Source organism: Monodon monoceros, unplaced genomic scaffold (genome assembly GCF_005190385.1).
Source record: "Monodon monoceros isolate NGI ecotype Baffin Bay Population unplaced genomic scaffold, NGI_Narwhal_1 Super_Scaffold_5, whole genome shotgun sequence".
In the NCBI taxonomy this organism is placed as follows: Eukaryota; Metazoa; Chordata; class Mammalia; order Artiodactyla; family Monodontidae; genus Monodon; species Monodon monoceros.
In genome coordinates, this window is record NW_021703782.1 from 65860178 (window position 1) to 66004356 (window position 144179).

At 39.8% G+C, this 144179-nt stretch overlaps 1 protein-coding gene across 5 annotated transcripts; it reads right to left on the reverse strand.

Annotated features, from left to right (window-relative positions):
• Positions 1-19618: 19618 nt before the first annotated feature.
• On the reverse strand, positions 19619-99562 carry CEMIP2 (cell migration inducing hyaluronidase 2). 5 transcript variants are annotated; one of them, XM_029202764.1, is made up of 24 exons: positions 99478-99535; positions 82213-82555; positions 77756-77896; positions 76591-77152; positions 72829-72998; positions 68849-69037; positions 66779-66948; positions 65508-65717; positions 64994-65199; positions 64784-64853; positions 61335-61463; positions 59044-59132; positions 47950-48081; positions 46181-46216; positions 45264-45419; positions 42530-42707; positions 40117-40332; positions 36066-36274; positions 32796-32978; positions 29819-30038; positions 27040-27138; positions 23636-23790; positions 21999-22102; positions 19619-21645 (listed from the first exon to the last, which is right to left on the reverse strand). In XM_029202764.1, the coding sequence occupies exons 2-24, from the start codon at positions 82541-82543 to the stop codon at positions 21449-21451; spliced, it is 4152 nt and encodes a 1383-aa protein (XP_029058597.1). In that variant the 5' UTR covers positions 82544-82555; positions 99478-99535; the 3' UTR covers positions 19619-21448. The 5 variants fall into 5 exon arrangements, with proteins under 5 accessions (XP_029058597.1, XP_029058596.1, XP_029058601.1 ...); XM_029202763.1 differs by lacking the exon at positions 99478-99535 and adding an exon at positions 98421-98914; XM_029202768.1 differs by lacking the exon at positions 82213-82555 and having other exon boundaries at positions 99478-99562.
• Between the last annotated feature and the right edge of the window lie 44617 nt (positions 99563-144179).

Here is a 144179-nt window from a genome sequence, read left to right on the forward strand (position 1 = left end):
ATCCAACTCACTACTCCTCTAACTGAATTCAAAACCTGGCCAGAAGCAAGGAAAGATAGAGGCACCCTCTGCTTTTTTCAATGTTTTGTTTTAAAATCCTGATAGAAAAGCTTTATTTAGATATGGCTAGCCTGCAAACTTTCCAAACAAAGGCTTCACAGCTTGGTTCTTTTCCAGGTTCTGTTGACTCCTGTAAATCAAGTTAACTTCAGGCGTGTTTGCGCTTTGTTCAAATCACCAGCAGCCTCCACGTCCATGCCTGTTTCCCATGCCAGCTGTCTGGACTACAGCATTCAAATATCTGCTTCCCCCCGTTACACTCTGCCCTTCCTAAGAAAAGAGAACCCAAGAATATTCAAGCATTTAGCATCTGACAACTACAGAAGCAAGGAAAAGGAAGCAGTTTATAGTGAAAAGAGAGTTTGGCGCCCATGATCACTTTCTCAAGCTCTGTTCCACAATCTTTTCTAATTGTAACCTTTTTTAATAAATGCTAGCCTGTATTTGACAAAAGAAAACACTGATGTCCCCACAGCACTGTATATCAAGTTGCTGATGTGAAACAATTAGCATTATGTCCAGACATAGGACTCCAAATTTAAAAAGAGCTATGCTCCTTGAAATTCCTTAGGTTTGGCTGCCCTGCTGGCCACAGACCCAGCCACTGGAATGTTTAATAGAGCAAATGTTGCTCTCTGCCTAAGCCATTTGTTTCTCTTCCTAGGTTCCCTATGGAAAGTTTCCTATGAAACAGATTTGAGAGACAGGATGAACAAAGAACCTCCTTTTGAACAATTGACTCCCACTCCCCCACCCCCAGTCACACCAGATGAAAGCAAAAAATGTTCTCAGATTGCACAAGTGAAATTTGGGCCTTACAGGACTTATAAAAGCTAGAAAAAGTGAGGGCCATTCTTCACTGGGTTCAAATGTCTGATCTACATGAAAGCAAATTTCTGGGATTCCCTTTCAGCTGGCATCATTCAGTATAGCTGGTTCCCAAATAAATGTACTGCTACTACATCTGCTTACAGGGATTGTCACCACTCATAAACATCTGTAGATTTACCTCACACCAGAGCTCTGAAGAGTGGGAAATCAGGCATTAATTATTTCCATAAAACAAACCTACCTTGACCCAACAGGGGACAAAAACAAAGCAAAGCAAAACGAAATGACAAGAGACAGGTGTGACTAATGGAAGGCAGAATACAGAGACAAGGAAGAGGGTTTGTTCTTGGAAATGTGTAATAGACAGTAAAGAATGCCTGACCAGCTTTTAGAACCATGCCTTCTTTTAAAGCCACTGAACAAGGAGACCATTAGGCCAAGATGGTTCTAATGCTCTGGTGACCTATAGAAGCAAACCAAATCTAAGCCTATATTTGCCTCAAGGTTACAAAATCAAAATGCTAAGGACAACCAATCACAAATGGCCAACTAGGCTTTAAGCTATAGCCAATCAGTAATTTCCTTACTTTGCTTCCACGTTTTCTCTACGAAAGCCTCTCCCAGTTCCTGTCAGTGGAGCACTTCTAACCACTTCTGGTTTGGCACTGCTTGATTTAAATAATTATTTGCTCAAATAAACTCTTAAAATTTTTAATATGCCTCAGTTTATCTTATAACAGTTCTGATGTCAGAAGAGGGGACTAAAGAAGCTCCCCCACCCCACAGTGTCTAGGGAGCAATGGGCAATGAGGCGGAGATACCTGCTGAGTCCCTTCAGCTTGCTGCTTTCTCGCTGCCTCTGGAGGTGGTGGGTAAGTCCCTTTCGGATCCTAACACCACACTTTTTGCATTATGAGCTTTCGAACTTTATTTGACCGCTTCCTTTTCTGAACTGGGTCTGACTGAGAAATCAGGCTGAGTGTGGGGTCAGACTGAAACCTAGCAGGACTCTGCAGGGCCCTCCCAAGGACAAGTCCCTCCATGTCCCCAGCTTCTTATTTGGCCTTCCCAAGAAGCAAGGGAACACAGAAACAAAGGAAAAGGAGTTGAGCAAGAAAAGTAATGATAGCTTAAACAACAGTTCAGCAATAAAACAGAGTCACACACACACAAAAAAAAAACAGAGTCACAGGACAGCTAGTTCATCCTCAAGGGATATACAGTGATAATAACCACTGGCAAGAGTTGTCTCACAAAAGGAGGTCCCAATAAGGAACACAGGGCTGCCACCGACAACTAACCAGGAGAAATCATGAGGGACCAAAAGGAGGCAGGAGACCCCAGCCCATAATATGACCTGTCAACCTTCTAGAAACCCTCACACTAGAATCCATCTTGGCTGAGAGATGCGCGTACCACCAGGAATGACCCTTGAGTCAAATCAAACAAAGGCAAGATGACTGGCCAGAGACAACCCAGAAACTAACCCCATTACCATAAAACCTGAGACTGCGAGCCATGTGGCAGAGCAGTTCTCCTGGGTTCCCTTACCCTACTGCTCTCTGCCCGGGCACCCCTTCCCGATAAAGCCTTTTGCTTTGTCAGTACGTGTGTCTCCTCGGACAATTCATTTCCAAGTGTTAGACAAGTGCCTACTCTCGGGCCATGGAAGGGGTCCCCCTTCCTGCAACTTATTTAATTGGCTTAAAGTCAAACAAATGCTATGTAAATTAAGTATGCTCTCAGAACTATAAACACTAACCCAAACGTTTTTCAAGTGCATGTGATCCAGGATAATCTTCAGTAAATAAAAGCTAGTTTCAGTTTGTTGCTTTAATTAAAACAAGCATGTCTTCAGAATTACCAGCATTAAATTTAATGCAGACATGCAACCTTTATTCTCCCTGGATTTACTAGTCAAATAAGTTATCTGTTACAAAATGTGCCAGCAAGAAAATAACTTTTAAAAAGATGAGAGTTAGCTCTTTAACATCTGGTAGAATTTTCTTGACTAATGTAAACATGATTGTTGCGAACGTGTAAATCAAATAGATGTAAGTGGAGTAAAAGTTTATAAAACTTTTCAACAGTGATGAGATTTTATAAAATATGTCTACTTAAAAATAGTTTCTAAAGTCTTTTGGTAACTTGGAAGCTTAGCGTTTCACCAAGTTAAGTGATGGAAATTCACTGACTCTCTAGGTCATTTTCAAATAAGATAAACATACTGAAACATTGATTAATCAATATAGGTTTATCTACTTCTGGCTCCCTATTACAGAAAAAAGAGTGGTTATAATTAAGTTTGAGGTTTATTTGAAAATTTTGATTACCTATTTCTGTAAAAATTTTAATTTGCATATTTCAGCAATTCTAAGGTACACTTTTTTTTCAAATTTAATACATTGAACTTGGATTTTCTTACAATCCAAGGAGTTGTATTCACAATCCCTGCCAGCGAGGCAGCGTCACAACTGAGCTGTCATTGCTGGCATATGCCCCATTGGTCACAGTTGTTCATATGAATGTCATCACCTCTGTTGAGTTATATGCAATCTGGCACTACAGTACTGAATTTAACTGCTGTCTAAACGTTTTCAAAAATCTTTCACTACGATTATGCATTTAAACAAAATGTTTGGAGAATGCAGAAAGGCACAGAAACACAGCAGAGGAATATAAATTTGACATGAGTGAAACAAACAGTCTATTGTGTATGCAGAAAGACATGGAAACTAAGCAGAAAATATTCCTTGTAGGAAGAATGACCACGCTTCCATATTTTCTTATAAAGGAATAACTGAGTGCTTTATAGGAACTAAGAAAAAAGATGTTTACAAGTAGATAATGTCGTATTTCATTACTGAAATGTGTGCAAAGGACTAGCTGTCACAAGTCAGTGAATACCAATGGAAGCAGGAGAAATTGCCACTCAGAAAAGCTGAGACATTTCAAAGCAATAATTGGCTTCTGAACCAATTCATATGGAGTTGTTCCGTTCTTTTTTAGTAGTACATAAAATAATGGTGAGTCTTGCAATTGATGGAATCCTAAAGTTGATGAACTATATCTTCATCGTGGCTGAGTATCAAGTAAACCTTGATTAAGAGTTTGAAGTAATATGTTGTACTGTACTTAGGACTCACGCACAGAATCTCTTCCTCTTCTTCAAGACCTCCAGGCCTACAAACCCTCAGAGCCATAACACACGTCCAATCTTGCAAACTATCTGAAGGGACAGTGTGCAAAGCATATCTATGCCTAGCCAGCTACATGGGGAATTGTGTGTTGCCTTTCATGCCTCAGGCCTAGCGAGCTTCTAGAAAACAGGTTCAAGTCATCAACCAGGTTTACTTACTTAATGCAAGAGATGAGTAGGAGTACATATCCACCGCATAGCATAGCCTAAAAGTCAGCCTGGAAGAGCATTAGGTGCTACAAGTGAATTCCCCAACCTCACAAATCAGATTAATCACTCTTACTCCTGTGCAGAGAGTGGCGTAACTGGAAATATTATTCTAATGCTGTTCCCTCTTGAGAAGTGGAGCACAAGTCTAATATTAATTTTCTAGGACTACATTAGAAATTACCACCAGTTTAGTGTCTTAAAACAACAGTAATCTGGCAGCGTGGGCGGAAAGAGGCAAGCAATTGGCGCAGCGCCAGAGCAAGTGGAGCGCTCAGGCCCGGAGGGCCGCGAGAAGGAGGAAGCCATGTCCAGCTCTGGCTCAGGTCTCCCGCACGCCCAGACCCAGGGCCCTTGCATCACACCAAGGCCCGCCCACCGGTGCCCAGCTCAAAGGGTCGCAGGAGGGGCAGGGGAGGGCTGCTGGGTGACCCTGGTGGACAGGGTGACGTGTTCAACGGGGAGGTGGCCATTTTCGGGCCCAACACCTACCACGAGGGCAGCTACTTCAAGGCGCGCCTCAAGTTTCCCGACTACTACCTAACTCCCGCAACCACCGCCGGACTTTCGTTTCCTGACCAAGGTGACATCTACAGCGATATCTACAAGATGGTGACATGCGCGTCTCCAGGCTCCACACACCGTGTCGGGTGAGGAGCCCCGGGCGGGCAGCTGCCCTCGAAACATCGGAACCGCACCTGAGCCTCAGGACCACCCTCCTGCGCGTCACCTCCCTCCTCAACAACCCGACACCTCCTCACCAGCCGTCATGATGTGCAGGAAGTGGAAAGAGAGCAAAGGCAAGGAGCCGGAGCACAGAGGCTGAATCATTCTGAAGCACATCCTATGACCAAGATGGACGCGGTGCGCGGCGGCACGAAAGTCTCCGTCACGCGGGCGGTGAGCGGGGCGTGAAGAGCAAGGCGCAGGCGCAGGCGCAGTCGCAAGCGCAGGCGCAGGAGGAGGCTTTGAGCTCTTACGCCCGCCCCGCTGCTGCAAGGACCGCGAGGCCGAGGCCAGGCCCAAGGCTGCTAACGGAAGGATGAAGATAATTCCACAACCAGGAGTCCTGACTCTGAGTCCTCCACCGAATAAACTTACAAGTTTTACCTAAAACAAACGAAACAACAAACAGAAATGGACTTTGAAAGTTCTAGAGTCCAGAAGTCCAAAATCAAGGTGTCAGCAGCATTGGTACCTTCTGGAGGCTCTGAAAGAGAGTCCATTCCTTACCTTTTTACTACTTTTTTCATGGTTGATAGCAATCCTTGGCATTCCTCAACTTGTAATTACATAACTCTAGTCCCTGCCGGCATCTTCACATGGCTTCCCCCTGTAACCCTGTGCCAAACCTCCCTCCCCTTTCTCCTACAAGGATACCAGTCATTGGATTCATAGCCTATCCTAAATCTTAGATAATCGCATCCCAAGATCTTTAATTTAATTACATCTGCAAAGATCCTATTTCAAAATAAGATCACATTCACAGGTACACATTCACAAGTCACAAAGACTTGGACAGATCTTTTGGGGGAATACTAAACAATCCTTATGAAAGCATGAGAACAGGATTCTCCCCCTACCTCTCTTTTATTCCAGGAACTGGGCCAGGTACCAGAGATCCATAAATGAGTAAAATCAATTTAGTCCCTGTCCTCATTCTTCACCTTCCCTACTGCCAATGGCCTATTAGAATGGTCTCCTAATTTTTCTCCCAGCCTCAAGTCTAACTGATCTGTCAGATCTGAAACAAAATGAAGCAAGACAAAGAAACCCTATAATAGCAGAAACAGTCAAGATTTTGCTACAATAACCACTGTATCTCAGTGTCTTATAACAACAAAGATTTGTATCTTATTCATGTCTGTGACAAATAGCTGAGGGTTTTCTTTATGTCATTCTCACTCAAGGACCAAGGGTCATGCTTCCATAAGACCTAAGGCAGGAAAAGACTCAGTGGCAAATCAGATAGTGTCTCTTAAAGTTTCCGTGCAGATGTGGCATACATTAGCATTAGTCAAAGTAAGTTATGTGGCCATGCCTAGATTCAACGGCAGATGGGGAAGTACAATCCTAATATAGGCTTAGAAGTGGGAAGAACTGAAAATATTTGGTGAATAGCTCAAATAACTACCATAATAATTCTACCGTTTAAATATTTTTAATGGATTTATCTCACCTACCAGCTCAAGTTTACACTCTTTAGCGTGGCATTCCAAGCTCTGTAGAGGGATCCCAATCTCGATTTTCAGCCTTATTTCTCCCTCCTTCACTGCGACATATATATGCTCCAGCTACACTAAATCTGACTACTCACAATTCCCTGCCATGCCATGCTCTCTCTAGTCTCCAGGCATTTGTTCACACTGTTCCCTTTACCTGGAACAACCTTTGCCTTAATTCATTCTCCAAGTTTTTTCTTAAAGGTGTCTTCCTCTTTGAAGCTGTCTCCTTAGGTAGAATTAATCCCTCTATCTGCGAACACATTTCATTTTTACTTATCTCATTCCTTCACTGATTTATTTACTCAAGAAGTAAATCATGTGCCAGGCACTGTGCTGCAATAAGAGAAAAGTACATAGCTCCAGTCCTGGAACAGTTATCATGTAGTGGGGGAGAAAGAAAAGTAACAGGCAATTACAACTCAAATTTGTACATGCCACTCTAGGAGAAGTATGAGGTGCTATGGGAACCCCTGGCACAGTGGCAGTTTCCCAGAGGATAGGATGGTTAAAATGAGATCAGAGGTATTATAGTTAGCCAAGAAAAGGAGTGGGGAGGAGAAAGATCTAGGTAGAGAGAAAAGCCTGTATGAAGCTCAAGAAGAGAGAACACATGGTGAGTTTGGAGAACTGAAAATATGTACTTAAAAAATACAGGGGAAATATGTGGCATATGCTGTAAAGCAAATTGAAGACCGAACCACAGTTCCTGAATTGGAGAACAAGTCAGTGCCTATTTCCTACTTTTGTGATTCAACATGGGGATTGTTTCCTTAATTTAGCTTCCTTATCAATTTTTCTAAAAGAGATATTTCTCTTTGTCCCTTAATGCTACCTCCTATCATTATGTTTCCTTCTTTTTTCGTTTTGCATTTTCTTGCTTAGTATTTTAGTAGTATTCTATTAATATTATTCAATATTAATATTGTTACATCAACATTTTTGTATATAATTTTCTTTTCATTTTTAATCATTCCATATCATTTTGTGTAAGGCGTACCTATAAATAGCTTATATTTTATTTTTTTAACCAGATTTTTTAATCCAGTATTAGAAAAGTGAGTTTAATCTGAGGCTACTTACTGTAATTATTGATATATTTGGATTTCTACCATCTTACTCTATATGTATATATTTTTTAATTTGGCTGCACTGGGCCTTAGTTGCGGCACGTGGGATCTTTGTTGCTGCATGCGGTATCTTTAGTTGAGACATGTGAACTCTTAGTTACGGCATGTGTGATCTAGTTCCCTGACCAGGGATCGAACCCAGGCCCCCTGCATTGGGAGCATGGAGTCTTAGCCACTGGACCACCAGAGAAGTCCCTATGTCTCATTTTTTGCTATTTATTTCTACTTTTTTGCTATCTTTCATTAAATAGATTTCTCAAACTTCTTTCTTTTTGCTTTCCAGTTTGGAAGTTATGCATTTTGTGCTTTTTTTTTTTTTTTTTTTTTGCGGTACGCGGGCCTCTCACTGTTGTGGCCTCTCCCGTTGCGGAGCACAGGCTCCGGACTCGCAGGCCCAGCGGCCATGGCTCACGGGCCCAACCGCTCCGCAGCATGCGGGATCCTCCCGGACCGGGGCACGAACCCGTGTCCTCTGCATCAGCAGGCGGACTTTCAACCACTGCGCCACCAGGGAAGCTCCTGTGCTTGTTTTTCTTAGCAAGCATTTATAATATGATGACAAAGCCAATCAGTATCTCTTTTCTCTACTGAAAAAAACAAAGACCTTAGCACATAATAACTTCCTCTGCCTCATAACTTCCAAGTTATTATGTGGTATTTTATTTTTAGTCTGTTTTCAAACACAAACACAAATACGGTTATGCTTGTTACTTTATGGAAAGTATTTTTTATAATTATATTCTATGTTTTACTGCTTCCTTTGTTTATCATCACTCCTTTTGCCCCATAGCTTCACTCTACAATCATTTTTCTTTTTCCTGTAGTATAGTCCGCACGGCTATTTAGAGTACCACCCTCAGACCTAGGTATATGGCCCTGATGTCTGACCTAGCACTTTAAAGGGTCCCTCTGGCCCTCCATCCAGTGTGCCCATCTTTAAGAACTAAGGAATCCAGGAGCCAAAGAAGATATACCCATCTTGGCATATGTACCTCTTGTTTTCTTCTGGACCATTTTCCAAAGATTCAGGACCCTGGAATTTCCTGCCTGCCTGGGTGGCAAATGTTAGGGGCAGACTTCTGGTCCCCATGGAACTTTAGCTCCTGCTCTTTGTTACTAGTTCCTTTCCAGTTTCCAATATGTATAAGTTTTCCAGTATTCATTTTGAGCTCAGCTGTGTGTGTGTGTGTGGGGGGGGTGTATGAAAAATATGTTACTTAATAAATCTATATGTTTTGAGTAGAAGGATTGTGGAGAGCAAGGGGACACTGGACTTTGCAAGTGCTAAGTGCACTTCCTTAACCTTAATTTTAACATGTAAATTAAGTGTAAAATTTAAGTGAAGTAAAATTAATTGAAGCACATTGATTAATTTAAAAATTAAATTAAATTGCTATACATTAAGTAATCCTCTTACTGTGGCCCAAATCATACCTTGGACTAGGTATGATTAACTGTATGACCTAGGGCAAATTACTTTATCATTCTCAGCTTCGGTTTCTCTTTTCAAAAAGGAGATTGGTATGAGCTGCACATCATGACTTCCTTCCAAAGAGTACAGCATGGAAAGAGGGGACAAAGGGATAACTTTACAGCTGAAAAACCTGACAAACACTACTTCTACCAGGTGATCAAGGTTACCATCAAAGGTGATAACTAATGTTAATAATAGGCACTCTTGATACAACATGATGAGAATGGTACTTTACCTCTATGGTCTTCTTCTCCAAAACCGAATCTAATCATGAGAAAAATATCAGACTCCAATGAGGGACATTCTACAAAATACCTGACCAGCAACTCAAAACTATCAAAGTCATAAAAAAACAAAAAGTCTGAGAAACTGCTACAACCTGGAGGAGCCTAAGGAGACATGACTAATAAATTTAACGTAGTATCCTAGATGGGATTCTAGAACAGATAAAGGAATTAGTTAAAAACTAAGATAATCTGAATAAAATATGAACTTTATTTAACATATTAGTTCATTAATTATAGCAGATATACCATACTCATAATGTAAGATGTTAATAATAGGGGAAACTAGATGTGGGGTATATGGGAACTCTCTTCACAAATTTTCTATAAATCTAAAACTATTCTAAAATTAAAAGTTCATTTTAAAAGATTTTTAAAAACCAATAAAAAAGGAAAAGATTGGATGAAATAATAAAGTATGAATGATAAAGCAATTTTAGCATGAATATTGATTGCAAAATATAAAATAAAAAATCTCCAATGTTAGCAAGAATAGAAAGAAAACCTCTTGTTAGAGATAGGAAATTGGATGGTGCAACTTCAACAATGTTTGTATCCATAAATATTGTTATTGTTTCATATGTATCAATTTGTACCTTGTCTACCCAGCATTAGATGTACCTATACTGATACACTAAGACACAATTCATTCATTTTGACTGGAGTATGGTAGTCCCATGTATGAGTATACTATAATGTATTGATGCAGTCCCTCAATGATGAGCATTCACGTTCTTCCCAATTTTTCACCCATATAAGCACAGCAATAAATATCTCTGCACGCCTCCTTGCACATATGAACAAGAGATTCATAGGCACATATATAATTAGGATAGCATACACACAAAGCTATTAGATACTGCCAATTTGCTCTCCAGAGTGTTTGTACCTGTTTATATCCAGCCAACGTGTCCAAAGGCTTCATTTTTCTGCATATTCATGAACCCTTTGAATAGTATTTCACTTTTTAATTGAATTCCCCTTAAATAATAATACAGTTACACATCTTTTCATACACGTATTTGCCTCAGATTTCCTGTTCTATGAGTTGGATATGATTAAAAACTGCCCATTTTTCCCTTGGTTTGCTTTTATTTTTCTTAAATGATTTAGAGAAGTTCTTAGGTTTGTGATACTAATTCTTTGCTGGTTATACTTGTTAGAAATATCCTACCTGTTTACTGCTTATGGTATTTTTTGTGGCGTGTCTCTTGACTGCTTATGGTAATTTTTGTCACACAATATTAGTAAATTGTAATCTAGTGAAATTCTTTTGTTTTTTTAATGATTTGCATTTTTCATGTATTTAAGGTCATTCCAACGTCAAAATTATATTCTTCTATATTTTATCTAAAAGTTTTATTTATTTATTTATTCTTTGGCCATGCTACACGACTTGCAGTATCAAACCCGGGCCCATGACAGTGAAAGCGCTGTCTCAACCACTGGACCGCCAGGGAATTTCCACTCTCTAAAAGTTTTAACGGTACTATTTTCCACATTTAAATATTCAATCTACATGGACTCTTATTTTTCTTCATGGTATAAGGTAGGGATCTAACTGAATTTTTTTCTATGTGGAAAATCAACTTTTCTCACATTATTTATTGAATAGTTTATTCTTTACTCATTGATTGTAATGCCATCTTTGTTACAAATTTATTTCTGGGTTCTGTGATACATTCCACTGGTTATGTCGCTTACTTAAATGCAGACTTCTGGGTTTTAAGCAAAGATTCTAATTCAACCCATCCAGAATGGAACTCATGAATCCAGTTTTAATAGTAAACCCCATGGTTCTGATGGAAACGGCCCACAAAATCCATTTTAAGGATAGGGCTCCCCTGGTGGCGCAGTGGTTGAGAGTCCGCCTGCTGATGCAGGGGACGTGGGTTCGTGCCCCTGTCTGGGAAGATCCCACATGCCGCAGAGCGGCTAGGCCCGTGAGCCATGGCCGCTGAGGCTGCGCGTCCGAGCCTGTGCTCCGCAACGGGAGAGGCCACAACAGTGAGAGGCCCGCGTACCATAAAAAAAAAAGAAAAAAAAAAAAAGAAGGATAATCCTGTCCTTTGGGGAACAATAGAGAATGGCATAATCCAGGACAGGGATTCCTCCCTCTTTATTTTTAAATTAATTTATTTATTTATATTTTATTTTTGGTTGTGTTGGGTCTTCATTGCTGCCCACGGGCTTTCTCTAGTTGTGGCGAGCGGGGACTACTCTTCGTTGGGATGTGCAGGCTACTCAGCGCAGTTACTTCTCTTGTTGCGGAGCATGGTCTCTAGGCCACGCGGGCTTCAGTACTGCAGCACACAGGCTCAGTAGTCGTGGCTCACAGGCTCCACAGGCTCAGTAGTTGTGGTGCACGGGCATAGTTGCTCCGCGGCATGTGGTATCTTCCCGGACCAGGGCTCGAACCTGTGTTCCCTGCATTGGCAGGCAGGTTCTTAACCACTGTGCCACCAGGGAAGTCCTGATTCCTTCCTCTTTAAAACCTGTTCTTTTTCTATGTGGTATCTGAAACCTTTTCATAATTCAACAGCCCATTTCAAAGCAATTTGACTCACAGAAGTCTAATCAGAGGGAAAGGTTAAACCCTCTTTCCCTAGTTGTAAACTTAATACCAAGCAGGTGAGTATATCTAAATAGCTAACTTCCCCATGGTAATTAACAGTAGACTTACCTTCACCCTTGAACCACTGACAAAGGCTGTGTCCTTGACCAAGCTTGAATCAGGCTCCTTTAGGTCCTTTTTCTGATGAGGCCCCTGACCTTGGGCTCTGTCCTTGGCCTTTTTAATTCAGTTTTCACAAAACTCCAGTTTAGTGAAAACTCCCCATCCTTGATATCTAATCAAATTTCTCATCCCCCCTCCCTGTTCTGAGGTATCTTATTACCCTGGGCCACCTGCTGCAAAACTCCCTTCAAGCCAGCATCCCCCTACCCCTGCTGTTTCCTTAGTCATTTTACATCCACCAATCCCCACCCTGCTCCTTGGGTATAACTCCTCACTTTTCCTTGGTGTATTTGGAGTTGCACTCCATCTCACTCCCCTACTACAAAACTCCATTATAATAGCCCCCTTGAATAAAGTCTACCTTACCATCTTAACAAGTGTCCTGAATATTTCTTCTTTAACACCACACTCACAAGTGTAATATTCTCTTTGTAGCTAGCCCTCACCAAAATAATGATATTGATAAAATGAATAAACTTTCAGACATATGAGAGCAACACACACACACACACACTCTAACAAGGAGGGCAGGATTTGTTTAAAATAGTATTATCTCACTAAGCAAACTCAGAAATTCAATGACTAGATAGATTCTACTGGCTCTGACTTGCTAACTTAAGTATGGAAATAGTTAATGTAAAAAGTTAAAGAAAGCCAGGGTGGAGTCATTCTTCTCCCTCCTCATCCTTTACTTCCAAAGTTACTAATCTTTAAGTCTTTCATTGGTTACCCTTATGCTTCATATTCATCATTTACCTTCTGTAAACAGATAAAGGACCAAATAAAATTTAAAGGAACTCTCAGGTTATTTCAATCAAATAGGTAGCAGCCATATAGGTATTAAGTTGATAAATTAGAAGTTGACTGTCCAAAATACCCAACAATTATACTTGTCAGTAGATTTTAAATATATTTTAGATATCACATTAAAAATTTATAACTGAAATCAACAAATTAACTCATTGCAAGGAATTGGAAATAAGACACAGTAAGTATAGATCATCAGTATAATAAAATCATACTCCCACCAGCAAAAAAAAATAATTGGGGGTTTGTAATTGACCTTTTTCCTCTGGATAAAACTGCACAGGAAGCCCCCAATCCTCATGATTCCTAATCTTGTTTATATATCATCTATCCACTTGGATTCTTACTCAACCTTGCTGGCATATGCTTTCAATATAAAGCTGCAACAAAGGAAAGCTATAATTACCAAATCTCTTCCTTTCAGCTATTGGAATAAGGTGATTTACAGAAATGCAGGACACCGTAAACAAAAGGGATTTTCCAGTGCTCACAGAGCACAGCTTCCAGGAAGATGCTGGAACAAATACACCTTTTTGCGGCCAAGACCCTGGGCCTGGAATCCAAATGGATTATATGTTTCAGAGCCAGGTAGAGTTACTCATCTAGTCTCCGTGTTCTGAGAACATTGCTTAAGCAGGAGGAAAATCACAGTATTATTCATAACCTTCCTGAAGATGGTCAAAAGGGACTTTATTCAAATACAAGTGCTCATATCCTGTAGATGGTAGTGACTCCATTACCCAGGGAATGATTATCCAGTTTGTTAATTTTCCAGATTTGTAACTTCCTCCAGGCTTCAATGGAATCAGCCTCATATGTAGGTGAAGTATGTAGGAGGGCAAAATTGCCTTAAAAACTAACCAAATCAGATAAACAAAACTTCCAGCAACATATTACTTTTAGCATATGGGCACTGTGGGCAGATATTAAAATGGCCTTGCTGCCTGAGAGGGAATATGTTTCAGACACGAGGACCAATCTGACTTTGAATTAGTTTACAAAGGGCTAGCTAAGGATGCTGAGGATTGGACATGGAACACGTAAGCGATGATGGGGAATGAAAGGTACAAAGAGGGCTGGGAACATGGTCTTGCCCAGGGTGACAAGCCTGCAGCAGTGGACCCTGGGCAGTGATGAGGAGGTGGGGGTGTGACTAGAAAGAAATGGGGTGCAGAAACATAGGAAGATTTGTTGCCAAAGGCACTCATTTTCCAAGTCCTCTAACTCAGCTTCAGCTCATCATATAAACCTTCACTCTGAACCATTTCATTGCATGTTAGCATTTTTCCTACTTGGTAAGAAGGAAGAATGAAATGTGGGTAAAGTACCGAGAGAAAACCAGAAATGAGTTGTTTGCATTCCATGTTAGTTTTCGCCAAAAGGAATTGGAAGAGGCAAACCATGAACTGCAGTTTTCCCTCACGAGAATGGAGAGCAGAAAACTGCACACACCAGCTGCAGAACAGGGTGCAGCCACATGTTTTCACTTCATAGTTGTCTTTCCACATTTCATAGCTTGAGTCCGTACACAGCTGTTTGCTGAGTTACGGTGCTAGTGCAAGGAAGGGCCTAAATGCAAACCTCATTCTGGATGCTCAAACCAATTCACTAAACAAGCACTGCCTGGCCTGAGGGCCTCTTTTCTAGATACAAACAACTTAGTAAGGGAAGTGTGTTAAAACTAGGAAAACTAGGGCAGGGGCTTTCATAGGGCATTCTCAGTGGTTCCCAAATCTCGCACTATCTCTGAAGTTTGTTTAAAAGATACAGATTCCCTACAGCAGAAACTAACACAACACTGTAAATTAACTATACTCCAATAAAAATTAATTTAAAAAATAGATTCCCTAATCCTTAGCCCTCAAAAAAAAAAAAAAAGACTAAATTAGAATACATGGTATAAGCAGATAAGGTAGGGAGTCCTGGGAGAAAGAGAACCAAGCATGGCTTTCTTGACATAAGAGAAGCCATTTTGGGCCTGTCATTTTGTGATCTAAGCCTGTCCACAAAGCTTGGCCTTGAACAGGTCTCAAAAATAATGAACTTAAGGGAACAAAAGAACTGTTATCAGGCAAGAGAAGTAACAACAGCAAAGCTAACAAATCAGTTGTAAAAACTCCCAGATTTGTTTCAATGGTGAAGACTAGCCTGAAGCACTTTCTTGAGTTGTTTTGCAGGCATTAAACCCCTCTCAGGCACTCAACCTAGGTCAACCAGAACCTACAGGACCATGATGCTGACCTTCTCTGACCTTTGTGACTTCAGTTAAAGCTGGGGACTCTTGTCAGCCGCCCAAGCCTCTTCATGAATATACATGTACCCTTAGCTTAAAACTTCCCCAATTTTGCTGTTGGAGGAGACACTGCTTTGGGAAAGATCCCCGGTGTTCTCCTTACTTGACTCAAGTAATAAAGCTTCCTTCTCCCATCTTTGGCTTGGTTGTGTCTTTTAGCTCAACACCCAGCAAGAGGCAAACCCAGTCTTCGGGTAACAAATTGCCTGGAAATCTGATTTTCTTTGTAAACAAAGCACCCAGGTTTGTTGGCTACTCTCATTTGATCCCTTTGGTAATTTTACAAAAGTATTAGTAGTCCCATTTTATATATGAGAAAGCTGAGGACCAGAAGTAGGAAACTACTCGAAGTAACACTGCTAGTAAAGAGCCTTAGGTGGCAACAGACAAAACACCCACCATACCTTCAGCAACGAACTGCATTAGACACTTCACTCTGTCTGGAATCTACTAACTACTCACTGAGCCATTTTCCTAAGAAGAGTGTTCACATGCACATTTTTGAAGGAAGCAACAAGTTCTGGCATGGTCTTTCCCTTGTGAGAACTCCCTCCTCCTCCGACCCATATTGGAGCTAATGATGTTCCTTGCCTCCTGAGTCTGCAGAGCCGACATTCCCCCACATCAGAAACCTATCTGGAAAAAAAAAAAAGAAAGAAAAGAAACCTGTCTGACCAAAGCCTTCCTCCCACAGGAACTAGGTGTTCTGATCAGTGTAAGCTGGTGGGAGAAAGTGGAAAAAGATAAACCTCCCATGCCCTCCCAGAGTGTACCACTCTCTTTCCTGGCAAGGACCAATTTCATTATCCCCCTAAAATCCACCCAACCCCCTCCCACCCCCTCCAAGAAGCTCATGTATTAAAAGGCTTTTGTGTACAAAGCAAATTGCTTATATAAAATAATTCATTCTACCTTAAAAAAAAATAGACCTGCAATTGCCAATCAGTACTTCGATAATTGTGAAATAACTAGGGTGAATGCAGTTCCATCCAAAAGCAAAGAAACTTATGTTGTTAGTCTGTGCAGCCTGATTGTGGCTTACTGTATATTTTCCTTTAAACTCCTTAAAATAATAAAAAGAACTCACAAGGATGGATGGGATTTCATTGTAGGAACAATTGTAGCCAAAGGAATAATCCAAACAGAATTTCAGACAGTGGAGAGATTTCACGGGCTCCAAACTTTTGCCCCAGAAATAGCCAGGTACTGTGTTGTGCACCAGATCCGCCCTGCATTAGTGACCAAAAGTTGTGAGGAAGACAGTGTAGATGGAGCTGTTCAAGTTAAAAAAAATAACATTCACATTTGTTCAGATGTATTCTCTGTTAAAGAGGGAGAGAGTTAACAGGGGCTTACTACGTGCTATGGGATTCTCAAATGTTACTGCTCATAAGAAATACCTGGGGAGCTTGTTATACAATTATATTCCCAGCTGCAATTCCCAGAGATGCCAATTCTCTGGTCTGAGTTGGGGCTTGGGATTCTGCATTTTCATCAAGTACCTCAGGTGATTCTGATGGAGGTTTTTCCCTTAACTTTTCATTTTAAAAATTCTCAAGCCTTAGGAAGGTTCCAAGAACAGTACAATGAACACCAGTATACCCTTCACCAAGATCAAGGGTCAGCAAACTCTTTCAGTAAAGGAACACTGTTCAGGCATACATAAGAGATACTTCAGGTCTGGTTCCAGACCACTGTCATAAAGCAAATATCACAATGAAGCAAGTCACACAAATTTTTGGTTTCCCAGTACATGTTATGTTTACACTATACTGTAGTCTATTAAGTGTGCAATAGCATTGTCTAAAACAACAATGTACATTCCTTAATTTAAAAACTTTATTGCTAAAAAATGCTAATCGACATCTGAGCCTTCGGTGAGTAATCCTTTTGCAGTGGTTAACATCAAACATCACTGATCACAGATCATGATAACAAATATAATAAAAATGAAAAAGTTAGAAATATTGCAAGAATTACCAAAATGTGAGACACAAAGTGAGTAAATGCTACTAGAAAAATGGCACCAATAGACTTGCTCCACGCAGCACTGCCCCAAACCTTCCATTTGTAAAAAACACCATATCTGGGAAACGCAATAAAGTGAAGCACAATAAAACAAGATACACCTGTAAATATTTTCAGCTTTGTAGGCCATATAGTCTCTGTGGCAACTACTTAAACCTGCCATTGCCATATGCAAGCCATAGTCAGTATGTAAGCAAATGAGCATGACTGTCCTCCAACAAGACTTTATTAATGGACACTGAAATTTAAATTTTACATAATTTTTTCATCATAACATATTACTCTTCTTTTGACTTTTTCCAATGTGTTATATTTGAAGATGTGAAACCACTCTTAGCTCAAAATTAGTACAAAACCAGTCTGGAGGACAGGTTTGTCCTACAGGTCAGTTTGCCAATTCCTGACTTATCAATTTTGATTATAAAGTCTAAGCTTTTCTGAGGATGAATTTTAAATCTGTTATTGCTTTTCATATCCAGAATAATCACAATATCCATCTTAGAAAATTTTTAAAAATGTATCTGTGAAGTTGCCTTCTGACCCACTATTGGATTTTCAGATATAACATTTTCACATCTTGCTATGGCTGATATTTTTGGATGCCCTGTGGGACACAGTTCCTCATTTAGAAATCATCATAGTTCAATCAGTCATTCTCTAATTTTATCACATAAAAATAAAGTGGTGTGTGCCCTTCCCTACAACACCAGTGCCTAATTAGCATCCTTTTTTCAGCTTCTCTCTCATACTGAAGATAAATGAGTAAAAGACCTTCAATCTTCCAAATGATGCCAAGAGTCCAGCAAGATGTGAACAGCATTTTGCTATTTGTGAACAAGGGACTGGAGAGGCCTTTTCTTGATTTTTTTTCCTCCCCGAATTTTTGTTGAAAATGAGCTCCAATCCAGAGTGTGTGCTCATATTTCTAAAAGACTGGGTTATTACCAAGTTAAGACCAACTATAGTGATACAATCTGTTACCCAGTTACTCCCATTCATGGTCTTCACTTCTAGGGGAATTTCTCAAGTTATTAAACATGATTTCACAAGCATCTGAAAGCCAAACAAGAATTCTGGAGGGTAAACTCCAACTCTGCATCATGAAATCAACAAACATTGCCACAATGGAATCTAAGTACTTACCTATTAGGACCAAATGAAAAAACAAACAAACAAACACAAATCAAGCACATTCCTGCTTATTGAAATGCCTTTCAACTGGATTTATCCAAACATTACTTCATCCCTTAAGGAATGAAAACTTAGTTACCTGAAGCATTCAAGCCTCTATCCATCACTTCATTGCCCACCCCTCCTCCCAAACCAAGTACTCCATTTAATAGCATGAGGGTATGTTCTCTTCTGATGGAGCCAGAGAACAGAGAAGTCATAAATACCTCCTCCCCACACCCAGGTCTAAACATCAGTTTAGCAGCTGCTTTGGAGTCATATTCTACAAGACCATGAGCCTGCCTTTCTTCTTCTCACAAGCACTCTCTTCCAGGCTCTGAAGATAATATACGGCACACTGATTCAGGTGGAGAGGCAGAAATCTCACAGGAAAGACTTAAAACCCAGGTCTGTCAACATATGAGAAGGCCCTGCGTTTCTCATCAGCTGGCTGATTTGTGCACGGCCACATTTCTGGAGCTCAACCAATTGCCTCCCCGATGGAAAATGCTTACGAACTTATAAATCATCTTTGAACACATTTTCTCCGTAAAAATAAAACAGATTGCTAGCTCCCAACTGCTGAAATGTGGCTATCAGCTTCGATAACCAATTTAACAATTTGAAACAATTAAGGACTAAAAACTCTATTTGAAAGTTCGATTAAAAGGAGACCATAGCGAAATGCTTTGTTTAGGGCTGGGAATTCTGTAAGTAATATAGGAACCACAAATAAAAAGAATAGATAATCTTTTGTTTTCCTCACAAAAAAATTATAGACTGAAGTTAAACAGTGGGCCTATTATATGAGTGCAGTGGTTCTTAAACCCGGCTACATGTTATTAGCATCACCCAGAGCTTTAAAGAAAACTGCAATGCCCAGGCTGCACCCCACACCAATTAAATATGAATGTAGGAGCTGGGGGGTGGGGCCCAGGACTTCACAGTTTTTAAAGCTCCTCAGGTGACTCCAATGTGCAGCCAACATTGAGAACCTCTCCATTGGCCTTATGAAGATTACTTAGCTTTACAAAATCTACTTAGTGGAGGACCATTTCCCTTCCTTATGTCTGCCCATAGGTTCTTTACAGCTGGGATAGGGAATAAAAAATGACAGATTGACTGATTGACTGCTTGCTAGATAAATAGAGTCACACACACATATAAAAAAATATACATGCACGCATATTTTTATTTATTTTACTTAGGCCCTGATCATTAGCATATAAATCAGAAAAACTGAGTGCCTTAGAACGTACATATCCTCTCCAAATCTTTAAAGAGCCAAACTCTAAAAATCACACGTAAAAGATATTGGTCATAAAACACACACACACACACACACACACAAACTTTAATCACCTTGAGGAACGATGATCCAATAATATATTTAATAGGTAAGATTTCATTCATCGATATACAAAAAAAAAAACACCCCAAAACCTAAACTTTAAGACATGTGCCCTTAGCAAGAGCACTTACAGTTAGAAAGGTTTATCGGTAGCACTTTGAGGTAGCATATTTTATAAAGTAATAGAAGTCACAGAGCTGCTCTGCAGTTTCTCTTGGACAGAAAAGGACAGGCCATCAGCCGTTGCTCTTGGTAGAGAAAAGTGAATTTGTCTGTACTCACTGCCAAAGTCAACCTGAACATACTCCCTCCCGTCTTGCCATGGCCATCCCTCCACTACACTTCATGCATTGTGGGTTTAGGAAAAGGTAAAGGCATTACAATGCTTCTTTCCTCTTGGTGTGGTGACATCCCAGGCTGTGGCAGCAATCTTTCTGCCACATGCAGTGCTCACTGGCAGGAGATGCACGCACCTATAGGGGGAAGAAAAATATGGCATCGCAGTGTCTTGTTTTAATTGGCTCTAACAATTTAGTTAAGAGTAACGGATTCCTCTAAGGCTAAGAAAAGGTTTCTGAATACTCCCTCCATGATTCTGGCCCTTAAAAGGCTCTCCCTTTTTTTCTCCCCCTGAGTACAATATTTTGGGGGTATCATTAAGCTTTCTGCAATTGTCCTGCCAGATTGGTGAGCAGTAAGGCTTAAAAAAAAATCCACACACAAAAACAACAACAACAAAAAACTGGGTGCAGGAGAAACTCCAAGAACAGACTTCCTTTGTGCAAGTTGAAATGACCCAAGTTTATAGTTCAGGAAAATGGCCTGCTTCTTTTTTAAAAAAATGTAAATATTTAACTCAGCTCTGCATTTTAAATACAAATATACAGTCAAAACAGGCTAAAGATTAAAGCTGCAAAAATGGCCCCACCAACATCAGACCATGGTGCAGGTCAAATTTTTTCCCAATGGTCACAGATTAAAGGGATGTCTAACTCTTAAAAGCCCTTTGTCCCAATATATTCCATACTTCTTGTTTGAAAGTTGAACCCTTAGAAGGAATCAATATACAAATGAATAAAAATAGCACATGTCCAGGCAAAAAAGGGCATGAGCTGGGCCTGAGTTGCCACTTAAAACTCTTACCATTCAGTATCATACCAAATCCTCAAAGGCTGCCTGGAACCAGGGCCCAACGCATTCCTGAACATGCCAGCCACGCAGGTCAACTGCTGACCCAAAGTCAACAACACAACTGAGCATTAGACTTCAAGTATCCAAGGTGCTACAAGAGCTGGTCCTCTCAAGGACTCAGGCTGACTCTCAGAAGCCCCCTCCCCCTGCCCAAGACATCCCATTGTACAAAAGGTGAAGCACTGCTTATGGTCACTACAAAACACAGGAGTGGGAGGTGAGGAATAAGAGAACTGATCTCTGAAATATACCAGCCTAACAAATACAAATAAATTCTTTAACATTTTGTACAACTAGAAGGTGCGTGAGCCCATATTCAAGCAATCACTTTAAATTCTTTCTTTTCTCCCCTTTCTGTATCAAACAGGAAAATAGTTCTGTTGGGTTAACAGTGTCATTTTAAAATGCCATAAATTAAATAAGTTAGTTCACATTTTTTCCCCCAGCTAAGTTACAGTTAGTTTCTAATGTGCTTTTGAAGTTTGCTTCAACAGCTCCAAGTCTCTTCGGCGGACCGTGACAGCTCTGGGACAACCATATCCGTCCAGCTGCAAAGGTACGAATTGTTCAAGCAGCCCAAGGCCCTCTCTAGCAGGACTAGTAAACAGCTTAGTCCATGATGGTTTGAAGTTTCCACTGAATCCCAAAAATATGGTACTCCCTTAAAAAAAAGAAAAAGAAAAAGTTCAATTTGTACCTCTACTAGTTCCATGCAAGATAATGTGGGAGGTGAAGCGGAGGTGAGCAAAACAAAGATGGCTGTGAAACAAAAACAAAAAGAACTGTACTTCTTTACGTCAGAGAATGAACTCTCACCACCCACCTCTTGCCCCAAATAACAAGCCACGTCCCAACACACTTCCTCTACAACTGTCTCCTGATTTAGAAATTATTTTCATGATACCCACCCCAGCCAAACAAGCTCATGAAAACAGTCTGGTAGCTATACTCCACCGTAAAAATGCATATGTTGCTGGCCTCCTAAGAACTTCACAGAAGAATACAAATACAAACCTTTGTTATAAAGATTGGCTGGTTTGGCTAATCCCAGAGATACTAACGAATCTGAAATATTCAACTGCTTTATCTCTCCTCTTGTGCTCAACAGGACAATTGACCTGTAAAAGTTAGAAAATCAGAGCAAATTTCAGTAATTCAGCATGTATTTATTGAGTACCATTCTGAACTAAATACAGTATAGAAATACTAGATAAAAGCAGAACTCAAAAAACAAACAAGGGCTTCCCTGGTGGCACAGTGGTGGAGAGTCCGCCTGCCGATGCAGGGGACACGGGTTCGTGCCCCGGTCAGGGAGGATCCCACATGCCGCGGAGCAGCTGGGTCCGTGAGCCATGGCTGCTGATCCTGCGTGTCCGGAGTCTGTGCTCCACAGCGGGAGAGGCCACAACAGTGAGAGGCCCTCATACCACAAAAAAAAAAAAACACACCCCACGTGCCTTTTCATCCCTGCTGTTACAAGTGTCCCCTTCAATGCCCCACCTAGAGCTTATGTTGCTATTACAAGGGGTCTATAAATGTAGGGAAAGCAAAAGTCATTTAGGTCAGTGGACCTAGTGGATGGCTTGGGACACAGCTCTGTCATGGAACAAACTATTTTAACAGAGGAGGTTAGTTTTGTTAGTTTCAGATGCTCTATATACCTACTTAAGTTCTATTATCTACTTACTAAGTAAATGGATAAATGCCAATTCTAAAAAAAATGAAATAAAATCTGTTCTCCATGGTTTGGTTTAAATTGCTACTTTTATTGTGAGTATATCAACACACACATTCAGATCTTTTTGTGGATTCTCTCTTCTGATCTCTCTATCCTCTGCCACTACTACACCGGCTTAATTACTATGGCTTTACGGCTTATTTTAATACCTTTTTTGTCTGCCCAACAGAAAAAAAGGAAGATTTCTCTCCTGTGAACCTTTGTTCAGAGACTAACAAAGAAAAATGAATCAGACTAGGGCTCTTAAAAGAGAGACCACACACTCATTCACTTAAAAATCAATTTACTCCTGGGGAATTCCCTGGCGGTCAAGTGGTTAGGACTCCACGCTTTCACTGCTGAAGGCGAGGGTTCAATCCCTGGTCAGGGAAATAAGATTCCGCAAGCCACATGGTGCAGCCAAATTAAAAAAAAAAAAAAAAAAAAAAATCAATTTACTCCTTTCCAGTCACTTCCAAGTGACCCAGGTGACAACTTCCTATACCACAGTCATAGCACAATGCTGTCTGAGGGTTCATCAGTGGGAAAGATGGCTGCAAAGGTAAAATTGTCTGTAAAATTATCTATAAAATTGTTTTAAAATGATAATGAGCCTTCTGAGTGCGTTGGGTACCATGTAGACTAACTTAATACTAAAAAGTGGGATAGAAATGATCCAAAATTTTAAGCCTTTCTCCTTCCAAGAGCCTTCCCATCATTTGCAAACTCTTCTAACATCCAAGTCCTCACTTATCAATGACAAGCAACTTGGATCACACAGGCATAAACCTGAGACTAGGAAGGAATGACTATCTTTCAAGAATCCTAAATACCCTAAAAGGGTAAAAGGGCAGGTAGACAAACCAAAGCTCAGAGTTAACCGGATGTCATCTTTAAGGTACCTTATCCCTCACACAGAGCAAGCTTCACCTACCTTGGAGGGATGCTTGTTTTTAAATACTCTTCCATGAGACTGACATCAGCAAAAGAGAAAATCTTTTTCTCCGTCAACCGGAAGGGAACACTGCAGGCATCCACAACCAGGAGGAGGACGCCCTCACTTCGGAAGGTAAAGTCAGTGCCGTTGATCTGAGAATACAAAAACATCTGCGGTCATCACCATTTCGGCATTTCCAGGATGACTCGTCTTTCCAGCCCCTTTCCCTCTGTCTTCTAAACCCATGAATCAAATAATAATTCCCAAACTCAAACTGCATATTCCATTACTCTTCCCCTGCCAACATTTGAGATTGAGCCTGTGTTCTCACAGACTTTTGCCTTCACTGGTCTTTTCTGACTGGCTAAGTTGCTACAAGCAAGGCATGGCAGCCCACATTCAGCTGAGCAGGGTGACTCTCTCTGCAGGCTCAGGGCCTTCATTCTTACACACGTAGTCTCTCAATGGGGTCAGAGCTTTCCAACTCAGTGATCGGGTGGCAGCCTCTATACTGCAGCTCAGATACTGTCACATTGGTTCAGGAAAAATACATGTATCTATATGAAACAGATATCGAGTCAGATAGATAGATAGATAAATAGATAGCATGCTTTAACCCACATAAACCCCCCATTATAGCTTAGATTTAGAACAACAGAGGAGCCAGATTGCTTCATCTCCTTTGTTTCATATATAGCTCTCCTTTAAAATCAAAATGGAAAAATGGTAATTTTACCAGGATTTAAGCCACAGGGTATTACTATATCTTGTTCACCATTACTGTGAACTGAAATTTCCAGTTGTCTTCTTTAAATTAATAGTTTGAGACCTTTTCAAGAAAAAGGAATTCCAGATACATCCAAATCTCATTAATTCCTCAACCAAAAAGGAAGGGAAAAAAACTTATTAGACTGAGAAATGATTTAACACTAATTTAAGTCATAGGCACTGTTTCTCTTTAAAATGCGTGAAATTATAAACTATGTTAAAAGCTAACAAAGGAGAGGGGCTTCCCTGGTGGCGCAGTGGTTGAGAGTCTGCCTGCCGATGCAGGGGACACGGGTTCATGCCCTGGAGCAGCTGGGCCTGTGAGCCATGGCCGCTGAGCCTGCGCGTCCAGAGCCTGTGCTCCGCAACAGGAGAGGCCACAACAGTGAGAGGCCCCCGTACCGCAAAAAAAAAAAAAAAAAGCTAACAAAGGAGAGATGCGCTCTTCACTACACCTGTCCTTGCTTGGAGAAGTTATACTTAAATTTTATTTCTAATCACTAATGATCTCATAGGAATACAAAATGGCCTTTTGCCTGTATTTAAATAGCCCTAGTCTAGAGAATAATTCTAGAAGTGCTTGACATAAAGTGCCATTTTATATTTAGAAAGACTGAAAGTGACTCACTTATTTTTAAAAATCTGGATACTCAGAACTGAGACACATTTGATAAAAAATATACATAATGATCCCTAACACACCCAAACTGTCCCCTTGAAAAGTACCCCCCCAAAAAACCTGTTACTTAAAGGAAACACAAAATTTTCTGTAAAAACTAAAGCAAGGCCATGTCCAGCAAAGACTCTTCAGGTAATGCATGTGAAAAGTATTGGAGGTAAATGTGACAAAACACAGTCCTCTGTGATCTCTTTTAGAGTCCCAGGCACCCAGTGTGCAGCAATGGAGTCAAACAATGTCTACAGACCCAGAGGAATACCCTACCTGAGATGGTCTGGGCAAAACAATATCTTCTTTAATTATCTAGTGAGCTAGCAGAGCAGAGAGACTCAGCACCAACTTGCTTACCTTTGCAACTGACACCCACCAGATTCCACGCAAGTAGGCTGGGATGGGTTCCTCATACAGCTGACTGCATTGAGATGTTGAGCTAACAAACTTCATACCAATAAAATTACATCATGAACATACTACAAAATGAAGAAATGCTAATGCAGGGCAATAGATATATATACTTGAGAAATCTTTGAGTTACATAGGGATCTTTCACTCTTTCTCTCTAATTGTGATAAGAACACTAACATGAGATCCATCGTCAAACATTTTAAGTGAACAATATACTACTATTGACTACAGGGACAATGTTGTACAGCAGATTTTGAGAGTTTATGCATTTTACTCAACTGAAACATTATGCCTTTTGATTAATAACTCCCCATTTCATGCCCCCCCCTTAAGTAGCAGTATTTTAAATTCAGGGTTGTTAAAAAGTTCTTAATTCAGAGTTAAGTTCTAGAGATGGATGGATAATGGTGATGGTTGCACAACAATATGAATGTATTTCACACCACTGAACTATATACTTACAAATGGTTAGGATGGTGAATTTTATGTTATGTGTATTTTAACACAATAAAAGAGATTGGGAAAGGAAAAAAAGAGTAAGATTTAATTTTGCTCACATATATGGGGATTTGTGAATGTGTTGTCCACCACTTAAAAAAAAACCGAGCTCCTAAGGAGACCACATGAGGCTGAGCCCAGACCCTAGCTGGGTATCAGCTGGATGGCTAGATACCTCCTACCCAAAGAGCTCTTTATATAGATGCACTCAGGTCAACTCGATTTTGGACAGGCCACATGCCTAGAGCTGGTTACCTTGCAGGCTAGCTTGGCTCTTAGCCCAAATTCCAGTATTGATATGAGGCTAAGGCTTTTAACTCCCGTTAACCTACGTAAAAAAGACAACTAACACTTTGCATCTTCACTTTCTTCATCTGAAAAAAATGGGAACCAGGCAACTTCAAAATAAAATGCTGAGGAAATTTTAAAACCTTCACTTCCCATATTTTAAACAAATAACTGGGGAACTTCTTTTAAGTTTCAAAATCCAAGGTTAAAATTTCTACATATTGATTATCTATGACTTTTTTTTTTTTTTTTTTTTTTTGCGGTACGCAGCCCTCTCACTGCTGCGGCCTCTCCCGCCACGGAGCACAGGCTCCAGATGCACAGGCTCAGAGGCCATGTCTCACGGGTCCAGCCACTCCGCGGCATGCGGGACCCTCCCGGACCGGGGCACGAACCCGCGTCCCCTGCATCGGCAGGCGGACTCTCAACCACTGCACCACCAGGGAAGCCCCTATGACCATTTTTTTAAAGCAAAAACACCTTGTCTCCTACAGAAAAGAAATCTGAATAATTACCTGAATAATTTTAACATTCGCCTAAAAGTAATCAATAAACATAATTGACTGAGAAAAAAATTTAATATTTATTTTATTTATTTAAAACACAAATGTTTAGGAGGTATTTACACCTCTACTGTATTGCTCACCACTAATAATCAAAATGTGATTATAAACAAGTGAATGTTGCCAGAGATAATTCATGTTACCAGGATAAAATGTAAAACCGAGAAGCTGAGGCAATGTACACACCAGATGGTACTCACAGAAATAACAGAGAGGTCTCCACGCTGAGTCTCTGCTTGACTGGGTGACTGGAATTGCACAGGGAGGTAGCTTCTATGAGGATCACTTGTAAACACCACCTAGACAGGGAAGAAGTTCCATATCTATGTCAACTGCATCTTCCTCCAAAAAGATCCTTCAAAATAAACTCAACTATACCAAAGCCAGTGAGTGGGTTTTTGTTTTTATTTGTTTTCTCTGAACTTTCTGTACATATTTCATGACCTGGAATTCTATCTTTTGATACAGGCTTTATATGAGAAGTGTATGTTCCTAACTTTCTGGAGCAATCTCAGTTTCAAATCACTGTAATCTTATTAATAAAACCAGTTCTACAAATGACTATATAAATATGCTTTATATCTAAATCTTTGTAAACATTTCATGCAAAAACAGTCACAAATCTTTTCAAAGGTCCTTTTCAGACCAGTTATTCTGAATTGGGACTCAAGTCACTCCAGGACTGAGGAAAGAAGTGTAGATGACAAGGACTACCCTGTTTAAAAACTTTCAGGGGCCTGGACATCACCAGGTCTAAATTCCTCCACCAGACCTGCAAAATGTTCCACAAATAGAGCCACGTCTTATACACACAGGACCCTATTTCCCACTATTCTATCACATTCAACATGCAGGGCAGTTCCCTCACTTTCCCATAAGCACTTTACCTCCTCTTCTGCTACCCTGCCTTTTCCAATGCTGTTCCCTTCCCAAGAACACCCTTCCCTTTTTCCTTCTACTCCAAATCACTGCCAGTCTCCAAACCCCAACACCCACCTCCTCCCTAAAGGCTGTCTTTTCATTCAAAAGCACTCTTAACTCTTCACACAATTTAGCACTTAAAAGCACATGCCCTGGGGAATTCCCTGGTGGTCCAGTGGTTAGGGCCAGCGTTTTCACTACCATGGCCCAGTTTCAATCCCTGGTCAGGGAACTAAGATCCCGCAGGTCACGCAGCATGGCCAAAAAAAAAAAAAAGTGTATGTCCTTATAAATCGATGCCAACAAGAGCAAATAATCATGGCAAGAGCAGATAATCATGATATTAAGCACTCAGAAGCTGGACATTGCTTTGAAGTCTCAGGTCTGAAGTCAAAAAATTCATGTGAATTTTCCTACTTATTTCTAATACACATGTGTTTTTGACATTCAAAACAAAAATTCCCTTCAAATTTCCAAGTAAAAGTGATGTCCCCAGATGCTTCAAATACTTCTCAACTGCCAGGTCACTAGTCGATACAGCTTTAAGAAATGAATCCTGATCAATGTTTTAAGCCCAAAGAATAAAGAACGCTAAACGTCAATGCATGGAACCATTTAACAAGATATGCCCAGAATAGTTCTGAAGATGATTAAATTATTTTATAAATTGTAGTAATTCTTATAATAATTATAAATTATTTGAAGTCTTTTCAGTAATGAAGGACTTTCTTTACAAATTCAACTTAAGAATTAGGCTGGAAAATTTACTTCCCCACAAAGACTATCTGAAAATTTCACTTTAACAGTCAAAACATTACATAGGACAGGCAAGGATTCATGTAAACTTCTTCATGTACCTGGCTTATTTTTTTGCCTGTTCGTTGGTTGGTTGGTTTAGTTGAATTGGAGAATAGAGGTGGCTCAAGGGTATGAGCAACCAAGACTATGACAGTGAGCCGTCATCAGAAAAATACTTATCATATATCACGATACGAATCATAAATCCCCCTTCCTTTCCCTGTTCTTACTGCCTCCAAGGGACAGAAACAAGAAAAATTAGAAATAAAGAACCTGTGCAATGGAAGAATTTTTGTTTTCTCAAATCACTTATAATGATAAGAAATAAAGATTTAGAGGTTTTCTCCATATTAATAGCAAGCATTTCTGTGGCAATAAGGACTTTTTAAAAACTCCTCTAGGCCAGTGAAACTAAAATGTGAACATGTATCAGAATGATCTCCAGGGCTTGTTAAAGCACAGACTGCTAAGCCCCATCCCTGAAGTTTCTGATACAGTAGAACTGGGTGGGACCCAAGATTTAGAATTTTTCATAAGTTCCCAGGTGATGCTGATGCTGCTGGCCTGGGGACCACAAGTTGAGAACCATTCTTCTTGACCCATGTTTGTTTATATAGAGGTTAAAGATCAATTAGGGCAATATTAATTCTGTATTTCACCTGGAATTAGTCTGACTTCCTTTGGAAACCCCATGCCTGATTTTAGCTCATACTTTGGATTTACTTTCATTGCCATGTTTTCTCAAGATCTAGAAGGAGACCATCTCATTAAGAATATGTCACAAGAAGCATTTCACTTCTAGCCAAAGTCAGTTTGTACTTTTAATTACAGGTAAACGTAATAGCACATGCTTCAAATTAATGGCTTTTCATCTTGAAGGAAACAATTTTCATACGAGTGCCTTTTCTGAAGATAAATTTCACACTTCCAAGAAAACAAATTATTTTTTGATATCACTGACATGCAAACGAAATAGCGATACTGTAATGGAATCACATCTGAGAAAGAAAAGATGACAACCAATATATCCACAATCATCCAGGGCAAACTGATATATCACAGGGGGAAGGTAGTTTTATTATAAATTTGGACTGGTTTGCTTCTTATGAGCATCACATTCTAGAATGGGCCAAAATTCAGGGGAAAACATGCAATATTTATAAATTGGCAGCATAGATGTTTCAAAAAACAATGTGCTGATTGCACAGAACCTTTTGACTTTTTCTCCTGGACCACAGACCACTTTTATTCCCTGTTTACCTGATGGGTTCCGCAGCCTTGACAGAGTCCCTTGAGCATGGATGGCATCGGCTTGAGTGCTGACGGCTTTCTGTAATACTGGGGATACGCTTTGGCCATGCAGTTACTGATGTCTTTGGAGTCTGTTGCTGCCTGGATCTTGACTCTTTCGCATCCCTGAGATGAACAGTAACTGTGACCATCCCTGTGGCTTTTGGCTTTTAGATACAAAAACAGCAACCTGCACAAAACAGAAACCAGTCCAACGGATGTTAGATTAACTTTCAAAAACTTACAAAAATTCCTCAAATAAACTCATGGCCAGAAGGGATATTCCTCCAATAAATTAAATTTTTTTTTAAAGAAAAATAAACTACAAAACCAATAAAGTTGTTTCCCTTTCCTTTCTACCCTCCTAGGGTTCTAAGTCAAATGCAATACCACTTTAGAAAATATTTTGATAACCTGATTCAGTCGTTATGGGCAGTATCAAAGTCGATTTCTGGTTTGAATTAGTTCAATTGGTAATTTAGGAGGATGGAATTTGGCTTGGCTCAAGAATTCCTTGGAAAACTTTACACTTGAGTTTAGGATTTGGTAAATTAGTGTGGTTTATTCTTTTTTTTCTTTTGGTTTACAAATTGTTTTGGTTTAAGGTACAAAACTGGAATAATTAAAACAGCAACTGTGAGACTTGTTTGGTTAAGGCCAAGATATGGTATCAAATCAATTCCTGTGATATTTACTAAGAGCAGATGGGCCTGGGGTCCTTCTGTCTGTACTTTGGCCAAAATCAAGCGAAATGAACAGTCCTACCCATTCTGAATTCTCCTCCTACTGCCAAGATGAATGGAAAAGCAAGTTCCAGGCAGTAGTCCAATGTCTGTCAGCAAACCTAGGCCTTCTAAACCAAAGGAAATCAAGATTCTAAAAAGGACTCGATCAAATGTGATTGATTACTGGAGTTCAAGAGTTCACTATCTATATATCTATCTATTTTTTATTTATTTATAACAGTAAACTTTTATTGAGGACGTACAACATCCCAGGCCCTATGCTGAATGATTTGCATGAACTGTGTGTTCTTCAACCTCACAACAACCATATAATATAGCATTTTTATTATTCCCAAATAACAGATAAGGAAACTGGGGCACAGAAATATTCACTAAATTGCCCAAGATCACACAATTAAGTAAGGCAGAATATTATATAAAGTCAGGCAATCAACTGCAATTCTCCAATTGCAGTCATGAAGAACCTTCTATTTATAAACTCAGCTCTGCTTGGCAAAGTAAGAACCAACAAAATAGAAGATCACCCTGGATCAGTAGAATTTCCTGGTAATAATTGCTTTCCCAGAGGGGGACCCACACTAGCTCAACTTTCAGAATTGAGGAAGGCAATGCAACATCTAAAGTGCCTGGTTTACTGAACCCTTACATGACAGCCCATAGCAGTCCTTTCTTTGGAGACATCACTCTTAAAGAGTTCACATTTTAATATGAGGTCAGTGAACAACACAAAGTTGTGATGAGGTGAAAATCAGCCACTGTTCCAACATCCAGTAATTTTAACATATATATAAGGAATGACAGGGACTTGATTAGGCATGGGACTTTTGATATATAATTTAAATCATCAAAATGAATAGAATTAAAAAAGAATTTGAACCTCAAAGGCTGAAGGACTCTAGAAATATCCAGATGAAGAAATACTTCCCATCCTTTTACATATCAATCATTAATTTGTGATCACCAGACTGTCCTTACAAATTTGGGCGTTCCATTTATTTTTGTGGAAAATCAACTGAGAATGTGGCAGTTCTATCATCTATAGAATAAAAGCCCAACTAGGTTGCTGAAGTTGAAATCAGAGATAATGATGATAAAAAAAAAGACTTAAGCTGATAACACTGGCTGCGGCACCAGCCCTGAAGGGCAAATGAGTTGCATCTTATTCAAAGGTTAACAAGACACTTGACTGAACCCTAACCTCATTCCCCCACAGTCAATCTTGCCACCCTTCTCTCCAGTAGGAAATTTTGTCTTTCCCCAAACATGCCGTACCATGTTCTTCATGCCTCCATGCATTTATCCACACTGTCCTTGGAACACCTTCCTCTTAGTCACTCCTCAAGAGTCAGCCCCAGTGTTATCTTCTTGGGTTGTCACTGGCCACCCAAGGCTGAACCTCTGGGTTACCTCAAAAGGCACACTATAGGACTTGTAGCATTTAAACCTTTCGCCCTCTGATTACTTGCTTTACATGCCCACATCCTTCAATGGACAGTGAATTTGCAGAAGAAATGTGCCTTATTTACATTAGTATCTTTATAGTACCTAGACAATGACATAGAGTAGAAATGCCAGGTTAAGGGATGGATATTGAAGGAGCATGCTACTTTCTGGAAGAGTACAGGAGAGAGAGCCTACCATAACCCAAAGGCTGAGAGACTGTAACTGGATAAAAGCAGACAAAGCGAACAGGACCCCAGGTGAACAGGATTAGAACTAAAAAGTGGAAAGATGCAGGCTAGAGAAAGTTGAAAGCAAATATGCCATGATTACACAGTGATTTTTTTAAAACCCAAGGTCAACTTGAGAGATAGTCTTAAAGGAAGAGAAAAATGAGCTTTCACTAAAATATGAACTATATCATATGGAAATAATCATCTTTAGAGTCGTTATGGAAAACACTATTTTAATTTTCAATTGGGCCTACTGGTTCTTTATTGACAAGGATAATTTCTCTTTCTAAATCGCCTTAATAGGTAAACAGCAAACATCTCACTCGATTCCTACTGCCAACTGTAATTACGAGTCATTCTAGTTCTCTTCTAAACCTCTAATGGTGATGAGCAGAGAATTACCCACATCAGCTGCTTTTCTAAGCAGCCGTCACATCACAATCTATTCTTAGTTACACTGAAGAACTAGTAATTGCACCACTAAAGAAAAACAGCAATAATTCTCATTCACTGGTTGCCCCGAATTACCCCGTGCTGGAGTCAAAATAGAATTTCCTCTCAGACTGCTTCCTCTGCAATTCCTCCAGCGAATGCAAGGGCTCATACTCTTCCATTTTGGATAATGAGCCATTATGCCGCTGTAGAAAGCCAAAGGTAACCTGAAAACTTGTGTTTGACGGATAGCAGAGCCCAACTCGAATCCAGTCATTCCTATAAAGGAGAGACAATAAAAACATGAATTCACATTTGAGCCAGTACATTTTGAGTATTACAGCATATGTAAATTTTAGCCATGGTCTTCTCCTCCTTAAATTTCTGCTGTGTATGGAGCCACTAACAATGCAAGTCCTGAATCCTAACACACTAATGAATCATCGACTTTTACATGTTACCCAAATTTCTCTCCTCAATATATGTACAACAATGATATGGCTTATAAAAAATTCTTGGTTTCAACAGGACTTCAGGGAATGTGAAGAGAAGCTGGATAAAATGTACTTAGATACTGCAAGCAGATAATAAAATTGAGACAGTTGGGTATGGGTCTACTAAGACGGAAGAAACACTAACAGCCTGATAGTGGAAGCGTACACTGGTAAAATCTTTCCAAAGAATTTTTTTATTCATAAATACATTTTTATCTTTTATAATTACATTAGGATAAATTGTTAGTGGTAAATGTGCTAGAGATAAAGGTGTATGCATTTTTAAAGTCTTTGATGAATATTACCAAATTGCCATAGCGTTGTTTCTTACCTAATGTTCTAAGATATAAAATTAATACTTTTCGAAAACCATTAAGAATATTTTCCCCTTTTTTATCATTTCTTTTTTTGGCATTCTTTAAGTTGTGGCAAAATATACATGTGGTAACATATAAAATTTACCATTTTAGACCTTTTTTCACTTTACAGTTTAGTGACATTAAGTACATTCACAAGGTTGTACAACCATCACCACTATCCATTTCCAGAACTTTTTAATCATTCAAAACAGTTTTAAAACAATATGTAACAATGCCTTAAAATTGTTCACACAGATTTCATCCAGTAATCCCACTAAGAAATTAGAAATACAGACCAAAAATGTATAAGAAAAGATGCTGTATCCAGTATCATTTGTAATACCAAAAGGGGGAGAGGGGCAGGAGAAAAATAATCTAAATGTTCATAGGGGAATGGAGTAGTTAAATAAATTTTGGCATATTTATACGCTCAGAGAACACTTGAGGGTGGAGAGACACGAGAACCCTATAAATGTTTATAATGCCTCAATTTGATTAGAAGAATTATAGGTTATTGTAATTTTTTAAATGTTTTTCTATATTTCCTTATTTTGTTTAATGCATAAGTACAGCTTTTATAACTTTTAAACTGTTATTTTCAAAAGTGCCACTATGACAAAATCCATGACCTCTCTATAATTATATTAAATTTGGAAAAAAAAAATTATCCATCTCCTCCTCTTGCCTCTGCCCATGATGTAACTTCTACAAACTTTTAGATAATTAAACAAGGAAAGTTGGACTGAATTTCAAGCCCATATAGAGTTTTGAAACTTCTGAGCTCATCCTTTTTTTCACTTTAAAATCTTTTTACTTTCTTAGTATTTATTCAAAAGTTATGCCTTGTATGTGCAGAACCCTGCATACCATTTGATTATAATACCTCACCTCAGATTCATAACCTGCCAGATATAACTTTTTGTATTGCGGATCACTGTTTCACATATCTCCTCCACCCTCTCTGACAATCGTTTGTTCCTTCATTGACTTCTAGGCAGCTCACTGATGGGGGTGACAATATCAGATTGGCTTTTAGAACCCGCACCCTGGACACAATGTGGACCAAGGATTGAAGGTGGAGGGAGGTGGGGAGACCGAATAGGAGGCTGCTGCAGGGATCCAGGCAAGAGAGGCTAATGACCTAAACTCAGTCACAAGCAGTGACAGTGGAAAGAAGTGGAGAGATTTGAAAACATTAAGCAGATAGGATCAACAGGGCTTGGCCACTGATAAGATGGAGAAATGAGAGAAAAGAAAGAGGAAAGGATGAGTCCTGAGATTTTTTTTGGCTTGGTTGACTCAGTAAGTGAAGGTGCAATTGTCCAGCAAGGGCATAGAGAAGCAGCAGCCAGTGTTACAGGAAAATAGTAATGGTTCAGTTTAGAGCATGTGCCAGAGGCCTATCATCTCAGAATAAGAGCATCTACCATGATGTTCAGCCATCCTTGGAGGGGAATTCCTACATGTTCTATGTCCATCTCTGTTCATTCCAATTGGGTATTTTAAGAGAGTTCTGACGAGTCAGCCTTTATGACCAGTCAGGTGAACAAACCAATTTTTCAGGTACATATCTGAGCAGTTTCATGGAGTCCCATGGGTTAACCATCACACGTCTAGATAGTCCCAGCTCTTGTTTCTAGTCTCATCTTCTGTAACTTCCCCCACCTACGCTCCCATCACACTCAATCTATCAGTCCCTGAGCAGAACTAGCCCTTTCCCAACTCTGCTGCTTTTGTAACAAAACTGATCACTTGCTATCACTTCTCAGTGCAGCCTGGCCCAACTCCCTTAGGCAGAATAGTTGCTCTTATCTTTTGTCCTTTAAAAAATAGTACTGGTTTATTTACTTAAATTTTGTTCTACCTGTATACTGTGAGCTCCTGAAGGGCAAGTACTTCTCTCAGTCATCTTTATATCAACTGGCAAACAGTAAACGCTTAAATAAATTAATGTAAAAATAGAGCCCTTGATTGAAAGTAATATTATTAGAGCAGACAACTGAGAAATCAAGAAGGGATAGAAAGGTGCTTTCACATTCTGGCAGGGATGGCAAATACCTGGCATTATCCATGCCACAGTTCTTCCACTTCTTGCCCATTGCTGACATGAATAATCAGTCATACTACTCTCTTCTGTCAAGTCTAAACTTGGCCTCAAAAATCTTTTTACTTTCTAGGTAACCGAGTGCTCAGTTAGAACACCAGATAAAATTTATTCCCATCCCAGCTACAGAGAATTAAAGTATTCAGCAGACGGTATTAAAACCTACCGTTAAATGGCTTTCTGCCCACAATTCCTTGACCATAGAGAAAAAGACATGCTTTTAATAGGACAGAATTCAATTTATACAATCTCTTAATTCCATCAATATAACATATATAGCCTCCCCACAGGAGGAACAAAGTACATAAAGTTGAAGTTCTTTACTTGCTACAAAGGAGATACGTTATTTTTTTTGTCCACTAAATTATTAATTGCCCAACTATTTGAAATAACAGTAATAGAAGCATACTTGTTGAAGTTTATGAGGTATAGAAAAGCAGTCTTCGGTGCTGGCCCATTCCAATGGATGGTGTAGCCCTTCTCCAGCATGATCACAGGCTGGTACTGTGGAAAGGTTGCCTTCTGGTTAATTCCCCGGAGCACCATAGGGTAGGCTGGATACTCATCTCGTGTGATGGTCATAGTCAGATTCTGAGTGCTCCACGTCTGCACATAGACCTTCAAAATGAAATTAAGGATTAAAGGGAAGAGAATGAAAATTTAAATAGCTAAAGAAAACATATCTAGCACAAAGTCAAACGTCTCTACTTTCAAAAGAGAGATTCTATGATCCGTGCCAGACTGACTGAGTAGTAGCCAACTTCATCCTAAGCTCCACTTACAATGAAGCCTGCTTAAGCTGAAATAGTAAAAACAGACCATGTGTTCTGGTAGCCAAGATCTTCATCATCCCTTCCACAACAGGCCAGCTTACTCATTAGAATATAAAACCTTTGTGGGTTTACATAGCCTGTCAAAGAAATCCCTCAATCTGAAGTACACACATACAAAAAATTAGTACATTAATGTGAAAACTGATACCCTCTAGTCAAATCTGAAAGACTTTCCTCTGAAATAAGAGATGGAAATTTAAAATATCTCAGAGCTTTGGCTTTCAATTTTCCATGACCTACATCAGCCCAAGAAGTCATTTTCCACCCATTAAAAAAAAAAAAAGTTATAAAGTGTTCTGCAAAAACTGGAAAAACATATTAAACTGAGGCAAATTTGAAAGCCCTGAATTTATTCCAGTGGCATTTGAGCCCCATACTGTGCCAAAACAAAATCTTCCCCAAATGCATCCTCCAAAGAACAAACCTCAGAACAATTTCCTAAAACAAATCAGTATCCTGTAACAGAATTCCCCAGAAGTATTAAAACATTTGCAGAATGTTGCATTTAATCCACACTACTTCTCTATGTTTTCTGTTTCTCTGATTTCTGCAGTTTTATCCATATTGATTCCTCAATTATAAATTCTTTGAGCCAGAAAGTCTTCTTAACTCTCATTCATGTTTGACTATAGTACTCTTCTCTACTGACACCACTTAAAGATTAAAATAGAGATAGGAATTTATTTATTTATTTATTTGGCGGTACGTGGGCCTCTCACTGTTGTGGCCTCTCCCATTGCAGAGCACAGGCTCCGGACATGCAGGCTCAGCGGCCATGGCTCACGGGCCCAGCTGCTCCGTGGCACGTGGGATCTTCCTGGACCGGGGCACGAACCCGTGTCCCCTACATTGGCAGGTGGACTCTCAACCCCTGCGCCACCAGGGAAGCCCAGGAAATATATATTTTGAGACTACATTTAAATATATATGCTTAATATACTATATTTATTTATTCTTTATTTAAATGTTTATATTTGATCTGTATTTCATTATATAATAGGTTAAAATATAATAGAATACACCCCCACACCAAACACATACATATATATATCCTGCCTTCTTCCAAATCCAAGAAGGATTTGAGGTGGCACATTCTCCTTATGTTACCACCTTTCTCCCTGAGCACCTTTACCCTTGGGTCAGCAAAGAGCAGACATCCCATTAAAATATATTTACAAATAGCTAAAGAATGATTATTCTATCTTGAGATCCAGTTGCTTCTACCTTCTGTTAAAAAAATACAGTATTATACATCATCCAAGAAATAACAAATGGCTACATATCTGGGCTCCCAGCCCAAATTCCAAATTCTCAGGAGAAAATTTCTGTCCTACCATTCCCAGAGCCGCCTGGGCAGTATTAGACACTTTTTTCTTTCTTCATCTTCAAATAAAAATAGAATTACTACTTTGCTTTTTAAGTTAGAAGTTATCAGGTTCACATTCTCAAATACCTTAGAAAATCCAAAGACTATATAGAGACATTTATAATAAAATATAAAGTTTTCATGAGTGAGCACATACCACTTTAAGACAGATACATGTACCTTTGAATACACATGGCTAGCAATTTAACTAAAACTGTAGCTACTAAAGAATTAAAAGCTTTTTATCTTTGTTTTAATTCTAGAATTACTATATCTTCTTAGGCATTAATGAGTCAACTTAATTTTAGAGGGCAATTCTGGTTAAGAATAAAACGAATGAAAGAAGAAATCACATTTTCAACCACATTCTTTTCTTCTTTATTTTACTATAATTATTTCTCCATCCTTTCCTTGTCCTTCCCAGAACTTAGGCAAGTATGACTCCTCTCGCTCCCATGGGGATGAGAAATCCCACAACAAAGAAGCTAATACGCCATTAAAATAAACCAGAAAAAGCTCTCTAATCTTTACCCCTCTTAAGCCCTTTGTCTTGTCTATAAATGAGAATCTTTTTAAGGTTTTTTTTTAAATTTAAGAATCATAGCATTCTTTAACAGTCATGATTCAAAGTCTGAAGAGTAATAAAGAATTCTGCTCCAAAAAGCTCCCACTATAGAAAGCTTAGATGGTAGAAACCACATACAACTCAGGGGGCTCAAGAAGTTGAAAAGCAGGAGCCACAAACACACCCTTGATGGGCAAACTAGCCAGAGCTCAGTGGAGGGGCTCCGTCACAGAACTGGTCCTTCCCCAGGAAGAACCCACCCTGCAAATAAGAGCACTCAGCAGCACATTAACAAGGGAGGCTTCTTTCCTGCCTTTCAGGCTATCAGAGCCCAGTCTGCCTTGGAAGATACTTTGCTCTTCCTCTAATTCTCCTCTCCATGCTCCAATTATCCTTTTCCTCTATTCTCTTTTTTTTTTTTTGCGGTATGCGGGCCTCTCACTGTTGTGGCCTCTCCCGTTGCGGAGCACAGGCTCCGGACGCGCAGGCTCAGCGGTCATGGCTCACGGGCCCAGCCGCTCTGCGGCATGTGGGATCTTCCCGGACCAGGACACAAACCCGTGTCCCCTGCATCGGCAGGCAGACTCTCAACCACTGCGCCACCAGGGAAGCCCCCCTCTATTCTTTTATCTCTCTTAACATCTATTATTAAATATGACCATGTAATTCTCTAAAATATGGAAATAAAATTCTGCTCTCTTCAAAATTCTGGGCAACTGGTACCTCCATTCTGCAATCTGTCATCCATCAAATACCACTATTAAAATCATCTTTGCAACTTAGAGCCCTGCTCTTCAAATAATACTAATTGCAGCAAGCACTTCACTATGTGCTAGGCCACGGGTGAAATGCTTTACCAATACTCGTGCATTCTATCCTCACAACAGCCATGTACGAGAGGATCTAATATTATCCTCACTGAGCAGAGACACAGAGCAATTGATTAACTTACCCACCTCATATTAAAGGAAATAACAAAGCCAGAATTCAAACCCATGCAATCTGGTTCTGGCATCTGTGCTCTTAACATGCTACCTCCCTAATTACTCCATCCTCTTATACTGGGCATCCAGTTAATAAATTGCACACTAGCTTAATGTTTTCAAAGAAGTGTTTCCCAATCTATATCATCCCCTTCATATTTTCATAGACATTATATCATAATATAATTTGCAGAATTTCCTTGGATTCCTTCCTTGTCCACTCATTCCAATTCCTAGCTCTGTTTCTGAGAGCATCTCACTTTCTGTGTGATCTACTGATATTCTGCCTCACAAGTCAGAGTCCCTAATTTAGAGATAAAATAGAGATAATAACCCTGAAAGCAAAGAGTGAAACACCCTCTCAGGGGACACAGCTGTAGCACAGCAAAAAAACCTGGCCTAGGAACTCAGGACATATGGGTTCTCACCCCAACTACAATACAACCATATTTAACCAAGAGCAAGTTATCTTACTTCTCTTGGGCTTACTTTTTCACTTTTAAATTGGTTTGGAGTGGGGGAACTTTAAATAAAATTCTGTGAGTCTATGATTCCTAATGAATTTTTTTCTTTTTTTTCCCCTAAAGAACCGCCCAAAAAACCCATGCTTTGGAAAGTATCAATCATCCCGAAGAGCTGAAGAGTACTCCTCACAGAAGCAGTGCTGTCAGGAGCTGGTAAGGAATCAGGCATCACGATGTGTTCTGGCCTACCTGGGCATAGTTCCCACTGCACACCACTGCATTCCATTTGGTAACATTTACACAGCTTGGATGGCGGATCAGGTAGTTGTCAATTCTTCCCACGTAAACATCCTTGTATCCTGTCACAGAGCCATCAATGTCATGGAATATGGAGTTCTTATCACCATCTAGCTCACAATCTTCAAACCAGGGACCAGGCTTTCCAAAGAAGACATTGAGAGACACCTGAAAACAATGAAAAACAGGGACATCATAAAATGAGGGCTCCTGCCATGTTAGCCAGCATTCCCTGCAAGGACCCAACTTCATATCCATTACAATTACTTTAAGGTTAAAGCAGTTCTGAGTCACAGCATAATTGTCAACCAACATTTTTGATTAATTATGACATGCATGGGGAAAAAAATTTCCCAAAGCCTTGCAGAGTTCAAGCAGCAAGCGTTCAATTTCACCTTTGGTGTTTTCCCTTTTTTTAACTTAAAAACTATTACCTATTCCCCAGATAAAACTAATCCATGGTATGAGAAACTAGAATAGTTGTGGGAAGGGGAACTATGCAGTCATATGTATTTGTTAAAACTTATAAACTTTATACTTAAGATCTCTGCGTTTCCCTGTATGCAAACCATACCTCAATTAAATAAAAATCTATTATAAATTCTATCTCCTGAGCTAATCATTTTATTTCACTCCAAATGCTTTAGTTAACTTGTTAATGACTCCTCCCACCAAAAAGTAAGTACAGTTCCAAACTAAAACACAATCTAAGTGTTGCCTTGGTATGGCTGCACGACTCACTACAACTTGAAAAGTGTGTGTTATCTTCTCTCTCCCTCAACGTAGACCAAGTCCAGCTCAGTAATTTTCATGTCGGGTAATGTTAATTCAATGCCCTTATCGAACACATAGTACACAGCTGCAAAGCAGGCTGCAGGTTACATGCTTTATAATCTTTAGCTGCTTCTTATTAGTGGTAAGTTACTAATGTTATTCAAGCCATGCAGATACACCTCTATAATGCTTTTATTGGGAAGTTTTAAAATCAGCTGAACATCTAAATGATAAGCAGCTCAATGGAAAATCAGTGATGTGTGGGACAAGTGGCTCTAAATTCTTAGTTCTAGGCTCTTTTCTCTTTTTCCTTATACCTCCTATGGTTAAATCTAAAAGAAGTCTAGGGCATACTGTCCACCTTTTTAGGAATAACAAATATGACAGACCATTCCCTTTATGAATGGTTTCAGAGCATTGCCACGTTAGAGAATTCTAGGCTGATGAAACACTAAACTTAAACAGCATGGATTCTCTTAGGCTGTTAGAACTCTAGAACTCTGCAACAAACGAAACATCTAAAAACTTTTTTTTTCAGTATGACCATGTCAGTGATCACCAAACTCTGTGCATGGGGAGAGCCACGTGGGCAGTAAGCGAACATCTAACCTCTACACTGGAGAGGTAATCCAAGAACCACCCTATTTATTTACGTGGGACCCTACCCACAGTGTAGCTCTTCCTCTTCCCCTGGAGTTATGTGGCCTAGAAGAGAACCAGTCAACCAAGCTGACAACCCAGCTTGCACGTGTGCCTCTGTTCCATGCCTCAGCTATTCATGAAAACCACATATAGACTTTGGTAAACTATCTTAAGTTCTCTTTAAACTGGGCAACCACAGAGTTTGCCTGTGGACATGAATGAGAGAACTACGAGCCACTTTCCAATTGTGGCTGTGTCTGTGGGAGCAGAAAGCAATACGGTCTGAGGCTCAATCTCTACACCACTGTCATCTTAGAAGTGGAAAGATGGGGTGAGGCTGGGAGTATATAATCAGATTGTCCTGTGTTTTAATGGTAAAGAGGGTACTGACGAAACTACTAAGAAAACTATTCCTGTGGCCTACGGCATTGTAAACAATTATCTCTAAGTCTTCTTTGCAATCTTCATAAAACCCTTCCAATAGTTCATATAAGAAATAACCTCATTTGTTTCATATCACCCCACTATTCCTCTTCTTTCCCAATCTTTTATCCTCTAGTTCCCCAGAAGAATAGACCCCAGAAAAGTAAAATACCAGGTAAAACCCAAATCTCTTCATGGATTATTATACTGAATTTCTACAAATTATATGTCCTCTTGTTCCTATGAAATTCTACAATTCCCATCCCTGTGTCATCACTTTAAGTCATTTTCCCTTTGAAGATATCACCAAATATCAGAAATACCCCAGGTCACATGGGACTTCTGTTCTCCCCTTGAACTCAGCAGGACAGAGTACCTGGAATTAGGAGTTGCTCTTGCATAGATTTCTCCTCCCAATCGTAAAAACTCAGTGCGAACCCTTCGTTTGTGTTTTCGTCTTTGGAAATGTGCCATCCCTCCTCTACCCACCATACTCACTGTGTAGGAACCATGAGAACATACTTACATGTGGACCAAACTTCACAAGGGAGATGTTATTCCTGGGGGTTATCTGCCAAGAATTCTTCATGAGGAAGCCAATAGCACTGGTATGCCTATCTGGAGTTGGCACATATTGTTTGAAAGTGCACCTGGTGACATGAATGGGCCCATCATAGATCTGAAAGCCTCTAATTGGGAATGTCCTGTTGAGATACAAGATTTTGTTTAATGCATATGGGCCCGTCCCTTTAACAGCACTTCACTTGCGTACTTGTTTTATAAATACAGTTGAATATCCCATATACACCAAGCACAATTCTAGGATAAAGTGGTAACCAAGCAAGATCTCCAATCAAATGAAACCTACACTGCAGTGAGAAAGGCAAACAGAAAAACAATGGACAATTTCAGATAATAAGTGCTTGAAGAAAGTAAAGACATGGTAATACAATAGACTGGGTAGAAGAGAGATGCTATTTTGGATAGAATGGAGGCTTGTCTGAAAAGGTGACTTGGCTTCCTTGAATCAACTCAGCTAAGATCTTTTTTTTGATAACTCATACACTTTAGCTTTAGTTCCAAAATCTCTAGCATGAGAACAAAAGACAAATCTGTGCTTAAACAGAGAGAACCTCCTTTCAAGCCACTAAATGATAGTAGTAAGGAGAAATGATATGCTTAAAAGTACAAAAGTGTAAGTCTGCAAGGCTTACTTACTATGTCAAAGGGGATGGCTAGATTGAGAAATTCGTTTTATTCATTTTACTCCTTTCTGTTCCAACACAACTCCTTAACCTACTAATCATATATTATTAACCATAATTAATGTACAAAACCCATAATATTCTGGATCCCTTAGGTTTTTCCCCTATTACGCTCTTAATGGCATTGCAGAGGACTTCTATAGCAACTAATTAGTTTATAGCTTGGTGGTGTTTTACAATAAAAACATAGATGCTAGCAAGTAAATCAAATAGCCTACTTAAAAATCTATGCCTCTAGACATATATACACTACCAAACATAAGATAGATATAGCTAGTAGGAAGCAGCCGCAAAGCACAGGGAGATCAGCTCGGTGCTCTGTGACCACCTAGAGGGGTGGGATAGGGAGGGTGGGAGGGAGGGAGATGCACGAGGGAAGAGATATGGGGACATATGTATATGTATAACTGATTCACTCTGTTATAAACCAGAAACTAACACACCATTGTAAAGCAATTATACTCCAATAAAGATGTAAAAAAAAAAAAAAAAAAACTATGCCTCCTGATGTTTTTCCAAGGATACATCACAAAACGGTCCTCTGCCATAGAAAAGGTTGTAAAGGTACAGTAAAATAAAAACCGCATCCATTGACCAACTAGGAATCTTCATTTCGAAAATTCCTCCTTGGCAAAGAAGCAATAGCATTTTGAAATAAAACTAAAGGCCAGTGTAAAATAAAAATAATGGAATTGAATTGGCCACCGTTTTTACTGCAGCCCATACCCAACTAATACAGCCTTTTTTCTTTAATTTACATATTAGAAGAGGCAGCTTTAGCCTAATTGTAAAGAGCAGAGCACTGAAGCCAAACTAACAGGGTTCGAGTCCCACCTTAGCTATTTTTAGTAAGTTACTCACTTATAAAGCAGGATGATGACAGCACCTACCTCACTGGGCTTTGCAAGGATTAACTGAATAATGAAGTATTTTAGAACAGGGCCTGATACATCATAAGCATTTAATAAATGTTTGCCATTAAAAATCCATGAAGTTCCTTTCCTAGTGGCTTCCACGGTCTAACAGGAGTTCTACACATAGCATAGCATATAGTAAAGATGTTCAATATTTCCCAACAACAAACACAGGCAAGAGGAGCCAAGCATAGACTGCCCTTTGCCAGAAGCTAGTTAAGCCCTTCGGCCAACACTCATTACCTGTCCCCCAAAGCCAACTATGTTTGCCCCATCCCCCTGACCTGTCCTAGCCCAATATCCAGACACAGGGTATAGCTTTAAGGGAATTGATGTTTGATAAATTCTGACATTAGCTCCAATGTAAGGCCTTTAGAACACTAGTTTTTCTCTACCTGGTTTTCCTGAGAGTAAAATGACAACTCCAAACTGTGTCTCAGAACTGAGGTACAGATTAATTAGGTAATAGTTCCCTAAAAGTTCTGAAGAATCTTTCTAGTACTAAGTGCTATTTTAATGACTGTGATTATTTTGGAAGAAAACATGCCAAAAGTCTACACCCATACCCTTTCAACATCTGAAACATTGTTAATTATACACCTGTGGTTAGGTTTTGAGTCAGCTTTGGCATCTATCACCTCATTTTCTAGGACTCTTTTCAATAGGTAATTTCCTTTTTCCAGTGGCTATTTCTGAAAACTAGCATCACATATTGAGGGAAAACTGACTCAATGTCCATAGTTTATGGTTTGGCAGTTCTCTCAAGAAAGAAAAAAAAAAGATTACCAGCTTATATAAGGCCTTAAACAGGAAGGATAAACAAGATAGGTTCCTTCATTATAAAATTGATAATGAAATCTGTAAAGTGTTTAATAGTTAACACTCCAGAATCCCAGAGGATAATACACACAATAGTAATAGCAATAATAACAACAAGAATAATAGTTTTAATAATAATAAGGTCGGAAAAGAGTCACAGTGGGAACCAATCGATACAGGATTATTATAGAAACTTTTGTAAGGGGCTTAGGTTTTCATTTATTGTTTAAATTTAACACTCCTCTGATAAAGCAATGCTTACCTGTTCCTGGGTAACGTCCGAGGCTTCTGGTCTATTCCTCCAGTGCCTACATACTTGTTCTGACCACCCTGAAATCCGCAATTCCTGCTCTCCCCAATAAAGAGAGATTCAGATACCTCTTGGCTGGAACCTTCATCGCTTGGGAAGCTTCCGTCACTGTTAAAATGAGAATAATCATTAACCACACATCTCTAGGAAATTTAAATTGACCCTCAAATGAAGGCAAGCTATAACTTTAAAAACCTAAAAATTGTCAAAGTAGCCAGTAGCTTTTTCTGATACATATTAGTGAGTCATCAAAAGGTACCTCAAAATTGAACATACCTCTTATAAATTAATATGTGCTTGGCAAATTAGATTTAAACAAATGAGATTTAATTTACAGGAACAACTAATTATTTCAGTCCCAAGCAACAATACTGCAAATGAGGAGAATAAACTTGCCCTGGACAATAATTAGAGGACAAGCATGTTTAAGATGGCAATGAGAATAACTGTTATCTGGAGAAAAATATATAACATAAAAAGTTTAGTTCTTAAAGACCACTGTGAAATTAGACCAACTTCTAAGAAAGAAAATATTTAATCTGCTCCCAACTTCTACTCCCTTCCTCTTTATTCCCCTACTTTTTAAGATCTTTAATCTAAAGATCAACTGTTTTCTTTTAAGCAAAAAATATGGTGGGCCTACCCTTCTGTGTAATTCCAGCTAGATTCATCTCCTACTTTGGTATAAATTCAATTAATCAATAAAAATGTATTTTTGGCCCTCAAGTGGCATCAGGAAGTGAGTGCTAATTTTTTTAATGTTAATAAATGATATAACATTCCTGTGTTATCAAAAAATATATATCAAGGTTATTCTACCTTACAGCTTTAAAATAATCAGGTAAGTATTTTTAAAAGTAATTACAAACCTGGCAAAGGTCAGTCCTATTCCATTATCTGCAAATCTATAAGAAAAAAGAGAATGAGGGAACATTTTAATTTATATTTTAATTTATTTTATTTATTTATTTTATTTAATTTATTTAATTTATATATTTAATTTATCACATATAAGAAGAGGTAATTCTCTCAAAATATTTAATTGTCATAAAATCCAGGAAGTTCCAGTAATGTTTACTGTCCAAGACTACACCAAAATTTCACTTTCCAATAATGAAAAGCATAGGCTCCACAGTGAAGCCACCTGGTTCCAATCTCAGCTTTGCCTATTACTAGCTGTGTGACCTTGGGCAAGTTATTCAACCTGTTTGCCCCTCAGTTTTCTCACCTAAAGGTTGAAATAATAATATAAGCTTCCTCATAGTATGCTTGAAAGCATTAAAATGCTAATTAGTGTCAACTATTTAGAACAATGTCTGGCACAGAGTAAGCAGCAGGTAAGTGTTAGCTATAATTATAATTTTTATCATTATACTTGGCCCCTATATGTGTGGGTTCTGCACCCACAGATTCAACCAACTGTGGATCAGAAATATTAAACAAAAAATTATGGAAAATTCCAAAAAGCAAAACTTACATTTGTCCAGTGCTGGCAACTATTTACAGAGCATTTACATTGCATTTACAACTATTTAGATAGCATTTACATTGTCTTGGATATAATAAGTAATAGAGATGATTTAAAGTATACAGGAGGATGTGTGTAGGTTATATGCAAATACTATGCCATTTTACATAAGGAACTTGAGCATCAAGATTTTGGTACCCATGGGGAGTCCTGGAACCAATCCCCCACGGATACCAAGGAATGACTAATTTTTAACAATCAGATCATGGTATTCTCTTCAAAACTTTTCAACAGGACTTCCCTGGTGGCACAGTGGTTGAGAGCCCGCCTGCCGATGCAGGGGACACGGGTTCATGCCCCAGTCCAGGAAGATCCCACATGCCGCGGAGCGGCTGGGCCCGTGAGCCATGGCCACTGAGCCTGCGCGTCCGGAGCCTGTGCTCCGCAGTGGGAGAGGCCACAATAGTGAGAGGTCCGCGTACCGCAAAAAAAAAAAAAAAAAAACTTTTCAACATTAATACCCAAGCTATTTCTACAGATTTTATACAATATCCATTTTTTTTTGCAATGATAAAAGTCAGAGATGATGGTAAAATGCCAAGCAGCTAATGTCAGTACTAGCCAGAAAAAAACATTTTTCTAGACTCCTGAACACCAAATCTTACCTCAACATACATCAGACTTCTCCTAAAATTATACAAATGGAAAAGAAGTGAGATGCTTACTGCCTCAAGTCATGTTAAGACATAAGTCAACAGACTTATTAAGGGAGAATTCAAAACTTTTGTTTTGAATGGCAGTGGAAGAGCATCAGGAAACTGAGTTTCCAAAAGGAAGGAAAAAAATGCAGGTAGTTTCAAAATCTTTATTTAGCTCTCTGACATAGACCATGTTTGTTACATAAAGTTAAAGTCCCAGTTTCTGTTTAATCTCATCAAAAAGCTCTCATGTCACCAGACAAGTTCAGTTCCAATAAAAGCAGCAGAATGAGACAATTCCAAACATTTGCAGTCAGTTAATGCTGGCATATTTCCTCAGAGCTTTTCTATTAGTAATGATACTATGATTCCAGAAACCCCACTGTACTTTCAGTCTACTGAGTTTTTTAAAAAGCCTTAAAAAATAAATACATCAGTGTCATCAGATAATAATCTCATAGACAATACCCACGCTGAATTCTGAACGACAATGTCTCCTCCTCTGACCCAAGCTCCGTTATCATTATTTTTAAAAGCAATGAGCCTGTCAATTAAAGCAGCAACACGTGGCTTTTCAGGGTCTGCATCCTGATGAGGCCGAAACCTTGGGGTTAGGAGAAAAAAAAAAAAAAAGGATTTTTAGAAAGAGTAATGAAAAGGCAATGTAAATAAGCTACTTACGATTATAAACTTAAGTGTCAAAAAGCAGAATTTAACTTTGAACAAAACTAAACTAAAAAAAAAACTCCTTAAGACACAACTTAATTATTTACATTTCAAATATTGAAAAAAAATACAAATTTGCAGAGAACTGCTTTCATAGTTTATTTTTAATCAATTTATATTATAAAAGGGACATTACAGAACACTCTAAGCACTGAAACCATTTCAAAAATAAACAGAAAAACCTCAGACCAGGAAATATAGTATGTTTTCACAAATTCTCAAGCTACATGATATTAATATAAACTTACTGAGTAAATTAATCATATATTTCAACATACATATATGTGCAGCAGAGTATTATTTGAGTTGTGTGCTGGTGAAATGCTTTAGATAGAGAGAAAACTGGATTCAATATCTTTAAAAAGCCTAAATTTTAAATAGATTATACTTATGGAATATTATTCAGCCATAAAAAAGAATGAAATTCTGCCATTTGCAACGTGGATGGTCCTAAAGGGTATTCTACTTAGTGAAATAAGTCAGACAGAGAAAGACAAATACTCTATATTATCACTTATAAGTGTAACCTAAAAAATAAAACAAACAAATGAATATAACAAAACAGAAACAGACTCACAGACACAGAGAACAAACTACTAGTTACCAGTGAGGAGAGAGTAGATGGGGGGGCAACATTAAGGGTATGGGATTAAGACATACAAACTACTATGTATGAAATAAATAAGCAACAAGGATATATTGTACAGCACAGGGAAATCTAGCTATTCTTTTATATAACTTTAAATGGAGTATAATCTATAAAAATATTGAATCACTATGTTGTACACCTGAAACTAATATTGTAAATCTACTATAATAAAAAATATAAAGAAGGGCTTCCCTGGTGGCGCAGTGGTTGAGAGTCCGCCTGCCGATACAGGGGTGTCGGGTTCATGCCCCGGTCCGGGAAGATCCCACATGCCGCAGAGCGGCTGGGCCCGTGAGCCATGGCCGCTGAGCCTGCGCGTCCGGAGCCTGTGCTCTGCGGCGGGAGAGGCCACAACAGTGAGAGGCCCGCATACAGCAAAAAAAATAAAAAATAAAAAAAAATAAAAAATAAAGAAAAAATGTATCAGCACTTAAAAAAAGATTGTATTGCATTGACTTATTAATTATAAAGACTGAATGTTACTTTTTCTTTCATGTCCTTGTAAAATATTTACAAGGACCTTATTGAAAAGGCAAAAAAAAATTGGTATCAAAAACTGTTAACCAGGGGCTCCCCTGGTGGCGTAGTTGTTGAGAGTCCACCTGCTGATGCAGGGGACACGGGTTTGTGCCCCGGTCCGGGAAGATCCCACATGCCGCGGAGTGGATGGGCCCGTGAGCCATGGCCGCTGAGCCTGCGCGTCCAGAGCCTGTGCTCCACAACGGGAGAGGCCACAACAGTGGGAGGCCCGCGTACCACAAAAAAAAAAAATAAAACAAAACAAAACAAAAAAAACTGTTAACCAGGGAGATTGGTTCAAGATGGCGGAGTAGAAGGACGTGCGCTCACTCCCTCCTGCGAGAGCAACGGAATCACAACTAACTGCTGAACAATCAATGACAGGAAGACAATGGAACTCACCAAAAAAGATACCCCACATCCAAAGACAAACGAGAGGCCACAATGAGACGGCAGGAAGGGCTCAATCTCAAGAAAATCAAATCCTATAACTGCTGGGTGGTTGACTCAAAAACTGGAGTATACTTATACCACAGAAGTCCACCCACTGGAGTGAAGGTTCTGAGTCCCACGTCATGCTTCCCAAGCTGGAGGGCTGGCAATGGGAGGAGGAATTCCTAGAGAATCAGACTTTGAAGCCTAGCGGGATTTGACTGCAGGACTTTGACAGGACTGGGAGAAACAGAGACTCCACTCTTGGCGGGCACACACAAAGTAGTGTGCGCATCAGGACCCAGGGGAAGGAGCAGTGACCCCATAGGAGACTGAACCAGACCTACCTGCTAGGGTTGGAGGGTCTCCTGCAGAGGCAGGGGGTGGCTGTGGCTCACCGTGGGGACAAGGACACTGGCAGCAAAAGTTCTGGGAAGTACTCCTTGGTGTGAGCCCTCCCAGAGTCTGCCATTAGCCCCAGCAAAGTCCGGGTAGGGTTTAGTGTTGGGTTGCCTCAGGCCAAACAACGAACAGGGAGGGAACCCAGCTCCACCCATCAGCAGACAAGCAGATTAAAGTTTTACTGAGCTGTGCCCACCAGAGCAACACCCAGCTCTACCCATCACCAGTCCCTCGCATCAGGAAACTTGCACAAGCCTCTTAGATAGCCTCATCCACCAGAGGGCAGACAGCAGAAGCAAGAAGAACTACAATTCTGCAGCCTGTGGAACGAAAACCACATTCACAGAAACAGGGACAAAATGAAAAGGCAGAGGACTGTGTAACAGATGAAGGAACAAGATAAAACCCCAGAAAACAACTAAATGAAGTGGAGATACGCAACCTTCTAGAAAAAGAATTCAGAATAATGATAGTGAAGATGATCCAGGACCTCAGAAAAAGAATGGAGGCAAAGATATAGAAGATGCAAGAAATGTTTAACAAAGACCTAGAAGAATTAAAGAACAAACAACTAGAAGAATTAAAGAACAAACAAACGGAGATGAACAATACAATAACTGAAATGGAAAATACACTGGAAGGAATCAGTAGCAGAATAACTGAGGCAGAAGAACGCATAAGTAACCTGGAAGACAGAATGGTGGAATTCACTGCCACGGAACAGAATAAAGAAAAAAGAATGAAAAGAAATGAAGACAGCCTAAGAGACCTCTGGGACAACATTAAATGCAACAACATTCACATAATACGGGTCCCAACACGGGAAGACAGAGAGGAAGGACGTGAGAAAATATTTGAAGAGATTATAGTTGAAAACTTCCATAACATGGGAAAGGAAATAGCCACCCAAGTCCAGGAAGCGCAGAGAACCCCACACAGGATAAACCCAAGGAGAAACACAATGAGACACATAGTAATCAAATTCACAAAAATTAAAGAAAAAGAAAAATTATTGAAAGCAACAAGGGAGAAACAACAAATAACATACAAGGGAACTCCCATAAGGTTAACAGCTGATTTCTCAGCAGAAACTCTACAAGCCAGAAGGGAGTGGCATGATATATTTAAAGTGATGAAAGGGAAGAAACTACAACCAAGATCACTTAACCTGGCGAGGATCTCATTCAGATTTGACGGAGAAATCAAAAGCTTTACAGACAAGCAAAAGCTAAGAGAATTCAGCAACACCAAACCAGCTCTACAACAAATGCTAAAGGAACTTCTCTAGGCAGGAAACACAAGAGAAGAAAAGAACCTACAAAAACAAACCCAAAACAATTAAGAAAATGCTAATAGGAACATACATATCAATAATTACCTTAAACGTGAATGGATTAAACGTTCCAACCAAAAGACACAGGCTCGCTGAATGGATACAAAAACAAGACCCATATATATGCTGTCTACAAGAGACCCACTTCAGACCTAGGGACACATATGACTGAAAGTGAGGAGATGGAAAAAGAAATCTATGCAAATGGAAATCAAAGAAAGCTGGAGTAGCAATACTCATATCAGATAAAATAGACTTAAAGAATGTTACAAGGGACAAGGAAGGACACTAAATAATGATCAAGGGATCAATCCAAGAAGAAGATATAACAATTATAAATATATATGCACCCAACATAGGACCACCTCAATACATAAGGCAACTGCTAACAGCTATAAAAGAGGAAATCAACAGTAACACAATAATAGTGGGGACATTAACACCTCACTTACACCAATGCACGGATCATCCAAACAGAAAATTAATAAGGAGACAGAAGCTTTAAGTGACACAACAGGCCAGATAGATTTAATTGATATTTATAGGACATTCCATCCAAAAACAGCAGATTACACTTTCTTCTCAAGTGCACACAGAACATTCTCCAGGACAGATCACACCTTGGGTCACAAATCAAGCCTCAGTAAATTTAAGAAAATTGAAATCATATCAAGCATCTTTTCTGACCACAACACTATGAAATTAGAAATCAATTACAGGGGAAAAAAATGTAAAAAACACAAACACATGGAGGATAAACAGTATGTTACTATATAACCAAGAGATCACTGAAGAAATCAAAGAGGAAATCAAAAAATACCTAGAGGCAAGCTACAATGAAAACACGATGATCCAAAACTTATGGGATGCAGCAGTTCTAAGAGGGAAGTTTATAGCAATACAAGCCTACCTCAAGAAACAAGAAAAATCTCAAATAAACAACCTAACCTTACACCTAAAGGAACTAGAGAGAGATGAACAAACAAAACCCAAAGTTTGTAGAAGGAAAGAAATCATAAAGATCAGAGCAGAAATAAACGAAGTAGAAAAAAAGAAAACAATAGCAAGGATCAATAAAACTAGAACGTGGTTCTTTGAGAAGATAAACAAAATTGATAAACCATTAGCCAGACTCATCAAGAAAAAGAGGGAGAGGGCTCAAGTCAAAAAAATTAGAAATGAAAAAGGAGAAGTTAAAACAGACATCACAGAAATACAAAGCATCCTAAGAGACTACTATAAGCAACTCTATGCCAATAAAATGGACAACCTCAAAGAAATGGACAAATTCTTAGAAAAGCATAACCTTCCAAGACTGAACCAGGAAGAAATAGAAAACATGAACAGACCAATCACAAGTAATGAAATTGAAACTGTGATTAAAAATCTTCCAAAAAAAAAAAAAAACTTCCAACAAACAAAAGTCCAGGACCAGATGGCTTCACAGATGAATTCTATCAAACATTTAGAGAATAGATAAGACCGATTCTTCTCAAACTCTTTCAAGAAATTGCAGAGGAAGGAACACTCCCAAACTCATTCTATGAGGCCACCATCACCCTGATACCAAAAACAGACAAAGATACTACAAGAAAAGAAAATGACAGACCAATATCACTGATGAATATAGATGCAAAAATCCTCAACAAAATACTAGCAAACAGAATCCAATAACACATTAAAAGGATCATGCACCATGATCAACTCAGATTTATCCCAGGGATGCAAGGATTCTTCAATATACGCAAATCAATCAATGTGATACGCCATATTAACAAATTGAAGAAGAAAAACCATATGATCATCTCAATAGATACAGAAAAAGCTTTTGACAAAATTCAACACCGATTTATGATAAAAACTCTCCAGAAAGTGGGCACAGAGGGAATCTACCTCAACATAATAAAGGCCATATACAACAAAGCCACGACAAACATCATTCTCAATGATGAAAAACTGAAAGCATCTCCTCTGAGATCAGGAACAAGACAAGGATGTCCACTCTCACCACTATTATTCAACATGGCACAGGAATCAGAGAAGAAAAAGAAATAAAAGGAATATAAATTGGAAAAGAAGAAGTAAAACTGTCACTGTTTGCAGATGACATGATACTATACATAGAGAATCCTAAAGATGCCACCAGAAAACTACTAGAGCTAATCATTGAATTTGGTAAAGTAGCAGGATACAAATTTAATGCAGAAATCTCTTGCATTCCTACACACTAATGATGAAAAATCTGAAAGAGAAATTAAGGAAACACTCCCATTTACCATTGCAACAAAAAGAATAAAATATTGAGGAGTAAACCTACCTAGGGAGACAAAAGACGTGTATGCAGAAAACTATAAGACACTGATGAAAAAAATTAAAGACAATACAAACTGATGAAGAGATATACCATGTTCTTGGATTGGAAGAATCAATATTGTGAAAATGACTATACTACCCAAAGCAATCTACAGATTCAGTGCAATCCCCATCAAATTATCAATGGCATTTTTTATAGAACTAGAACAAAAAATCTTAAAATTTGTATGGAGACACAAAAGACCCTGAATAGCCAAAGCAGTTTTGAGGGAAAAAAATGGAGCTGGAGGAATCAGACTCCCTTATTTCATACTATACTACAAAGCTACAGTAATCAAGACAATATGGTACTGGCACAAAAACAGAAATACAGATCAATGGAACAGAATAGAAAGCCCAGAGATAAACCCATGCACCTATGGTCAACTAATCTATGACAAAGGAGTCAAGGATATACAATGGAGAAAAGACAGTCTCTTCAATAAGTGGTGCTGGGGAAATTGGATAGCTACATGTAAAAGAATGAAATTAGAATACTCCCTAACACCATACACAAAAATAAACTCAAAATGGATTAGAGACCTAAATGTAAGACTAGACACTGTAAAACTCGTAGAGAAAAACATAGGAAGAACACTCTTTGACATAAATCACAGCAATATCTTTTTTGATCCACCTCCTAGCGTAATGGAAATAAAAACAAAAATAAACAAATGGGACCTCATCAAACTTAAAAGCTTTTGCAAAGCAAAGGAAACTACAAACAAGATGATAAGACAACCCTTAGAATGGGAGAAAATATTTGCAAACGAATCACCAAAGGATTAATCTCCAAAATATATAAACAGCTCATACAGCTCAATATTAAAAAAACAAACAACCCAAGCAAGAAATGGGCAGAAGACGTAAATAGACATTTCTCCAAAGAAGACACACAGATGGCCAAGAAGCACATGAAAAACTGTTCAACATCACTATTAGAGAAATGCAAATCAAAACTACAATGAGGTATCACCTCACGCCATTTAGAATGGGCATCATCAGAAAATCTACAAACAACAAATGCTGGAGACGGTGTGGAGAAAAGGGAACCCTCTTGCACTGTTGGTGGGAATGTAAATTGATACAGCCACTATGGAGAACAGAATGGAGGTTCCTTAAAAAACTAAAAATAGAATTACCATATGACCCAGCAATCCCGCTACTGGACATACACCCAGAGAAAACCATAATTCAAAAAGACACATGCACCCCAATGTTCATCACAGCACTATTTACAATAGCCAGGTCATGGAAGCAGCCTAAATGCCCATCAACAGACGAATGGATAAAGAAGATGTGGTACATATATGCAATGGAATATTACTCAGCCATAAAAAGGAACGAAAGTGGGTCATTTGTAGAGAGGTGGATGCATCTAGAGGCTGTCATACAGAGTGAAGTAAGTCAGAAAGAGAAAAACAAATATTGTATATTAACGCATACATGTGGAACCTAGAAAAATGGTGCAGATGAACCAGTTTGCAGGGTAGAAACTGATACACAGACGTAGAGAACAAACATATGGACACCAAGGGGGGAAAGCGGTGGGGGTGTGTGTGTGTGTGTGATGAATTGGGAGATTGGGATTGACATGTATACACTGATGTGTATAAAATGGATAACTAATAAGAACCTGCTGTATAAAAAAATAAAATAAAATTCAAAATTTTTTTTTTAAAAAAAACAACAGAAAACCCTGTTTACCGGGAATTCCCTGGCGGTTCAGTGGTTAGCACTCCGCACTTCCACTGCAGGGGGCACGGGTTCGATCCCTGGTCGGGGAAGTAAGATCCCACATGCTATGCAGCATGGCACCCCCCCACCACCAAAAAAAATAACAAAAAAAACTCTGTCAACTGTAACAACTCAAATAATTCCATAAGGCCATCTAATTTTTAAAAAGATCATTTCCATCATAATCTTACAGAGCTGGGCAGGTGGGGAGAGAAAAAACTACACAGCTTTACAAAAACCATTTCAGCTGGTTGAGATTTTCAATCATACGTTAAAGAAACATCATTTGCACAAACATCACTATGAAAGTTGCTGGCACATGGTAGGTACTCATCAAATATGTATGATTTGAGAAGCAGCTATGCCCAGAAGACAGCAAGTGCAAAGGTCCTTAGGCATGAGTGAGCTTGGCATATTCAAGGGACAATAAGCAGATTGGCTGGTAAGTAAGAACCAAGAGGGAGAGGATAGACAGGAAGGCATGTGCCAGGCAAGGGTGTGGTTCTTTATTCTAAATGCAAAGGTAAAAGTAGAATGGTGGTTGCCAGGGGCTGGAGGGAGGAGGAAATGGCGAAGTGATAGTCAAAGGGGCACAAAAGGTTTAGTTATGTAAGATAAATAAAGTCTAGAGATCTACTCTACAGCATAGTGCCTATAGCTAGAAATACTGTATTGTATACTTAAAATTTGCTAAGAGAGTAGATCTTCAGGTAAGTGATCTTTCCACAAAAAATTTAATTTTTTTTAATTAAAAAAATAATGACCATAAAGGAGGTAGAAGGAAACTTTGGCAGGTGATGGATAAGTCTATTCCCTTGAGAGTTCATGGGTGTGTACTTATCCTTGAGAGTTCATGGGTGTGTACTTATCTCCAAACTTACCGAGTTCTATACATTATATATGCACAGCTTTTTACATGTCAATCATACCTCAATAAAGCAGGTGGATAAATAATTACGTGTGATGGAAAGTCATCAGAAACATGGAGTCAGGGCAGTGATATAACCGGATTTCACCTTTTAACTGGTCACTAGCTGCTACTTGGTGAAAGGATAATGGAGAACGGATGGTAAGGAGACCAATCTAGAAAGCGCTACATCCACCCTTAGATTGTGTACATAAGCCCTTACACTAAATGGCTCTGACCTAAGGGGTAAAAAGTCTGACTCTGAGCCACCACCCACTCTTCTGGCATTGTAGTTGCTGCCAAACAGCTTTGCAGTCATCACATAATATCAAGCAGATGGAAGAGTTCTGGTAAGGAAACTACACAATGTTCTAAAAGAAAGCCAAAAAGAAAAAAAAAAAAAAGTACAGTAAAGCAACATCTGATTTTCTGCTGTAGCCATCCCATTTTTTCTGAAATTTCTATCCATATAAATCACTGACCACTTGCTCAGATAACCTTTATTTTTCATCCTCTTTCCCACTTTGGTATGTAGAAAATGCAGTTAATTTTCTATCACCTTCATGTATAAGCCTTCAGCACACTTCCCAACTCTCCCTTAATTGTCCTCTGCTTTAAATGCTCTTTTACCCTTTTAGATGAAATTTCCCAATCTTAAACTGGGAGCTTTCTGGATTTAAAATATCCCGTCTTTGGATTCCTGCAATTTCATATCTTGAAGACACAAGGAAAGGCTCATCTGATTAACTATTAGGTCAACTTCCCCTTTGATGAACAGACTAAATATCTTCTGGATCCCATGAGTCTGATGTTTAATTCATGGGCTGGATTATTACTCATTTGTGTTTGAGTTTTATCATTTTTACCCATGTCTGAACTGCATGAATGCACGAAGGCATATCTTATACATTAGTTTATACAAAATTAAATGTATATACTAGCTGTCAAATGTCTTGTTACTCCTCTCCTATAATCAGTTCTTTTCAATAACAACTTCCAAATGGAGTCTAATTCCTTACCAATATGTATATATTTATAAACTAGTAATAAAAGTAATAGAGAGCAGAGGAAAGAATACCATTATCATAATATCATACACTCACACACGGTAAAGAACTTCTTAGGCCACTATGAACAAGTTGTTTTATTGTCAAGTATAATGAAAATATCAATAGACTCTGAAATATATTTTCTCATCCATGCATTTATACACACACATGTAATTTTTTAAGGCAGATAAGAGAGTCAATTGTGCTGTGTATAAAGATTTTTCTGTTAATACTAACTTAGCAAAGTACACATTATTAGTTCTACCAGTTATAACAAACTCTTTTAAAAAGCAGCAGCAATCTTCTAGCAAAGATTTGTTTTGTCAGTTAATATTCTCTTTTTGGTCCATAATTTGTTGTCATCTGTATGCTCCTTTTTCATCTCAAGTTTATCTCCTCTTTTTCCATGTCATACCTTGCCCAGCTATTAGGTGTCCAGTACCTTCCTTGTGTTTTATTTAAACAATGCCCACAATTTCTCCACTTGTCAAATGTTTTCTGATCATTGCTTTAATATATTTCAGGCTCAACTTGACCTTTAACAATGACTAATTTTACTAACTGATTTGCCCAGTTTTCTCCTGACCTTTATTACTGTGTCACAAGGATTCTGCTTTACCAACCTCCAGTGTGACTCCTACTTTATTCCCTTGTGAACAATAGCGCCTGTCATCCTTTTCTTAAATAACTGTCAACAGAGCCTATTAAATCTAGGACCCTTTCAGATCCTTTAGTTGGTCAATCAACTTGAAGTATAGAAAAATAACATGTACACAGCTTCTACTGAATATGACCTTAAGTTGCCATCTTTTCCAGAAAATTTTGTTTCCATTGGAGATATTTTATTTATTTTGGCTCATATACAGCATGTAAAAAAAACAACTTTGTTGAAATGCTGATCCATATCCTAACCACATTTTGTGGTTATAAAGGAGAGTAACACATAGCCCAGCTATGATATGAAGCTGAGACTACGAAGAACTGAACCAGAACTAGCTTAATCATCAAGTTTGAGACTTTTCCCTTTGAAATAGATTTAACGCAACATTCCACTTTGACCACTAACAATAAATTATATATGCCTTGGTTTTCAGGGATTATATTAAAACATCTTAGCTTAACTTGTTTTTCAATGAATCATGTTCTACTTTTGGCCAAATTTTGAACCCTTTTTCAACATATCTCTCTTCTTTTTCTTTCTCTTTCTACAACTCTCTCTAACATCAATTTACAACTGTCAAAAAGAAAAAAAGCATCAATTTCTTTGGCATCTCAATAAGATGAAAAGCCCAGCCACAGGACCTAGGAACAGCAAAATAAATGTTTTTCCAAAACCCTCCTACAAACCCTGAAAACTTCAGTTTAAACATGTTACTGGAGAAAGAGCGCAACAGCTTAACTCAGAAAGTTTTACTTTGGCAAGATATGGCTTGAGTGTGATTTAAAAGGACCAGTTCTACCTTGCACTGTTATCCAAACAGAGGTACTCCCTTGGGTCAGCAGCACTAGCATTGGTTGTTTTGACACCTTTGTCAATAAATAAGCCAGCCTGGAAAATATAATAATGGACTGAAATGAATATGAATCCCAAGTTATAACTATATATATAATGATTCATGAAATAAGTTTTAGCTTATCACATCTACCAAAAAAGGAGGGAGAAGGGAATAAACAGCAAAGCAAAGGTACTACAAAAAGAGCTACTTTACTGTACTTTTTTAATACTTTTACTCATTCGGTCATTCAGCAAACATTTATTTAGTGCCCACCTTAGGGTAGGCACCAAGCATTATACGTCAAACAGAAAACTATGGTCTTTGCTGTTACTGACACATAAACTATCAGGAAGACATGCAATGAAATAAACAATTACCATCCAATATGATAAGCATATAACAAAGGAAGTAGATGATGCTTTGGCAGCACATAAGAAAAGCACCAAGATAAGACCTTTTGTGAAGGTAAGAGAGAGAGAATTCAGGGAATGTCTCCAAAAAGAAGTGACATCCTAAAGCTGAAACTTGAAGGAACTAACCACACAGAACAGGTCAGGGATGAAGGGCAGGGAGTGGGTGGGAAACAGTTGAAGAACCCAGCGGAAAGTACTCAAGGGAATCATTTGTACAAAACGTCTGGGGATGAGAGAAAGCATGGCACATCTGAGGGAAAAAAATCTTAGCTGGACTAACAGGAAATGTATGGAGGGAGGAAAGGTAAGGAAGAAGACTAAAGAGAAGCAAATGCCAGATGGTGCAGAGTTGATACGCTAAAGAGTCAAGACAATGGGACGTTTAATAAAGGCAATGGAATCAAGTGCATTTTAAGAAAGAATACTGTGGCTACAAGATGGATAATGAATTAGAAAGGGGCAAAAAGAGAGATAAGAGAAAAAATAGGAGCTGACTACAGTAATCCAGAAGAGAAATAAAGGTGATCTAGACTCGTGACAGTAACAGGTAAAATAGAGTGAGAATTCTTTACTAGGTAGAATTGATACCATTTAGTAATTAATAAAATGTCTAAGGATAAGGGAAAGGAAACAAACAATAAAGGTTCATATATTTCTAGTCTGGGCAATTAAGTGGCTAATGGTTTCATTCACTGAAACGGAGACACAGAAATGGGTCTGGGGACAAAATTAAGGATTTTTGTGTTGAACACATTTTATTTATGTGTCCCTGAGACACCCAGCAGGCTGGAATGTCTGATATCACTCTGGATAGTCAGTCCCAAATTTAACAAGTTAAAACCTAATAATCCACTCATTATTTAGATATAATACCTTTTATTTTAAATTGATACAGTAGATTACTACATGTCCTCATGGTATATGACATTTAAAAAATTAATTAGAATAAGGTGTTTTTTGTAATACCACTTATAATTAGAAAATTTTGAGGATTTCTGCTTTGAAGTGCTGCTTTCAACAATTACTAGCCTTAATCAACTATTCAGTTCATAAAAACCACAATTCTTTCTAAGTTTTTTCCTCTCTCAAGTCTTCATCAAGTGATTCTAAGCTCTTCAAAGTACATCACACTTAGGTTTTTAAAGGATCCTCTGAGTATCATAAATGGAAAGTATTAATTCAACTTTGATGGGCACATCAGAGTAAAGAATCTGGGCATTGTATCACATGATGAAAATATCAAGATGCCTTGGGAGCATAAAATGAACCAGATGCATTTATCACCAGGGAGGTGGGGACAAGTGCCAAATATCATGAAAGTGAGAGTTCTTAAATGGCCTTTCGCCTCCTTGACCTATATATCATTTTAAATTGGGTCAAATATTCTTAAACAATATTTCACTATTTACATAACTAGTATTAAGTATCCAATAGGACACCCTATTAGCACTGAGAGAAGAGAGAAAATATGCTTTTTAAGCTCCAGAAGCATATAATACACTAATGTGTACATCCTTAGAAACATGTAACGATATTAAAGATTGGAAAGAAGGCAAGGGGAGAGAAGGAAGAGGATGAGGATTCATAGGTCAAGTCCATTATTATAATTATTCAGATTGCATGTACATGTGTGCCGTAGCATATATTCCTATGTGTGTATAAACAGAAAGCTGTCTATACATCCTGAATGTGGCAAGGTTAGGAGTCTGCTTATTTAATCACAAATTGCTTTCTCTGATGACAAGTTCTACCTAATATTAACATTTCTCAGTTGTAATCACAGTAGTCCATCCTTTACCCTGCAAATCGTTATGTACTGATTGTTAAAATTTAGGAACCTACCTTAAAACTTGAATGGACCCTGTTGTTATAAAATATTCCCAATGGAGTGAGTTCTGGTTTTGCTAAGAGCTGCAATCCACTGGATTCCCCCGTAGGTTCCTTGTGGAATAAATACCATATTCCAGCATCCTATAATTAAAAGGGCAAGATTATTAAAAAGCCTCCTTTTATAAAGCCACTCTATGAAACACTCTCACATAACCTAAGCATTTCACAAACAAGTTTCATCTTTTTAACACTAATTATTCATTGGTTCAGGTTCAGAATTGACTCTAAGAGTTGTGCACTCATCTAGTACACTCAAAGCAGTATATCAGGTTTAAAAAAAAAAGGCATATTTAACTTTGCTTGTAAGATGGGACGAAAGATAGAATTGGCTGATACCAAAATTTATTTTTGAAGTAACTTTCCCATCATTATCTACTTTAAAAACTCATGCAGCCAGGACATGGAAGCAACCTAAATGTCCATCAATAGAGGAATGGATAAAGAAGATGTGGTATGTACATACACACACACACACACACACACACACACACACACAATGGAATATTACTCAGCAATGAAAAAGAACAAAATAATGCCATTTGTAGCAACATGGCTGGACCTAGAGATTGTTATACTGAGTGAAGTAAGTCAGACACAGAAAGACAAATATCATATGATATCACTTATACGTGGAATCTAAAAAAAAGGGTACAAATGAAGTTATTTACAAAACTGAAGTAGAGTCACAGATGTATTTGGTTGGCCAAAAAGTTCATTTGGCCAATCCAATAGAAAAGAAACTTTTGGTTAGCAGGGGATAACGGGTGGCAGGGGTGGGGAGGGATAAACCGGGAGATTGGGACTGATATAGACACACTACTATATATAAAATAGATAACTAATAAGAACCTGCTGTATAGCACAGGGAACTCTACTCAGTTCTCTGTAATGGCCTATATGGGAAAAGAATCTAAAAAAAAAAGAGTGGTTATATGTACATGTATAACTGATCCACCTGAAATTAATACAACATTGTAAATCAACTATACTCCAATAAAAAATTTTTTTAAATCAAAGTATTAAATAACAGCTGGGGAAAAAAAAAAAAGAGTCATACAGAACTAGAACCAAATCCTCCCTTCCCTTCCATGTGACCAGGACAGCACAGCCTTTTAGCAATATGGGTTTTTTTCTGTTTACCTCCAAACCTGATCAATAGATGAGTCATACCTATTAAACAACTATCCATCACTGACTTCTTTCAAACAACTCCAGTGCCCTTCTTGTCCCGAGGCAAATTTTTGCCAAACAGAAAAAACCACCACACACATGAATCAGGATGCTGTCTCAGGCTAGGTCCTGTCTGTTCAACTTCAGTGTTACTTACCTTAACCAAAGCAGAACAGTTTGAAAATTTCTGACACTCAAAATGAGATATAAAAATCGAAATGAAATGTTCTTAATTTCTGTGATAATTTTTTATTTTACAATTTAATTAAAAATCAGCCCAATGTGAAGGACAACTTCACATTAAGGAACTCTGATTAAACAGATTGTTAAAACTCAAATATATAGTCCTAAAGCATGGTATCAATTCAAATTTAGCAAACATTTATTTAGTGCCAGGTCTCAAAGTTCATACTCTAATGGGAAATGCAGAGAAAACTAAAATATAATATATGTAATAAGTACTATATTAGTTGTAACAAAGTCCTTTAGGAGCATAGAGATATGAATTGTGGAAAACATATCACCAAAACGAATGCAAAATGTGGCATTTTTCCATGATAAAACTTTACAGATGGGTCTTAGTAAAACAAACTACTCTGAAAAATGTGTTTGCCACCTCTATTCTTTTGGGCACAAAACAGACTTGGAGGGCTGTGAAGAAGGCTCCATACCATAGCCCTATAAACTGAGGGCAGAGTAAACCCTCCCAAGATGCAATGGAGTTTCAGGTTGGGGGATAGAAAAAGGGGGATAAGGAGGTAGCAGCTGTTTCCTGTTAAAACTCTGTGGTGTCAAAACAGGTAAAGGGAGCTTTGTAAAAGGCAGTGGAAAGGTACCAAGGAGAAAGGGTTTGATTTACTTTGGGAGGAAAATCCTTGCCAAAACATGAGCTTTACTGGAACAATTTTTCTAGAGAGAAAAAAAGAACTCACGGAATGCAAAGGACGAAGAACACACAGGAGATGGAAAAGATAGAGACCTGCTTTCTTCTTTTCTCACATGAGGCCTAATAAGGATGTCTGGCAACCTCACCTTACATTTTTCATGGACTATTTGCAATTTGCTTTGATCTTCTACCCATGACTTCTGAAAACAGCTTAAAGGAAGCTCTGCTCTGACTGTTGATTTGTAATGTAACAGATCAGAAGACGATCCTGGGGTAAGACTGAACGTCAAACCCTTGGTCACCTTTACCCAAAATCTCATCTTCCAATCAGAAACTCTCAACACAAATCCCGTATGGGCTCAACAAATATTTGATGAAAAATGAATGAATAGAAGCCTGAAATGATTGAATGTCCAGGTCTCTGCTCTGTCAAATAAAAATTTTATGTTTTATGTTTTATGTTTTTAAGAAAAATCACAGATGTGAATTCTACCATCACCGAGTGATACCTGTTTTCTGGTTATCTTGAAGAAATACTCCCTTCAACTATTTTTTATTTCATCCTGGAAAACAATGCTAGGTATTTCTTTCCTTTTTAAATGTTAATAGCCATGATGTATATATATGAATATTCAGGTTTTGCTACAAAGCTCATATTTCTGTGCTATAGTTTTCAGCACAGATATACTCATAATAGTATCATGTCTTAAAGATTCATTTTTATGTTATAAATTAGCAGCTCTAAAAACACACAATTACAAATGTAAATTTCTCCAAGCTTATCCAGGAGACATTTCTGTCATCCAAAAACAGTTCATTTATTCTCTTAAGTTATCCCTGTGTATGTGTATGTGAAACAATTTAAGGCACACAATTGAGTCCTTGCTTTACCAAAGAGATGAAATCCCTAAGTGTATACAATCCCTGTATTTAACAAAAGGATGTGCCCCTTTGACCAGAATGACCATTGTCATAATATTCTACAGAATAATCCACTCTCATAAGGCTTTCTTTGCTCATTAATATATGACTGAAATAGGGAAGCCAGAAAGATCGTACATAATACAGTAAAAATACACTCTGGAGATGGCATGATAACCCTAGATATGAGCCCACCTCTTTTCTGGCATTTAGCGCCTGTCTTACTACACTCATAAACACTAACTGGCACAAATGATTTAGAAAAAATAGAAGAACCATCTCAACTATAGCCTGCTCTCAATGAAATAAGCTGTACCAGAAAGCAAGGTGCTTGAGTTAGATTACCACAAACTACATTGCATATATATAAACCAGAATACTTACAAACTTAAATACAAAAAAACTGAAGCACTTTATTATTTACCTGTGAGCCTGCAGCTGCATTATTAATCAGATTATTGTTGGGATGAGCAATCCAGAAAGTTGAAACAGCCCTGAAAGGCATTTTTTAAGGTGATTTAAACATTCATCAGGAAAAATCCCACCTATTAAAAACCTCCCCCAAAACATCTTCCCCAAAAGCCAACAGCCCTTGACCATCACAAGTGAGTTTTTCACTCTGCCAATTACTCACATACAGTCAGTGGCTGGCACGGGGATGTAATTTCCAAACACTTTTTCCCGCATGGTGGTACACATGGAGTTATTCCTATCAGTGGGAAGTAGGGTGCCTGGTTTGGTGAGGAGTCCCAGATTGTGGAACAAAGTGTTTCTCTGTTCAATACCATCTTCCAAAAAGAAACAATGACCTAGTGTGTCAAATCCGATGGTGTCTTTTATCTGCAGAAATACAAGTGTATGATGTCACTGGTAACAAGATTGACTGCGGTTTAAGCGACAAGTGCTATTCATGAGGCATGCTCAGTACAAAAGCAAAAACAAGTTTTCATCTTAGCTGATGGGGCAAAGTCAAATGTCAGGGTTCATTGATCTCTTAAAAGAACAGAGAAAAACAGAACTCTCAGTAAAGCAGGATAGAGTAAGACATGCGGTATAACAGCTTACTTATATAAAATTGAGAAGTCATGAGAATGAAGGAGAGTTAACTGTTTCCATAATATGCATCAACATAATGTGAGGCTACTTACCAGCAAGCCATTTGTCCCATGCACAGTGATGCACCTTGAGAAGCTGTGATGAATAGATAGGCCGTCCACAAACGTTGCATGTCTGTACCCTCCTTTATAATCCACGTCCCCACACAGGTGAAAATGAACAGGATACCGCCCCAGGTGCTGCTGACCCATGTGTTTCAATTCCACATGAGAAAGATGGACTGAAGTAAAATTTTTCTTTATCTGTAAGATAACCAAAATCAAACTGATACGTAAGCAAAGTAGCTTCAGCAAAGTAGCTCAGAATAGCAAAGTAGCAAAAAATATTGTTTTAATAGAAAATATCTGAAGGAGACTAGACTAGACTTTTTTCTTGATCATAATTTAGCAAATGCTTCTTTACATAAGTGAATGCTTTGAAGAGCAATAAAAATAGCCTCTCATTAGGAATAAAGGAAATGTAACAAGGAAAACTACAGAAATGGTTTCTGTATATATGTTTGGGTTTGTTCAAATATTTTGGCCATTTCCAGTCTTGTCTTATTCTTTCATTTCTATAATCTCCACCAGAGTTTGATAAATAATTATTTCTAAATCCTCCTTCAATGTTTTAGTTAGCACATACTGTTGTTTACTTGAGTTCTTTTTAAAAACGCCTCTGTTGATCCACCACTGGAGCGATCTCAATATTTACAAACACTGGATTTTTTATCACACTACTAAAAACAAAGAAATGACACTGACCAACATTTTAGAAATCAGTGCAATAGAAACGTAGCCAACAATAATAGCCTACTCAATGCACAAAAACTGATTTTAAGACACATGTAGCCAAAATGCAGCCCAGGAGTCCAATACATTAGTACATAGAGCAATGCTTAGCACACAGTGTTTAGTACTTTTACAGAGTAAAAATCTGCATACAAAAAATATCTTTACAGAAACATATTTTGAATGTGTACTGCTTACCGTTTCATAATATGTTTTTAAAAAAAAAAACTGATTCTTTCAGGGATTGCATGCATGATACTGAGATTGTTTCTTTGTCTGTATAATTGGTTCTTCCCAATGTAAACTGATTTAATCCTTCACAGGACAGTTCTTAAATGGTTTAACTATAGGTCCAGATCAACTAAATAAAGATATAACCTTATCTTTTAATCATCTAAAATCTCATTGTTATTGGATAAAGAAATAAAATATGATTTCAATAGCCATAAAGATCTCATTCCAAAACTTGAAGTTTTTTCAACATGCACTTAGCAGCCAGGGTTTCAAAGAGTTCATTAAATCCTTTTGCCTACCATGACATGTCCCCCAAAGGTATCATAATCAAAGAATTGGCACTGGTTTTCAGCATAGCATGAGTCTTCCATTTCTCCTCGGATTACAATATTCTGGGTAAGAATTCCAACCTCAGCTCTCATGTCTACACCATCTATAATCTCACCCATGTGCAGGAACTGAGGCGTTTCTGGTTGATGAGAGCAAAGCAAAAATAACATTAGAACAATGAAAACATAAAACTTATGTCAAAAAGATAGTCCTCTTTATTCTGTAACTCCAAGACATGATTAAAATTTATTGTTTTCTTCCATTCTTCAATACCTCAGAACCACAGAATCCCAGGAAGTAAAGATTTTAAGGATTATATAGTCTAATCCCCCACTCAATGCCTTAATCCTCACTACCAACTATCAAATCCACACACAGACAGCTTACTCCTCCCTGAAGTAGTTCAGTCCTCTCTTGAACAGCACCAATAATCCAGAATCTAACTAAGAATCCTTGCTGTCTCTCTCTCTCTGCTTCCTGTCCATGTGCTCTTGTTCTACTCCCTTGAGGACACATGAAGACCCAGATGCATGTTGGATCTAGGAAAACGAATGGTTTTGTACATGTTGATAACAGAGTGTCAAGTTGTTTTTGCTTCTACTTCAAAGCTAAAGTAATCTACATTTGGACATTAACAGTACAGAAATAACCATCTTTCCTTTCTCACTTCTTACTGTAATATTATTATGCACTTTTAAATTCCCACCTTTATTGGAAGCTTAGAAACACTTTAATAATGAGCTTTTATCTGATCTTTACTATATAAACTCAGGAAGGAAAAATACAAATAAATCAAGGAGTTGAGATTATGGAGACTCATTATCACGTAGACTTGTTAACAAGAGTGGGAATTTCCAAATGAAATTAATGCCAGATCGTATCATGGTTTTTTAGCTTTTTGTTTTCTGCTTATGCCCTGTATTGTCAAGAAAGAAAAGTACAACACTGAATGAAACAAGAAAAAATTGCTAAATGGGCCAATCCCATTTTTTTCTAAAGCAAAAAATTTCCCTTTAACCTTCAAAGCTCTAAATTACCCATTGAGTACTTATTAAATAGTTACTATAAATTATTTTGTTTTGTTTTTATTTTGTTTTGTATCATAAATGTATAATTTTTATTACAGAAGCAAGGAAATATAATGAGTGAAATGCACAATGAATCCCATAAATGAGGCAATGAAGGAAGAAGCTTTGCCTATTACCAGGCTCAAAATAAGTACCTGGTAAATGTCAGTCATCCTTTATAAACACAGCTTACAGTAAGAATCTTATTGTACATTGCTCTTTCTCAAAAAATATATTATTCAAGATTATGATAGGAAATGTAGTTTTATGAAAATACCTTTTTTTTTTTTTTTTTGCGGTACGCGGGCCTCTCACTGTTGTGGCCTCTCCCGTTGCGGGATGCGCAGGCTCAGCGGCCATGGCTCATGGGCCTAGTCACAGCTCACGAGCCTAGTCACCCCGCGGCATGTGGGATCTTCCCGGACCGAGGCACGAACCCGTGTCCCCTCATCGGCAGGCAGGCTCTCAACCACTGCGCCACCAGGGAAGCCCTGAAAATACCTTTTTGGTTCCATTTTAAATATATTAGTGAGATCTACTTTTTGCCAAGAAAGTAGACACTCAAAAACCATGAGTTTCATTTTTTTTAATTAAAAAAAAGAAAGACTTCTATTAAAAAATGAATCTGGTTTACTATTATTTAATAGTGGAAAATTAATAAGAAAGAAGTTGGAAAGGATCTTGAAAAAAAAATTCATCCAGTCTGCATCGTTTTTTTGTTTTTTTTTTTAACATAGAAACTGGCATAAAAACACTGATTTGCCTATAACACATCATTAACAGCAACATTATTGCTCAATGACTACTTTTATCTAACATCCTCTGGGCCTCTAGTGTTCAAAACACCCCACTACTAAGAACTTCAATATTGATGAAGATGATGATGATGACGACTGAAGATAAAACAAAGAACTCCAGGAGTCACATCTCAAAAAGAGGGTTTCCCAAGAAAACTTCTGAGCAGTCTGATACCTTTGACTTTGACCTGGAAGCGGTTGCACTTGGGACAGGGGAGAAGAGTGAACTCCTCTGCTTGGTACATGGAATAGTCCGTGCTTGCGACCACAATCTGATCTCCGGGTTTCCAGCTACTAACGTCATCCAGCAGATGAAGTTTCACTCCATCCACGACCTCTACCCGGAAACCTGAAAGAGAAACACCTAAACCAAAAAGCAAGAAAGAAAGTGATTTTTTTTTTCTAAAATCAACCCCCTCACTGATTCACAAATCAAAAGTTAAACACAAGTCAGCAATGCTTCAATTTGATCCATGCACAGGATGAAACAGGACATTAGCACACATGTAATCTTAATATTAAGAATAAAAGCTTGCCTTAGGCAATCTCTCATTTCTGTGCCTTTGCTCATCCTTTAGTCTTTATCTACAGTGTCCTTCCACTCTTAATTCATCAACCAAGATACTATTCATCTGATAAAGTTCAGGCGAACCTTTAAGTACTTCCCAAACATCCTTGCTGGAAGTAACCTTTATGTCCGGTATTCTCATTCTGATATTCTCTCTGGTATGATTCATATCATTCCAATGGGAAGACAGCTCACCTCCTTGGAAGCTACATCAGTAAAGGCAGCAAAGTACATGCATCTGTGTATTCACTGCTCTGTCTCATAGTGCAGACTCATAAATGTCTACTGAAGGGATGAGTATTCCCACTATTATCTGCAATGTGACCTAAAGGCCACATGATAGTGCCCCAGTCCAACTCAGCTCCTTTCCTGGGATAACGTCAGGCTTGCAATCCAGGGACTACTAATTACTGATCTCTCCTAATACCTCCTTTTGAAATTCAGAATTGGTTCCCAACTAGGCAGATGAAAACTGAAAAGTTGATCCAGCATCTCCATAACTTATACTCTTTAACATGCAACCAAGTGTAGAAGTGTTTCCTACTTCTAAACTGTCCATGATATAATCTGTTATGGTTTAAAAACTGATTTAATGCAAATGAATATGGAATAGATGGAAGCTACAGAAAATATGGAAATGTGGGAAAACACCACATTTCAAAGATATCTGTTTACTAACTGTACTTCACTATCATCCTTCTAATTAACTGGCAAACTACTCTGGGGCTACTTTAAGACACTGACTCTAAGTCGATGATAGGAGTAAAAAAAACTCATTTACTCAAGTTAAGGGAATAAAAAAGAGGGAAATTTAGGCAAGGCACAAAGAGTAACACAAATATCCTTACAGTCTTGAGGATATCCTGATAAAACCTAACCTGAGCAAGTCTTGAATTCTGCTCCTTTAGACTCTGATCCACCATGTTTTCCTGTTTCTACAAAGCACCAAAAAAAAAAAAGAACCTAATAAATGTAAAGTGTTTTCTTTTTTTATATGTTTCTTGCATATAAATACTAAAGCCTATAATGGAATTTTGTCTAAATAATAATAATAACTCTAACAATAACGAGAGCTAACAGTTGTGGGACTTCACATACATAATAACTTTTCATCAAAACAACTTTGAGATATAGGAACTATTATATGCATTAAAGATAAAGAAAGCAAAGGTCAAGGAGTCTGACTGACAGCTGAAAAATGATAGAGCCCACAAATGAATGCTAATTTAATTCCAGAGTCCAATTTCCTAAAGTCTATATCATTCTGCCTTCCCAAGAATCAAAACAGGCAAGTTAAAAGCAAAGGTAAACAAAAAACTCATGGTAGCAATGACAATCACTACCCAAAATTTCAGATTTTACCAAAAAGAATTATCTAAAAAAGGAGCAACTAAGAAACATTAATTTTTTCATATAAAATTTCAATAACGCTTTTAAAAAAAGATTTCTAGGGCTTCCCTGGTGGCACAGTGCTTGAGAGTCCACCTGCTGATGCAGGGGACACAGGTTCGTGCCCCGGTCCGGGAAGATCCCGCATGCCACGGAGCGGCTGGGCCCCTGAGCCATGGCCACTGAGCCTGCGTGTCCGGAGCCTATGCTCCGCAACGTGAGAGGCCACAACAGTGAGAGGCTCCCGTACCGCAAAAAAAAAAAAAAAAAAAGATTTCTAGATCAATAAGTTTTGGCTTAAAAGACCATCAGAATTTGTTTCTGTTTAAAAAAAAAAAAGCTAGGTTACATGGAAAAAATCTGTATTGTTCGATTATTCCTCACTTTTTTCTGGCTGTAGAAGAAAATCCTACCTGAGATATCTCCTATTAGCACTACTGAATTGGAAGTATGAAAGGATATAAGTTTTATCCTCCTTGCTTCCTGGAGAGAATTTCTACCTCTTCCAGAAAATAGGAGCCACTGAGAACATAGAACACAAACAATATTCTATAGTAGATAGATAGAATGTACCCTCTTCCAGAAGAAAGGAGTCATTGGCAATGTGGAAATGAAAGCAAAATTTCCCACAAAGGAAATGTTGACTCAAGGTTTGTCAGTGTTATCCTCTGCCTGGAGTCTTCCTGGAAGCAGTTCCACTAAACTCTTCATGCAGGTCCAAATTCCTGCTTAGAAATACTCCTCATCTACCTACGCTTTTTGCCAGAGGCAACCATGAAGTGGTCAAAAGAGCAGTAGTCTTGGAGGCAGAAAGCTGAGGCTTGATTCCAGCTTCCTTATCCATAATAGAAACCATCTCCTCACCTCAGACTCAGAAGGCTGCTTAGATGGAACATGTGAAAGTCCCTGTTACATACCAGGAACTCTGTTTTAAAGCAAAAGACTTTCTCTCTTTAATTACAAGGACACAAAATACACCCAGGTCATGTTTGCATTATTGTTAAAATAGCTAACCTTTATTTAGTGCTTACTATACACTGTGCTAAAATACTTCATATTCTTCACATTTGATACTCACAGCAGCTCTATGTGGTAGTTCCCATTATTATCCCCATTTTTCAGATGAGGAAACTGAGGGTTAGGAAGTTAAAGTCACATGCCCATCATCATATAGTAAGTAAAAGAGCTGGGATATGAACCCAGGCATTCTGTCTCCAAAAATCCATTTCAGTGAATACTTTGCTACAATGCTGCTCAAAACAGAGTTATAAGCTCAGTCTAAACTAAACCTTTATGGCTAATTACAGATGTAATAAAGCACTTTTTAATGACTCATTTCACATTAATTTTGGTATAATATTGGGTTGGAAAAGAAAGCTGGTGGGCAAGCACAGACAGAAGGCTGCCTATCTACCTGGAGCCAAAAAAATCTAGCAGCAACGTCGGTAAGTACAGAAATTCTGCAGCGAACATCCTTAAGAGAAAAAATCAGAGCATCAGTGCTAGACATGATAGTTCTTCTGAAAGGTGGATTATAATTTTTAAAATATGCTGAAGAAAAAGTAAAGACCTAAGGTAACTTTACAATACATTATTTAAGGAGAGGAAAGCAGGTTAAAATAAAATGAACACTAGGGGAGGCAACATAGATTGAAGAGGGCTAATTAACTCTGAATGATAGGGTTAAACATTAATTTTAACTGTACTTTTCTGTGTTTTCCAATTTGTCCATAAGATAAATGTACTAGCTGGATTATCAAGGAAAAATTGCTAAGAAAATGAGTAATTTGTTTATACAGCATGTGTTCAAAGGTAATATTTGCCGACATGTCTATATAACAAGAAAATCTAAAGTACAAGATCATTTCACTGTCTCAGAACATAACCAAAGACAGCTCACCCGATCACATCCAGATTGGTTCAATTGGTACCAAATCCAGGAAGCAAATCCATTAACTACACCATATGACTCAAGAATGAAGAACAAAAGTCCAATTGGGGGCATGCCTAAACTAGATCATTTTCTAGTCCAGAAAAAACCCTTGAGTCTAAAAGAGTATGTACAGTAGGGAAACTATAGGTTTCATCTTTAACCAGTTGAGAAAGCTAAACAGAATGTCATTTGAATACACTTAAAAAAAAAAATCTGTCACAATACTTACCAATGTCTTACAAGAGTATAAACTGTACTCGCCTACCTTCAATCCATTCACTATAAGCTGTCACAGAGAACTTCTGACCATCCACAGTATAAAATTCTCTTTGGGCAAGAGCCTTTCCTCCACTACTATGATTCTCATAGTTTCTCACAGATTCATTGCAAGAAGTACTTCCACCATCAATGACACCAACCAAAGCCCAAGCTTGCCTAGAAGGAAAATAAGCAGGTGCATTTGATTATTTGTCATGGTACTGACCAAATTCCCCAATACAGATGTTATGACAGGTGCTGTTAATTCATTTTTTCATTTTTGTCAATCCCTCCACCTCTTTTTTCATATGTGGTTGCAAGTCCAAACTTGGCTGAAATAACTGACATCACAGAAGGAAATGCACCTGAATTTTAAATCCTTGTTTGTCCAGCTCTGTAACAGGTGAAACACTGATGACTATGACTTCAGCTAATCACTAACTTCCTTCCTCAATGCATACCCATTTCATTCCTATATCATTCTGGGCAGAAACCCATTTCTTTTTAAATGATTATTACCTGCTCTCTTTTCCACTATCCTCTCTGCTATGTTCTCAAACCTAGCTGCATAATAGAATCACATGGAGCTTTAGGAATATATCCATGCTTAGACCCAGCCCACACTGATGCAAACAACATCTCTACAGGTGGGGCCTGGCATTAGTCTGTTTTTAAAGTTCCCCAGATGCCACGATTGTGCAGCCACACTGGAGAACCACTGAGTTAGAGCAGTGGTTCTCAAACTTTGTAGGCATCAGAATCATCTTGTTAAATCAGATTGCTGGGCCCCACCTTCTGACTGTTTGAGGCGGGGCCACAGAATTTGCATTTATGACAAATTCCCAAGTGATGCTGATGCTGCTGGTCTGGGAACCACACTGAGAACCTCTGAGTCACAGGTCAGAGGTTAGAGCCGTAGGTATCAACCTTAACTGCACAAATTGCAGGGGGGGGGCGTGTCCTAGCCTTCAGAGATCCTGAGGTAAATCATGTAGGGTGGGCCCTGGGCGTGGGATTTTTTTAAGATCTCATGTATGCAAACAAGGCTGAGCACCACTGGATTATTGGTTTCTTAATATTCTTAAATTAAAACTGTAGAATCACTCTCCAATAGATTTAAAATTTTACATGCTTTATATCTATTTGTTGAAAGCAGTATGTTTGAAAAACACCATTTTATTTCTGTGATACTGTGATAAACATCCCAGGGACTTTGCTCAAGCTTGTGGCAAAATAAATCAAAAAAAAAAGAAAGAACAAAGATAAAAAGTCAGAAAATTTGCCTTAAGACTCCAGGTTTAAAACATGAAAAGAAAAATGTCAACTTCCTACTGTAGAAAAAAAAAAGCCAAATGTAATCTATGCTAGACAGATGGCTGGATACTCACAGATGAAAGTTAATCAGAGCATGCCTACAACCTTACAAATTCTACACCCACCCCTGCGTGGATTAGCTACTCTTTGGCCGACTGTGCTTTATAGCTCTATTTATATTCCTTGATACAGCAGAAAGAATCAAACGAAGAATGTCTCCATTTATTATCTCCTGTGTGAGAGGGAAGAGGAAGAATATCAGAGACTTCCTTTATTTACCAGAACTGCCTCAGCAACTATAAAACAATGTTCTATTCTATTGATATTATCTCCAAAACACTCCTACTTCCCTCCTCCACTTGAGGAAAATTTCAGCGTGCCAGAACATTATCTTCAAAGGGGCATGTTTATGTACCCTGGAGATAATGTCAATGCAATGGAATGTTGGCAAAGGATCACAACTCTAATTCCTCCAACAAATCAGCAGCAATATTTCTAAATTCTAAAGGGAATTTAGAAACAGTAGGGAGAGGAACCCAAAAAGAGTCAAACAAAATATTCATAGCTAATGAACACACAAAACCTAGAACAATAATGACATAAAGTTGTAATCTCCGGTATTACTGGATAGTGAAACAAAGTAGGTGTCTGACTTTGAACAGACCACACTTCCATTCATAGGTCTATAAATTATAGAAATATGTGCACATGAGCATGAAGGGATGGATAAAAGAACACTCAGAGAAGCACATTTTATGAGAGGTCCGAACTGGACAACCACCCAGGTGTCCAGCAGTAAATACACTGTGCTATAGTCATACAATAGTAAATAAACAACGATGAAAATAAGCCACCCTGCATGCACCAACATAAACGACACTCAATAACGAGATTGAGCAAAGAAGCCAGACACAAAATATAACATATCGTCTGCTTCCATTTATATGAAGTTCAAAGACAGGCAAACCTGAACTTTAGTGTTCTCCACAAATCCAGGGGAGTGGTTTACCTCTGGTGAACAGAGGGAGTGGTCAGTGAACAGGATGGGATAGGATGGGGGCTTCCAGGACACTGGCAACGTTCTCTTTCTTGAACTGGGTGGTCGCTACCCCGATATCACATGGTGATAAGTCATTAAACTCTATATTCTTGTTTTTAGCACTTTTCTGTATATGTATAATATTTAATTAAACCACCACCACCACCACCCCAAAAAAAACCACCTCTAAGCCCTCCTTCTCTACAGCCTACACAGTATACTCCTAAACTTCCCTCGGGCTTCTCACCTTTGGGGAGCCTCCAAGGCTCCTTCTATTTGCACTCCCATCATACCCTGTAGCTGCACTAAGTTTCTCACTGTATGATCCCCTTCTACTTAGGTCTCTGTTTATCCACCAGGTTAAAAGAGGACTCTGAGACAGTGTCCTTTCATCTAAGCATCTATGGGTCCCCGGCGCTTAGAATCCCCTAAGTATTCCCTGGGTGAGTAAAAAGCATTTTAAGAACATTACAGATGCTTTTTCTTCACTAATTTTTGTCTTCTTAACTTTCTCTACAATTTCTATAGATAATATTCCATTCCAACACTGACCAAAGAAAAAATAATAACTAGACCAAGCAACCATCAAAGGAAAAAAATAATAACTAGATCATTTCAACATGGGAGTTTTGAAGTCCTTTTACTTTTCACTGCAGATATTCCCTGACTTTATTGTGAACAGTAAGCAGAATTAAAACTTGTTTTTTTTTTTTTAATTAAATGTTGAGCCAGCTGCTTCCCCAGAACCCAGAACTGCATTAGGAAATCATGATTAACTAGACTATGGCACAAGAACACAAGAATAAACTGTAGGGATGAATCGTACTATCTGGATGAACCTCGTAGCCCTCCAACTTGTGCTTCCTCACATGTGCCAGGGCCCCAGAGGCCTGTGCCCATCAAACAAGCAGACTCAAATTAAAGGATTCAAAAAAAAAAAAAAGAAAGAAAAAGAAAGAAAGAAAAAGAAAATTGTGCATGTTCCACCCCTCCTCAATCTTTTCAGACAACTTTTCCACCTTAGCACGGAATTGGGCCCTAACCTTTCAACTCATAAGGTACCTCCAATTAGCCTGAGTTTCATATGATCTTCAGAAGATAATAAAAGAAGGAAGTCAATCTCCTTAAACTGCCTGATTGCTTTCAGTACGTTTCTGTTCTTAATTTTTCACAAGCCCAACGCTAAGGTTCACAAAGTGCTTCATAAACCAAAGCCAAGAAAAGAACTTTGTAAACAGTCTTCTGTCCTCCAGTTCAAAGCAAGAGGCAACGAGACTTCCAAATGGTAGTGGCCATTCTGGTCCCTGAAGTCAGACTGTGAAGTATTTTGTTTCTTTCTCCATCCCGCTCTCCTCTCACACAGACACAGACGCTAATACATAGCAGGAAGGAAAGTAAAGAGATATGTATGCCCACCTGTAGCCCAGTCCTTGGATCAGCTTACTTCCCAGCCGGTCCTGGATCATTTGTATGGTTCCTTGTAAGAGGCTTTTGACTGCTGAATCTCCAACAGCTATGGCAACAATCCGTCCTGGATCCTGGTCTCTCAGGAATTTCTGAAGTCGCCTACTTTCATTGTGGTATTCGTGCGTATCAAACCTCTCGATTTCCAAAATTTTGGCTGTGTCTTGGTCAATGATCCTCACATTGAGGCCCCTAGAAAAGTCCTTTTCAAAGGCATGGGAGCCAAAGGTCAAGCCTGAGGAATTCAGAGTTCTCACCAACAGCGTCCACGATGCCTTCTGTGCCCCATGTAATTCCAGTGTCCCACCGGCTTCCACACCAATAAATTTTTTGCCAAATGTTGGCATACTTTCACCTTCATCTGACTTGCCATACAAGGCAATTGTCGCTTTGGATTTATAGCGGCAATTTTCTGCTCCAATATGAAGCGCCCCACCATCCTTGATCAGGATGTAACGAGTCCTCAAAGTAATATTTCTGGATCCATCTTTATCGTCCCCAAATACAAGCAGTCCTGCAGGGAATAACACTAAGTAAGCCAACTTCTGAAACATCTTTCTGAGGTACAGAGAAATAAATTTCATCTTAAGAGGGGAAAAAAGCACTTCCGCAGTTAAGTTGGGACAAAGAATTTATTAGAAGTCTGCTTAGAAAATTGAACCTGTTTTCAAAACATATTAAAGGAAGAAATGGAGAGTTCATACCTCAACACCCTAAAGATGCCCATGTGTATGAATTTCAATCCATTCACTTTAAAGGTACATCATTTCTAGAAAAATATGTAAGACTCTACAAATCCGAATCTCATTTTCACATACGTTAACCCACATTAACTCTCTCATCACTGTTCATAGTTGTAACAAAGATTTAGCTATGAGAGATGACCTTCTGGAACTATTTCCTTTTCTATAAATCAAGGGTCTTGACTTGAGTGATTTCTACGGCCCTTCCAGCTCTTGAATTCTACCGTTCTACCTTAGGAACTTTTCCTGTCTCCATGGTTAGAGTGACACCACATCCTAAAAGCTAAGAATAGTTTTCTACATAAAGAACATCAAACGTTGCCCTGCAATAAAGAGCAACCTTGCTGTTCCCATAGACAGGGACTGCTACTTACCTCCATCCTTAATGACTATAGAGTTCACCGTGGCATCTGAGGTCAGGCGGAACATATCTCCCTCCTTGATAACAACTTGTTTTGCAGAATCTTGTCCTGGATCCCAGTTCCTGAGACGGGGGTTTTGATCTGGGCAATTCTCTATAAAACAATGCAATGTCGATATCCCATTAACCAACAATACGCAAAAATACCTTTAGCCAAATCCAAGTACTACCATCATTTATTGCAACCTGCAAGTAATGGGCTGACATATTTTAATTTCCTTCCATAAGGATGGAAATTCCATCCATCCCACCAGGCAGAGATGTGTCAAATCCTTTACTTCCTCAACGCATAAAAAAGGTTTCACCACAGGGCTTCCCTGGTGGTGCAGTGGTCAAGAGTCCGCCTGCCGATGCAGGGGACACGGGCTCGTGTCCCGGTCCGGGAAGATCCCACATGCCGCGGAGCGGCTGGGCCCGTGAGCCATGGCCGCTGGGCCTGCGCGTCCGGAGGCTGTGCTCCGCGGCGGGAGAGACCACAACAGTGAGAGACCCGCGTACCGCCAAAAAAAAAAAAGGTTTCACCACAAAACCAAGTCGCTATCCACTAGTTTGGGTCAGAGTCCACAAGGTGAAAACAGAGTTCGCCTGAACTATCTACTCTGGAAATAAATCAACAGTAAGAGGCAAAACTCTGAATTGTTCTTGGACCCACTGTAGAAAGCCGTTTTAGAAGAGAAACTATGTTCACAACACACTGATAAATAAAAAATAGAAATTGCTAACCAATATGTATATCAGGTCTTCCCAGGTTCCTTCCTATGCACAGTGAATCATAAAGTAGGTGATAATAGCAATTCTTTCATTCCAAAGGCAGCCGCTGATAAACATCACTATCTTCAGACATATACACTTTCCCAACAAAGCTTCAAGAGGCAAATGGCCAAAGACATGACTTCTTATTTTCAGAGATGAGGAAACAGCAGATTAGAGAAGCCAAACCCTAGATTCTTAGCAAGTTGAGTGATATGGAAGTTCCCCTTTAAGAAATGAGGTTTACTTTCCTTGTAGCGTTTCTTTACTAGAGTTAGAATTTTCCTCTTGAGGGACTTCCCTGGTGGTATAGTGGGTAACACTTCGTGCTCCCAAAGCAGGAGGACCGGGTTCGATCCCTAGTAGGGAAACTAGATCCCACATGCATGCCACAACTTAAGAAGTCCGCATGCAACTAAGGCCTGGCACAGCCGAAATAAATAAATAAATATTTTTTTTTAAAAACAGATGTGTATAGTGTACATAATATGTTAGTAACGTGTAAGATATGTTAAAAAAAAAAAAAGGACTTCCCTGGTGGCACAGTGGTTAAGAATCCACCTGCCAATGTAGGGGACACGGGTTTGAGCCCTGGTCCAGGAAGATCCCACATGCCGCGGAGCAACTAAATCCGTGTGCCACAACTACTGAGCCTGCACTCTAGAGCCTGTGAGCCACAACTACTGAGCCCATGCACCACAACTACTGAAGCCCGCGCGCTGCAACTACTGAAGCCCACGCGCCTAGAGACCGTGCTCCACAACGAGAAACCACGGCAACGAGAAGCCTGCTCACCCCAACGAAGAGTAGCCCCCACTCACCGCAGCTAGAGAAAGCTCACATGCAGCAACAAAGACCCAACGCAGCCAAAAATAAATTAATTAATCTTAAAAAATAAAATAAAAAATAAATGGAGTGTTTACAAAAAAAGAATTTGCCTCTTGAATAGATGATGATGAAAACATAAAAGTATTTTGCATTGCCACAGCTATTTAATGCATGAGACATTTAGTTTCTGATATAATTTGGAAGAAAAGTGAGGAAAAAAAAATCACACCAATTTTGACCAACTAATGACCAGGTAGTTATTGAGGATCAATTTGTCCACTCTGGACTAGATAGTGTAAAATTTATAAAGTATATAATTTATAAAATTTAGAATGAGCTCACAGCCCTCAGAGCATATAACCTAGCTTGGGAGAAAAAGCCGCCATGTATGAAATAATACTGAACAATGTGGTAGTTACTTTAGATGAAAAAGAGCTCAGAGAAAGGAGGGGTGGGGCTAGAGTAACTGAGGCAGCTTCAATGGAGCAGATGACACTAGACATAGATCCTCAAAGGGTGGATAGTATTTAAATAAGAGGAGCATGAAGGGGAGATAAGAATACTAGTGATGCAAATATCCCTTACTATCCAAGTCCATTTGGTTGCTCATTTAGAGTAGCAAGATACAGCCTATATTTAAACTAAGCCAAGATAAGAATGGACAGGATATGCTTGCAAATCATATGAAGGTGGAAGGTGTATGTTGGGGGATAATATGAGAAAAAGTAGAGACACTGGGTACATCACAAAGATATAATTTTTTATAGGAAGAAAACTGTGATTCCTCATTTTGAACTTGCACACCACTAATGCAAGCATCTATTTCTAAGCATTCATGTTGGCTCACGCTTTCTCTTTGAGGTGATAATAACCACTACAGTTAAAATTAGTCCCACTAGTTAAGACCTTGGCAATTATTTCATGGAATTAGTTTTTCTCCTAGCAGTTTCATAATCATTGATATTTAATTCTGATAAATCAATGATCATCACTATTATACTAAGAATAATCCTTAAACTTTTATTCCCATCGGAGAAACAAAAATCATCTTGAATTCGTTCTGACTTAATACTGAGGATTTCTTGAGCTTTTCTTCTACCTCCCTCTCTACCCATAAAACATTTAGCTGGAATGCTCCATGATATCATAAGCAAATGTAGGTCCCAGGTAACAAGCACTGTACCCAGCTACAGAAGGAAATCCAGAAGGAATCTAAGTCTCAAAAGATCTAGAGCCTACTATAATAGTTATATAATTCCTCTTAATTGTTTATAATTATTCCCCAGGAAAGCATGCTTCATTAGAAATTTTTTATCACCAAAACTTCCAGTCTGTTTTTTTCCAGTAAACTACACTTAATGAGAAAATATATAGTCTGCAGAAAGCATCAAAAAACTAGCTTAGCTAGTCCCACTTTCTCAGCTACCCATCTGTTGAGCAGTGGATGCATTATCAAAGTTACATAACAGCAATAACCACAGTGAGGCTGATCCTGAAATATTTCAGCATACCAGATCTTTCCACTGATATTCTGCCCTTACACTGCCAAAATGTGAAACTGAACGATGTTGATTCAAGGAACCACATCAGCAATTCAATGTCTTAGCTAGAATATGAAAACATCAATTAAAGCCACAGATTTCAGCTCTGATTTTCCAAAATCTAGCATCCCTTTACTGAAGATTACTTGGAAAGAATGAATCAACAGCAGTAAATTTGGTTATTTCTCTGGAGAAAAGGGGAAAGAAAGTCAATGCTACGTGCAATGGAAAGCAATGTTGCAAGTTCTTTATGTGGTCTACTGGCTTGGCCAACAAAGGTGTTGAATGAACATCTCTCTTACTTTAGGTCTATTTTCTTAGAAGTATTGACATTACCTCCTCCCAAAACCTTAAAGTCTATAAGACCCCTAAATCACCCATGAAAACTAAATAAACTAATATTTCTAAGTCTTATAACTGGTAAAATGCTTCTCAAACATTATACCCATTTAAGGAGGCACTAATTCAACAAAAATCTGTTGCAGACTATAAAAAAAAAATGCAGACCAGTATGGTACCAATCCAGTGGCCTGGTCTGCTTTTTCCACAGTGCTGAGCCCTTTGATTTTCGGAGAGACAGATAGGGTATATTATGAGGCCATTCTTCATTGTTACTATATTGAGGCTAACTGACAATAAACTTTTCAAAATCATTCAAAGTACTGCTATATTACCAACTTGAAAAGCAAAGGCCATTTAAGAAATTAAAATCTCCCTAAATGATGTTTAACTATGAAGACAAGTGTATCAGAACTTATACCTACTAATGGATCTTCTTAAGGATATGCTTTGTTCCTCAAAAATATTGGAAGCTTCTCTTTTGGAGCTGTCTCCTCAACTGGTTTCAAATGGCAGAACACAAAACTTACCACTTTCACTTATTTTTCAATTAAATATACTTTATCACTGCATTTAGTAATTTTTATTACTAAAAACTTGTGTCAGTCTGAAAATCATACCTACCAAAAAAGATGAAATTGTGCTACCACAGGATTTCAAAAAAGACTCTTAAAATTACTATTTTGAAAAGAAATGCTCCAAGAAAGTCTTGAGCCCTGGGACAAAGTGGGAAAATGGAAAGGAAGAGCAATCCTTTAATTTTGTCATTTCCAGTGGATTCCTTTAACAATTGCTCTCATTCATAAGAAGATACACCTCATATTATCTAATTATATATTAGTAAGCTAGAGCCAAGTTAAAATAACAAAAGACTTTTCAGAATTTATTCTACTTCTTCCTTCCCTTCTTTCTTCTCCTAGAATGGGTTCTGTATGCACACATACGCACTTACCATCTGGAGCATATTTTGAGGATATTCCTAAAATGACTGCAAGTGCAACAAAAAATGAAAAACTAGTAATAGCAAAGCAAATGAAAGTATTTTTGTGCCTCTTCTGCTTTCGGCTTTCTCTCTGGGCTTGTTGTTCCTCAGATGAGAAAGCAAAGGTGGCCCGGGCTTCCGGTCTGGTAGAGGTAAATTTGGCTGAAGCTTGGCTCTTTGGAGGAGGAGGGGGACGCAGTGGGACAACCTTCCCTGGAACATAGCCAGATGAGCGATGGCTGTTTCCATTCTGAGGTTGCAGGAAAGCAGGGGAGTGGCCCCTGGAGTTAGTGGCATGCATGATATACTGTCACTGTGAAAAGAAAAGAAAATTAAGGCTCAGAAATGTGAGAATTGTAATGGCTTTTTTTTTAGTATTGTGGTAAAATATACATAACATGAAGCTTACCATTTTAACCATTTTTAAGTAAAATCAGTGGCATTAAGCACATTCACAATGTTGTACAACCATTACAACCATCCATTTCCACAACATTTGCATCATCCCAAACAGAAACTCTATAGCCATTAAGCAATAACATTCCCCACTTCGCTCCAGTCCCTGGTAACCACTGTAATGACTTTTTGAAAATATCAAGTCAGCTTACATCCTGGTATAATAAACTATGTCAACAATCACCTCCACTAATCGTCTTCTAATGCCATGGCTCTTCCACCCTGCACATTATAATCACCCACTAACGTTAATGTCCAGTGCCACACTCCCAAAATTAAGTCAGGAGCCCAGCATCTGTATCTTTTAAATGCCCCCCAAGTGACAGTAATGAGCATCTAGTTTGAGAGCCACTGTTCTGTGGCAACTGTTCTCAATTGTGCATAAGAATCACCAGGGAATCTTGTTAAAAATGTAGATTCCCAGGCTTTCCACCCCAGTGATTCTGGCTCAATTGGTGGAAAGAGTGCCCTGGAGTTCACATTTTTAAAATGTACCTTGGTGACACTGAAGCAGGTGGTCACACCTTGAGTATCATTACTGTAAATCTCTTCAAATTGAAGTTAGAGTCCATGTGTCATATGAGAACCATAAGGTGGCCCTAACAAGTTGCAGGAGGCAAGCATGCATGTTTAGGTGTCTAATTTTTCCACAAAATTTATCTCCTTGTAAAGCAACTGAACTATTTTTAACCATGTTATCACTTAACAGACTGTGAATTCATTTAATGAGAAAGTCTATATTATTCCTTTAAATCCTCAAATTTTGTTTTAAAAATAGTAGCATTCAAAGATTATGGTTAAGATGATTTTAAAAAATAGCTAACAAAAAAAATAAAATAAAATAAAAAATAAAAAAAATAAAAAATAGCTAACATTCATAGAGCACTTTACTGCCAGGCCCTGTCCTAAACACCTTAAGTGTGTTAACTCATCTAATACGTTTAATTTGTCGTATTCATCTAACACGACACATCTATGGGTAGGTGTCATTATCCCCATTTTACATATGAGAAAACTGAGGACTAGAAAAGTTGATTCGCTAGTTTACAGAGAACCAGGACTTGAACCCAAGAATTTTGAATCTAGAGTTCAGGCTCTTAACAGTTACACTCATGTGTCTTCCAAAACAATTGAGAGGCAATAATTTCAAAGAATCAATTCTGCAAGGGTATAACAAGAACTGTGTTGAGTCTGAAAGGGCACCTTAATATTCTCAGAACTTCTTCATGCAGAAGTTTACCAGACTCTACATGATTCTTTCTTATCTAAGAGAAGCTGACATACACACAAAACGGCAGTCCTTTTTACTTTCTATATTCTTTATAGTAAGCATTTACCAGTTTTCGAATAAAAGAATAAGTTTTGAATGAAACCTTACTCTGTAACTTTGCCAAGTTAAAGAAAGAGAGGAAGGCTAGGAGGTAGGGAGGGAGAAAAAGAGAAAGAATGGAAGGAGGGAGGGAGGGAGGGAAGGAGGGAGGGAGGGAAAGAAGCGCTGCCATTTAATGTTCTTATTGCAGCAACTGTGAATAAATAAGAAACATGATGTTCATTACTTCCCTTCCTTAACAACTGCAACATCTCAGAGTCACCTGACTTCATTCAATACTCTTATAATTAATCCCACTCACCTTCTGCCAAAACAACAAAAAAGGGTACTTCCAAGCTACTCTAAATTACAGCAAATCCATTAAACACAAAATGTGGCCATTAAAGAAGCCACAAATAAGTGTTCCCAGGACCCAAACGACCTGGAAATTAATGGGGACAGAAAGGGAATCTAATCAGGAATTGATGCTGATTTTACATGGGGCAAAGAACTTTCTCAGAGTGTGTCTGTCAAAAACACTTGCTTTGTGGGGTTTGATTTCTGAACAAAAGTAATTATTTAGATGAAGCTTAAGCTCTATGACAAAGGGAGAACAACATGATCGAAGGTGCTGTTGAAGAAACTGCTGTATGTGTCAAGCAGCCGACCAAAATAATAGATACATCCTGCTGGAACAAATGAGAGAGTATGACAAAGACCCCTTTATGATCATCTATCAAGGAAGAAAGGACTAAACTAGATACTCTTGAGTGCCAGGCTCACCAGGGTGAGAGGGGAATCAGACTATAATCTCCTCTGAAAGGGAGTAGAAATCTTTTGTTTGAAGCTGAAATCACTTGATACTTTATTGTTTCAGGGTGAGAAAGGTTGTTATTACTTAACAGCCTGGAGGCCCCTTTTGTGGGAGATAATGTCTCCAGATGTACCCAAAGCAACAGAAAAAAAGGCAATGAGAGCCTAAATGAAGTCACCATCCCACTGGGAAAAATATTTGTCTTCACATTCACAAAATGGTATCCTAACATGAAAATTCAGATGGTGTCTACCACAAACTCACATGACCAATAAATCAATGGTAATCATGGTATGTTTTCCCCAGGACCCTTCTGCAAAACTGTATATATTTTTTTCCTACATATTATGAGTCCATTAGCTCTATTTTACTGAAAAACATGTAAATACATAAGCAACAAATACAATCATTATTTTCCTAAGTAACACATTATTGAAACTATGTTAGAATAAATTTACAAGAAAATAATAATATGCAGATTTTCCTCGCAATTTATTACAATTTTTTAATAAGACACAAATACACTGTTTTAGGATTTCACTTTACATTTAAGAGCTTGCTTTAGTAGTATTATAAATCAATTACTTTAAAATATATTGATTGCTAACTAGATTTCAATTATTCATGGGAAAAAATTGTCATTTCACTCATTCAATAAGCAATTGCGAGCTCTTACTGTCATTAGAGAATTGTGGTAGGGACTATGGGGGATAAAGATAAAAGATATACAGCATCCCCAAGAAATGCAATTCCTAAATTCAATTTTATTATTTATTTATTTTTGATTATTCCAAGTATTTATTTTAACAGCATTTGTGTCAATGAAATAGTATAAAAAGTTAAACAATATTATACATAGAGTCCTAAATTCAATTTTAAATCACTTGCTTGAAGGAAGAGTGAAATTGACCAAGGAAATATCATGAAATACTGTGATAGGTTCCCAGGCTGTTCAGTCCATAAGGTTGTTACTACTGGTAGCATTAGTTTGAACATTAGTTTATGTTCCCAAGAACAACGGAGAAACCTAATAGAGGAAGAAAGAGGATGAAGAGTTTCCCCTGGCTTTCAAGCTTTATTCAAGGCTAGCATTAGGTGTCATTTTAAAATTTTTACTACAGATGGAAGTTTTTACTTAATATACTGTTAATTTGTTTATATCACCTGTCATTTTTAAAAGGGCTGTATTTCTAGTGGAAATCACATAGTATACAGAAGGAACACACCAGTATTTTAAGATATATTTTAAGAGTTATTTTGGACTGTGCTAAACCCCTGAACACAAACAATCCAAAATGAGGAATAACCCAAGTCATTCATATCAAATTTGGAAATACACTCTACAAAGCTTCTGGAGCACAATTTTTGGTATTTAGATGTTCCTTAGAAGAATTATCTTGTGAGTATTTATTTCCTGGATGATTAAAAACCTAGTAGCCCAAAAGGCTTGGTAATAATTAATTTGAAAATAAAATCACACAAAACTTTGCACCAGGAATTTAGGCAAAATTTAAAGTAGATATGAAAGAAATGACTAAAAGTATGAAAAAATCATATCAACTTAAAGATATGCAAATACTGAAAAAAGGGGTAGCGTTCAAAACCTAGTACTTTTGTCAAATTCTCAGTTGCCCTCACAAAAAAAAAATACCTTAAAAATTTGCGGTTATTTTAAATAAAATTCTTCTCTTGGATAAAAAGAGTGTATAAACTCAAACAGTAACTGTGGGAGGGGCTTACAGCTGGTAAGAGTATTCAATTAATTAATTTGATTATAAATTACAATAATCACAGAAAGTAATTTATTTTGAAATTTCAACAACATTAAAGGAGATCATAGTTGGGTTTTTTTGACCTATTAAAAAGGGGCATGATTTTAAGAAAACTAAGATAGTATCCTATAAAGTTTTCAAATACTGTGCTATTTCATCCATGAAGGCTTCTCAGGATTCCAAAATAAGTTCCCTGCCTGTTCTTCCCTGTACTCTGTTTAAAACTCTTATTGAATCACCTTGCTTTCTGCCTTATGTTGCAGTTAACGTAAGTACGTGTCCATCTCCTGCAGTTGACCAAAAGCCTCTTGAGAGCAGGGACAACACCTTACTCTTCTTGGTATTCTCACAGTAACTTACACCCAGTAGGAACTCAGTAAGTGCTTACTGAACTTAGAACTTACTGTTTTCCTCTCTCTCTCTCTCTCTCTCTCTCTCTCTCTCTGTCACACACACACACACACACACACACACACACACACACACACACACAGATAGGAATTTCCCATTTACTCCTTTTTCAACATCCTTGAGGCTCTGGGAAATTTGTCTAATTTCCATATTAGTTACCCTAATTTGGGAAAAATTGAGAACATTTACAACTTCAAGCAAAAAAGTCAATGCATTAATTTTTACAAAATGCTAATATGCAATCTAATGGGTGACTAAAAGTTATTATTAACAACTGCAAATAGAAATTCTAAAGATACAGAACAGCAAACCATCTAGACAAGCTCAACTGCAGTAGGTACTTAGGAAAAAGGAGATGTTCCATTCCACTTTATATTGTTATGCTGACAGCAAATAAATGCTATGATCAAAGGAAAAGTCTTCTCAATACAGAGATAGCGGCAATTAATTCAAAACTCCTAAGAACCCTTTAAAAGGGTTGAGTTTTCATTTTCTTTCTACTGCTGAGCTACTAATACAGAAGGCCAACTGCCTACCACAAGTGCTTATCACTTACACAGTGGTTGAGGACACTTGCCCTATAGTGCAAAATCATCCAGCCCCTCCAACCCAACATAGGGGTGTCCCACAGCCCATTGCTATGCCATGCATATTGGCCCCATCATACTGAACACCTAATGAAAATGCAATACTTTTGACTCACTTAAGCCCTTTTAAATCCTGCCTACACTTGGTATAAAAACTTATTTCTGAATGGAAAATTCAGGCTTGTAGGAACAGCCAAGAAACTGGCATGATCTCCTCAAGTTTATCTTTCTTTGATCAAGGACATAATTCTTGAAACAGTATCCAACCTAAAGGTCAGTTCTACAAATTAGTCTACTTTCTGAGAGTTTCAGTACAACTGGCCAAAACCTGGCTAAGGAAACTTTTCCTTTTATTAAGATCTTAGTAGGTCTTTGTAACACACTGACTGGTGTGCTCAGTCACAGCAAAAATAAAAGTAAATTATGCCAGGAAAGAGAGGTGTTCGCGAATTATCATGAAAACAAATGATAATTTTGTTTATAATTACTAGTAATCACGACCTAACAAAATTCTTAACCAGCTCCTAATGGCCTTGAACTTCCAATTAATGGTTCTAACTTCCAATCTCCTATTTTTAAGTGAAGGACAAGAGAGAATAACATCAAGGTGATTTTCAGGTTTGGGTTTTTTTTGTTGGGGGGGGGAGCAGGAGGTAGGATGTTTCATCTAGCTTTGTTTTACATTCAGATTATGTCTGTAGTTGATAAACAATGAGCTCAACAACTCAATCATACTAAAACTATGCAGTAAGAAACAAACTTAGCAAAGTTGACTTTTAGGATCTTCAATTTCACAAACTGTCAAATATTTAAGTGTGATCAATATTCTCATATAAAGATTTTCAAATGCAAAGGATAAAACAAAGAGAGTTTCGGAGAGGGGGAATTCTCTTATACATAGTTTAGCAGAATATACTTTATTACATATTCTATTCCCAGACCAAACAAGATAAAACACATTTTTCTACAACAATGACTGCAAAGGAATTCAGCATAAATGCTAGGTCTATTCCTATAGCTATTTGAGAGAAAATAGACAGATGGTGGGGAAGAAAATAAGTTCACTTTCATTCAGAGATCTGCTTGGTTTTGTGTAAGCAGACTGGCAAAGAAATGAATACTCTGAGACTTCTGAACAGGACAGTGCCTTCACACTGTCACATTCACACATTCTCCATTATTACCCAGCACTTGTCATAGCCCTTCTGTCTTTGTCCTTCAACTCTCCAAATCAGGATGAGTCACTAGCACCTGCAACTGTCTGGCACATTCCCAAGAAACAATACACTTTGCAGAGTTAGTTTACCTGCATTGATTCCTGCTCATTTCACTAAGCTGATCACACTGAGGCCAATGTTCAGAAATAGAAGGGGAATGCACCAACCCTGAACCATAAACAGCTCCCTATGAAGTAAAAGGATAAGGTACTGAGACACTTTAATTCTAATCTTCCACCTTCTTTTCTCCACTTGGTCAATTTTGACACATATGATGAATGATATACTCAAAAGTTAACCTAGTATTATATATAAACACCAATATGCACCTGACTTCCAGTTTGGTACCATATATTGTTCACATTATCTCCCCTCTCAAAAGCAAATAACTCTCTCAATACACACTAACTATTAAACCACAATACCGAGAAATCACAAGGAATATTTCAAACATATAGTCCTAAAAAGACTAAATTTACTAAAAAGAAATTTTTTTCCCACTAAGCAGTTGAGTTGGAATTATTATTTAAAGTTAGAAGACATTTTTTTCCCTGCTTAGAAATTCACTTTTCATTTAATCTATACTCTCTTTGCTAGAAAACTATAGTCGGAAAACAGTAAATCCCTGGAAAACAAAAATTAACTACAAATACTAAGAGTCTGCTTTCCTGGAAAACAACGAAACAATATATGCTCATGGGTCTGTATTTAAGGATTTCAGATTAGCAAATTAGCTACAATTTCACTAAAGTGTATATATCCTTGGCAAATTCTATTGGAATCTCCTGTTAAAATATGGTCCATCAAAACAGAGTCTTTATTTATAATATCTAATGCCCAAAGTAAACCCAGTGAACACTTTCCCACTTTAAAGTAAGTGACCTTTAAGAAATAGTTTAATTCATTATTTTACTCCTCTCACTTATGCAAGGTACAGGAGGCAGATGTCTGATTTTTCTGCCACCAAATATACTCATTAATCCTGTCTTTTTTCAGATCCGTCCATGAAAAGCAATGCTTGACCCTTAAGCCAAGATGGCTGATAGAGCGAAAAGGCTGGAGAACATTATCCCGGGAAACAAAAGAGAAACAAAAGGGGCAAAAATACAGATCTACAGACCAAGGCGGGTAGAAAGGGTGACAACTGAACAATATCTCACATTCCTCGCCCAATCAAAAATAAAATTTTTAAAAAACAGCAAAGTACATAGGCCTCTGGGTAGAAGTAAAGAACTAAAGGATAAGCAAAACTAGAGCATGATTGTTCTTCAACTTGGAAAATTGGAGAGAGGAGAGGGTCATTTTACCTACCAGTTCTCTGCTCGTCACTTCTGTTTCCTTTCTTCTGACTATTATTCCTCAGATTCCTTTTTCTCCTTAATTCTTTCTACTGAAAGCTGTTCTTTTTTCTCCCCTCCCTCTCAAGGGTCTTTAGACCATCCCCCTTCGCCCTTTTTCCCCACTGGCTGGGAGGACACAGCAGAGAGACTCCCAACCTGCTGACAGTGACGGATGGCTGTGCAGAGGCACACAATGGCAGACGCAGGCATGTCATCAGCCTTGCAGCTGGCCTTCGAAAGAAAGAACCAAAGCCTAAGTCTGACCTGAGGGAGGCTGATTTAATTAAGGTCATAGCAAAGGGCAGAGCTGCCTGTGGGCTACATTCTCTGCCGAGCGCCAGGGACAAAGCTTTAAGATGCTTTTCCAGAAGAAAAATTCAAGAAAGTCATGTTGGTAGAATGTTGAAAGGTGGGGAAAAAAGAAAAGACAACAGAGATGTGTTTGATAAATCAGTTCAGGTGTACCAAAAGTTTATGATCCAGTGACATACAGGCATCAAAATGCAATGACAGTAGGAAACATATACCAAGTATGTTTTGACATGCCTTTCAAACTAAGAAATATTCCAGATGAATAATGAGATACCCAGACTGAAGTGATCCAGGCTACTCAATCCAACATCAAAGCAAAGTTTCTATTAATGGCAGGTGCAGGATCAGAATCCAAATGTATATATATTTTTTAACCTACAACACATAGTCTATTTTTCACACAGTATATTTAAGAGAAAAGCCTTACCAAACAGGGAATGCGTTCAGGTTTGGGGATTGCTTATGAGACAAGGATTTTGCTAGATGATTGGGACCCAGCGGTGCAAAAAATATACATGATCTCCACCTTCAAGAAGCCCATAGCCTAGCGTTGGGGAGGTGGGTGTCAGACGATGACACAGGTAAACAAGTAATTACAATATATGTTGAGGCAAAGACACTAGGCTGGTGTGTCTAAAGGGGTGATAGCCTGATTTTATTAAATCCCAAACTTACTTACCCAAATGTATACCATCAGACTACTACTAATATCTTCCTTTGCATGTGTGAACTAAAATCTACCACTGAACTCTGCCCCTAAAATGACAACACACTGGGCTTCCCCGGTGGCACAGTAGTTGAGAGTCCGCCTGCCGAGGCAGGGGACACAAGTTCGTGCCCTGGTCCAGGAAGATCCCACATGCCGTGGAGCGGCTGGGCCCGTGAGCCATGGCCGCTGAGCCTGCGTGTCCGGAGCCTGTGCTCCGCAACGGGAGAGGCCACAACAGTGAGAGGCCTGCGTACCACAAAAAAAAAATGACAACACACTGTCCAACAATAACCAATATAGGGAGAAAACAACAAACTCAGGATATCTTTCGTATGCTCCAGAAGGCTGGCTGGCAGGTGTCACCTGCAGATGAGTTCCTGAGTTCCTGGCCAAAATACAAAAAAATCACAGCCCCTGTCCTCCTAGGGCTTGTGAAACCTAGGCCTACCATAGGGACCATATACACCCCTTCCACAGTCTCCTTGACATTTGTCAAATTCAGGGGTACCAGAGAGTCAAAAGGCAGGACCCCCAGTGAACGAGCAATTACTCAACACCAGAGCAGAGGCTGGACTTTGCATGGCTGAACAGGGATAGAATACTGCCAGCAGTAGCAGGACAGGTAAACAGGGGCTGAGTAATGAGCTCAAGTGATGAGGACTAAAGCACAAACAGGGAGCAAGAAGAAATACTTTAAGGCTAAAGCCAAGTTCAGACGACATGGTAACCAGGCAGCCGGGGAAGGTTATCCATGAACTGACCATATATTGTGAAGGGGGGTCATATGGTAAGGACAGGCACTTGGACAAACAGCAACTAATATCCATCAAAAGATGTCATTAATCATGCAGATAAGATGATTTATCTCTCATTTGGCCTTTTCACCTATACCTTCATACACAGCCCACTTGCTACCAAATTGCTAGCTTCTCAACATTACTAGCACTTCAATCTGTCTGAGTATATGGCATTGGATGGCTGGGGAATGGCTATCACCAAGCACCTATTGAACAATTAAAGCCATATCTTTTGCATTAATGAAGTATAATATTTTTTAAATCCTCATACAATGTTGACTTTATAGTGGTGGCACTGGTGGTATTAAAAACAATGGTATGTATGTGGGGGTTTTTTAGCCACAATTTTTAAAAAATGACTCATTTTTCTAATTTATTCTGTAACCGGAATCAGGCATTTGTCCTTGTGCTAAACTTAATCTTTCCAATCTCTTAAGTGTTAATAATGAATTTTCCAACCTCGTTGTGTATTGAAAAACAAAAAAACAAACAAAAAACCTCACTCATTCTTCAGGGAAGTGAGTCACCATTAGCAGAGACCATTATGATAAGAGAAGGCTTGCAGTCTCCAAGCACAAGCCAGTAATTAGGCAAGAGCCCCCAAGTCAATAATTTCACTCTTCGGAGAGACTTAGTAATCAGACATGACATCTAGTTTGTGGTGAATATGCATATGTTTTAAGATACTAACGTCAAACTCAGAGTCAATGAGGACAATTCTTTTCTCAGTTCCTCAATATGGATTGTCTTAAACTGCAACCTTTTCAGGCAAAAACAATGTTCCAGTCGCACTTCTATGCAATGTTAAAGTCATTTTTAGGGCTTCCCTGGTGGCGCAGTGGTTGAGAGTCTGCCTGCAGATGCAGGGGACACGGGTTCGTGCCCCGGTCCAGGAAGATCCCACATGCCGCGGAGCGGCTGGGCCTGTGAGCCACGGCCGCTGAGCCTGCGCGTCCGGAGCCTGTGCACCGCAACGGGAGACGCCACAACAGTGAGAGGCCCATGTGCCGCAAAAAAAAAAAGAAGTCATCTTTAAAATACATTAAAGCTAAGACCGCCACAAGCTCTCCCAGGCAAACTTTTCATAATATAAAATCTTATCGAACGTTGCCAAAGTTTTACTTATTGTCCAAACTAAGATGAGGCCCTGATAAAGTAAATAAAGTGAAAGGTTTATCACTTGTCACCATGTAATGAAAATAAATATCTTGTTACAAGTCTGGTTAGTCTAATAATAACAATTTCAGAGCAGATTTGCCTACTAGATCAAAGGACTGATTTGCTGGGAGATAGCAATTCTGAGTTTTAAGTCATACACAGCTTTGAGTCTGTTTCACTTTTTGTAAAGAGACATTTTAATAAAGACCCTATGCCTCACACATCTTTGTATCATTCACAGCAACTTGCACAGTGCCTTGTACATCTTGGGAATGTAACAAAATATTTGCTGGGCATAGTTTCTAACAACCAGCATTAAAGGCTTCCCAAAGCAAGTACAGGAAAAACAAAAGAACATGCAAACCTATTTCTAATGTGCTTTTATCATATGTTTCACAACACAAATCTGAGTAATGTTTCTTACTCAGAAGAACTTGCTTCTTTTAAAAAATGTGCACTTCGACAATATTTTAAGTTAGTAGACTATTTATAGAAAATGCAAGTAAAGTTAATGTTACTTTTACACTTAGTTCCTTATCTGACAAACTTATTACAAGTAGCTTCACCCCACTCTGTGCACCATATCATATCCAGATTCTCCCAAACAAAACAGAAGGTACAGTGTCTGCCTTAAACTTGGGCGCAGTGGATTTCTAACCCAGAATGCAAATTATTTCATATTAAAACATTAAAATAACTAAATTGCTAACAAAACCAAAGAGTAACAAATTAAGAGTATATTGGAGAAAAAAATATGCTGGCTGGAAATAGGGACAAAGGGGTTCTTGTCCCTGCTCAGCCATTAATTTACTACATGACCTTACCTAATTAGTTAGCCTCTCTGGGTCTCAACTTCCTCATTTTAATATAATTTTTGAGGCCCATTCAAACTGCATGCTAAGATTCAGCATGTGTAACTGTCCTGCGAACTGATTTACAGTCATATCACCCTTCCCCCAAAAAGTCACATTTAACATGGTAGTTTTAAATACTGAGTATGGATTTCTATCAAAGGCAATTTATTAAAATGTCAGATGAGCTTAAGTCCATTTCAAGCAGAGAATTAAGGCAAGTATATTAAAGCAAGTACTGCTTACAGATTCAAGTTTCACCTAGACAGCAGCTGTTGCTATTGAGAGCATAGCCTTTCTTTAATAGTGTAGTTGAAAATTATACCTCTATACAAATGGAGAAAACTATTAAGGGTGATTTTCATGGTCTCAAAAACGTAGATGTATAGTTTTTCTTGTCCTTTCTTTTTCCTTTTCTATATTCATTTTGTTAGGATCAAGACAAACAGAAGGACCAGTGCCTGACTTGGGAGGGAGGGAGGAGAGTACGGACGTTACAGTACAGACCCAGACAAGCCCCTCTCAATTGATGTACTGTACTAGACAGCCCATCCTTCTAATTAGCGTTCACAACCCAAACGCGATGAAAAGATTTCCTATGTCTGAGATGAAGATGCCTGAACAAGTGAGACTCACCATATGACAACAGCTGAAGACTTGCACTCAAGATGGGATTCAGCACACTCAGGAAAGGGCCAATAAAATAGAAATCTGTGACTGAGACCAATTAGACTAAGTTATAAACTGTATCTATTTACAGCTTTTAAAAAGAACATATTTTGAAAGTACCAAACAGCATTAGCTTGTATGGTACTTTATCATATACACAGCAAATTAAATCAAAGTTAATCCTCAAAGAATTCCATAAAGTTATTTTACAGATGAAGAAACAATATGTGAAGAATTTGGGGATCTGCCCAATAAGCAAGTGGTTAACAACTGTCAGAGCTTTGTTTTAAACTCAATTCTGACTTCAAGTCCTCCAATCTTTACATTTCAAAATGGTACGTCTAACACCAGTTTTCAGCCCCTACTATTACGTCTGATTTAGTAAATTTTACTTTTCACTAAATTGCTTCCCCCTCCTATTCCCAATCTGATCCTCCTCTGGGTTCTTAAAGCATTCTATGCATAATTCTCCAAACACTTATTGGGCTTTCTAATTGTTCATTTCCTTTTGTACCTGAATAGACTCATTTCTTCAACAGCAGAGGTTGTTTTATCTTTCTTTATAGATGGAAGCCACCAGGTTATCTTTGCTCCTTGTTTTTTGTGGGTTTTTTTTTTGGCCTCGAGGCATGTGGGACCTTAGTTCCCTGACCAGGGATCGAACAGGCGCTCCCAGCACTGGCAGCTAACCACTGGACCCCCAGGGAAGTCCGTATCTTTGCTCCTTGTGACCTCTGGAATTTCAACCAATTCATCCAACTCCCTCTCCCTACCAAAAAGAACACTCCACAAAGAGAGTGGGCAATCAGATTGCTTCCAGAAAGCCTGACACACAATAGGTGATTAATAATTGTTAGCTGAAGGGATGGTGGGTGGGTGGATGATGCAATACTCATAAATATTTTACAGCACTTTACAAGGTACACATTTACATACAGCATCCCATGTGAGTAAAACTGTTAATTTGACAATGATAATTTAAATTTTCTCTTTCTGACACGTGGTTCATCATTCTCAATTTCAGAAACTTGCCCAGAGGCACATAGCTAGTAAGTAGTAACTTTTCAAATTCAGAAATGGCCCGCAAGACTACGTTACTCTCTGCTTTGTTTCCTCTTCATTTCCAAGATAGCTGTTTGAGAACAGGCTTGACTATGTCTATTAGAACATGAATGAGGTGTTGCCCCATTCTGGTTTCCTGTTGTGAAAGTTTCCTGACTTTTGAAAATTTGAGGGGTTATAGGCCAAACCAAGGAAAGAGACTTCATGGGACTTCCTTAGTGGCGCAGTGGTTAAGAATCTGCCTGCCAATGCTGAGGGTTCGAGCCCTGGTCCAGGAAGATCCCACATGCCGCACAGCAACTAAGCCCGTGAGCCACAACTACTGAGCCTGTGCTCTAGAGCCCACGAGCCACAACTACTGAGCTTGCGTTCTGCAACTACTGAAGCCTGAGCGCCTAGAGCCCATGCTCCGCAGCAAGAGAAGCCACCGCAATGAGAAGCCCGCACACCATAACGAAGAATAGCCCCCACTCGCCTAGATCCCGCTCGCCGCAACTAGAGAAAGCCCGCGTGCAGCAACCAAGACCCAATGCAGCCAAAATTAATAAATAAATAAAGAAAAAAAACCCAATAATCCTTAAAAAAAAGAGACTTTTACTCAATTAGCTGTGACAAAGGAAATCTAAACAAGTACCATGTAAGAATTCACTGATTCAATTTTCCTGTCCACACACACACACACACACACACAGTGCCCAGTCCTCCCCTTGCTTGCTCATTCAGACTGTTAAAGGGAAACAGGTGATGACTCAGAGTTCACTTCTAACCTTACTTTTCTGGGCCTGTAAACACATTCAGATAAGACAGCGTCAGGTGGACTGAGCTGAAAACCACAAGACTTCCAGTTACACACACACACACACACACACACACACACACATCCTGTAGTGCAGGTACACAGAAAATTGAGAGGAGTGGTTTTAATGTAAAGGATAAAGCATCAAAAGGTGCTAGCCAATGTTTACTAAACAGAGGAAGTGCACTACCTTCTGCTTTGCCCAGAAATGCAAACTCAAAAGAAACCTTTGCATAGCTAATCAAAGACACAACCAAAGTATGATGCCCAGACCAATTCTGAAAATAGCAAGTTTCCTTCAAGGGTCAAACAAACATTAATAGCTCCTTTCTAGACAACCAAAGAACCATAAGGCTAAATATTTTAAATGTATGTTTTTATTTTATTTTTTTAACATCTTTATTGGAGTATAATTGCTTTACAATGCTGTGTTAGTTTCTGCTTTATAACAAAGTGAATCAGCTATGCATATACAAAAACCCGATATCCCCTCCCTCTTGCGTCTCCCTCCCAACCTCCCTATCCCACCCCTCTAGGTGGTCACAAAGCACCAAGCTGATCTCCCAGTGCGAGGCAACGGCTTCCCACTAGCTAGCTATTTTACATTTGGTAGTGTATATATGTCAATTCTACTCTTACTTCATCCCAGCTTACCCTTCCCCCTCCCGGTGTCCTCAAGTGCATTCTCTATGTCTGCGTCTTTATTCCTGTCCTGCCCATAGGTTCATCAGAACCTAAATGTATTTGTTTTTAAAACAGAGACATTTCCAACAGGTAAGCCTGGCTGCTTTGAGGACTCAGTCTTTACTCAGCTCAGGTGAAACCTCCCTCCATCCCCCTTCCTCTAAATTCTTCTCACTTTGTACTGGGAAGAGCTCACGAAGATAGTATCTGCACACCCTCAACACGCGTAATTATGCAACATCGCATCACAGTCACACTGAAACAAGGGGAGTGAACACAAGCCAGTGAGTGGCTCCTGTGCAGAATGAAAGTTCTTAAAATTATTAAGCACTCTATCCTTAACCCTTACTGCTGATGAAAGGAGACATATATCAAAGTCTGTTTTCCTAACCTAATGTGGAGAATTTAAGTGAGTGGCTTCCGCTCCACGGGAAATCTGGGGACACAAATCAACCCTCAGCAGACAGCATCCAGGGACGTCAGAACCTTGGTTTTATTACAAGGGGTGTAGCAACCAGCATTAACCGCAGCACTTAGGGGTCCTCACAGAGCCGGACCCCCTTCCTTTGCCAAGACCTCCCAACTTTGCAGAGGAAAGCTGGAAGTGGGGGCCAGTGCTAAGCCTTTCCCCAGCTTTAAAGAAAGCTGCACGAGACCTTAAAGAGTCGCCTTACCTTAACTAAAAGAAACTGGGGTGGGAGGCGGGGGGGGCACCAACCCAGGGTAATAAAGAGACAAAGATCACCCCAAACGCGTACGCGCGCGCTCACTTTAGCCGAAACTCTGCAATGCACATTCCACCAACCTTTCACTGTAGTCGGCTTCCTGTGGGGTTTATTCCCCCAAGCCAGCCCTCTCCAGAAAATTTAAGACTGTTCACACCGACTTTCAAAGGTCCATTGTTTGGTTCCCCGTAAAAGCAATGAAAAGAGCGAGGGAGAGAAAGAAATCAAGATGTGGTTCCCAAAGACCCTTTCTTGTGGACAGGACTTACTCGGAAGAGTCTTGTTACTCCTAATCCAAAGAGGAGAAAGGCGGCGCGCGGGGGGAGGGGGCGAGGTGCTGTGGGAGGCGGGAGGATTTTGCCGTTTCAATAGAAATGCCCCAATGCCTGACTGCCGGGAGCCGGGAAGGAGCGGAGGACCATGGTCCGCGTCCTGGCAGTGGCCCCCAGCGGGCAGCAAGGGAGGCAGAGCGGAGGGGGCGGGGGGCTGGTGACCCCGTTGCTTCTTACCTTCCCCTCCCCCGCTTAGCGTCGGCTAATTCAGGTGCCTACACAGCAGTCCAAAGAGACAGAGCCGAGCTCCTGGCGTCCCAGGGTCTGGATCTTCCCTCCATGGCCAGGGAGCCCCTCCAGCCCCGGCCTGCCGCCGCTGCCGCTTTTACGCAACTGGCAGCCGCAGCCTCTGCCAGGAGGTGAAACACTCTCCTCCCGGGAATGACGCGCACTTCCCTCCGCCTCCGCCTCCTCCTCCTCCCGTCCCGAGCCTCAGGGGCAAGGGCCTCGGCTTGCTCTCTCCGGAGCAGCTACTCCGCCGTCTCCGTTCCTTCCCCTCCGGGAGGAAGAGGAGGAGAATCGTGGCCCGGGCGGCTCGGGCCGAAGCGTCCGCGCGACAATGAAGTGGGGGGCGGCCGCGCGGGGCAAAGCGGGGTTCCGGGAGTCCCGCCTGTCCCTGATCGGCGGGCGCCGCGGCTCGCTTGGGTCGCGCTCAGCCTCCGCCGCCCAGACAAGCAACCCGGCTCTGCGGGGCCGAGGGCTGCTGATTGGGCGCTCGGGCAGGCGAGACGAAGAAGGCGGGGGGAGAGGAGGAGCCTGTGGCCGGAGGAGGCGGTGACCGCGCAGGGCTCCTCCCGCTGCCCCAGCTCAGGGCGAGCTGCGAACGTCGGCGCTCAGCGCCTCTCGCTGCGGCGCCCAGGAATAGCACCTGACCGTCCGGTTGCCGGAGCAGGCCCCCCAAGCAGCGCCCCCACGCTGCGGCACCCATCAACCCCAGGTTGAGCCTAACCCAGAGCCCCCATAACCTCCCAGCTGAGCTTGACTCTGCACCTTCATCACTTCCCGGCTGAGCCTGATACTGCGCCCCCCATCACTCCAAGGCTGACCTGGACATTATACCCCTGTCACCTCCCGGGGGAGCCTGACTTTGCGCCCCAACATCTCACGGCTGAGCTGGACATGCCCCTTCATCGCTCCTGGCTGAGCCAAACTGCGCCCCATCATCCCCGAAGGGACTTCCACAACTCCCGAAATTTTTCTGTGCGTTCGGCCACCGCACTACGGCTGCCCCCACCTGGCCAATCACCGGCTCTGGTTTCTTAGCCTTTTCGGGAGAACGGCCTGCTCTCGACTCAGGACAGCTCCTCCGGCAGCGTAGAGCGGTCCCAGCATCCCGCTCTCACGCCAGAATAAATATACCTACGTATCCCCACGCCCCCTGCCCGCGCCACTCTGGAGTGGCTGCCACTTGCAGGAGTGGCGCTGCAGGCCACTCCCCCGCCCACCCCAACTGCGATGTACCTCTCTATGGACACCCACACTAGGGCTGGAATAGCCTGGCCGCCACCACAGCTGGAGCTGCTCTCACCGAGGGAAAGCTTGGCTTCCGCTGAGGGCGCGGCCGGGGCTTTATCACTCAGACCTACGAGATCCCGGGCTAGTGACAGCAGCAGGACTGCCAAATCCAGGCTGTCGCCATCCGCCACTTAATCCGGAATTGGAAGTTTTCCCGCTAGGGAGCTCTTTCAGGGAATACTGTACAGATAGACTGTTCAGTTTTCAGGGTTGCTCTTTTCTTTTTTCTCCACCCTTTTAAAAAAACCTCAGTCATGCAACCATGACACACCCAGCAGGCGGGAAGGGGAATTCCCTATTTCGAGGGTTTTGGTTCAGGACTTTGCTGGAATCAATGTTTCTAAATCTTGGCTGATAAAATTCCTGTGGGACACTTTGAAAATTTTAGATTGCCAAACCTCGCACCATCTACGGAATTAGAGATGCTGGGAATATGCAAGTTTGAGAAACAGTGCTAGAGTGCATCCCGGAATTAAATAAAACCTTGGAAAGATGCCTCTAAAATAGCAACACGGTCTAGTGCTGAGACCTTAAAGAAACCACCCAACCCTGGGAGCCACTGTCCCCTCTGGGAGAGGGAGGAATGTTCTTAAAATAAGGCAGATGGTTTTGAACCACAAACTGGGGGGAACAAAGGACTATTTTAGTAATCTAAAGGTGAGATGTCCAGGACCATGCCTTGTAAGGACAGGACAGGAACTGTGTGACCCTGTGTGGTAGGCTAAAAAATAGTCCCCCTAAGATATCAGATCTTCATCACTAGAACCTGGAAATGTCCCCTTACAGAGAAACAGGGCCCATGCAGATTAAATTAAGGATCTCGAGTTGAGGAGATTTTCCTGGGTTTTCAGGGTGGCCCTAGCTGCAATCACATGTACGCTTATAAAAGGAAGGCAGAGAGGAAAAGGCAATGTGTCCAGGAAGGCAGGGATTGGAGTGATGCAGTCAAGGAATGCCAGCAGCCAACAGAAGCTGGAAGAGGCAAGAAAGGATTCTCCCCTAGAGCCTCCAGAGGGACTGCAGTCCTGCTCACACCTTGATTTCAGACTTCTGGCCTCCAGGAGCCTGAGAGAATAAATTTCTTTTGTCTTAAGCCACCAAGTCTGTGGTAATGTGTTAGAGCAGCCACAGGAAACAAATATACCCTGTGACCTGTGCAGTGCCAACTTTATGTTAAAATGCCCATTTTCTGAAGCTTTATTATGTGCCAGGCACTTTGCTTAGAGTTGGGACATCTCATTTAATCCTCCCAATAATTACTATTCCAATTTTAGAGATGAGGATACTGGGACTCCAAGTTTAAGGAGCCTGCCAAGTTCACACAGCAAAAGCCTATTGGAATAAAGTCAGCCAACAACTCAAACATCAAAAATAACAATGAAAAGTTCACATAAACTATTTTAATGAAAGTTTTGGTTTTAAAGAGAGCTTACTTCCATAACCTATATCTATTGCCAAAACCAAAGTAAATGGATGTTGCTAGTAGGGGAGACTGTGCATGTGCAAGAAGGGCAGGGGACACAGGGGAACTCTCTGCACCTTCTGCTTTTTGTTGTGCACCTAATACAGCTCTAAATAAGTTCTATTAACAACAACAACAATAACAACCAAAAGAGGGGGACTGAATCTTTGTGTAAGCTACCTTTGAGAATTTTAAAACTTTTGTTCTTAGATATTTATCTGGAACATGGAAAATCAAAGGTCCTTTAAAAACAAAAGGCGCATGGTTTTGAAACTAACATGAAAGGAAGTTACAAAGCAGACAAAGTGAGAGGTCACAGAATGGAATTGATGTTGTCACCAATTGGGTCCCTAGGGAAGCAGGCTCTGAGACAGAGTGGTGGGACGGTCATTAAGGAATGCCCATGGGGTTGACACCTGTGGAGGGACGGACAGGAAGCAGGATGGGACAGAAGGAGAAGTGGAGCTTCAGTGTAAACCCAACAACAGGCTCAGCAGACCTCCCCTAGAGGCCCTGCAGCTAGCCTGACTCATCAGAGTTTTGGGCCTACATGGCTGGACCTTTATATGGCTTCCTGAATTAGTCATTGGATGTGGTACATTCTGGGAAGTAGTATGACCTTGGGAAGGTGACTCAGCAACTGAGGCAGTCCCTGAGAGGGCCAGCTGTCAACAGCACTCAGAGCTGAGTAGCATGTCCTCCCTTGAAGGCAGATCTGGCTGGCGAACTCCATGTCGCCCACTCACACCGTAGGTGACACCCTCACCCTCACCATTGTGCTGTCTTTTCCATATGAGGAGGGAAGGCCCCAGGCTGGGTGGGATGCTCATAGGATATTTTTTGATTCCTGGTGGCGGCAGTGCTCACACTTTTGAGGCAGGATAGCACACTGGCTAAGACCTGAGTCCCTTCGGTCAGATTGCCTGGGTTAGAAGCAGACTGCATAGCTCACTTGCCATATAACTTTGAACAAGCTGCCTCTAAGCCTCAGCTGTTTTATTTAAAAATGGGAATAATAATAGTACCTAGCCCACAGAGTCATTATGAGAATTAAATACGGTAATGCTGTACGGCAGGGGTCCCCAACCCCGGGTCCACAGCCTGGTGGGAACAGGGCCGCACAGCAGGAGGTGAGTGGTGGGCTAGCGAGTGAAGCTTCACCTGCCGCTCCGCGCCGCTCCCGACCCCTCGCCTTACCGCGTGAACCATCCCCCTGCCCGCCACCCCCCACTCCACTCCACCCCCCTCCCCTAGAAAACTCGCCTTCCATGAAACCAGTCCCTGGTGCCAAAAACGTTGGGGACCGCTGCTCTAAGGGCCTTAGCTGCACACCTCGTAAGTGTTCAGCAAATTGCGTTTCGGGTGCCTCAGGTCATCTCTTCTTTAGCCCTCCGTAATTCACTAAATTGGAAAATGTATCAGGTTATACTCACAACCTGGGGACAGGAAACTGAATGCTCTTTGGATCCAGGTTGGAGGTGAAGGCCATGAGATACATACAATGAGCATTACCTAAAGGAAACTAGAATTTTCTTTTTAATGGTGAGAAACTACAGCCAGACTCCAAACTTGTCTTATTCTTGCAAACCTCTCTGGTTCTGTATGTGCTTCCCTTTCCCAATCTCTCTGAAATGCCAGTTCTCCCATTCTGTACCTTGGCTGGCCCAACACTTTACCACACTTGCCACTGTCCTTTTTGTCCCCTGAGCTGTATCAAATGTCACCCTCTCTGTGAACATTCTAGGGTCACCATTTGGGGCTTCCCCTCAGCTTCAATGGCTCTGCACACGCATCTGCTACAACCATTACCACACGGCACTGTGATTATTAAACAGGTCTTACCCCCAGCTATTCCCATCCTGCCCACTCCCTCACAGCTGGTGAATTGGGGACCTGAAGATTCAGAGATTCACTCATTAAAAGTGAACTTCATTCATTTTTAAATCCTCAGGGCCTAGCACTGTTGTTGAGTGACACTGCTTACTGACTGGATGACAGAGGAGTTCACAGAGCCCTTCGAGAGAGGGCAGAGGACAAAATACCATGATTTGGAAAGCGTTTGTGTACCTCCGTGCTCAGCATTTTAGTGCCTCTGCTTGCTTTGCATTTTCCAGCTCCCCCTTTTAAGACAGAACCTTGATTGACTATCACCCACTCTTTCCCTTCTGTTTTCCCCCAGGCTGTAGAAAGTAATTCCTACGGTGTTTCATTCTGAGGGTCTGAACAGATCGTTTTTAAATCATGTTTTTCTATTCATACTTGCTCCCAGTTACATTTGGTAGAGGGTGTGGAAATGATTCGCCAGGTGATTAATGCTTCACTTGGAAGGTGTTGATATGCTGTTTGCCATCCTCACATTAATTAAAAGTCTAAGAGGAACTTTCCCCCTCAGTGACCCAGTGCAACAACATTACAGAATGTTAGTGTGAACCTTCTCTGCTGTGGTACAGCTGAGTGTCTACAAAACCATCTTTTCTTTCTTTATGTCCTTCCATCCAGCTAACCTCATTCTCACACTTCATCAGCTTGTTATGAGGACTGTACAAATTTCCAGTTCAACTCTCTGGATACTTGCTTTAAAGTATGATGTAAGCAATTCTGATATAGCTAAAATTCTGACACAGTCATTTCAGAGAAAGGAAAAAAATATTTTATTTTAAGCCTCTAAATTCTGTTAATTAAGTAGGAATTCATTGTCTTTTCTTTTTCCTGTTAAATAACTTGACATTTTACTCTGAAAAAAGTGATATCCCATCCTGATTTCTACCTTCAAATTTTGTACAAAACCCTCTTAAGTTATATACCCTTAGTATTTTTCTATTTTAAGGAACTTTATAGGCATCTTTTTTTTTTTTTTTTTTGCGGTACGCGGGCCTCTCACTGTTGTGACCTCTCCCATTGTGGAGCACAGGCTCCGGACGCGCAGGCTCAGCGGCCACGGCTCACGGGCCCAGCCGCTCTGCGGCATGTGGGATCTTCCCGGACTGGGGCACGAACCTGTGTCCCCTGCATCAGCAGGTGGACTCTCAACCACTGCGCCACCAGGGAAGCCCAACAGGCATCTTTATATAAATTATATTGCTTTGCTGCTGGCACCCAAACCCAAGAACTAGAAGGGACATTTCCCCAGTCGGCTTATTTCACAATTGAGGACACTGTTCCTAATGTTCCTAAGAAGAGAAATGAGTAGCCTGAGGTCACTCAGCTAGAATGAAGTTGCTACTACAAGAGTTGCTACTGTCGGTTTTGATTAAGATTTTCTTATATGATGCCTAAGATATATACAATATTGCCACCACTATTTTACGTTTGCTGTATGGGGATTGCAAGATATATGTAAACTGAAAAAACACATATGAGAAATGTAGCATCTTTTAATTATATTCACACATAGATGTGTACTGATAGATTTTAAAGAGTGAATTTGTATAAGAATTGAGAAAGCTGGTTATGTACATAGATTTTAATTTGAAATAATGCCAGTATCCTGATATCATGCATTATCTCCTGGGTTTTATCCCTTCTTTCCTGTTCCTTCCTTCCAGGCAACCAGCAAAGAAGCATAAACCTACTCTATTTTAAAAGATTAAGAATCCTGTGAACTCTTCAAAGGAGCATAATTAGAAAGAAAAAGCAAGATCAGGAGTACCTTATCTGCATAAATTTATAGCTACCAAATTCCCCAAAGTATATTGCATAAAAGCTCTCTGCATTTTCCATAGATATTATTAAAGACTAAGTAAACTACAAGAAAAAAAAAAAATCCCTGTAGTCTCAGGGCCACCAGGATGACAAAAGACCTCTTCAGGAAACTTGAAATCACCAGTGATTTGAAAATCCATAGTTAACAACTTGGATTTTCAGAAGTTACCATCAGTCCCGCTCAATTCCACAAATCCCTTTTGTAACATTTCTACATTCCTCACTAAAGAAATGAATGAGACTATTTCGAAAGATAATCAAGATTACTTGAGGGCTTCCCTGGTGGCGCAGTGGTTAAGAATCCGCTTGCCAATGCAGGGGACACGGGCTTGAGCCCTGGTCCGGGAAGATCCCACATGCTGAGGAGCAACTAAGCCCATGCGCTACAACTACTGAGCCTGCACTCTAGAGCCCGCAAGCCACAGCTACTGAAGCCTGCGCCTAGAGCCCATGCTCCACAACAAGAGAAGCCACTGCAATGAGAAGCCCGCGCACCACAATGAAGAGTAGTCCCCGCTTGACGCAACTAAAGAAAAGCCCGCGTGCCGAAACGAAGACCTAATGCAGCCAAAAATTAATTAATTTTAAAAGATTACTTGAGATAGTATAAACTAACAAAAGTCATTAAATATACCCCAAGTTTCTAAGAGTACAATGGAAAAATGACGAAAATGACAGAAGTAGAAAAATCTGATTTTATGTTCCATTCAGATGTAAGAATTTACCACACTTAAAGGTGTGTCAGTTTAAAGACTGAGGCATTGTCTTCAGAAAACCACTGTTAAAATGTACAAGGTGCTTAAAAATGGAGGAAGGAATTTCAACCCACTCCCTGGTCACATCACCACAGGGTCTTTTGTAAAATGAGCTGAACATAGCTTAGAAAACTCAGAGCTCAGTTATTTATTCAACAAATACTTATTATTGGCCTGTGTGCCAAACACTGAGAGATTCTGGAAGAGAACAAGGTATCAGACACCAGTGCACTTCAGTACATATTCCTCTCACTAATAGAAGGAAACAGACAAGTAAATCAATAAGCAAATGATAATATAGGTTATGATAAACTCTCTAAAGGAGATAAAATTATGAATAATGAGTGGTATAGAAGTTACATCGAAAGTCCTCAATGAACCACACCTCCCAGTATTCATGTCCTTGGAAGTCCCCTCGCATGATGACTCTCAACTTGGCCACGTGACTTGCTCTGGCCAACGCAACAATGGAAAAGTGATGTCAGAAGGGGCTTCAAAAGCGCTTCACGAGTTGTTGGAGGTGGGGTAGGGTAGGAGGTATTTAAGATAATACGGTCACGGAATACGGTGAACCTTGGAACGACGCAGCTTTAAACTGCATGGATCCGGTTATAGGTGGATTTTTTTTCAATAAATACATACTGCAGTACTACATGGTCCAAGATTGGTTGAATCTACGGATGTGGAACCTTGGCATACTGAGGGTCAACTGCAAAGTTATACCAGAATTTTCAACTGCATATAGGGTGAGCACCCCTAACCTCCAAATTGTTCAAGGGTCAACTGAACACAGCAAGTGATAGTTAAACTGAGATCTAAAGGATGTTAACCCTAAGAACAGAAATTTCAGAAGGGGGACTTCCCTGGTGGCGCAGTGGTTGCGAGTCTGCCGGCCAAGGCAGGGGACATGGGTTCGGGCCCTGGTCCGGGAAGATCCCACATGCCACAGAGCAGCTGAGACTGTGTGTCACAGCTACTGAGCCTGCGCTTTGGGGCCTGTGGGCCACAACTACTGAAGCCCGTGAGCCTACATCCCGTGCTCCACAACAGGAGAGGCCACCGCCATGAGGGGCCCACGCACCACGGCGGAGAGTGGCCCCTGCTCGCTGCAGCTAGAGGAAGCCCGCGCACAGCAACGAAGACCCAAGGCAGCAAAAAATGAATGAATAAATAAATAAATTTTAAAAAAAAAGAAATTTCAGAAGGAAGATGACTTATAATGGTGAAAAAGGAAGGACCAGGACAGGTTTAGCCTTAAGGAGCAGGGAATCTAGGCTTTGGAATATTATGGACACAGGAGAGGCCAATGGCAAATGCTTTGCATAACCTCTCCTTGGACTGGCCTTATCCAGATACGAAATAAATCAAAAGTAGTCATTAAGGTCCAAGAATTTTCTGGACAGATTCTTCACTTTATATAGAAATGTAGAAAACTGCTTAGCTGAACATAAGCAACAGTTTTAAGAAGGCCTGGCAGCTTTCACTTTTTTTTTTCTTTTTTTTTCTGTACGCGGGCCTCTCACTGTTGTGGCCTCTCCCATTGGGAGCACAGGCTCGGGACGCGCAGGCTCAGCGGCCATGGCTCACGGGCCCAGCCGCTCCGTGGCATGTGGGATCTTCCCAGACCGGGGCACGAACCCGTGTCCCCTGCATCAGCAGCCGGACTCTCAACCACTGAGCCATCAGGGAAGCCCCAGCTTTCACTTTTGTGTCCTTGGTATCCCTGAGCTGCCAGGTAAAAATCTGCCTACCCTGCTGGAGAAACCACACAGAGAGAGTGTTGTACCTTCACCTTCTCTTTATACCGAGAGACCATGTGTAGGGAAAGAGGACCAGAGATGATCTTAGAGAGAAAAGAGCCAGCCACCTCACTATCCCAGCTGAGGTCAGCCCCACCTGCCACACCAAATACATGCAGCCATATGAGCGACCACTGGCAAGAACAGCAGAGGAACTGCCCAGCTGAGTGCAATCCAGATCTCAGAATCACAACCAAATCAAATAGTTGTTGTTTTAAGCCATTAAGTTTGTTGTTATGCAGTAATAAGAAAACCCTCAACCAGTGGTTCTTGACTAAGGGGAATTTTGTCCCCATAGATATCTGGCAACGTCTGGAAGCAATTTTGGTTGCCACACTGGAGGGAGAGGTAGTATAGGCATCCAGTGGGTAGAGGCCAGGCCTGCTGCTAAACATCCTGCAATGCACAGAGTAAGAATTATCTGGCCCAACATGTCAATAATGCCCAAGTTGAGAAACTGTGACCTAAACAAGGGTACATGCACTTATGATTTTGATAGGTAATTGTCAAACAGTATTTCATAGAAGTTATGCCAATGTATTTTTCCAAGAGCAATGTATGAGAATACCTATTTTCCTATTACCCCACCAGCAATATATATTACCAGATATATGTAGATATAAATACAGACATAGATAGAAATATGTACCCATCTTTACCGTAGGAAAAATGTCATAACTTTAACATATATTTACCTAATAATAACCAAGGATTAGTACACACATACAAGAGCCATTTGTAGCTCCTTTTCTGCAACTTGTCTGTTCATATCCTTTGCTCATTTTTCTCCTGGGCTGTTTTCCTTATTCTCATTAATTTGTAAAAGCTCTATAAGTATTAAGGAAATTATCCTTTTGTTTGTTATTTTTAGTTGAAACTATGGTTTCCCAGTTTAGCAGACTGATTTAGAAATGGTAAATAGCTAAAAACCAAGCTATACCAAAAAACACACTTAAGTGAAAAAGTACGTTTGTAAGCTTCAATTTGAACCAGTGCAAAGAAACTAACAAATGATGTGTTGAGGAAAGAAAAGTACTATTTGCTGCCAAGAACCACACAATGGGGTACAGAGGGAACGAGCACACGTGAGTAGGGGGCTGAATGGATGGATTGCTGCAATCAGGGAAGAAGGGAGCCTCCTTTGAGGCTAGACTGTGAACCCGAGAGACTGAATTTCAAACTGTAGGCAATTATTTAAAATACTAGATGATACCACAGGTCAAAAATCAGGCTCCAAGTTCAGTCTCAGCTCCACTTCACCTTCTGGACCATTCGACTCTTGTCCCTCTCTCAGTCCCTCCTGATATAAAAACGGCTACCAACCATGGAGCCTTAAGCAAGGGTCTGGAGTCACACTGTTTCAGATCCTTAGCAATATCACTTACTTGCTGTTTGACTTTGGACAAGTTACTTAAGCTCTCTGTGCCCGTTTCCTTATGTGTAAAATAGGAATAATCTCCTACCCCCACCCCCTTCACAGAGCTGTTATGACAGTAAATGAGATAATAAATGTGAGGCATTTAGAAGAGTACCTGGTACATGTAGGCATACAGTTAAGGTTATTTAATGCTATTAATACACACTAATACACACACATACTTACTCTGTTTCAGATAAGTAACACAATATCTCAAAATTTCAGTCACCTGCATTTCTCCAAAGAAGACATACAGATTGTCAACAAACACATGAAAGGATGCTCAACATCACTAGAGAAATGCAAATCAAAACTACAATGAGGGCTTCCCTGGTGGCGCAGTGGTTGGGAGTCCGCCTGCCGATGCAGGGGACACGGGTTCGTGCCCCTGTCTGGGAGGATCCCACATGCCGCAGAGCGGCTAGGCCCGTGAGCCATGGCCGCTGAGCCTGCGCGTCCGGAGCCTGTGCTCTGCAACGGGAGAGGCCACAACAGTGAGAGGCCCGCATACCACAAAAACAAAAAACAAAAAAACAAAAAACTACAATGAGGTATCACCTCACACAGTCAGAATGGCCATCATCAAAAAAACTACAAACAATAAACGCTGGAGAGGGTGTGGAGAAAAGGGAACCCTCTTGCACTGTTGGTGGAAATGTTAATTGATACAGCCACTATGGAGAACAATATGGAGGTTCCTTACAAAACTAAAAATAGAACTACCATATGACCCAGCAATCCCACTACTGGGCATATACCCCGAGAAAACCATAATTTACAAAGAGTCATGTGGGCTTCTCTGGTGGCGCAGTGGTTAAGAATCTGCCTGCCCACGCAGGTGACACGGGTTTGAGCCCTGGTCCGGGAAGATCCCACATGCTGAGGAGCAACTAAGCCCGTGCGCCACAACTACTGAGCCTGTGCTCTAGAGCCCGCGAGGCACAACTACTGAGCCCATGTGCCACAACTACTTAAGCCCACGCACCTACAGCCTGTGCTCTGCAACAAGAGAAGCCACCGCAATGAGAAGCCCATGCACTTCAACAAAGAGTAGCCCCCACTCGCCACAACTAGAGAGAAAGCCCGCGTGCAGCAACAAAGACCCAATGCAGCCAAAAATAAATAAATAAATAAAATTTTGAAAAAAACCAAGAGTCATGTACCACAATGTTCATTGCAGCTCTATTCACAATACCCAGGACATGGAACAACCTAAGTGTCCATCGAAAGATGAATGGATAAAGAAGATGTGGCACATATATACAATGGATTATTACTCAGCCATAAAAAGAAACGAAATTGAGTTATTTGTAATAAGGTGGATGGACCTGGAGGCTGTCATACAGAGTGAACTAAGTCAGAAAGAGAAAAACAAATACCATATGCCAACATATATATATGGAATCTAAAAAGAAAAATGGTTCTGAAGAACCTAGGGGCAAGACAGGAATAAAGATGCAGACATAGAGAATGGACTTGAGGACACAGGGAGGGGGAAGGGTAAGCTGGGACAAAGTGAGAGAGTGGCATGGACATATATACACTACCAAATGTAAAATAGATAGCTAGTGGGAAGCAGCCGCATAGCACAGGGAGATCAGCTCGGTGCTTTGTGCCCACCTAGAGGGCTGGGATAGGGAGGGTGGGAGGGAGACGCAAGAGGGAGGAGATATGGGGATATATATATATATATATGGCTGATTCACTTTGTTATACAGCAGAAACTAACACACCATTGTAAAGCAATTATACTCCAATAAAGATGTTAAAAATAAATAAATACTGAAAAAAAATTTCAGTTACCTGTTGTGGATATATTATCTTCATTTCACAAATAAGGAAACTGAGGCTAGGAGAAAGTAAATAAGACCCATTTTTTTCATCACCTTTAGGTCACCTGCCAATATTAAAGAAAGCAGTATCTTTACAAAGAAAGCTTGGAGAAAAAAATCTTAGTTACACAGGCAACTGGGAAACCATCTTCAAGTATATGAAGGATTATTGTGAGGACCAGAAATTAACCTTGTTCTGTTACTCCAGAGGGCAGAAGTTATACATCAATAGGTAGAAAGTCAAGGGATGCAGAATATGGTCCAGTCTTATGAAGAAATTGCTGTTTTTACTTTCCATTGTATCCTTAGTCCCTAGCTCAGGGGTTGGCAACAGCTCTCAGCTCTCAATAAATATTTGTTGAATAAATAAATGAATTAAATAATAAGAGTTATCCAAAATGAAACAGGCTGCCTCAGGAGCACTCCATCCTGGCCATGTGTAAGAAGAGGCTACAGCTAAGCAGCTGATGGACAGTTAGACTAAATGCCTGTTGGTACCTAATTATTCTAGCTGAGTCTTCAGGAAGAAAAATGACCCTAGTGAAAATGCAGAAAGAGAAGTTCTTCTCAGAGCTACTAGGGGACTGACTTCTGACCTTAAAACTTTCTGTACTACAGGAGAAACTAACTTGAAAAGGGATTCTTGTCAAGTATTTCTCTACCTGGTGAGTCATTGTCTTTGTGAACGCAGGTGACCAGGGGCAAGACTATGCTACTGATATTTTATACAGGTAAAACCTAGTAGAGAAGAATGTTGTAAGCAGCCTACCTCAGCAAGGGAAAAAAAAAAAAAAAAGAGGGAAAGAATGGTTCAAACATATAAAGTATTAATAGAAATTAACAATAATAATCCCTATCATTTGAGAACTTACTATGTGCCAACCACTGTGAAAAACCAAAGTCTCAGTGGGAAAAGGGCAGTTACCTTCCAATAATTAAAGATATTGGAGCCTAAGAGGCCCAAGTTCAAATTCTGACAGGATCATTTAATCATTGTTTGACTCTGGGCAAATTTCTCAAATCCCCTGTGCTTCAGTTTTGTCACGTGTAAATCAATAAAATGAGAATAAATAATTCCACAGGGTAACAACACAATATATGCAAAAAATCTACCATAGGACCCAGTATATTTTTGGCACTCCCTTTCTCTTCCTACTCCCACAATATAAGGAGCTTGTACATGATCATTGGAACAGACCAGCGATTAAATGGCTTGCTTCATGAGCTAGGGAGTTCTCCATCCCTGGAGCTGTTTACGCAGAGGCTGGACAGGTACATGAAAACTGCAACACATATAATGCTTCCTATGAGCCAGGAACTGCTATGTGTGTTTTACGGATATAGATAAATATAGATATAGATATAGATATAGGTATAGATATAGATATATAGATATAGATAGATACGAAGACAGAGATACATAGATACATTCTGCTGATCTTCATACAAGAACCCTGGGTAAATACTATTATTATCCATACTTTATAGATGAGGGAACTAAGACAGAGCAGCTAAGTAATTTGTATGAGATTATACAACTAGTAGGTGCCAGGAGTTTGAACCCAGGGAGTGTTGCTCTTAACCACTTCACTGAGTGTACATAAGCAATAGTATGAAGGACATTTGACTATTAACTGACTGGGTGCTGGCATCAATGACCTTGACGTTCCTTCTAGCACAGAGATCCCAAGAGCTCCTAATCTTAGTACGGTGTGAACAGGTAAAGGGATTCAACCTGGATAGACAGGAGAGACAAATTTAAAACGGGAAGCAGTATATGCCCACACGTGGTGCGGCCAAAGGCAGCCTCTATCTCCCAAGCTCGGAAGAGCACTTCATTCACTCTGGCTCAAGCCTAAAAAACACTTGGCTTTACAAGGAAGGACAGTGAATCAAGGATGTTTCCTAAAGCCAGACCCTAGGTGCTACCCGTGTGACAGGACGACCAGTCATCCTTGCATCCTTTTGCACTTTCATTCACACAGGAAATAACACTGTCAGCATTGCTGTGGTTCCGGCTTGCGCTGAGGGGCGCTGACGCACGCAGGGCGGAAAGGGAGTAGGTGAGAAGGTGAGAGAGCAGGTGGTTTGTGCCCACACGTTTCAGCTGGTCATGGAGCTCTGCCTGCTCCGGGCCTCGGGCCTTTCTTCCGGCCCTGGGCCTTGTCTGCCGGCTGCTTATACAAGGCTCAGGCTGTTTGGAGGGGGGCATATTTGAAACTATGGTTTGAAAAGTTATTTCCACGGACTTAGGTTTGGGGTTTGGATTCTGAAGGAAACAGGAGGATTAATTGGTCGTAACAGAACTTTTCTCCCTTTGCTCCCCTCTGCCTGTGGCAGTGTTTAGACTTACGTCTCATGCTAACTCTCAAGTTAAAAAGCCATTCTTCTGGAGAAAATGATAATAATAATGCTGACTTACATGTGCATGCTAGTAAAAAGAATGCTTTCACAAACTTGGTCTTGTTTGATCCTCATGACACACCTATGGAATAGACATGACAAGGATTATCATCCCCATTATATAGATGAGAAAAGTGAGGTTCAAGGAGCCTGTAAATACTATTCAAAACAGTATTCAGTTTGTCTCTAAGAAATCGGGTGCTTCCCTGGTAGCACAGTGGTTGAGAATCCGCCTGCCAATGCAGGGGACGCGGGTTCGTACCCTGGTTCGGGAAGATCCCACATGCCGTGGAGTGGCTAGGCCCGTGAGCCATGGCCGCTGAGCCTGCACGTCCGGAGCCTGTGCTCCACAATGGGAGAGGCCACAACAGTGAGAGGCCCATGTACCAAAAAATAATAATAATAATAAATAAATAAATAAAAACATCACCTATTTTTTTTAAATTAAATACTTCTGGGGACTTCCCTGGTGGTCCAGTGGGTAAGACTCCACACTCCCAGTGCAGGGGGCCCGAGTTTGATCCCTGGTGGGGGAACTAGGTCCCAAGTGCGTGCAGCAACTGAGAGTCCGCATGCCGCAACTACAACCCGGCACAGCCTAAATTGATTAATTAATTAAATAATAAAATAAATAAATGTTTTTAAAAATTCAATACTTTGGTATGATTAGCCCATATTGTATACAAAGACTCAGCCTTATTCAAACTCCTTATTTAACAACCCCCCCCCAAGATTATATTTGCTGGACACAAGAGGAAAAACGTTACAACCCAGAGCAAAGAGGGGGACAGTTATAGATTAAAAGAGACTTAAAATACACAATAAGCAAGTGTAATGTGTGGTCCTTGATTGGATTCTGATTTGAACGAATCAGTGAAAGACACATCTGGGAGTAAATGGGAAAATTTGAATATGGACTAGAAATTAAGTGACATTTATTGCTAATTTTCTTAGGTGTGTTAATGGTGTTGTAGTTATAAAGAACATTTTTCTTATTTTTAGAGCTTCCCACTGAAGGATCAGGCATGAAATGTCATGACATCTTTCAAAAAGTTAACAAAAAATAATAATGAAGCATATGTGACAGTATCTTGACAATTGTTCACTCTAGGTTACGGATTTATAGGTGTTTATCTCACTAATTCTATTTTTCTATGGACTTAAATTTTCACAGTAAGTTAAAGAAAAACTGTTGAGGAAAACAATGACTCATTCTTCCTTTTACATGTAAACATCTTTGTCTTTTTAAAATTTTTTTTGTATTTTTAACTTTTCCTTGGCTTCCTTTCAGTGTATAAAAAATTTTGTGACACGTAAATGGAGGAAAAGGCCTGACCTCACATTTGACTGAAATTTTACAGCTATAACTGTCTTTGGTCACATTCCACCCTGCATCACTCCAGATTACAAATGAGAGCCCAATACATAGACTGTGAAAAAGATTTCTCAGAAAAGAAAAAAAAAAGATGCTCTAAAGTTTTTTGGGTTTTTTTTTGCTTTTTGCTTTTCATTTTGAAATCATTTCAAACTTACAGGAGTTGCAAGAATATTAGGAACTCCTGTGTATTCTTCACTTACGTTCATCAATTGTTAACACTTTCCCACATTTGCTCGTCTATCTACACAGTTAAATGTATTTTCTCTGAATCATTTGAAAATAAAGGAGACCTTCAAGATGGTGGAAGAGTAAGAAGTGGAGATCACCTTTCTCGCCACAAATAACATCAAAAATACATCTACATGTGGAACAACTCTTACAGAACACTTACTGAACACTGGCAGAAGACCTCAGACCTCCTAAAAGGCAAGAATATCCCCAAGTACCTGCGTAGGGCAAAAGAAAAAAGAATAAACAAGAGACAAAAGAATAGGGATGGGACCCGCACCAGTGGGAGGGAGCTGTGAAGGAGGAAAGATTTCCACACACTAGGAAGCCCCTTCACTGGTGGAGACGGTGGGGTTGGCCAGAGGGAAGCTTCAGAGCCACGGGGAGAGCACAGCAACAGGGGTGCAGAGGGCAAAGCAGAGAGATTTCTGCACAGAGGATTGGTGCTGACCAGCACTCACCAGCCCAAGAGGCTTGTCTGCTCACCCGCCAGGGCAGTCGGGGGCTGGGAGCTGAGGCTCGGGCTTCGGTCAGAGCGCAGGGAGAGGACTGGGGTTGGCGGTGTGAACACAGCCTACAGAGGGTTAATGCACCACGGCTAGCCGGGAGGGAGTCCGAGGAAAAGTCTGGACCTGCTGAAAAGGCAAGAGACCACTGTTTTGGGGTGCGCGAGGAGAGGGGATTCCTTCCCCGTGTGCCCACAGAAGGCAGAGCATCACCTAAGCAAGCTCCAGAGACAGGCGCAGGCTGTGCCTATCAGCTTGGACCCCAGGAACGGGCATGAAACGTTAACACGGCTGCTGCTGCCACCAACAATCCTGTGTGCAAGCACAGGTCACTATCCACACACACACACACACACACACACACACACACCCTCCAGGAGCCTGTGCAGTCTGTCACTGCCAGGGTCCGGATATCCAGGGACAACTTCCCCAGGAGAACACATGGTGCCTCAGGCTGTTGCAATGTCACATCAGCCTCTGCCACCGCAGGCTCACCCCACATTCCAATTATGACTACCGTACCCTTCCCTCTCCCTGGCCTGAATGAGCAAGAGAGCCCAAATCAGCCACTGCTTTAACCCCCGCCTGTCTGGGCAGGGAACAAACACCTGAGGGCGACCTACATGCAGAGGTGGAGCCAAAACCAAAGCTGAACCCCAGGAGCTGTGCAAACAAAGAAGAGAAAGGGAAGTTTCTCCATGCAGCCTCAGGAGCAGCAGATTATATCCCCACAATCAACTTGATATACCCTGCATCTGTGGAATACCTGAATTGCCAACAAATGCTCTGAAAATTGAGGCAGTGGCCATTGGGAGCAACTGTAGACTTGGGGTTTGCTTTCTGCATCTGATTTGTTTCTGAGTTTTATGTTTATCTTAGTTTAGTTTTTAGTGCTTGTTATCATTGGTGGATTTGTTTATTGGTTTGGTTGCTCTCTTCCTCTTTATTTTATTATTTATTTATTTATTTTTAATTTTTTTCCTTTTTTCTCTTTTCGTGAGTGTGTATGTGTATCTTTCTTTGTGTGATTTTGTCTGTTTAGGTTTGCTTTCACCATTTGTCCAAGGGTTCTGTTTGTCTTTTTGTTTGTTTGTTTTCTTTTTATGAGTGTGTGTGTGTATGTTTCTTTGTGTGATTTTGTCTGTTTAGTTTTGCTTTTACCATTTGGTTTGGGGTGCCATCCGTTCTTTTTTTTTTTCTTTCTTCCTTTTCTTCCAAGCCATGTGGCTGGCAGGGACTCTGTGCTCCAGCTGGGTGTCAGGTCTGAGCCTTTTATGTGGGAGAACCAATTCCAGGACATTGGTACACCAGACAACTCCCGGCCCCACGTAATATCAATAAGCAAGAGCTCTCCCAGAGATCTCCTTCTCAACACTAAGACCCAGCTCAACTAACGGCCAGTAAGCTCCAATGCTGGATGCCCCATGCCAAACAACTAGCAAGACAGGAACACAGCCCCACCCATTAGCAGAGAGGCTGTTTAAAGTCATGCTAAGTTCACAGACACCTCAAAACATACCACCGGATGCAGCCCTGCTCACCAGAAGTACAAGATCCAGCTCCACCCACTAGAACACAGGCACCAGTCCCCTCCACCAGGAAGCCTACACAAGCCACTGAACCAACCTCACCTACTGGGGGCAGACACCAAAAATAACAGGAACTATGAACATGCAGCCTGTGAAAAGCAGACCCCAAACACAGTAAATTAAACAAAATGAGAACACAGAGAAATATGCAGCAGATGAATGGCCAAGGTAAAAACTCACCAGACCAAACAAATGAAGAGGAAATAGGCAGTCTACCTGAAAAAGAATTCACAGTAATGATAGGAAAGATGATCCAAAATCTTGGAAATAGAATGGAGAAAATACAAGAAATGTTTAACAAGGACCTAGAAGAACTAAAGAGCAAACAAACAATGATGAGCAACACAATAAATGAAATTAAAAATTCTCTAGAAGGAATCAATAGCGGAATAACGGAGGCAGAAGAACGGATTAGTGACCTGAAAGATAAAATAGTGGAAATATCTGCGGCAGAGCAGAATAAAAAAAAAAGAATGAAAAGAATTGAGGACAGTCTCAGAGACCTCTGGGAAAACGCTAAAAGCACCAACATTAAAATTATAGGGGTCCCAGAAGAAGAAGAGAAAAAGAAAGGGTTTGAGAAAATATTTGAATAGATTATAGTTGAAAACTTCCCTAACATGGGAAAGAAAATAGTCAATCAAGTCCAGGAAGCGCAGAGAGTCCCATACAGGATAAATCCAAGGAGAAACACACCAAGACATATATTAATCAAACCATCAAAAATTAAATACAAAGAAAAAATATTAAAAGGAGCAAGGGAAAAGCAACAAATAACACACAAGGGACTCCTCATAAGGTTAACAGCTGATCTTTCAGCAGAAACTCTGCAGGCCAGAAGGCAGTGGCAGGGCATATTTAAAGTGATGAAAGGGAAAAACCTACAACCAAGATTACTCTACGCAGCAAGGATTTCATTCAGTTTCGATGAAGAAATTAAAAACTTTACAGACAAGCAAAAGTTAAGAGAATCCAGCACCACAAAGCCAGCTTTACAACAAATGCTAAAGGAACTTTTCTAGGCAGGAAACACAAGAGAAGGAAAAGATCTACAAAAACAAACACAAAACAATTAAGAAAATGGTAATAGGAACATACATATTGATAATTACCTTAAATGTAAATGGATTAAAGGCTCCAGCCAAAAGACACAGAATGGCTGAACGGATACAAAAACAAGACTTGTATATATGCTGCCTACAAGAGACCCACATCAGACCTAGGGACATATACAGACTGAAAGTGAGTGGATGGAAAAAGATATTCCATACAAACGGAAATCAAAAGAAAGCTGGAGTAGCAATATTCATATCAGACAAAAGAGACTTTAAAACAAAGACTGTTACAAGAGACAAGTTCACTACATAATGATCAATGGATCAGTTCAAGAAGAAGATATAACAGGGCTTCCCTGATGGCGCAGTGGTTAAGAATCTGCCTGCCAATGAAGGGGAAACAGGTTCGAGCCCTGGTTCAGGAAGATCCCACATTTCACGGAGCAACTGGGCCCGTGCACCACAACTACTGAGCCTGCACTCTCGAGCCCACGAGCTACAACTACTGAGCTCGTGCACTGCAACTATTGAAGCCCGTGAGCCCTAGAGCCCATGCTCTGCAACAAGAGAAGCCACTGCATGGAGAGGCCCGCGCACTGAAACAAGGAGTGGCCCCCACTCAATCAACTAGAGAAAGCCCATGCAGAGCAATGAAGACCCAGTGCAGCTAAAAATTAATTAGTTAATTAAGTTTTTAAAAAAAGAAGATATAACAATTGTAAATATTTATGCACCCAACATAGGAGCACCTCAATACATAAGGCAAATGCTAACAGCCATAAAAGAGGGAATTGACGGTAACACAATCATAGTACAGGACTTTAACACCCCACTTTCACCAATGGACAGGTCATCCAAAATGAAAATAAATAAGGAAACACAAGCTTTAAATGATACATTAAACAAGATGGGCTTAATTGATATTTAAAGTACATTCCATCCAAAAACAACAGAATACACTTTCTTCTCAAGCGCTCATGGAACATTCTCCTGAATAGATCATAATGTGGGTCACAAATCAAGACTTTGGTAAATTTAAGAAAATCGAAATCGTATCAAGTATCTTTTCTGACCACAACGCTATGAGACTAGATATCAATTACAGGAAAAAACCTGTAAAATATACAAACACATGGAAGCTAAACAATACACTACTAAATAACCAAGAGCTCACTGAAGAAATCAAAGAGGAAATCAAAAAATACCTAGAAACAAATGACAATGAAAACATGACAGCCCAAAACCTATGGGATGCAGCAAAAGCAGTTCTAAGAGGGAAGTTTATAGCAATACAATCCTACCTCATGAAACAAGAAAAATCTCAAATAAACAACCTAAACTTACACCTAAAGCAATTAGAGAAAGAAAAACAAAAAACCCCCAAAGTTAGCAGAAGGAAAGAAATCATAAAGATCAGATCAGAAATAAGTGAAAAAGAAATAAAGGAAATGATAGCAAAGATCAATAAAATTAAAAGCTGGTTTCTGAGAAGATAAACAAAATTGATAAACCATTTGCCAGACTCATCAAAAAAAAAAAAAAAGGGGAGAAGACTCAAATCAACAGAATTAGAAATGAAAAAGGAAAAGTAACAACAGACACTGCAGAAATACAAAGGATCATGAGAGATTAATATAAGCAACTATATGCCAATAAAATGAACAACCTGGAAGAAATGGACAAATTCTTAGAAATGTACAACCTTCCAAGACTGGACCAGGAAGAAACAGAAAATATGAACAGACCAATCACAAGTAATGAAATTGAAACTGTGATTGAAAATCTTCCAACAGGGCTTCCCTGCTGGCGCAGTGGTTGAGAGTCCGCCTGCCGATGCAGGGGACACGGGTTCGTACCCCGGTCCAGAAAGATCCCACATGCCGCGGAGCGGCTGGGCCAGTGAGCCATGGCCGCTGAGCCTGTGCGCCCGGAGCCTATGCTCCGCAACAGGAGAGGCCACAACAGTGAGAGGCCCGCGTACCACAAAAAAAAAAAAAAAGAAGAAGAAAAAGTCTTCCAACAAACAAAAGCCCAGGATCAGATGGCTTCACAGGCGAATTCTATCAAACATTTAGAAAAGAGCTAACACCTATCCTTCTCAAACTCTTCCAAAATGTAGCAGAGGGAGGAACACTCCCAAACTCATTCTACAAGGCCACCATCACCCTGATACCAAAGCCAGACAAAGATGTCACAAAGAAAGAAAACTACAGGCCAATATCACTGATGAACATAGATACAAAAATCGTCAACAAAATACTAGCAAACAGGATCCAACACACATTAAAGGGATCATACACCATGAGCAAGTGGGGTTTACCCCAGGAATGCAAGGATTCTTCAATATGCGCAAATCAATCAATGTGATATACCATATTAACAAGTTGAAGGATAAAAACCATATGATAATTTCAATAGATGCAGAAAAAGCTTTTGATAAAATTCAACACCCATTTATGATAAAAACTCTCCAGAAAGTAGGCATAGAGGGAATCTACCTCAACATAATAAAGGCCATATATGACACACCTACAGCCAACATCATTCTCAATGGTGAAAAACTGAAAGCATTTCCTCTAAGATCAGGAACAAGACAAGGTTGCCCACTCTCACCACTATTAGTCAACATAGTTTTGGAAGTTTTAGCCTCAGCAATCAGAGAAGAAAAAGAAATAAAAGGAATCCAAATCGGAAAAGAAGAAGTAAAACTGTCACTGTTTGCAGATGACATGATACTATACATAGAGAATCCTAAAGATGCTACCAGAAAACTACTAGAGCTAATCAATGAATTTGGTAAAGTCACAGGACACAAAATTAACGCACAGAAATCTCTTGCATTCCTATACACTACTGATGAAACATCCGAAAGAGAAATTAAGGAAACACTCCCGTTTACCACTGCAAGAAAAAGAATAAAATACCTAGGAATAAACCTACCTAAGGAAACAAAAGACCTGTATGCAGAAAACTATAAGACACTGGTGAAAGAAATAAAAGATGATACAAACTGATGAAGAGCTATACCATGTTCTTGGATTGGAAGAATCAACATTGTGAAAATGACTATACTACCCAAAGCAATCTACAGATTCAATGCAATCCCTATCAAACTACCACTGGCATTTTTCACAGAACTAGAACAAAAAATTGCACAATTTGTATGGAAACACAAAAGACCCTGAATAGCCAAAGCAATATTGAGAAAGAAAAACAGAGCTGGAGGAATCAGGCTCCCTGACTTCAGACTATACTACAAAGCTACAGTAATCAAGACAGTATGGTACTGGCACAAAAACAGAAATATAGATCAATGTGAACAGGATAGAAAGCTCAGAGGTAAACCCACGCACATATGGTCACCTTATCTTTGATAAAGGATGCAAGAATATACAGTGGAGAAAAGACAGCCTCTTCAATAAGTGGTGCTGGGAAAACTGGACAGCTACATGTAAAAGAATGAAATTAGAACACTTCCTAACACCATACATAAAAATAAACTCAAAATGGATTAAAGACCTAAATGTAAGGCCAGACACTATAAAACTCTTAGAGGAAAACACAGGCAGAACACTCCATGACATAAATCACAGCAAGATCCTTTTTGACCCACCTCCTAGAGAAATGGAAATAAAAACAAAAATAAACAAATGGGACCTAATGAAACTTAAAAGCTTTTGCACAGCAAAGGAAACCATAAGCAGGATGAAAAGACAACCCTCAGAATGGGAGAAAGTATTTGCAAATGAAGCAACTGACAAAGGATTAATCTCCAAAATACACAAGAAACCCATGCTGCTCAATATCAAAAAAACAAACAACCCAATCCAAAAATGGGCAGAAGGCCTAAATAAACATTTCTCCAAAGAAGATATATAGATAGCCAACAAACACATGAAAGGATGCTCAACATCACTAATCATTAGAGAAATGCAAAGCAAAACCACAATGCGGTATCACCTCACACTTATCAGAATGGCCATCATCAAAAATCTACAAACAATAAATGCCGGAGAGGGTGTGGAGAGAAGGGGACCCGCTTGCAGTGTTGGTGGGAATGTAAACTGAAACAGCCACTCTGGAGAACAGTATGGAAGTTCCTTAAAAAACTAAGAATAGAGCTACCATATGACCCAGCAATCCCACTCCTGGGCATATACCCCAAGAAAACCATAATTCAAAAAGAGACATGTGGGCTTCCCTGGTGGCGCAGTGGTTGAGAGTCCGCCTGCCGATGCAGGGGACACAGGTTTGTGCCCCGGTCTGGGAAGATCCCACATGCCACAGAGCAGCTAGACCCATGAGCCATGGCCACTGAGCCTGCGCATCCAGAGCCTGTGCTCCACAACGGGAGAGGCCACAACAGTGAGAGGGCCGCATACTGCAAAAAAAAAAAGAGAGAGAGAGAGAGACATGTACCACAATTTTCATTGCAGCACTATTTACAATAGCCAGGACATGGAAGCAACCTAATTGTCCATCAACAGATGAATGGATAAAGAAGGTGTGGCATGTATATACAATGGAATATTACTCAGCCATAAAAAAGGAAAGGAATTGAGTTATTTGTAGTGAGGTGGATGGACCTAGAGTCTGTCATACAGAATGAAGTACGTCAGAAAGAGAAAAACAAATACCGTATGCCAACACATATATATGGAATCTAAAAAAAATGGTTCTGATGAACCTAGGGGTAGGACAGGAATAAAGACGCAGACGTAGAGAATGGACTTGAGGACACGGGGAGGGAGAAGGGTAAGCTGGGACTAAGTGAGAGAGTAGCATTGACATATGTACACTACCAAATGTAAAATAGCTAGTGGGAAGCAGCTGCATAGTACAGGGAGATCAGCTCAGCACTTTGTGACCACCTAGAGGGCTGGGATAGGGAGGGTGGGAGGGAGGCACAAGAGGGAGGGGATATGGGGATATATGTATACACACAGCTGATTCACTTTGTTACACTGCAGAAACTAACACAACATTGTAAAGCAATTATAGTCCAATAGAGATATCTAAAAAAAAAGAAAAGAAATGGCAAACATCATTCCCTTTTACTCCTATCTACTTCATTGTGTATCTCATGGAAACAGAGACTTTTTTTCATAACAACAACATAATGATCAAATTCAGAAATTTTAGCATACACAGTCTGTATTCTAACTTTGCCAGTTAGCCAAACAATGTCACGTACAGAATTTCCCCCCATCGGAATCCAAGATCCAATCCAGGATCATCCATAGCCTTTGCTTGCCATGTTTCTTTAGTTTCTCCTATTCTGGAGCAGTCTCTTGCCTTTTTCTCTCTTTCAGGACGTGAACAATGAAGGGTATAGGCGAGTTGTTTTGTATAATCTCCCTTTATTTAGGCAAAAAAAGTAATAATTCTCTTTAACTATAATAATGAGTATTTTATCAATTCAACCTCTCTCTTCCCCCAAGAAAAGCTAGAATTATATTTATAGAGGAGAAAGTTTTAACTGTTAAACCTTGAAAGTATATATAATGAGCATTATTCACCAGCAGAAGGTTCAGAAGACTCCACTGGTGAATAAGATTAGTTAAATAAATTTACATGGCAATATCAGGTTTAAACTAGGCCAAAAGATACCTGGTGACTGTAACAATTCAGCAGTAAAACACACTACTAAGTGAATCTCTAATGATCTCTAAAGGGGTTTCTTTTCTTTTAATTGAATTAATTTTAATTGTTTTACTTTTAAAAATAGCATAAATATTTCCTTATCTGGGATGTGTAAGAAATGTTTATAGAAAAGCAAGAAATCAAATTATAACTTAAGATAATCTTTCAGAATTTGAATTCTTAGAACCTTAGAGATCTTCAAGTTCTTGTTTTACAGAAAAAGAGACCAAAACCCAAACTATATCCTACAGAAATAATCAGATAAGTGGGTGCTTTACAAGGATGTTCACCCAGCACTGTTTTGAATAAGGAGAATGGGGAAAAGGAAATGATCTAAATGTCCATCAATAGGAGGTCGGTTTTTAAAATTGTTTAGGCAATACGTTAGATTCTGTGTAGCCATTAAATAATAATGGAAATATATATTTAATGAAAGATGGCCATCATATATGAAATGGAAAAGCAAACTGTAAAATAACATATGTAGTATAATCTATTTTTGTAAAAGTAAACGTGTATATGTGTGTGTGAGAGTTGAAAAAGTCTGGAAATAAATACACCAGAATATCACTAGAAATAGCCTCGAGGCAAGACTAGAATTGATTTCAACTGACATTTTCATACTTAGTAAAGCGTGAATTTTTGTATCAATTATTACTTCACTAAACAGGAAAAATAAAGTTATTTTCATTGCAGGAAAGAGCAGGTATCTTTTTTTGATTTTCACTTTTACTGGTGAACATTAACCACCCCCAAAAGTGTGTTGAACAATGTTATGAAATTGTTATTGGAGGCATTATTCTTAATGTCCAAGATCAGAATTGCAGTAATGATAGCAGGGAAGAAAGCCATACCAACAGTGTATTTGAAAATGGAATTATGTCACTGGGGTTAGAATCTGAAGAGAAAACAGAATGTATCTCTCTCATTTGAGTATGACATGCTGTGGGGAATTTTTTGGAGGGATGGATAGAAGGAAGGAAGGATGGATGGATGAACGGAAGGATGATGGTTGGATGGATTTCAATATGTATAAATGTGCATGACCTATCATTCCATAAAAAACTGGAGGTGGCTGGGAGGAGAGATGGACTGCTAGATTTGATCTTAGGCTTTCATCCTTTAGTATTTACAGCCAACTTTTACAGTAACTATATATTTTTTGTGTTATTATACTCTCTTATGGAAGAAAAGGGAGAAATTCAGGCCTCTGCTACTCCTCAAGCCCCTGCCCAATCAATAGTCCTATATTGGCAACAAAGATGGATGAAGACACAGTGAATGGTGCTGTCATGATTTGAGGAGTTCTTAACCTCTGTAGGTGGTGTTGGGTCTCCTTTAAAATCCAGAAAAATGCACACACAATTCTGACTCAACTTCAGGAGATTCTTGAGTCCCCAGAATCTCATCCATTAATTTCACTGAGGTTCAGCAACTCCATATTAAGAACCTCTGAACTAAGTTGTAGCAGGAGATGACTAGACCTGATGATGACAGGCAGAACTGACTGTAAAAGCTTTGGAGGTCAAGCCCATGTGTTTCTATTTGGAATCTTGGCTGCTTTAAATGTAGCCAAAGCAACTGGAACTTAAAATTAAAAAGGAAGAAAATGGAAGTTTATATATTTTTCTAATTAATATTTTGAGTTCAAACAATGCCTTTCAGAATAAATAATTCACCATAGTCCCAAGTGGTGAATTAAGGACAAGAGTTCATGATTCCTTACAAAGAAAAAGAAAGAAAGAAAACTGAGGATGCATTCATTTATTCAACAAATCTATATTGAGTTCCCACGATATGCCAGGCCTTGTTCCAGGAGCTGGAGGCATAGCAAAATAGACAAAGTGCCTGCCACGTGGACTAGCTTTCTTGTTGAGGTGGGGGAGGGAGACAATAAACAAGCAAACAAATAATTACATGCTATAGTGTCATACTGTAATAAGTGCCAGAAAGAAAAATGCAGCAAAAGAAAGCAAGCAATGGGGAGGCTGTTTGGCAGAGGGCAGTGAGGGAAGGCTGAGAAAGACACACTTGAACAGGTGCCAGAATGGAGTGAAGGAGCGAGCCATGCAAGCGTCTGGGGAGTTTTCCAGGAAAACAGAACAGGAAATGCAAAGGCCCTGAAGAAGGAATGTGCTCCATGTGTTTGAGAAACAGCTATGAGGCCACTGTAGTTGGAGGGAGGTGAATAAGGGAGAGAGTGGTGGGAGGTTCGGGAGGCATCCTGGAGTCTGAGGCCACAGGAGGGACTCTGAGTTGTCTTCTAAGAATTGTGGGAAGTCATCAGAAGGTTTTCAGGAGGGCAGTATCATACCTGACTTATAGTTTATGATGGGTCATTCCAGCTGCTATGTGGAAAAGAGACAGTAGGAGGATGAGTGTGAAAGCAGAGGAGAGGAAAGAGAATGCTTTCATTCCATTCCCACATGGTACCCAGCGGTTTTTGATGGCCCTGGAAAGAGAACATAGATACAAAGATTATCAGTATCAAACTGCACCCTTTATACCAGTTCATTCTACCCAGTATGTCACCAGCATCCAGTTGGTAGGTCCTGGAAATGAGACAGCAATCACCTACCTAACATAGCTGTGATATTGTGACTTATAATAAGAAATAAATATTTGGTCTTTGGCCAGTTCCTAGCATAGGATTCCTAAAATCCCTTAGAATTTCATAAGTGATGAGAATGAGTGTCTTTTTTTATGTTAATGGCTTTGGGGCGGAAAAACCTAAGGGTGGGGGCTGCTAGCCTGGAGAACCAACCATGTGATTAGAGGATTGAAACTTTAAATCCCACCCTCCCTGACTTGGGGAAGGGAAGAGGGGCTGCAGTTTGAATCAATCATCAATGGCCAATGCTTTAATCAACCATGTCTATGTAATGAAGCCTCCATAAAAACAGACAGGGTTCAGAGAGCTTCCAGGTTGGTGAACATATGGAGATATGGAGAGAGTGGTGAGCTCAGGGGAGAGCATGGAAGCTCTGCACACTTTCCCCACACCTCCCCTATGCATTCCTTCCATCTGGCTGTTCCTGACATATCCTTGTTTATAATAAACTAGTAACCTAGTAAGTAAAATGTTTCTCTGAGTTCTGTGAACCCCTCTTGCAAATTAATCCAAACTAAGATGGGGGTTGTGGGAACCTTCAATCTATAGCTGGCTGGTCAGAAGCCCAGGTGGCAAACTGGAGTTGCCAGCAGTTTGAAGTGGGGTGTGGAGGGAAGTCTTGTAGGACTGAGCCCTTAACCTGTGGGATATGACAGTATCTATAGGTAGATAGTGTCAGCATGAGTTGAATTGCAGTGCGCCCATGTCAGCACGTCTGAAAAGTGCTTGGTGATATGTGGGAAACCACTCCCTGACACTGGTTTCCAGAATTGGTACCAGAATACTATTAGCGCTTATCTTCTTTATGCAAATAATTGCTTGTCTTTTCCTCAGTCTTCCCACTGGGAGGTAGATACGGTAGCTAAGACATAGTAGCCAAAGCCCCGGACTTGGGATCAAAAGACCTGGGCCCAACACTCCATAGGACCTGTATAGATTGGGTAAGTCTTCAGATTCTTCATCTGTAAGATGAGGATAATGCTAGCTTCTTCACAGAGCGGTTGTGAGAAGTAAAATTCAAAAATGTTTTTGAAAGGGCTTTGTGAATCCTATGCAAATATAAGGAATTATTTTAAAAAACTTACTCCCCTCCAATTCAATCTTAACCCAGCTGAGACCTAGCAGCCATTAAAAGAAGGAAGTGACAAAACAAAGAAATGGTTCTCCCACTACTCTCTTGGACGCATCTCTTGGAGATGGGGGATGGGGTGCGGGGAGGAGGTGTTGGAGGGCAGGCTAGGATTTTGCAGAGTAAGGACAAAGAGAAGAGAAAAGAGAAGTGAATGAAGAGAGAGAGGTTTGGAGGCAGTGCATGAAGAAAAGTGAGTCTGTGTAGCAGACAAGCACTGCTCAAATCCTCCTTCAAGTCTTGTAATCAGCAGACAGCACCCAACTATCAGTCCCTCAGGGTCTGCCTTAGCTGCAGAGAGCCACCTCATCCAAGGGGTTCCTGGGGCAGCTTGCATCTGGTGACTGATACACAAGTGTTATAAAGGCCTACCCATTTTGGCCCACTGATGGAAAAATATGACAGGCAAATTCACACCAACATTGCCAGCTGAGCTGCTGGAAACATTGTCAGGCCTACATCACAGATAAATTTCTCCCGCTGCTTCTCCTTCCTTCCAAAAGTGTTGACTCCAACAAATATCTTGCAACCCAAACTCTATCTCAGCATCTGCTTCTGGAGAACCTGGACTGCACCAGGACGGGTCTGAAAGAGCAGATGGTAAGACTGGGTTTACAGCCAGATCACTCTGCCCAGACTGGAGATAAGGACTCCATCAGTGAAGCACAGATAATATCTGTCATAAACTTTCACTGGTGGTGAATTGAGAAGGTGGATCTGTGAAAGGGAATGCACTAGCAGGTGTGATGAATCAGGCATTTGAGACATATAGAGGAAATAGAAGCTATAAGGAAAACAATATTGGATAGCTATTGCTAAGGACCACTGTTGTGCTACAGAAAAACAAGGAATAACTTAAGGTAAGAAACAAGGAATTGGGGAGACGCAAGAGGGAAGAGATATGGGAACATATGTATATGTATAACTGATTCACTTTGCTATAAAGCAGAAACTAACACACCATTGTAAAGTAATTATACCCCAATAAAGATGTTAAAAAAAATAAAATTAAATTAAAATAAAAATTAAAAAAATTTTTTAAAAAAAGAAACAAGGAATTGAAAGCCAGATGTGAAAGGAGGAGGGTCTCTTTGGTTGCAGAGAAGTTCTCATCTTCTGCAGCTGGAAAATAGAGAAAGTCAAGGTCCAAGCCTAGGTCTTAATGGAATGGCTGAACTTCAGAGATGATTAAAAGCCTAATCAAGGAAACTCTGTTATGCTAAGGTCAGAGCCCTGTTTGGGGAACTAGGGACTCTGACACATGGGCTGGGACATCTGGGCAAACACCCCCAAAGATTTTGATTCCTTAGATTTCTTTGAACTTTCTGAAGCTGCAGATGTTGGCCATATCTCCTTATTAAGAAACAAACAATATTGCATCTTAGGACCTAACGGATTTAGGGATTGTGGTCCTTATCACATCTCCATTAATTCACTGGTCTGTCACCTGCAGAATGGATCTAGTAGGATGATTGTAGACTACTGATAGTAGTCTAATCACAGATGCCAGGCCAGATGTGATATTTTTGATAGAGGAGATTAATATGGCCTCAGGAATACAGACTGAAGAGGACCTATCAGTAGATTTTGGTAGACACTTCTGTTGGACACATGTACCCAGCAACATCAGTTGTAAGCATAAATGATGATCTAGCTTGACTTCTGAGACAAGTCTCGACCTTTGAGGTCTAAACCAATAAAACCCCACTTTGGGATAGTAACTGAGCCAGCAGCTGAAGTCTCTTTCTTCCTCCAGTCTGGAAGAATATCAAAATATCTTTGCATGGATCAAGCTTGTATGCTTGATCATTTTTATATTACTTTCATAAATACTCCTGTCTGCATTCTACTTCACATTTGGCTGTGGTTACCAAGTATCTGTAACCCTTAAATTTCTAGACAGTATCGTACTTTCCCTAGAAAGCCACATTCCAGCAAACTTGTGCTATAGTGTGTACCACCTGTACATACATTGTATAGGATATGTGTAAATATCCCCCCAAAACCCACTATTTTTAAGCACTTAGGAAACATTTCTATGTAAATTATTGTAAACTTTTTCAATAGTTGGGACAATGGCAATTTAAAAATTGACTCTGATTTTGCAAATATGTTCTTTTCTCTCAATCAGAAAAGATGAACCAGAAACAGTTTGAGTTCACATGTAGTAGACAAAAATATATATTTTCAGTTTTCTCCCATGGATATATTAATTCTCCTTCTGTCACAATATAGTCCAAAGAGATCTGGACCACCTGGGCATCCCACAGAACATCACATTGATCCATTACACTGGTAGCAATGTGTTGATTGGACTGGATGAGTAAGAAATGGCTAGCACTTCAGAGAACTTGCTAAGATATATGTGTTCCAGGGAATGAAAGAGAAACCCTGTGAAGATTCAGGGCTTGCCTTATCTATAAAATTTAAAGGAGCCCAATAGAAAGGGGTATGCTAGGATACCCCTCCAAAGTAAAAGATTAATTATTGTGGGACTTCTCTGGTGGTCCACTGGTAAAGAATCTGCCTCCCAATGCAGGGGATGTGGGTTTGATCCCTGGTCCCTGGGGAAATAAGACCCCACATACTGTGGGGCAACTAAGCCCACACACCACAACTACTGAGCTCGTGTGCCTCAACTAGAGAGAGAAAACCCACACACCACAACTAGAGAGAAACATGGTGCTGCAACAAAGATCCCGCATGCCACAACTAAGACCCAACTCAGCCAAAATAAAAATAAAAATAAATAAAATAAAAATAAATATTTAAAAAAAAGATTAATTATTGCATACTGGGGCTTCCCTGGTGGCGCAGTGGTTGAGAGTCCGCCTGCCGATGCAGGGGACACGGGTTCGTGCCCCGGTCTGGGAAGATCCCACATGCCGCGGAGCGGCTGGACCCATGAGCCATGGCCGCTGAGCCTGCGCATCCAGAGCCTGTGCTCCACAATGGGAGAGGCCACAACAGTGAGAGGCCCGCATACCGAAAAAAAAAAAAAAAAAATTATTGCATATTATCTCCTACCATGAAGAAGGCAGCACAATGCCTGCTGGGCCTCTTTGGGTTCTGAAGGCAACACATTCCACACCTAGAGGTATGGCTTTGGCCCATGTATAGGGTGACCCAATAGGCTGCCAGCCTTGAGTGAGGCCCAGGGCAGGAAAAAGCTCTGCATCAAATCTGAGTGGTGGTGCTAGCAGCCCTACTGTTGGGCCATGTGATTCATCAGACCCTAGGGTGTCAAAAATACAGGGATGAGTTTAGAGCAAGTCCCAGTGGAGAATCCCAGCACAGGCTATCCTCACAGAGTACAGAGTACAGTGCTGTGAAGCTGGTCGTCAAGCTGTGCCTTCAGCAGGCTATTCCAACACTGCCTCAGTGTAGCAGCTTCTGAGTGGCATGGTAGGTGATAGGACGATGGTCAGGGACCCACTCCCACATCTCCTTTGCTGTAAAGTGAGTCCCTGGTCTGATAAAAAGTTACGTGCGATCCCATACCGGTGAGTTAAACACTTTGAAAAAGCCCTTTGAAAGCCCTCAGAGAGTGGTTCTATCTGAGGCCCAGAATGCAAGAAAAGGCAAACCCATACCCAGAATATGTGTCTACTCCTGAGGATGAACTGCTGGCCCTTCCAGGATAAAAGGGGCCCAATATAGTCAATTTCTTCTTCAGTCTCTGTTGCTAGCAGGTGGACATTCAGCAGTGGCAGTCTTGGTAAATGGGAATCAACAATGCTTGTTCCCTGCATGGTTTCCATCCCCACTACTACAGCCACTTGATTCATGACAGCACTGAGGTAGCTGATGACAGGGGCTGGCTGTCAGTCAACTGGCCAGGTCATTTTGTCTGTTTGGTTGTTTAGTGTCTCTTCTGTAGATTTTCTCTGGTAGATGTTAACATTTGATGCACTTCATGCCCACTCCTGTGTCTATCCACATGCCTCTACTCCAGACCTCCTTGTCTACAAACTTCCAATCTTATTTAACCTTCCATCCAGACCACTGGCCAACTGGCCATGCTATTTGCCACTGCCCATGAATTCATATATATTCTAAATTCAGGTTACTTCTCTTTCCATACAAAATGGATGACCAAGTGCACTACTGAACACTTTACCCACTGGAGGATCTTCCGTTTCCATTGTCTTTCAAGGCCACCTCTGAGGGGACTGTAGAGAAGCCACTGTCCATTTCCAGCTTGCATTTGCATTCAGAATGGACCCATCTGCAAAGCAAACCCAGACTATTTTCTCCTCCTTCAGTTGGTCATGCACAATCCCCCATACAGCTATGTGTGTGAGCTGAGGAGGGGCACTGGAGCGACAGTGGGAGGTACCATGTGTCTGGGGTACTGTTCATGCAGCTTAGTTGTGCCCTCTGGTCCTGCTTATGCTCAATCCTGGATGTAGCACCTTTTAAAATCATGGATTGCTTATCTTATGACTTGGTTGATCGGCCGCAGCTCATGATGGGATGTTTCACTGCCTGGTCACTTGGTGACCACTGACAGGCTTTCTGTCTCTACTAGAGTCTTAAAGCATGGCAGGAGTACTATTTCAAAGGGATGTGATTCTCTACTGCAGACAGCATGGCCTTGCTACCAATTCCCAAGGCCCTGAATTATGATTCTCGCACTGGGGGTTGCCACAAAAACCATACAGCATCTTTGCTCACTACTGATACCTCCAACACCATGAGGTCTGCAGGATCATATGGCCCAAGTGACAGGGTTGCTCACACCTCAGCCTGGACCTGCTGTAAAGCGCTTTCTTGCACAAGGCCCCGCACACACCTGGCAGTCTTTCATGTCACTGAGCATATGAGCTGCAGCAGTAACCAAAACATACATATGGCTTCAAGCTTTCATCTATTTTTGATAAACATGAGAGTGAAGGTGGTTGAAAGCCGGGGGACCCAGCAGAAGAACTTCAATTTGCATGTAGGGACCTAGCCAGAGTAAGTAAAAACTACAGAATACAACCCCAAAGCCACCTAGGACCTTTTCTTCCTGAGGCATGCAAAAATCAAACTTTCTAGTTGATTAGCCAGGTGTGAGAGTTCTACCTTGACAAGAAAAAAGTACATCCTGTTGTCTTCATTTCTTGATCTCAAATGGGCTCTCATCACACACTAATACATTACAATCCTTTAAACAGGGAAGTGGCTAGGACAAATTATTTTCTCAAAGGCTCAGAATGGTATAATGCTTGTTCCTCCCCACTCCCCTTCCCCCAACATACAAAAGATATCTGGGAATATACCTGGCTGTTATGTGTAAGTTTTCATTGACCCAAGTCTAGTAGAAGGGCCTAAGCAGTATATAGCATTGTTCTATTATAAATAAAAGCTCAGTACTTATTTTTAATTATTGTAAGGGAATTCACTTTGAAAAGTGTTCAGAAAGTTCAAGGGTAGTTAGTGCCATTTTTCTGTCCCATGTCCTTTAGCATAAGACTCAAATCTACCAGGTTATCACAAGATAAATAATACTCCTAGCTATCATTTATTATTATTTATTACCATAATATTATGTTAAGTATAATTACATTTAATAATTGGAAAAATCTAGTAAAGGAGGATGTGTGAGGGGTCCACAAGGGCACTCCCAATTTCAGCAATTTGCTAGCAGGATTCACAAACTCAGCTTATAGTCATATTCATGGCTATGATTTATTATAGTAAAGAGATACAAGGACAAATCAGCAAAGGGAAAAGGTGCTTGGGGTGAAGTTTGGAGGAAACCACAAGCTTTCAAGAGTCCTCTCCTAGTAGAGTCACACAGGACTCCGCAATGAGTTGTGACAACACATGTAATACGGTATCTACCAGGGCAGCTCATTAGAGACTTGGTGCCCAGAATTTTTATTGGGGCTATTCATACAGGCACTCTCTGCCCAGCATGTACGAAAATTCCAGACTCTGGAAGGAAAACAGGCATCCAGCATAAACCATATCATTTGTACAAACAGTTAAAGCAAAGTGAGCCACTGTTGGAAGAGAATGGTGGAAGCACCCTCCCCAAATCCAATTTCCCAGGTACCAACCAAGGGCCAGCCTTGCAAGCAGGCCTTTCAAAGGATAGATTTCTTGGGACTTCTATGTCTTTCTACACTACATCTTTTAACGCTTTTCTGTATACCGGCACTATTATCTTTTTCTTTTTTTTTTTTCTTTTTGGCCACACCACACGGCACACGGGATCTTAGTTCCGACCAGGGATTGAACCCGCACCCCCTGCAGTGGAAGTGTGGAGTCTTAACCACGGGACCGCCAGAGAAGCCCATATTATCCTTTTTAAAATATATTTTGTATTTTCAAACTTTATATTTTTATATGCTATTTTACTTATATATTTATTTAAAATATTTATATTTTACTTTTATACTTATATATATTACCCATTTTTTAAAAGAACGCAAAACAAACTCAAATAGGTTAAATATCTTGCTCAAGACCATATAGGTCATATATGGCAAAGCCAATATTCAAACCACAGTATGTCTGCCTCCAAAAGCCATACAGTTCACTAGGTTGTAATATCTCAAATCATAGCATCCAACACGTAAACTGTGTGTCTTTTTACATAGTAAGATTAACTTACATACATACAGATTCTTCTATGAATAAATTCCTTTTTTTTAAATTAATTAATTTATTTATTTTTGGCTGCATTGGGTCCTTGCCGCTGCGCATGGGCCCTCTCCAGTCGCGGTGAAAGGGGGCCACCCTTCCCCGTGGTGGACGGGCTTCTCATCGTAGTGGCCTCTCCCGCCGCGGAGCATGGACTCTAGGCACGCGGGCCCCAGCAGCCCTGGGTCGTGGGCTCCAGAGCTCAGGCTCAGCACCCGTGGCGCATGGGCCCAGCTGCTCCGCGGCACGCGGGATCCTCCCGGACCAGGGCTCAAACCCGCGTCCCCTGCACTGGCAGGCGGACTCCTAACCACTGCGCCACCAGGGAAGCCCCTAATAAATTGTTTCACTGATAATTATGGCTGCTCCAAATCTACAGATGGAAAGAAGAAAGGAAACAGGTTTTAATATCAGTACTTCTCATTTCTAAAAGATGTATGGGGACTTCTGGTTTCAGATCCTGCACGTAAGAAGCCTGGAAGTTGCTACTCTATCTTAACAAGTAAAAAAGCTAAACAAACCGTAAATCAACAACTCCTCTCAAATTCATTAGAGAAGTGGAGCCACAGGGCAAACCACTGCTTCCCAAATTGTAGAGACCAATAGGTGGATATAAAGAATTATAACTTACTAGAGCAGAAACCTCCATGGGAACCAGAGCCAGGGTAGGGAAACCTGAACAGTAATTGACAAATTGCTGGAAGCTCAATGTGGACAAGATATAAAAACTCCAGAGAACCTAGTCATCAGGAGGACACCACACTTTTATAAGTTTTACCTACTGGAACTCTACCAGGGTCTCCACTGGCAGGGCAGGGGAAAGGAACCCATTTTGAAATATACCAGATTACTGTGTTCTTCTTAACAGGTCTGCCTTCAGGAGTGACTCTTTGACCAGACCCTAATCTCCTGGGATTTTATCAGAGTAGAGGGCCCAGAAATAAACCCATATTAATCTATTGGGAGGGCCAAAAAGTTCGTTCATTTAGTGAATACGTTGCTCAATAAAGTTCTTCATGAAAATGAAAAATGTCTTTTATTTTTACTTAAACAAACGTTTTGGCCAACCCAATAGTCATGGAACTACAAGGGATTAGCAGATACAAACTACTATGTATAAAATAGATAAACAACAAAGTCCGATTATTGTATAGCACAGGGAACTATATTCAATATCCTGCAATAAAGCATAATGGAAAAGAATATGAAAAAGAATATATATATATATACATATGTATAACTGAATCATTTTGCTGTACACCAGAAACTAACACAACATTGTAAATCAACTATACTTCAATTAAAAAAAAAAAATATATATATATATATATATATATATACACACATATAGTTCACTGATTTTTGACAAAGGGGCAAAAGCAGTACAACGGAGCAAAGACAGGCTTTTCAACAAATGGTGCTGAAACAGCTAGACATCCACATGCAAAAAAGTGAATCCAGATACAGACTTTATACCCATCACAAAAATAAACTCAAAATGGATCACAGACCTAATTTAAAACACAAAACTATAAAACTCCTAGAAGATAACATAGGAGCAAATCTAGATGACCATGGATTTGGCAATGACTTTTTAATGCACATCAAAGACATGAATCATGAAAGAAATAATTGGTAAACTGGATTTCATTAAATTAAAAACTTCTGCTCTATGAAAGATCTATCAAGAGAATGAAGAGACAAGCCACAGACTGGGAGAAAATATTTGCAAAATATATATCTGATAAAGGACTATTATCCAAAATATACAAAGAATTCTTAAAACTTAACAATAAATAATAAACCAATTAAAAAATGAGCCAAAGACCTTAACAGATACCTCACCAAAGAAAATATACAGATGGCAAATTAGGGAAAAAAAGATCATATATCATCAGGGAAATGCAAATTAAAACAATGAGATACCACTACATACCTATTAGAATGGCCAAAATCCAGAACACTGACAACACCAAATGCTGGGAAGGGTGTAGAGCAACAGGAACTCTCATTCATTGCTGGTGAGAATGAAAAATGGTACAGACACTTGGGAAGACAGTTTGATGGTTTCTTACAAAACTAAACATACTCTTACCATATGGTCCAGCAATTGTGTTACTTGGTATTTACCCAAAGGAGATGAAAATTTATGTCCACACAAAACTTGCACTTGAATGTTCAGAGCAGCTTTACTTAGAATTGCCAAAGCTTGGAAGCAACCAAGATATCATTCAGTAGGTGGCTGGATAATTAAAACTGTGGTACATCCATATAATGGAACATTATTCAGTGATAAAAAGAAATGAGCTATCAAACCATAAAAAAAATGGGGAAATCTTAAATGTATATTACTAAGTGGAAGAAGCCAATCTGAAACAGCTACATAGGTACGACTCCAATTATATGACATTCCGGAAAAGGCAAAACTATGGAAATAGTAAAAAAGATTAGTGGTTGCCAGAGGTTGAGGGGTAGGGAGGGATGAATAGGCAGAGCACGTAGAATTTTTATGGCAGCGAAACTAATAAAAGGTGGATGGGTGTCATTATACATTTGTCTAAACTCATAGACTATAAAGCAACAAGAGTGAACTCTAGTGTAAACCATGGACTTTGAGTGATAATGTTTCAGTGTAGGTTCATCAACTGTAACAAACTCTGGTTGGGGATGTTGATAATGCTGGAGGCTATGAATGTGTGGGGCAGAGGGTGTATCAGAAATCCCTGTACCTTCCACTCAGTTTGGTTGTGAACCTAAAACTGTTCTAAAAAATAAGGTCTATTAGGGGTTCCCTGGTGGTGCAGTGGTTGAGAGTCCGCCTGCTGATGCAGGGGACATGGGTTCGTGCCCTGGTCTGGGAAGATCCCACATGCTGCGGAGCGGCTGGGCCCGTGAGCCATGGCCGCTGAGCCTGCGCGTCCGGAGCCTGTGCTCCGCAACGGGAGAGGCCACAGCAGTGAGAGGCCTGCGTAACGCAAAAAAAATAAAAAATAAGGTCTATTATACATTCTAAAGAAAAGTCTGTGAGTGAACATATACTTAATGAAAATGTTATACCAATAAACAAATTTTAAATTTTAAAAATAATATATGAAGGAAAAGTAAGGAAATTCAGCTATGTAGTTTTGTTTATTAGTTTCTTTGTTTGATTATTTGTTTTTATTTTCTTCTATGAAAAAAAGCACCAAATAGAGGTACCCAAAAGCAAGTTCCCAGATTGGGTATCCTTTACTACTTTTCAGAAAACTGTCTTTGCTACTTTTCAGCAGAGGAACAAGAGAGAGAAGTAATGCATCAAAGCTTGCGTGTGAGAGGCAACTCTTCCTTTTTCAATTTCTTCACAGGACTGGAGGATTCTCCCTCTGAGTCATAGCCCACTAAGTGTCTACAGGACCAACAGCTATTTCAACTTCAGTAACTTCACATGGGTAAAATCCCTGACACAGCTCTCAAGTTGAAATGAATGCAGAAATAATGTGTATTTGTGAGCCTTTTAGACACAAAAATAAGGCCACCTATGAAAACTGTTTCATGGGTATTAAAGGACAAATACAAAAGGATAAACATATTATCTAAAAAAAAAAAAAAACCTCAATGTACTCTTACCTGCTTTTACAGTGCAAAGAGACTACTTTGTAGCACGGTCTAAACTGCATGTTTGTCCTGAAAGTTTCTTGCATTTGATTTGCATGGCAGATAAAGATGTTCTCATAGGGCATTATTTATATAACAACACAACAAATATTTGATCTATTACCCAATCCTAATAAAATCTGGGCCCATTCATGATTCACCTCAGTCTCACTTGTTTCCTATCAAATCATAGAAGCTTTATATAAATGAAATCAGGTTTAGGTTTAAGGAAGTCAGTGGTTATTTCAACCACCCCTTGGCCCATATGTCCTTCCTTTTGTCTCCCCAAACGATGCTTTTATAACCAATATCCTGCTCTAAGTCTTGGTGAAAATTTCAGTTCCTTAATTTACAAGTGAAGTGAGTTTTGGCAAGCTACTTTAACTTTCTGGGACTTAAGTTTCTTCATCTGTAAAATGGGGATAAGAGTAATACTTATCTCATGACATGGCTCTAAGGATTAAATAATATAATGCATGTTAAGCTCTTAGCACACTCCCTGGCATATAAAACATGCTCAATAAATTTTGTTTTTCATTATTACCATAAGGGCCATTCAGTGATAAATAGCAATCCTTTCTGAGCTGTGTATAATCTATTAGGACAGAAATCTTTTCCTTTACTTTTCTTTTTTTTACCAGTAGCATTTATGCAATATTAGCATCATTCTTATCTATGGGGGCTGGATATTGAGAAAGTCATGAAAAAATCCATGTGAGACCTTTGGTGCCAAATGTTGGGAGTATGGGGATCCATCTGGGACTTTTCCAGTGCTCATGGGTGAAAGCTAAATGTCACACAATGCCAGGAAGCAAGGAGATTGAGCACCAGCTGAGATCCTGGAAATAATTTTGGAACCAGGAATGGAGGTTCCATTTGCTGGCACTTTCTTGTAAACTTTCCTGATAAACTTTTGCTTATTTGTCATGTGGGTTTCTATGGTGATGGGATGATGGGAAGAAATTGTACAACAGATGGTCCTAATCTATTTAAACTTTACTACAGTTTACTCCTTTGAGGTAAAACTGTGACAGCACATACCTAGCTGCCAAGACTCCAGTGAGCATCATGAGTTTAGACTTGCCTCTGTCCTTCCTTCTTTTCCTTGTGACCCAGGAAGGCCACCACTCAGGCCCAGTAGTAGGGTTTGGTAAGAGGTGAAGGGTACTGGCAGCAATAAGAGTTTGCTTATGAAAGACTCTAGCTTTTTATTATGGGGATCATTTCATAATGTATACAAATATCAAATCATTATGTTATACAACTGAAGCTAATGTATGTTAATTATACCTCAATTTAAAAAAGGAATCTAGGGAGTTGCCTGGTAGTCCAGTGGTTAGGACTCCACAATTTCACTGTTGTGGCCCAGGTTCAATCCCTGGTCTGGGAACTAAGATCCCACAGGCTGCACAGCATGGCCCAAAAAATAAGGGAAAAAAAAGGAATCTAGAACATTTTACTCTAAGGTTATAAAAAGAGCTTGAGATTCACAAAATTAGGAGTTCAAAGTTTGCCTCTACCTCTTAATAGCTCTGTATCCTTACATATGTTAGTTTACCTCTGAAACCTTATAAAACAGGACAATTATGTCTATTTTCACTACTTTAGGGTTCTTAAGAGAATCAAATGAATTAACAAATGTGGAAACGTATTATAAACTGTCACACATTATAACAATATTACAGCACTATCTAAACGATAGCCTTGGAGTGAAATTTCCTGCAGTCTTTTCGGAGAAAGGAGCTTCCTGCCTCCCAGAATGAGCTGAGTGAACTGAGTTAGAAGGTGACACTCCCCAACAATCCACAATTTAATGGGTACCCCAAATGAGAACTTTGGAAAAGTACTACATTCAGTATAATTTCTTTTAAACCTGTTATATACCTTCTATCAAAAGTTTCTAGTAGGAAACACTACATTCGGAATTAAAACTCTAGAAATTAAAAGTTCAACTGATGTTTAAATTACTCACAGCGTGATCATTTATTTATTAAAAAAAAAAAATAGAGATGGAAATGAGTACAGGCTCCTTCATACCTTACCTAAACAGAAAGAACCAAGCTGTGAAATTTAGTGACAGTTCGAAATAGGATTCGTAGGAATAATGGTATGATATGTAAGCCACTTAGGCTTCCCTCTATGAAAGGGAAGTATGGGTAAGGTTACTAAATATTTTTCAAGCTGATTTTTTAAAAAAGTTTGACAGGCTATGCCTCAGTTTCCTTGCAGTAGGTATTCCAACTTGTTACCAGACAAAGCTCAAGGTTTTTGTACTTGGGCTTTCAATTTTTAATAACATGCCTCCAGTTTTGAGATTTTTTTCAAATGAGGATATTAAGATAGAGAGACTTTTATTTTTATTAATATTATTAATGGTTTGTCTTTGAATATTTATTCGACCATGTGAGATATATAAATGTTGTGAGGGCTTAAATTTGCCTGAGCCCTTTAACAAGAGCAGAGCAAGCCAAATTTCAGCATATGTGATGTCTGTAGTTGCCTCAGATCATTTTTTTAAACATATGCTTCCATTTTCTATCTGTTCTATCTTTGAAGATGTCACATTCTTTGTAAAGAGCATGAATAAAATATAAAGTGTGGCATACTTCCATCATTGTAGAATATTTTTTACTTCATTGAAACCTAATACATAGACTTCTAAAATTATTAGTGTCTATATTAAGTTTTAATCTTTTTAAAATTGTTTTTCTCATTGAAAAGAAAACAATTTTTTATAATATGCGGTATTTTACAAGGTTTGAAACATTTTATTTATTAAAAAATTTTTTTGGGGATCAAACCATTTTATTGAGGTGCTTTGGGGGAGGGTTGAAGGACTGGGAGAGCAATGAGATCTGAAAATGAGGACAATGGGATCCAAAAACCACAACAACATTTTTGTTTTTGTTTTTGTTTTTTGCGGTATGCGGGCCTCTCACTGTTGTGGCCTCTCCCGTGGCGGAGCAGGCCCAGCGGCCATGGCTCACGGGCCCAGCCACTCCGCGGCATGTGGGATCTTCCCGGACCGGGGCACGAACCCGCGTCCCCTGCATCGGCAGGCGGACTCTCAACCACTGCGCCACCTGGGAAGCCCAGTGGCAGGTACGCCCTTGAATTAGAATATTTTACATAGATAAAGAGAGCCCTTTTTCAAGGAAGTGTTTCACGATATGTATGGGAAATGAAAATAAGATGGAAGCACTTCGTACCACACAGTGATGTCAGGCTGCTTGTGGCAAACCCTTCATGTCTCAGAATGCCATAGTCCTCAGAGGCGGGCTGTGGGATGATGTTAGGCCTCTACTGGCAATGACACCATGAAAGGAAAATACAAAGTGAGTATCGTTATTTTGCTGCACTTTAGTAATAAATGGCATGCAGATTGCCTCTCCAAATCTGGTTCATTGTCAAATGAGTCCTCATCTTTGGCTATTATGCTAATACATGTCTATACCAGCACAAAAGAGCTAGGTACTCATGATTAAGAAGAACAGAATAGTTTAACTTTAAAAAAATGCAAAGTGGCATCTATTTCTTTGTATAGAATGGAGTTTGAGATGTTGCATCTAAATTTGTAGCATCCCTCAAGCTACTCTGTGAATAATTGCAAGTTCAGAAGCTAGTGTTGTGTATGTGGTCAACTAATAACTCAAGATAAAACAGGGGACTTTTCTCTCTGAAAGAGCTATCTGGTGTTCCTATTGCTCCAGCATCAGAAGAGTCTGTCAGTCCACTGGGTGTACTAATATATATCATTAGTATTGTTGGCGAAGAAACTTTCCTCTCCCCTTCTAGGTTCTTCTGGCTGGTTTCAGAATTAATTAAATTGACATGAGACAGATTAACAGGAGAAAATAAAATTTAGTTTTGTACATATGAGAATCCCACATACATGAGAGGGTCAGAGACCTCACATACATGAGAGGTTTCAAGACAGAAAAGTAAAATGAGATCTATATGCCATCCTGAGCTAAGGAATGGAATTGGGGTCTGGGGCTTCCAAGGACAGGAGGGTCATTCACAGGATGATAAGAAGAGCAGATGTTTGGTAATTAGCTGTTCACCCTGCCACATAGATGCGGCCACTTAGATAAAATGTATCTCTGGTAATGACTCTTTTTCTGGGAAAAATCCCCATTTAAATTAATCTATGTAGTTAAGGGAGGGGTAGTAGTTTCTCTGAGTTCACAGAGTCTTCATTGCTTTTCACTCAAAATAATCCATATGCCAAGGTGGCACATCTTGGGGAGGCCTGTTGCAAATGCCTACAAGTATCTTATAAAAAATCTAATAGAACATCAGAAGAATGGAGACCTTTTTTTCAAATATGTAAAGATATCTAACATGCACAAAAGTATAGAATTTCCCAGCAATCATCCCAAAAGCTACCATTCTTTCTTTTTCTCTTTTTCTTTCTTTTTTTTTTTTTTGGCCACATGGCGTGCAGGACCTTAGGTCCCTGACCAGGGATCAAATCCAGGCCCCCCGCAGTGGAAGCATGGAGTCCTAACCACTGGAGCGCCAGGGAATTCCCCTGAAAGCTACCATTCTTACATGTGGAGTAACTTTTTTAAACACATTGACATAGATCTTAAGAATACTCATATCTTTGATGGTAATGCTGCAGATTTACAAACAGAATGTAATGCATTTGAAAAGAAAGTATAAATAAGCTGGAGGAATATCTATATTTTGGAGGTAATGATCCTCCTAACAGACACACACAAGGCATTTGTCCTACACAAGGCAATGGAGGAAGGCACATGTGGATGGTTTCCCCTTTCCATCAGCATCCCTGAACTATTTTTGTGTATGATGAAGATGCTATTTTAGAACTAAGAGTTAAAACTGTGAACTGCTTAAAGGTTTAATGTATGTACCCAATAAACTTGTGGATTCACTATACACTATGATAGAATTTGAAGTGGATTGGAGAAAAATTTTGCTTGAATAAACAGAATACTTTTTATAAGATTTAGATGAATTTCAGCTATGCAGTATGATGAAACACGGGGGATTTCTAAGATTGTCATTTTTAAAAGTCCAATTATCTATATGTTAAGCATTCCTTATTTAGAATGTATCTATTTTACACTAGGACTTAGGAGTTAGCTTTCATGACTGATCAGCTGTTTATTATGAATAAATATCTTAATTACAAATAAACATTATTATACATAGTCAGCCTATAAAACAACACAGAAGTGAAATATCTGCTAGTGTAATAAATTTTAAAAGTCACTTTAAAGGTGGAAATTCTGTACATCAAGTACTATTCAGGATGTAACTCCAGTGGCATAATATATATAGGTGTATATTTTTAAATTATACGAAGGCACTACAAGCCTTTCAGGTATCAACTATCATTGCAAACCTTAATTTTGGAATGATATCTTTATATTTCCTCTGCATTATACACAAACTTTTTGCTACATAATTGCCTTAGTCATCTGCCTACAGCGGCATCTGGACATAGAATATATTGTTGGTAAAGGAAAGCTGAAGAGAAGACAGTACCTAAAAGTACAGTTTATGTCCTTTTTTTTGGGGGGGGGGCGGTGCGCGGGCCTCTCACTGCTGTGGCCTCTCCCGTTGCGGAGCACAGGCTCCGCACACGCAGGCTCAGCGGCCATGTCTGATGCGCCCAGCCGCTCCGCGGCATGTGGGATCTTCCCGGACAGGGGCATGAACCCGTGTCCCCTGCATCGGCAGGCGGAGGCTCAACCACTGCGCCACCAGGGAAGCCCTCTTTAGCATCTTTTTAAGAAATGTGCTTTTATTTTTATTTAATGGCTTGGGATCATGCCCTTAATATAAATAGCTTGGCTATTATGAGCTCTATACTAATACCACACTAAGGAAATTCTTTTGATGAAAAATTTCTGATTGCTGTTAAACTTCATAAATGATTAGTTTTATTCCTTATATACTGAGAAATGTCTAAAAGAATAATATCATGAAGTATACATAAAAGGAATTACTGTAAACTACTTTCGACTGCCATAGCAATTTGCATTTTAAATTGCAAATATATTGTTTTCTACCTTTAACTCAAAGCTCATAATAAATAAAGAGCTAGCTGGAAGATCTTAGGGTGTGCTATAAAATGATCTATTCCAGTACCCAAAGCCATCAGCAGTCAGTCTACGTCCCCTTTCTGGAAATGCTCTGCTCTGCCAGGAGAGGGCACCATTGCCTACCAGGCAAAGAGAGCCAAAGGCTTATTATTATGTACATCTGCTTCTAGCTCTTGGTTTCTTTCTCTTTGAAGAAATAACCCAGCCAGTGTAGGTATGATTGGGGGTAGGTTGCTACAGCACTTGCGTGGAAATTCAAGCTTTTCTATAATGCCCCTGATCATTTCAATACCCAGAAGAGCCTGAGTTCAGCCTTATCCCTGCTGGGAACACAGAGTATAATTATAATTGAATGTTGTTTTTAGAGGCTGCTGGCAAGACGGAGAGTGAGAGTTGAGGACATGATTTTATGTTTGAGGCAGGTCATGCAACAAAAATAAGACAAGGCCTGGGGGTCAGGAGACCTGGTTCTATTTTCAGCTAGACCAATTCCTGAGTAACTTCATACAAGCAAAGAGAGGGAAACAAGTTCTGTATATATTTAGAAGCTTTGCCCTGGATTTTATTAT

Coding starts and splice junctions, on each gene's coding strand:
- CEMIP2 (XM_029202764.1), bottom strand. CDS start 82,543: ATGCATGCCACTAACTCCAGGGGCCACTCCCCTGCTTTCCTGCAACCT. Junction 66,949..68,848: donor CTTCCAGGTCAAAGTCAAAG/GTATCAGACTGC, acceptor CTCATCAACCAG/AAACGCCTCAGTTCCTGCAC. Junction 40,333..42,529: donor TTGTGAAGTTTGGTCCACAT/GTAAGTATGTTC, acceptor CATTGTTTTCAG/GTGTCTCTCAATGTCTTCTT.